Source organism: Drosophila willistoni, unplaced genomic scaffold (assembly GCF_018902025.1).
Source record: "Drosophila willistoni isolate 14030-0811.24 unplaced genomic scaffold, UCI_dwil_1.1 Seg169, whole genome shotgun sequence".
Lineage (NCBI taxonomy): Eukaryota > Metazoa > Arthropoda > Insecta > Diptera > Drosophilidae > Drosophila > Drosophila willistoni.
Window position 1 is genome coordinate 751,205 of NW_025814128.1, and position 144,179 is coordinate 895,383.

Here is a 144,179-nt window from a genome sequence, read left to right on the forward strand (position 1 = left end):
CCTGCTGTCTTGCAACAGAATAAGCTTCGCTACGGGTCTTCGGATAGACCCACGCGCGGTGGTGACATCAGCCACTCGGACGAGACCGTCAGCCCCGGGCAGAGTGCGCTCAATTCGCCCTAAGCGCCACTCGTTGGAGGGGAGATGATCTTCGGACACGATCACGAGGTCGCCGGTCTGGATGCTGCGAGTCGGTGACTTCCACTTGTTCCGTTTGTGAAGCTCCTTGAGGTACTCACTCTTCCAGCGGCGGCAGAAAGCCTGCTGGATTGCCTTCAGTCGCTGCCATCGGTTGATCAGTGACATAGGCTCGACCAGAATTTCCGGTTCCGCAATGGATAAGAGCGGTCCTCCAATCAGGAAATGTCCCGGGCTTAGGGCCAGCAGGTCCTCTGGATCCTCGCTCATGGGAGAGATTGGCCTGGAGTTTAGACACGCTTCGATCCTGCACAGGAGAGTGGAAAGTTCCTCGAAGGTGTATTTGACAGTGGACGAAGACTTGTAAAACAGGGTCTTAAAACTTTTGACCCCTGCTTCCCACAGTCCTCCCATATGGGGCGCGCTTGGCGGAATGAACTGCCAGGATAAAATGTGCTGGGGAAATGCCTTCATTATATCAAGCTTGGTGGCGTTCAGGAAATCTTGTTCGAGCGCCTTTGAGGCCCCTACGAAGGTTTTGCCATTGTCGGAGTAAATGCGCTGGGGGCATTGTCTCCGTGCGACAAACCGAGAGAAGGCTGCAAGAAATCTTTCAGTGGTGAGGTCGGAGGTAGCCTCGAGATGGATTGCCTTCGTGCTGAAACACACGAAGACGCAGACATAACCCTTAGTTATGAGACACGCACGCCCGGTGTAATTTTTGATCTCGAACGGCCCTGCGAAATCAATGCCCGTGTGGGTGAAGGGCCTGGAGTACGTGATCCGTTCTCGAGGGAGATCACCCATCATCTGGGTCTGTAGTCGTCGACGATGAACGATGCAGACTTTGCACCCCTTGAGGTGGGACTTCACCATGTTCTTGATCCGTGGGATCCAGAATTTGGTGCGCAGATACCGCACCATCAGTTGATTGCCGCCATGCAACGTGATGCGGTGGGCGAATTCGACAAGCAGGCGAGTGAAATGAGTACTATAGGGGAGGAGAATAGGGTGACGTTCATCATCTCGGAGGGACACGGCGGCCCGGAGTCGTCCGCAGGCGCGGAGTAACCCATGCTGATCGAGAAATGGATTCAGATTGAGTAGCGTGCTGGATGATGGCAGGGGTCGCCCTTCCCCCAGGGCCCGTATCTCCGCGAGGTATTCCCGACGCTGAGAGGTCCGAATCAAGGCGCGCTCGGCTGAGAGAAGTTCGTCATTGGTGAGGTGAACCGTGGAAGGCGTCGAAATCCTTTTGGTGGCGAAGCGTAGGATGTACGCGATGACTCGTAATGCCCTACCATAATCCGAGAAACGTTCGCTGACGTCCTCGAGTAGGGTGGTCGCGGTGGTGTGGCACTGGACTCGTTGCTCCAGCTGGGTGTCTGGGAGTTCGTTATGGGGAGTTGGCCAATACTCGGGGGCTCGCTGGAGCCAGTCCGGCCCATGCCACCAGAGTCTGCTGGCCGATAACTCGGCCGCGGAGACCCCACGGCTCGCCAGATCAGCGGGGTTGTCCTCGGAGCGCACATGTGACCAGCTTTGGCCACTGGTGCTTTTGGAGATGCTGGATACCCGATTGGCCACGAAGGTGGACCAACTGCACGGGGGTTTATTGAGCCAAGCCAACACGATGGTAGAGTCGGTCCAAAACTGGGAGGTTGCAGGTGGGATTGGGAGTTCAGGAACGATCGACGCCCAGAGATCGGCTAGTAAAACCGCTCCGCACAACTCCAGCCGAGGCAGTGAGACTGTTTTGACTGGAGCTACACGGGTCTTAGCCGTTAATAAATGGACGGCTACTTGATCGCCGCACCGAACCCGCACATATAGGGCTGCTCCATATGCTTTCTGTGACGCGTCACAGAAGCCATGAAGCTCCCACGAGAGCTTATCGCTGGTGTTTAGCCAACGGGGAATGCGGAGTCGACTGAGGCCTGGGTAATCCTGCAGGAATTCGTGCCATTGCTGCAGCAGGAGAGGCGGCAGAACATCATCCCAGCCCAGTTCGGTAAGCCAGATTTGTTGCATGAATATCTTCGCTCGGATGACAAATGGGGCTAGCCAACCAGCGGGGTCAAAGAGTTTAGCGATATGGGACAGAACCTGCCTCTTGGTGATCGACTCCTTCAAGGGGGGGTCCGCTACGGTGAAGAAGAAGACGTCTTCGGCAGCTTGCCAGCGGATGCCCAAGGTTTTTGCAGTGCTCGCGTCTTCCAGCTCGAGAAAGTCCTCTCGCAGCAGGTGCTCTCTCGGAATGGCTTGAAGTACTTCCTTCTTATTGGAAGTCCACTTCCGAAGCGGGAAGCCCGCAGATTGGAGGGTCGCTTGAAGCTCTCGTATGGCGAGACGGGCGTCGGCTTCAGTGTGAGCGCCGGCAAGGACATCATCAACATACATGTAGTTCCGAAGGATTTCGCTCGCCTGAGGATACATCGCTTGCACGTCTTGTGCCAGTTGTAAAAGGACTCGGATCGCCAAGAATGGCGCGCAGTTAACCCCAAACGTGACAGTTTGTAACTCGTAATCCTGGATATTGCCGCAGCGGTCTCGGTAGAGGATCCGCTGAAAGGGGGTATGCCTGGGATCGACTCGGATTTGTCGATACATCTGCGTTATGTCGGCGTTGAAAACGAATTGAAAGAACCGCCATTTCAGTACCTGAAGCGTGAGGTCGGCCTGAAGAGTGGGGCCGGTGTGCAAGACATCGTTGAGGCTGACGCCTTGTGTGGAGGGGCTCGACGCGTTAAATACCACGCGTACCTTAGTGGTGGTGCTATCGGGCTTAAACACCGCGTGATGGGGGAGATAGAAGTTTTTCCCACCTTGAGGCGGCGTCACCCGAATCATGTGACCCAATTCCTCGTACTCTTGAATAATGGCATCGTACTGCGTTTTTAGGACGGGATCCTTGAGAAGGCGTGCTTCATTCCGCAGGAATTGAGCCAGCGCGATCGGTCTTGGGTGGCCCAAGTCAACGCTATTCGGACCTTTGAAGGGTAGGGACACAACATATCGACCGTCCTTTCCTCTTTGGGTGGTCTCCTGGAAGTTCCGCTCGCAGAATACGTCATCCTCCTTTTCCGGTTTTGCGGGAAGGTCTTCCACCTCCCAAAACTTGGTGAGGAGTACATCAAGTTTTGCTTCTGGCCTAACTCGCGTCTGTGCCGCGAAAACTGATCGAGACACCGGAGGGTCAGGCATGATAGCTCCACACAGAACCCATCCAAAGATGGTTTCTAGCCCGACGAACTCACCAATATCCTTTTTGATCCGTTCTCCGAGGATGTGGGGAAACAGGTCAACACCGATAATCATGTCAATAGGCGCGGGCTTGTTGTAGTACGGGTCAGCCAGGGGGCGATCGAGGCACTGCGTCGGAACCGTATTAAGGAATGGAGCTGTTGGAATGGCCCCTGACAATTTGGATACGACCAGGGCGGAGACCTCGATCTTGTTCAGTCTGTCACACGGGGGAGACAGCAATAGCAGACACACCTTGTCGGCGCAGCCTCCATCACTCTGGCCCATGCCAGTAACCGCAGCGTCTACTGGGTAGAAGGGGGGCTGGACCATGCTGAAGACACGCTCGGAGAGAAAAGTTGAATCGGCCCCAGAGTCGATCAACGCCCGAATATGGTGATCCACACCACGATGGTGCAGCGTGACAATCGCAGTGCCTAAAAGGCCTCTGCCTGGGGTAGATGCAAAATAACTTTGAGCATTTGTGAGCTGGTTGCTCGTGGACGGACCCTCTGTGGCGCTGGATGGTGGGACTTGCGCAGCGGACGGCGAGGACACGGACACATCACGAGGATGCAACAGCGTATGATGACGTTCCTTGCAGATATGGCAATTATGCGCACTGGAGCAGCCCTTCACTTGATGACCGCGGGCAAAACAGTTCAGACAAAGTCCCTGCTGTCTAATGGTTTCCAGCCGCCTGTGAACAGGCATATCAAGAAAACTAGGGCAGAGCCGTATAGGGTGATTCTCCCGTTGGCACAGCTTACAAGAAGCCGGTTTGAGCTGGGCTTTCGCGGGGAGCGCTTGGACCTTCATCGTTGCAGAGGATTTGCGGGGGCCAAAGGGGATGGCTTGCACACTTGGGCCCGACTTATGTTCTTCGGTGGCATCCAGGACACGATACCGATCGGTAAGAAATTGGTTCAAATCGGACCAAGTTGAGACGACAGTCTTATTTGGCACTGATTGCTCCCACAGGAGGATTGTGGCCTTCGGCAATTTGCTAGTGCAGATGGCGATAAGTAGGACATCCCAATTCTCCGTACTAACACCCGAACGCTCAAGCGCGGTAAGACCCCCTTGAAACGCAGTCTGCAGCTCTCGCAAGGATTTGCCCGACTCTTGTGCCACCGCGGGAATCTGAAGGAGTTGTCTGGCTTGAGTCATGACAAGCAGACGGCTATTTTCGTACCGTGCGGTGAGGTTCTCCCACGCGGCCTGGAAACCCTCATTCGTCAGGGGGGACTTAGCTACGATGGTTCTCGCTTCCCCTCGCGTCTTGGTGTTCAGGTGATAGAGCTTCTCCACTTGTGACAAGTACGGGTTGGCGATATAAATGGCGGCGAACAAATCGCGGAATGTGGGCCATGCTAGGCTGTCGCCATCAAATGTCTCCACCTCACACGGAGGAACTCTATGCCCCGCCGGCCTCGACGGAGCGGTGGGCTGACGCATAAGACTCGTCATCTGTGCCGAGAGCTGTTCGATGCGTTCTCCAAACAACGTCCCGCATCGCACATACGCCGCATAGGCGTATTCATGCTTCGCCTTGATGCGGCTTATGTTTGCCAAGCTTTCCTCGTCGGTTTGGACTGTCAAGGCCTTGTGACAACGGGAGTGTTCCATCTCGACAGTTGACCACAGCGATTTGAGCTGCTCTAAGTGCATTTTAAGGGAAAACAAGGGCACTTCAGAAGTTAGAGCTTCACTCTCCCGAGCTTCGAACAGAGTCAATGCGTCGCACGCCAGAATGAAATCGGAGAGGGACATTCTGGAGTGTTCTCTGCGCTGTTGTGATATGGATCGGGTGACGGGAGCGTCAGAACAGTGCGTCACAACAACGTGCGGGATCTGGGTCTGGGTTGAAAGCTTGGAACGACCTTTGTGTTCACTCGAGTCTTTAACCGAGAATCTGCAACCCTGAGGGAGGCTGGACGAAGACGGACGGGATCTTGGGGATTCGCTGCGGCTGCGAACAGACGAGAACTTGCGCGAAATATCCGTACGCTTCACGGTCGCCGGCGTTATCGGAGGCCGAACCTTCTCCGGAGTTGAAGAGGGAGACGAAAGACCGTTAGACTTCGGCGCAGTCTTGGACGGCTCCGTGGACATACTCAGGGGACGACCTTACCGTTGAACACCGAGTTTGTGGGTTTTGAGAAAATGAGGAAAATTTGAGGAAATGAGAAGTGGACTGTATGAGGACGCAAGAGCTTTCTCACTGTGCACCGCAGGATTGCGGGAGAATTATCTCGCGTGCGGCTCGGAAACGGAGCCCTTTTAATGGGGATAGATGCGGAACAATATACGAACGCACGAGTGCGGATCAAAACTTGCACGTAGACAAGCTAAATGATTACAAAACAAGTTTGTATGGATTCGTAAGTAACGCTGGGAGTACGTATAAAACAAAACACGGAGGAAATATATAAATAAAGATGTATAGGATAAAAGAAAATACGTTTTTGTATAGATCTGGATCTGGATATATATATGTGCGCACAATACTGGCCGGAAAAAATTATATATATAATTTATAAATATGGACGGATGTATAAATATGGGCCCGATAGTGCTGGAAAAAATATATATATGTATTTATTTATAAATATGGGCGGATATATATATGAGCGCAAAAGGCTGGCCGGAAAAATATATTTATAATTTTTGAGTATGAATGGATATATAAATATGGGCCCGATAGTGCTGGAAAAAATATATATGCATTTATTTATAAATATGGGCGGATATATATATGAGCGCAAAAGGCTGGCCGGAAAAAATATATTTATAATTTTTGAATATGAATGGATATATAAACATGGGCCCGATAGTGCTGGAAAAAATATATATGTATTTATTTATAAATATGGGCGGATATATATATGAGCGCAAAAGGCTGGCCGGAAAAAATATATTTATAATTTTTGAATATGAATGGATATATAAATATGGGCCCGATAGTGCTGGAAAAAATATATATGTATTTATTTATAAATATGGGCGGATATATATATGTGCGCAAAATACTGGCCGGAAAAAATATATTTATAATTTTTGAATATGAATGGATATATAAATATGGGCCCGATAGTGCTGGAAAAAATATATATGTATTTATTTATAAATATGGGCGGATATATATATGTGCGCAAAATACTGGCCGGAAAAAATTATATATATATAATTTATGAATATGGACGGATATATAAATGTGGGCACGATAGTGCTGGAAAAATATATATGTATTTAGTTATAAATATGGGCGGATATATAATTAGGCGAAAAAGGGGAATCGGAAATAATGTGATTTGAACTTGGCGCGCTTGAGCCGCCTATCGATATCACGACTCGACTCACGTGTCACCACTACTCCGAAAACAGCTGTCGGCCGTTGTTTATATTTTGATGTTGTTGTTTAATTATGTTAATAATTTTTTTTTGTGGTTGTGCAAAAAAGGAGAAAACCAATAACAAAAGAACGCTTTTACACGCCGCGAGTGTTGTGCGCGAAGGCAAACAAAACAAACGATCAATGCATGTGGACAAATGCTTAATGCATAAGTACACAGGTGAGTATATAGATATATGTGCACACGCGTTGTTCACAACAAAAAAAATAACGTAAGTAATTGTCATTTAATTGGAGGTGGGGTGGTGTTAAATCAATGCGCGACACCGAAATGGATTATGTGTTGTGGATATGTACATACATATGTGCAATGTATGACTATGTAAGTATGTATGTACATATGTAAGCAAGTGCACCGGTTTCCAAAGACGCGCGTGGGGAATTAATTTCGCACCTAATTCGAACGCGCAAGAAATCGCGGTGCATACGTTAAGTGCTATTAAAAAAAAACAATACTTTTTGGCCTTTTGTGTTGTGGTAAATGTGTGAAGGGATTATACATATGTACATGGATATGTACATATGCGCGTACATCAACAGATGACGATGTGTGTATGTACGTAGATACGCGCGTGCGGCAATTAGTTTGGCATTAAAAATAATTATTTCAACACATAAGAAAACGCGGTGAACACTTGGATTATTATTTTTTTTCTATTTTTTATAACACTTTAATATTTTTTTTTTTTGTTTTTTAACCCTTTACGCGGACTTGGCAAACAGCTGTGGAAATTACATGTACATGTGAATGCATATGTAAAAGAGGTGGATTTGGACAAGTGCGGGGAAAAATATAAATAAAGAAATGGAAATGTAATGGAAAACGAGAACGTTGGACAAACACGCTAAGGATTAGGAACTACCATGGACCCTTGGAACAGGTCAGGTATGTACATACAATATGTAAAAGTGTGTAGGTCGCTATGGAGAAGCGGGAAAACCTCACACTTTTATTAGTATGTAGGGGCAAATGAAACGAATAATGAAATTTTGTACTTATCAGGAATTCCGCCGATGCAAGCTGGAGGAGCGGAAGGATATCCGGCTCGAAGGACCAATGTTTGTGGCGGGGCGGAAGGACCCGATATAGTAGCAAGTGGTTGGCGGGTGCCAATATCTTCAGGGTCTCGTACGTGAGTAGAATGATTAAAACGCGCGAAAAACTTCGTTTTAATTCTATGTTTGATTTATTTAATTCACAAGGTATACCGACACACACACGAAATGGTTCGGTTTTAAAAAGTGACAAATCGCAAAATAAAGCTAAAGGAGATGAACGGGTGTTCGGGTGAAAATCTCGATTCTGAATAATGGCGATGCCCATTGGAAAAAACCCAGTCACCCCTCCTGGTGTGACCGTAGATGCCGAGGATCAAAAAACCCTCCTCACTCTTCACTGCTCTTCGCCGCTCACTGCTGTTCACCCGGTGGCGTGAACATATATATACATAGCCAATTTATTCTTCAAATCGTTCATACATATTTTCTAATCTATATAATATTATCCTATTTATTTATTATTTAATTTATTTATTTATTTAATCATCCAAATAAGCTTCTTTTTTTTGTCTATCAATATCGTGTCTCAATATCGTAATATCGTTTTTTTTTGGTTGCATTAATTATCTCCAGGTGAAATGTGCCCGCCTTCACATAATTTTTCTAACGTATTCGTCCCGCGAAATCTCCAGTAGGTGTAATCTGTGCATAGTTCTCATCATAAAAATAGAGCTCTTTTTTTACGTAGGTCCGCTATGGTCCAGTTGGCGCCTGAAAAGTGAAAGAGAAATTATAAATTATGTATTTTTGATTTTTGTCGCCCGAAGATAGATGGGTGTCAAAGACATAATGATGGCTCGGTGAGCGCGTAAAATTTAATTTAAATTAATTTCTATACCATGTTATAAAACTACTCGGTAATATAAACGATTGAGAAAAGATGACGAATATTGAGTAGTTTTATTTGTCGGGAGAGTGGGAGACGGGTAGTAACTGCAAGAGGAATGGGATGAGCGACCTATTATGTAACACTAACATCATTAAAAGTGTTTGTGTTGGGGTATTGGGTTACCAAAACTGCCAGGATGGGTGGGTGTGCCGGGATCAAATGAAAGCCCAAGGCCAGATCCCAAAGCCGATGTGCGTGAGTTGTTTGTGTGTTCGTGATGACCAAACTGTATGTAATATTGTTAAATCACTCTATTTATTTTAGAATGTAGCCCCTTGTAGCAGTCTCCAGTGGAAGTCGTCCTTGATGATGACGATGAATGTTGCGCGCGAAAGAGGCAGGGTTATCGTATCTCACGACCCGATAATAGCTCGCCGGCGAGGCGCTTCGTGTTATCGACGCTTGTAGGACCAGGTATGGTCATAACAATAAATGGCGCCCAATTGAACCAACAGAAATTCGGTTTTCATCGATCAAGTTATTTATTTTTGGGAAAGGAACGTGTGGGTCCGAGCCCAAAAACGTATTGCTTACTAACGATCGGCGAAAATCAGATTTTCTGGAATGATAGATAGCCGACAATGTCCCTTTTGTTCGTTTGCTATTAGAGATACCCGTCTATTACCGGGATAGGCGGGGACCCGGTGTCTAGTGAAGCCGAGAACAGACCGAACATTGTCAATTACCTGAACGCTCAAGATCGTCATATTTTTTATCGAATATGTCGATCTGGAACAAACGAGGAGAGAAATCAATGTAAAATAAATGAAGATAGTAAAAGGGGGAAGGTTAGCCGGAGTCTTCGCATAGGCGGTATAATGCCCAAGCGATTAGCCCGGAACTATCATTAGCGTTAATCCTTGTGTATACGATACGATTGCTGTGATAGTTGGACATTGTTATGAGTATTTATTATGTATTATGTTGTACCTAATTACGTAATGTTGTCTATTAGTGGGGTAGTCAAGTGGAACTGAGGAGCGTATAACACGGGCGGCCTCAGACTTTGATAAAGTTTGCAGTAGCGTCCCGTCATCGTGAGGGTGATCCGTTTTACATAGGACATTGCATTCTCCTGGTACGTCAACGAAGGTTCACTGTCGCCTGACAGCGAATAGATGTACATCACAAATGTTAATTGGTCAGGTTCTTGACTGTCGGTCATCAAATTTTGAGTTGATGACCCGACGAGTCGACGACCTACTATTGGTTTAGTCACACGCACGCGGTGGGTCATTCAATGTCAAAGGCTGGCATAGATGAATTGGTCAGTCTCATCCCGGGGAATTTTTCCGTCGAGTTCTTGCTAGATTCCCCTCTTCCAGTCTCGATATCGGAAAAAAGTCAAGTTGTTGAAATAGAAAGAAAATATATCTGTGAATAAAAAAAAAAGAAGCGAGTAAGAAAGAATTAAGGATAAATACATAAAAATAGAAGGACAGTAGTTTTAATTAATGCGAAACGACTACCAAATAAAAGTGGCTGATGAAGGATTAATTAACCAGCCTCCCAACTGCTCCACCATAACAGCAGCCCAGATGCTGGTGAGATTGAGACAGCCGGATACAAGGCATTCTCAAGGGGCTATCCCAAGGCGACTGACGTTAAAAGATGCACCGACCCCGGTAAGCGCTCTCTTGAACATGGGCATCGCAGGTTTCACAGCATGGGGCGCGTCCATATGGGGAAAGCATCCAACATAACCGAGGCGACTCGCGGCCCAACCAAATACGCGGGAGAATCTACAGTATATGGACCAGGCGGGTGGAGAGCCAAACATTGGGACTGCACCGGTGAGTGGAGCCGGACTCCAGGTAAACGGTTGGGACCAAGTTCAAGAGGAAATTGGCAACCAAGTAACCAATTCCTGTTACCCGGAGCTGGCATATATACGTCCCGTGCGTTGCCGGGTCACCAATGCCATAGGACGTATCAGCAGATGAGGCAAGGTGAAGAACGGGCAGAGACGGACGTCGACAGGGTGAACAACCAACCACCTCTACTTCCACAGAGAAACAGACCAACTAGTTACCGAGTCGCGGATCATTCTCGGAGAGTATTCGTTCCCATCTACAGATGGGAGGTCATGTTTCCGGAGGCATCGCCGTGGAAGATTTCCTGTTTCGCGTGGAACACCTCCAGAGATACTAAAGCTCCCAGCCGTGGGAGGAAATACTCCGAGATTTTTACCAATTGCTGTCGGACGAGGCGTCAGAGTGGTATTGGTTGCAAATGCGGACGACACCACCACCGGACTGCCCATCACTGAAGGCTGCGATAGAAGACCACTTTTGCGACGCTAGATGTGACTACGAGCGAATCCAAGATATGATGGAAAGGAGGCACAAGCCAGGCGAGTCTATGGATTCATTTTTTCAGGAAATGCGGAGACTACAGGCCGGAGTAAAATCGCCACTCTCGGAAGGCTAGGTCGTAAAGACAATCAAGATAAACCTAAGCCATGAAGGCATCTGGTGCACCCTTTACGGGCTTACACTGTCGACCATCTTCGCGATGAATGTCGCGATGTGGAGAGAAAGTTCGCAGATGAGTTGGCAAAACAGAGCCGAGCACTGGCAAGTCGTCACCAGGATTTCCGAACCGGTCACATTGAGGATTTATACGAGCCAGTTGCGGAACTCGGAGGTGAACCAGTGGTCCAATCTGTTTCCATAGAGGCAGCTCAACGGATCTTGGTTTGTTGGAATTGCCAAAAAACTGGCCACGTCTACAAGGATTGTGACAATCAGCAGAATTTTCTGCTACGAGTGTGGACGACCACACACCGTAAAGCCTAGATGCCCCAAATGTCATCCGCGAAACTCGAGAAGGAGCGAGGCGAGAGTGGAGGAGTCCCGTTCCAAAGAAACAACATCAAACCGCTCAAACTAATCAGAAACATCAAGTCTGTATCGGGAGGAGGTGGATTTGAGAAACCTTTCGAAGAGCGAATGAGGCTATACCTGGAAGACAGAAATAGAATTTTTCAGGTGAATTCGCTAGAGGGCATGACAACTCTATCTAGGCGTGTTCGTAAGGCACGAGAGAGGTTTCGACAAACTGCTTATCTAGGGGTTGATTTTGGAAGGCATTCGGCATAGCCCCGGAAATGTTCCCAGCGGATGTCAGTAGTAGACGACAGAAGCCGAACCAAATCTCCGATCTGGGACAAGAGCCACACGTGCTATCGGTGCAGCAGCAGGATAGACTGCAAGCGGTTAAGCATTCCTTTCTTTCATACGAGAAAGAATGATTAGGGCGGACAACGCGCATGAAGCATCGGATTGAGCTACTGGAAGGGACGGTACCCAATGTCTCCAGCCAAACAGCGCTTAATTTATGACGAACTGGATGAAATGTTGCGGCTTGGAGTTATTGAAGATAGCGAGAGCGCATCCAGTGACGTTCGTGATGAAACCTGGAAAAAACCGCCTGTGCCTCGATGCACGGAAAATCAATAAGGCCACCAAGAAAGATGCTTATCCGTTACAGCAAATCGATGGTATTCTGAGACAAATTGGAGAGACTATATATATAAGCAGTGTCGATCTCAAGCACGCATACTGGCAGATTGAGATGGAAGAGCAAAGTCGTCCTGTAACTGCTTTTAGAGTCCCTGGGAGACCCCTCTACGAGTTTGTGGTGATACCCTTCGGACTCTGTAATGCAGGCCAAAGTTTATGCCGTCTAATGGATCAGGTGATACCAGCCAAGCTCAGAGAAAAGGTATACTTTTCGAATCCCATTTAGGGGTCCTACAGCAAGGGGCAGACTGGCAGACCGCCTTGACCATCGGGTTAAAGAAATCGCACTTCTGTAACAAGGAATTGAGATATTTAAGCTTCATCATCGGAAGAGGAGTGTTAAGAACGGACCCCCGAAAAATGGAGGCGATCCAGAAGTTGACCACTCCAAGAAGCGTTCGAGAAGTGAGAAGTTTTCTGGGCACGGTGGGATAGTACCGGAGGTTCATACAGAACTTTGCAGAGTTGGCTGCTCCAATCACGGACACTCTCGAAAAGGCTGGAAAGTTCCATATAACCGAGGAAGCTATAGAATCGGAAAGACGCTTAAAGGAAGCAATGACAACAGCGCCAGTTCATAGTCACCCCGAAAAAAGGTTTTTTATTCAGTGTGACGCCTCTAATATTGGAATAGGTGCGGTACTATTCCAAGAAGATCCAGATGGAGGTGAGGGACCCATCGAATTCTATTCCTACAAATTGAATAAATGTCAGCGGAATTACAGCGTTACTGAAAAGGAGTGTCTAGCGGCGATTATGGCGATCAAACGGTTTAGGCAGTATGTAGAGATGATGCCGTTCACGGTCATCAGGGATCATTCGAGTCTGAGGTGGCTAATGTCGCTGAAAGACCTGGATGGTCGATTAGCACGATGGTCAATAAAACTGCAAGCTTTCGATTTCGAAATAGTTCACCGAAAGTGGTCAGAAAACGTTGTGGCAGACACCCTATATAGGATGGTAGAGGAAATCAGAGTGGACTCTATCCTGGGCCTGCAGACTACAGAGTTTGACTCCCTTGAATACAAGGAGTTGCGGCAGGAAGTCCTCGCCAACCAAGAAAAGCTTCCAGACCTCATGGTGGAGGACGGATATATTTTTAAAAAGGCATCCGCCCATCAGGGCCCCCCTGAGGTATTGGATGGTGGATGGAGATTGTGGATACCTCTGGCATTGACCACAACTTTGGTGGCACAAACAAAGTCGACTAATTGTGGGCCGAAGCCAGAAATGAAGTCCCATAGGCCATTCCAGAAGATATATATAGACTTCTTTGGGAAATATCCACGGTCGAAAGGAGGTCATGCTTACGTGTTAGTGGTTGTGGATCACTTTTCAAAATTCCTCTTTCTTCACGTAATGCGGGAGGCTACAGCAAACAGTGTGGTGAAATTTCTCAAACGGGAACTTTTCCACAAATTTGGGGTGCCGGAACTGGTGCATTGCGATTACAGGAAACAATTCATGTCCAAGTAGTTCGGAAAATTGTTGCGGGCATATGGCGTAAAGCTTTTCCGCACTGCGCTATATTCACCCCAGTCCAACGCGGCCGAAAGAGTCAACCAGAGTCGGTGCTGAACCCGATCGGGGATTGGGACCTGTATCTCAGCGAAATCGAGTGCAGCTTGAGAGGGGCGGTGCATCAAGCCACAGGAGTGTCACCTTTTTTGCCCTTTTTGGTCAAAATATGTTCACAAATAGAGCAGATCATCAACTTGCCCGAAAGCTGCAGTCATTGGAAGACTATAATCTAAATGTTTTGGGTCGTGAAACCAAAATGGCTTTATCCGAGATCCGAAAAAGGCTACGCGTCGCTCATTATAGAAGCGCTTTGTCATATAACCGACGATCAAGGGAGTTGCATTTTCAGCCTGAGCAGGAAGTGTACAGACGTAATTACGTTTTAAGCAATTTTTGGAAAAATTTTAATGCAAAATTTGCGCGCAAGTATCTAAAATGCCGAATAGGAAGCCTAGTTGGTAACCATATGTACGAGACCGAGACGCTCGAAGGGAAACATAGCGGCATTTACCACGCAAAGGACCTGAAACAGTGAGCATGGTCTGGGCGGTAATGCACCTGCAAAAGTATGCGGTCAGCAGAACTGAGACAATAGATACTTCAAGTACTCACCTGATTGAAGCGCCGGAAAATGGTCGATTCAGGGCATGGCGTTGTCCGCAATCTCCGTATGTGTGGGCGTTTTCCCTCGTTGGGTGTGTCGTAGCTGGTCCTGGAAGCGCAGTCGTGCAATATCCCGAGTTTCTCGTATTTCGACCATTTTGAACGGTCATATATAGAGTCAAGCCACAAATATGCCCGTGTGTTGTTATGGCTGGGGTGTTTTTCATTTAGGGGTTATTACTAAGACGGGGAATTCTATATAGTGTTAGGTAACGGCGACCGGGAGGTAGGGAATTTTTCCCCTCAAATGGGTAAGGGAGTCGGTAACTAATTGGAAGATCGCTAGCCTGGCTTTTCAAACCTGAGAGAGAGGATTTCGGAGTTGGGACTGCTCCTGGTCGGGATAGTAAGGACAGATGAATGCCAAATCGGTCAAAGAGTTTCACTTGAGTGGTTGGTTAGAAAAGAAAAGAAGAAAAAACTAACAGGAGAAAAATAAAAACGTGATGTGAAAGTTGAAAAAATTTGTAGAGTGACATATTCGAAGAAGAAAACCGAATGCGGGGTATATAATATTTATTAATTAATATTTACTAATTATTTATTTATTAATTTATTTATTTATTCAATTTATTTATTTATTTAATCATCCAAAAAAGCTTCTTTTTTTTTGTCTATCAATATCAATAACGTAACGTATATCGTTATAGTGTTTTTTTTTTGTTGCATTAATTATCTCCATGGGAAATGTGTTCGCCGTCACATAATTTTTCTAACGTATTCGTCCCGCGAAATCTCCAGTAGGTGTAATCTGTGCACTTTACCTTGACATCTGTTTGCTATCTCTGCTAGTACCCTTGCAGCTCAATAAGGTGCTGATGCCGTACCGTACGTCTTTGTTGTCAATTTATATTTTCTTCTGCGGTGAATTTCTCCACAAAATAATCAAATATTTTTGATCATATTGATCAATGTTTATCCTTCGATACATTTTCTGAATATCTGCAGATGCTACGAACGCAGCATATCCGTGATATCTATTGCTGTAGCTTCTATAGACTCGTCTCCTTTTGACTTAGTACATCCCGACACGATCCAGTCAAATTGAGCATTTTATCCCAGCAAACCATTAATCTTGGCAACTCCATTTTTTAAAATGTCTGTAGACACAAACCGCTATTATCATAACAACCCTACCAGGTTTATTAAAGGTGGGGTCAGCTAGCACGTAAGTTTGCCATTTTGACATGTCCACGTTTGCTATTTTTAATGAAAGAGCTTTCATTAATTGCGGCAAGACAATTGCTTCAACCTTAAGAATCTCTTTTTCAGAATCACGATAAGATAGTGCTCTGAGCGCCACTCTCAATTCAGGATCAATGTTTCATACTCTCCATTTATTTTTTAAGCTTGTATTAGGGCCAACAGTTTTTGTTGTGCCGTAACGCACAATTAACTCGTCCTGTTTTCCCCAAAATGAAGAAGAAGTTAAATCCTCTCTTTTTTTAATTGTCTAATTCCGCAAATAATTTCACAAACAGGTCCCATTCTATAGGTTCTCCAGCAAATGTGGGTACCTGTATTTTTGGCAACACCGGTAGTTCGACTCTCACGGTAACATTCTCAACTTTTAAATTTTTCTGATCGTTTATTTTCTCTTGTGATGCTATTAAGGTAGGTCGAACTCCAATTCTTCTATGACCTCTTTAAACTTTTCATTATATCTGTATAGTTCATTTGTATAAGCTAATGTCTATCGTACGTAAGTCTTTGCTCACCATGTCCAATTATTGGTGGAGCTGACGTACCTTTTCTTGAAATTTTGCCTGGCTAGCATTAGCGTTCTCATTATTGGAGGTCGCGTTTCCCCGCGACTCTCCGTTACTGACCTCAACATTTTCTGACATCGTTGCATCTGCTTAAATGCTTTCTCCTTCGGCTAGTAATCTGGCTGCCATATCTAAACCTTCCTCATACTTTCCATCTGTGAAATAGTATTGTTCGGTTACTCCACTCTGTAGAATTTTTTTTTTTTTTTTGTTAATGTTTAATATATATTTGTTTAATCTACTCTTAAATTAGAGCCTAACAACAAGTTTGAGATATTTTCTTAATCTAGTACTTAAGATAAATCCTGGGGATATTGCAGACGACCCTAATCACTTGTTATTGGGTTGGTCTGTCATTTCTTTTAAGACGAGTTCTATTATTAGTTCGCGTAAGGGAATTGGCAAGAACATTTGGGTGTGCATCCAGTTTCGCAGAATACTTTAGTTCAGTTTAAGCTGTGACTTTTTTGCTTCGATGTGCTTGCGCCAAGTTAGTCTTCTGTCTAGGTGGATGCCAAGGTAAGTGACATCCACGGCTTGAGGAACTGGTACGTTGCTTAGCATTAGAGCTGGACAGTTTCTTCTGTTAAGCGTAAATGTAACATGTTTGCATTTCTGCTCGTTGACCCGGATACGCCAGGTTGCTAGCCATTCCTCTACCACCTTAAGGTGTTCCTCTAGTTTTGCAGAGGCTTGTATTGGGCATTTGGATCTGCTAAGGATTGCCGTGTCATCGGCAAAAGTGGACGTTGTAAGTCCTAAACTCGTTGGTAAGTCTGCAGTGTACAGCAGGTAGAGCAATGGGCCGAGTTCACTGCCTTGCGGTACACCAGCTTTGATTTCAAAATCAGCGGAGACGGAGCCATTACATCTTACAGCGAATTTCCTATTGTAAAGGTAAGATTCCATGAGTTTGTGGGTGTACTGTGGCAGTTTTTGCCGGATTTTGAACATCAGACCCTCCAGCCAAACTCTATCGAAAGCCTGGGCAACGTCGAGAAAGACAGCCGCACAGTATTCTTTTAGTTCGAATGCTGTTCGTATTTCGGATGTTATGCGATTCACTTGTTCAATTGTACCATGTTTTTCGCGGAAGCCAAACTGATGTGAAGGGATTGTGTTCTCCGATGCCAGAAATGAGTTTAGGCGGATCTGCAGGACCTTTTCAAAAAGCTTCGAAAGACATGGCAGCAAACTAATTGGCCTATAGGATGATGGCTGGGTTTTGTCCTTTCCCACTTTAGGAATCATGATGATAGTGGACTTTTTCCATGTTCTTGGGAAGTAGCCAATTTTTATTATAGCGTTGAACAGTTTGCAGATATATTGTATTGCAATGATAGGGAGTTCTAGGATCATTTTCGGTGTGATTAGGTCATGGCCAGGGGCTTTTTTCGGCTTTATGTGGTTTTTAATAACTGCAGTGATCTCGTCCGATTGGAGTTCCGAGTACTCACTATCCGTTAATTTGCTCGAAGGGGGAAGTACAGATGAGTTTGATGTTGGATTTGGCTGGAAAACCATTTTAAGATGTGTGGCAAATATGGATGCCCTTTCTTCGTCACTGCGGGCCCATCCACCGGTTGGACTCCTTATCGCTGAAATTGTCTCTGTAGGAGCGCTTAAAGCTCAGCAAAACGTCGATTTCACTTGAGTCTAGGAATAGTTGCAGTTCATTTTTGTGCTTGGAGATGCCGTTAGCATTCCAAAGACATGGACGTAGGGAAGCCATTATTTATTCTCGATAAGCTTCTGGATAAGCAGGTTTTGATTCCACATCAGTTCGTGCATACAGTTTTGCATGAACGTCATAAAAGTGGTCATGTTTTGATTGAGTGAGATCAATAGGGCCTCTAAACCACTTGGAGTTTGCTGGCCAAGCTCTGGCGCGCTAGGTTGCGGATTTTGTAGATGGTGGAGTGACGGGGTCTTTTTCGCGGGCTCCGTCTGTCCAGTTCGGAGCACACTAGCGAAGGATACACTAGGACTGGTTGTAGCAGTCATGTTGGATGATCTAACAGCCCTGGCGAAGAAAACCTCCGGTGTAGTTTTGGAGGCGTTGAAGGTGATTTTTGGTCCAGCTGGGGGTTTGCGCCCGTTTAGGTGTGATTTAAGATCCTTCAAGACAGGACATCCTCTGTCTTAGTCTTAGTGTGACGTTGTTTCTGTCCTTGGTGCAAATTCCATCTTCATGATGTTCGCCGCAGCCAACACACACTGACCTAAGATTGCAATTGTTAGAGGTGTGGTTGTATTCCTGGCAGTTTTTACACTGCGGTGGTTGGCGTCTCTTATGGGGCTCCTCTACGGTGATTCTTCTATGCAATAGGAGCTGTAGGTTGTAGATTGGGTGCACTTCATTTGGCTTCGACCGCTTTGCATCTGGATGGAGCTCGATTTTAAAGAGCGGCTGTGCGACTTTGTTCCTGTTGATGATGTTGACAACGGACTTGACCGCAAACCCTTTTTCGACCAACACGTCTGCTATTTCTTGAGTAGGGACCGATGGCTCAATCCCCTTTAACACAACCTTGAGCCCTTAACTGCTTTTTAGTTGGTAGGTATAGAAGTTGATGTTAGCATTACGGAGGTACTTTTCGATAATGTGGAAATTGTCCTCAGTTTGGATTTGACATTTAATTTCTTTAATGGTACCCCTATTGAGTGGGGTTACAACAAAGTTATGTGCCCCTACTGTTTCTACTAGCTTCGAAATCAGAGCGCTGCAGTTGGCTCCACGGATGTATAAAGGGGGTGGTCTAGCCGATTTACCTTTATCTACAGCGCCGGCTTGATCGTCTTGCTGATCGGCAAGAATTTTAAAACGATTCCCGCTAAGGGGTGCTACTCGTTCATTTGGTTTGGTTCTTTTAGGGGTTTTTTATTACCCGGGAAAAATAAAGTATGAAAACCATCAGGATCGGACCACTATATCATATAGCTCACGAAGAACTAGAAGAAACATTTTCATAAAAATCGGAGTATGCTATGAAATTCACATATGTGATTTTAAAATAATTGTAGAATAGAGAGTAAAATTGTTTTGTTTGTATATTGATGAATTGAGTTGCAGAAAACAAATTTTGAACATGTAAAATTATTATTACCAAGGACTGCAAGGGTATATAAACTTCGACATAGCCGATGTTAGCTTCTTTAATATTTTAAGCTCAGAACGCAACGAAAACACACGTATAACAACGGTTGGATGAAGCGATAAAGCGATTCAGAATCGCTTTCTCGCAACTCGCTTCAACTTGTCGCTTTGGCTCTCTTCTCGCTTCGCTTGCACTCTGACATGCATTCAACGATTACATATAAATTTGAATGCAGAGCTTTCTCGCTCATTGTCGCTCAATATTATCGCATCGCTTATCGCGTCCACTCTCACATCAGCCTTACAGCGAATTTCCTATTGTAAAGGTAAGATTCCATGAGTTTGTGGGTGTACTATGGCAGTTTTTGCCGGATTTTGAACATCAGACCCTCCAGCCAAACTCTATCGAAAGCCTGGGCAACGTCGAGAAAGACAGCCGCACAGTATTCTTTTAGTTCGAATGCTGTTCGTATTTCGGATGTTATGCGATTGACTTGTTCAATTGTACCATGTTTTTCGCGGAAGCCAAACTGGTGTGAAGGGATTGTGTTCTCCGATGCCAGAAATGAGTTTAGGCGGATCTGCAGGACCTTTTCGAAAAGCTTCGAAAGACATGGCAGCAAACTAATTGGCCTATAGGATGATGGCTGGGTTTTGTCCTTTCCCACTTTAGGAATCATGATGATAGTGGACTTTTTCCATGTTCTTGGGAAGTAGCCAATTTTTATTATAGCGTTGAACAGTTTGCAGATATATCGTATTGCAATGATAGGGAGTTCTAGGATCATTTTCGGTGTGATTAGGTCATGGCCAGGGGCTTTTTTCGGCTTTATGTGGTTTTTAATAACTGCAGTGATCTCGTCCGATTGGAGTTCCGAGTACTCACTATCCGTTAATGTGTTCGAAGGGGGAAGTACAGATGAGTTTGATGTTGGATTTGGCTGGAAAACCATTTTAAGATGTGTGGCAAATATGGATGCCCTTTCTTCGTCACTGCGGGCCCATCCACCGGTTAGACTCCTTATCGGTGAAATTGTCTCTGTAGGAGCGCTTAAAGTTGGGTGGGCTTTCCACAGAGGATGTTTAGTGCTGGTTGGAGTGAGCTTTTCTATGTATTTCCTTTGAGCCCAGCTTTCCTCTTGTCTTAACGCCTTGGAGAGGTTGCGATTAGCATGCCTTATTTGCCATTCCCTTCTTAGACGTCATTTTTCCGTTACTAATTGTTCTATCCGCCGGTTCGTAGGCCTGTCAACAGGTTTAGTGTAAGAAGAGGCATGTGGAGTAGATACTCTTGCTGCGGCTCCCATCTTCGACTCAAGTGCAGAGACGCACATATCAATGTCCTCTGCAGTATCCAGTTTCGGCGAACAGTCAATGTGGGCACTCATGTACATTTTAAATTTAAGCCAATTTGTTTTGTTGTTTGTAAGCCTATATGGGCGATAAAGTACTTGAGGAGAGTGATCGGAAGTTAAATCTAGCAGTGTATCCGCAGTGATCCGATTACGTGGAATCCTCTTGGTTACTGCGAAATCAATCAAGTCAGGCAATTTCTGTGGATCTGTGGGCCAATAAGTAGGCCTACCCGGTGAGAGGCAATCCATCTTATTGAGAGGGTTGACTATTGTGTTGTACAACTGCTTGCCTTTAGGATTTACCAGGCGAGATTCCCAGTGCGTATGTTTGGCGTTATAGTCCCCTGCTGCAATGAAGCGATCTCCGAGTGTGTTAAAGAAATCGGTAAATTCCTTTTCAGAGCAACCAATGTAGTGTTGCCGCAGCTGGTTTGGACGGTTATAGCAGTTGCTTGTAGGTGCTGTGTTTCAAATCTGTTGAGGAACGAGTGTTTTATACGGTTTTTGATTAGGATACCGGTCCCGCCATGAGCTTTTCCGTCTGGATGGTTTGTTGCGTAGAAGGTATATTTTGGTATTTGAAAATTATTTTTTGATGTTAAATGTGTTTCCGAAATCAGCAAAACGTCGATTTCACTTGAGTCTAGGAATAGTTGCAGTTCATTTTTGTGCTTGGAGATGCCGTTAGCATTCCAAAGACATAGACGTAGGGAAGCCATTATTTATTCTCGATAAGCTTCTGGATAAGTAGGTTTTGATTCCACATCAGTTCGTGCATACAGTTTTGCATGAACGTCATAAAAGTGGTCATGTTTTGATTGAGTGAGATCAATAGGGCCTCTAAACCACTTGGAGTTTGCTGGCCAAGCTCTGGCGCGCTAGGTTGCGGATTTTGTAGATGGTGGAGTGACGGGGTCTTTTTCGCGGGCTCCGTCTGTCCAGTTCGGAGCACACTAGCGAAGGATACACTAGGACTGGTTGTAGCAGTCATGTTGGATGATCTAACAGCCCTGGCGAAGAAAACCTCCGGTGTAGTTTTGGAGGCGTTGAAGGTGATTTTTGGTCCAGCTGGGGGTTTGCGCCCGTTTAGGTGTGATTTAAGATCCTTCAAGACAGGACATCCTCTGTCTTAGTCTTAGTGCGACGTTGTTTCTGTCCTTGGTGCAAATTCCATCTTCATGATGTTCGCCGCAGCCAACACACACTGACCTAAGATTGCAATTGTTAGAGGTGTGGTTGTATTCCTGGCAGTTTTTACACTGCAGTGGTTGGCGTCTCTTATGGGGCTCCTCTACGGTGATTCTTCTGTGCAATAGGAGCTGTAGGTTGTAGATTGGGTGCACTTCATTTGGCTTCGACCGCTTTGCATCTGGATGGAGCTCGATCTTAAAGAGCGGCTGTGCGACTTTGTTCCTGTTGATGATGTTGACAACGGACTTGACCGCAAACCCTTTTTCGACCAACACGTCTGCTATTTCTTGAGTAGGGACCGATGGCTCAATCCCCTTTAACACAACCTGGAGCCCTTTACTGCCTTACCCTTAGTTGGTAGGTATAGAAGTTGATGTTAGCATTACGGAGGTACTTTTCGATGATGCGGAAATTGTCCTCAGTTTGGGCTTGACATTTAATTTCTTTAATGTTACCCCTATTGAGAGGGGTTACAACAAAGTTATTTGCCCCTACTGTTTCTACTAGCTTCGAAATCAGGGCGCTGCAGTTGGCTCCACGGATGTATAAAGGGGGTGGTCTAGCCGGTTTAACTTTATCTACAGCGCCGGCTTGATCGTCTTGCTGATCGGCAAGAATTTTAAAACGATTCCCGCTAAGGGGTGCTACTCGTTCATTTGGTTTGGTTCTTTTCAGCGTATTGCCACTTTTTTTCTTTTGCGGGCTTAGCTTCCGCTTAGTTATTGTAATATATCTGTCCATTCCAGTTTGGACTGAAGTCGTTGGGTTTACTATTGTGGCTGACTCTGGGCGACTTGTCGTTGACGGCTTGAGGCAGGTCAATACTTCGGCAGACGTTGCAGTAGTTGCTGTCAACGAGCTGACGGTGCTGTTCGGTGCAATCGGTTATCGATATTGATGGAGAAGCACACTGCTCTCTCCACGGTAAGTTGCTGTTGGTTGCTGAGTGGCTGGGACTTTCGGAGTTATTGCTTACGTTAGCATTCAGTGGGGTCGGCGACACCACCGAAAAGTACGCGTTGTTGCGTTTGACCGAGAGTCGACGCTCACGTTGTTGTTGTACAATTAGTTCTTGTAGTTGTTGCTGGTGGGGATCGAGAGAGCTTGGGCCCGAATTGGTGGACATGGCTTTTGTAAAAATTACGCACTTTGTTGTTGCAACTTAGTATTTGCAAACGCGGTCTTTTTTTTTATTTTACAGTAAATTTTTGCGGAGTGCATTAAAAAAACACGTCTGTACACGGCGGCAGTTGAATTGATATAAGAATCTGTAGAATTTGGCACTTACTTCGTTAAGTATCTTACTAGTAAACTTAGTAGCATCTAACTCTTCTAGCTTCTTTAACCTTTACTGCAACTCGTGTTGCCTCGCTAACAATTTTTCGGTTTTGGTGGGGAACATTTTTGTCTTATGCGTATATTAGGATACTGATATAAGTATATCATAATAACAAAAGTACTTGTAACTATTTTAATTTATATCTTATCTGATGATCCTGTCGTTGACACCGTTCGCCACTGTTGTCCGCCAAGTAGAGTTCTCTGCCGCTGCTTCTTTGCCCATGGGTAGGGTTCTGCCGATAGTTTGCTGGTCGCTCTCCGTTTCTTTATATTCGTCTCGCCTCCAGTCGCCTCTTCTTTGCAAATATATATAGTTTATATATACACTAGAATTATTATACCCTTGCAGAGGGTATTATAAAATTGGTCAGATGTTTGTAACGCACAGAAAGAGACGTTTCCGACCTCATAAAGTATACCTATATATTCTTGATCAGCATGAGAAGCTGAGTTAATATAGCCATGTCCGTCTGTCCGTCTGTCCGTCCGTCCGTCCGTCTGTGCATATGCATTGTACTCAGCCGTCTTAAGAGCTATCGGGCTGAAATTTTTTTTCGGGGTTTTCTATTACCCGGGAAAAATAAAGTATGAAAACCATCAGGATCGGACCACTATATAATATAGCTCTAGAAGAACTGGAAGAAACATTTTCATAAAAATTGGAGTATGCTATGAAATTTACATTTGTGATAATATTGGATATAAAACCCAAAATTTGAATATGATTGGATAAATATAACACAAGTTACAGTCAATATAATAATCGGCTCTGCCGGCATATGTGATAATAATGGATATAAAACCCCAGATCCCAAAATTTGAATGTGATCGGATAAATATAACACAAGTTACAGTCAATATAATAATCGGCACTGCCGGCAGCGCTCCTTGGTGTCTACTACGTCTTTCGTCATCAACAGAGTACATGCATACACACACAGACGCAACGCTACATAAACTGTAAGTGTATGCGTGCATTGCTTTGCTTTGGGAATGAGGGAAGAAGAAGAACAAATTGTAAAATAGAGAGTAAAATTGTTTTGTTTGTATATTGATGAATTGAGTTGCAGAAAACAAACATGTAAAATTATTATTATTAAGGACTGCAAGGGTATATAAACATCGGCATAGCCGATGTTAGCTTCTTTGATATTTTTTTTTAATTTCGATATTAGGGCTTCGAATACGCCACACACCAAATCTGAATGTAATTTTTTTATCGCCGCCAAAATATTGCAGTTGCTCGACTAGCCAAACTGAATTTATTTAGTTCGGTCGCACACACTTTTTATTTATTAAGCAATATTTTGCTTTTTATATTAAACTCTGTCTCTCACCACTGGTGGGGGATAACAAGAGTTATTTTATTTTCCTACCTATAGCTGATCTTAGCATTTACACTTGCATAAGAATTCAGACTTTACGGAGCTGATTCAATCTCTGAGTCTCTTAAAACTGGTGGGGGAAAGCTGCAGAGTTCCTTTTTCTCGAAGTACCAAAATGAATAGGGATTCCAGGGAGAAGGAAAAGAACCCAATCTTCATTCGTTGAATTCAAAATATGAACTCATTTTATTTACAAAAGTACGGAGTTTCTAAAGGGAATCTTAGGCTCCAGGAGGTAGCAATTGTTCTTTTGGGTTAGGTTAGAATTACAAGTGTTTTTCCCACAACGCGTGTGGCTGATTGTAATTCTAGTCATATGCTACGCCAGTTGTTTGTGACTAAAGTACAGTTGTATTATATTTTCTATAGTGCATCTGATTTTGTGAAGGCGCTTCAGATGAACACTACGTTTATTCTTAAACAATATATTGAACTCGATTGTCATCAAACAATTAAAATATTAATAAATAAATAAATATACTAACGATCATTAAATCAACGCTACATATATACGCTATGACCATGAAAAACAAAGATACTCCTTTGAGAGTTGCTCGTTGGGCTAAGTACAGTGTCCTAGTGTCCTTAACGGTACTTAAAGCTAGACATTATGCTTAAGTTCTAATTACTTATAATCTATCCCTAAAAGTATGTGGCCTAATCCTATCCCTAAAAGTATACTACACCTCCTTTTTTTCAAAAAGCAAAATTTATATTTTTCTCATATCCTTTTTATATTATTTTTATTCTATCTAAATGTACTGTTTGCTTTTTGTTTTTATCATCAGTTATTACTATATTATTGTTAGGACCTATGCTCTGTATTTTGTATTTGCCTGTGTATTTGTTTTCTAATTTATGTCCTGTATCATTTTTTAAAAGTATTTCTTGTCCTTCAGTTAGCGATACTTTTTTTGTGTTTTTATCATATGTTTCTTTTTGTAATGCTTTAAATTTTTCGATAAGCAGTTTCGCTCTATTTTGTGCTATTTGTAGTGTAAATTTTATTTCTTTATTGAAGTCATCAATGTTGTAAGTGGGTTCTACAGTTCCAGATGAGAATGGGACAGTTTTAGAATGTTTTGCAAAGACTAGTTCAAAAGGTGCATAACCATGTATGGTGGATGGAGTGGTGTTAAAGCAATGTGTGAAGTATGCTAGATATTCATCCCAATCGTCTTTTTTAATGGATATATATGACCTGATGTACTCATTGAAAGTTCTATGGCTTCTTTCTACTGTTCCAAGAGTTTGATGATGGTGCGCCGTGGAGTTAATTTTAGTTATGTTAAAATTTTCGCAAAGTTATATTAGTATTGAATTCATATATGTAGGAAATGAAGTGTCAAGCGGGCATAATCATGGCAATCGGGCAGTAGCTAGTGAGCGAGACAGAACGACACGCAGCGGCCGTACCTATCTGGTTGACTCACACATTGGCAAATAAAGACAAGCGTTGATTCAAAAAGCACTCTCAATCGTACTCTCGCCTCGATCACATCGCGCACCCAAATTATCACTAGGCCATTTAAATAATATAAAATATATGTATTCTTAACACAAAGAAACATTGTTAATAATATAAGAGTAAATAAGGAAATCACATCCTTTAATAATATTGAAATAAATAAACCGGGATAAAGTAAATTACCACAAACTGGGGGCTCAACCGAGATTTCTGGCCCAAGACAATAAGTGAAATTTGTGTGTGTGTGAACTTCACAGTGAACACAAAATTGTTAAAATTGCATGCATTAACGTGTAATACATATACAAACTCAAGGTTGTTGGCGAACGAACTTCACAAGAAGCAACCACTACAAGTACACAAAATAGTGGAAGTTGGTGTGACTGTACGAGAGGCGACGAGTGGACGGTGAGCGGCCGGACGACGCAAGTAGAGCGTCACTAAGAATTTTGGCGCCGTTTAGGCAAAAAGTCGGCGACTGAAGTTGAGAGCGGCTCGAGAACGGTGGTGACTCGAGAGGAAAAGAGAGAGCAGACAGCAGACACGAAGTTGATGATAACTAGTGTTTACTGTGGAAGCAGACAGCGGACACGAAGTTGATCATAATTAGTGTTCACTGTGGAAGCAGACAGACGGAGAGAGCAGACACCAGACACGAAGTTGATGATAACCAGTGTTTACTGTGGAAGCAGACAGCGGACACGAAGTTGATGATAATTAGTGTTCACTGTGGAAGCAGACAGACAGAGAGAGCAGACAGCGGACACGAAGTTGATGATAACCAGTGTTTACTGTGGAAGCAGACAGCGGACACGAAGTTGATGATACCCAGTGTTCACTGTGGAAGCAGACAGGCAGAGAGAGCAGACAGAGGGCACGAAGTTGATGATAATTAGTGTTCACTGTGGAAGCAGACAGACGGAGAGAGCAGACAGAGGGCACGAAGTTGATGTTAACTAGTGTGCACTGTGGAGGCGGAAAACCAAAAAAGAGCAGAGAGCGGACAACACAAACCGTTACGAGAAGCAGACAGCGGGCACGAAGTTGATGATAACCAGTGTTCACTGTGGAAGCAGACAGGCAGAGAGAGCAGACAGAGGGCACGATGTTGATGATAATTAGTGTTCACTGTAGAAGCAGACAGATGGAGAGAGCAGACAGAGAGCACAAAGTTGATCATAGCTGGTGTTCACTGTGGAAGCGAAAAACCAAAAGAGAGCGGACAACACAAACCGTTACAAGAAGCAGACGACGACGACAAGTCCAAACGAGAAGGCAGCAGACACCAAGTTGAGATAATTGGTGTGGAAGCAGACAAAGAGAGCGGACAACACAAACCGTTACAAGAAGCAGACGACGACGACAAGTCCAAACGAGAAGGCAGCAGACACGAAGTTGAGACAATTGGTGTGGAAGCACACAAAGAGAGACCAAGAGAACGAGTGAAAACAGCCGAGTGAGTAGCGACAGCAGAGTGAGTGGCAACAAAGAGCGAACAGAAGATCTGAGTGAGTTGCTACAGCGATATTGAGTGGTTCCATAGAGCAGGACGACTATAGTTGGGTGAGCTGTTTAATTATTGTCTTGAGTGTGAGTTACTTTGCTTGCACGACGAAACCAGACCGGTGGCAGAAATATTGACGAAATTGATGCCAGCTGCAGAGAGCACATTTCTAAGAATCGTCCGAATTTTACCATAACCTACCACAATTTGACCTACATTATAGTGTGTAAATTTTGCTAAGTCGTAACAAATTTGATTGATTGATACTAACTATACATTAATATAGCAAACTTGTTAAGCATTATACCTGTAATTGTGTGAAATGGATCGAGGTGAGATTCTAACTTTGTCGCGCGTTAAATTGAGAGAGTTAGGGCTAGAGACTACAGGCCTTAAAGCTGAGCTGCAATCGCGTCTACTCGCTCATTACGATCTAATAGAAACTGAGAATGACGGGCAGGAGGCAGATTTCGCCTCGGCTACAACAATTCGAGAAGTCCCGAACACAGATGGGCAAAGGTCATGGTTCACACTAAAAGATGTGGAGGGAAGCGTTTCCGAGTTTTGCGGTTTAGGTTCGATTGATGTTGTACAATGGACTAGGGAGCTAGAAGAATGCACTTTAACCGTACAGTGGAGTCAGTTACAGCTTTTCGTGTATGCAAAACAATTGTTAAAGGGAGCTGCATTGTCGTTTATACGTAGTAAGAGAGATATTTGTAGTTGGGAGTCCCTGAAAGTAGCTTTGAAAAACGAATTCAGAGTAAAGGTTTCATCAGCCGAAGTTCATAGCAGACTAAGCAATCGACAGTTGAAGAGAGGGCAGAATTTGTATGAGTTTTTGTATTCGTTAATGGAAATCGCAAAGCCGATCGATTTGGATGACGAAAGTTTAATCGAGTATTTCGTAGAAGGTATACCAGACATGAGAGCAAATAAGGCATTATTGTATCAAGCCAGAACAGTGGATGCCTTGAAAGTTCAAATAGAGACCTACCCTAAATCCTATGATCCTAGGAAGTCGTCAAAGAAAACAACATTGGAGTCATCTTTTCACCAGAAAGGTAGAGATAATAGAGAGAAAAGTTCGATAACAAAAGGTGATCGCAAATGTTTTAAGTGTGGTGATCCTTCACACATGATGAGAGACTGTAACAAGAAAACGTTTACTTGTTTTAAATGTGGCAAAACAGGCCATCGCTCATTTGAATGTAAGGGAAAAGATACCACCAAAGTTGAAAGTACCAATGTTGTAGATGATAAATTAGTAAAAGCATCAGGTAAATTTACTGATTCGGGTTTGGAGTTGAAAGAAGTAACTTATAAGTCGATTAAGTTCAACGGTCTAATTGATACAGGAGCAAATTTGAGTCTCATACGTAAAAGCGTGTTTGTTGAACTTGGAATTAAACCATTAACAGGATATTCGAAGAGCCTTACAGGCATTGGTGGAAGTCATGTGATGGCCTTTGGTAGTTTTAGCATAAGTGTCAAGATAGATGGCATTGAGATGGAAGTCGAGTTTCATATCGTTCCTGATGAAGACATGGCATATGAGGCAATTTTGGGTAGAACCATATTAGATCATGTCGATTTGGTTGTTACAAAGAAAGGTACAAAGTTTGTGAGCATCAAGAGAAAAGAATCACTGTGTAACGCGAATAAATCTTGTGCTGAGTTGTTTAAGGAATTTGAAAGTATGTGTATGCACAGTGCAGAACAGAATAAAGTGGAAATCAAGAGTGACTTGTCACATATCAGTGCAAACAAATACAAACAAAATACAAACACTCCTATCGAAATGAAGATTGTACTAACAGATGAGTTGCCAGTTTATCAGCATCCAAGGCGTCTAGCAGAGTCTGATCAGAAGAGAAAATAATAAGACCAAGTTTTTCCGAATATGCTGGGAAAAAGCGTTTGTGCTGCGATTACAGAAAGCTAAATGAGAAAGTGGTCCGAGATAATTTTCCTATGCCACAGATCGATACCGTATTAGAAAAACTTCAAAGTGCGTTAGTTTATACTACTCTAGATCTAACAAACGGGTTTTTCCATGTTCCTGTTGAGGAAAAATCTCAGAAGTACACAGCATTCGTAACTCAGAATGGTCAGTATGAATTCCTATATGTACCATTCGGAATTTCCAACTCTCCAGCAGTTTTTACAAGATTTATAATGGCAGTAATGAGAGAATCAGTGAAGAATGGATGAAGAGGAAGTTCAGCACCGCAAAAACTGAAATCCCAAACTTCATTACTTGAATTCAAAATATGAACTGATTTTATTAACAAACGTCTTGTGTACATCAAAGAATTCTTAGACTCTAAGAGGCGACAATTGTTCTTAAAAATGCTTACTCTAATGTTTATATTAATGCTTGTTTATATCATGCACAGCGTTGGCGACTTGATATTGCGCCGTTCTTAAAATCTTGAGTGCTTTCCCACAGAGTGTGGACGCATGTTTTGTTTATTTCTTTGTTCAATCTGATTTGGTGAAGCCATTTCAGATGAACACGATGTTTAATCTTAAACAATGGAGATGCAGTGGTGTATATGGACGATATAATTATACCAAGTGTTAGCGCGAATGATGGTCTAATTAAACTTAAAACGGTGTTGAAGATAGCTGCAGAAAATGGATTGAGAATAAACTGGGAGAAATGTCAGATACTGCAAAGTAAAGTAAGTTTTTTGGGCTATATAGTTGAAAATGGAAGTATTAAGCCAAGTAAGGAGAAGACTGATGCCGTTTCAAGATTCCCGACCCCACGTGATAAGAAGTCAGTTTAACGATTTTTGGGGTTAACATCGTATTTCCGTAGATTTATCGAAGGATACGCAGTAACAGCTAAGCCCTTGACGGATATTTTGCGAAAAGACAACAAGTTTGAGTTTAAAGAATTGCAAATGGTAGCGTTCGAACAATTGAAGTTAGCATTGACCAAAGGTCCCGTTTTAAAGTTATACAATCCTAAGCTAGATACTGAGATTCACACTGATGCCTCGAAACACGGTTTCGGAGCTGCGCTCTTACAGAAAGATTCAGAAGATGGTTTATTTCATCCGGTACAATATATGAGTCGGAAAACTAAACCTTGCAAAGAGAAGTATAATTCATATGATCTTGAGGTTTTAGCAGTTATTGGAGCATTAATAAAGTGGCGTGTATATGTGCTAGGATTGAGATTTAAGATTGTCACAGATTGTAATGCGTTCACGATGACAATGAAAAAGAAAGAGGTTCCGTTACGTGTAGCACGTTGGGCAATGTACCTACAAGATTTCGATTATCAGATTGAACATCGTTCAGGTTCAAAGATGCGGGATGTGGATGCTTTGAGCCGTTTATCTTGTTTTCTGTTAACTGACACCATAACCCATAGATTGAGGGAAGCACAGTTGTCAGATGATTGGACTAAATTGATCAGGACCTTAGTTCAGGAGAAGGGATATGAAGATTTCTACATTGAGAATGAAATATTGTTAAAAGACCCCAATCAAGAACTTATTGTCGTTCCCTCGCAGATGGAAAAAGAAATAATACAGATTGCACACAAACAAGAATATTTTGGAGCTAGAAAGACTCAGGATATCGTAGAGAAATCGTATTATATTCCAAAATTAAAAGAAAAGGTAGCCCGTGTTGTTGAGTGTTGCGTGGAATGTCTTATTGTTAATGCCAAAAAAAAAAGTAAAAACAAAAAAAAGGAAGGATATTTGATGCCAATAAGCAAAGGAGATCAGCCATTGATGACATATCACATTGATCACGTTGGCCCGATGGAGATCACCACAAAGCGTTACAATCATATACTTGTTATAGTTGATGGGTTCTCTAAGTTTGTATGGTTGTACCCGACTTGTGGAACAGGAGTCGATGAAGTACTTAGTTGTCTTGAAAAGCAGGCCATAATTTTTGGTAACCCGGTGAGAATAATCTCTGACAGGGGAGCAGCATTCACATCCAATGCGTTTAAAGAATTTTGTAACAGACAGGATATACAGCATTTACTGATAGCAACAGGTGTACCCCGCGGCAACGGCCAAGTGGAAAGGATGCATAAGATAATAGTTCCAATGATTTCAAAGTTAAGCCAAGAAAATGAGGGAAACTGGTACAAGTATGTTGGTCGTGTACAACAACTTGTTAATAATACTGCTCCAAGAAGTACAAGAGTTACACCTTTTAAGATTTTGACAGGAATAGAGATGCGTAGTCCTGATGATCCCGAAATAAGAAAGCTGATAACCGATTCGTTAATAGAAGAATTAGACTGCGGTCGTGATGAAAAGGACATTTGACAAGAACAGGAAATGGGAAAGAAAATACAATTTAAACGAGTTAGTGGCGATTAAACGTACGCAGTATGGGACAGGTCTAAAGTTGAGAGGTAAATACTTAGGACCATATAAAGTCACGAAGGTGAATAGGCACGGTCGATACGACGTTGAGAATGTCGGCGATGGTGAGGGACCTTGTAAGACCTCAACAGTGGCTGAGTTCATGAAGCCTTGGCTAGGATATTTCGGGTCGAATGACTTGTCAGGACAGCCGACTGTAGGAAATGAAGTGTCAAGCGGGCATAATCATGGCAATCGAGCAGTAGCTAGTGAGCGATACAGAACGACACGCAGCGGCCGTACCTATCTGGTCGACTCACTCATTGGCAAATAAAGAGAAGCGTTGATTCATAAAGCACTCGCAATCGTACTCTCGCCTCGATCACATCGCGCACCCGAATTATCACTAAGGCCATTTAAATAATATAAAATATACATATGTATTCTTAACACAAAGAAACATTGTTAATAATATAAGACTTAATAAGGAAATCACATCCTTTAATAATATTGTAATAAATAAACCGGGATAAAGTAAATTACAACACATATTCTGTTCCCATGTCTGTTAGAATTGTTTTCACTGAGCCGTAAATTTAAATGAATTTTTCAAATATTGCCTTTGCAACCGCTTTTGCACTTTTGTTTGGTATTGGTATTGATATGAGATATTTGTACAGATCGCAGATAATAGTAACTGCGTATTCATTACCATTCATTGTTTTTGGTAATGGTCCAATTGTATCTATTATTGTTGTGTCAAAAGTGGTTGCAGGGGTTGGTGTTATGATCAATGGGGAGTGGTTGTGTCTGGTTACTTTGGCTAGTTTGCACTTTTCGCAATTTTCGATGTATGTTGCAACATCCCGAGACATATTTTTCCAAAAGAAATCTCTTTTTATTTTTCCTAGTGTTCTTTTTACCCCGCAGTGACCTCCCTCTATTGGGTCATTATGATATTTTTTTAATGTATTTCTTATTTTTTCTTTATTTGTTATTACATTTACTTGAGGTAGAACTGCTATTTCTAAATGTTTTAATGTGTCTTTTCCTTTTTGTTTTAGTTCATTAAGTGTAAGTGACATAAATAGTTTTTCTGACATGTCTATCTTCAGTTTATAGATTCTTTGAGCACCGGCTTCTTTTTCAAGCCTTGAAAGGAATCGATCTAGATCTATTCTTCCACTAATGATCAAATCGCCTATGTTGAAGGAGAGTAATTTTTCTTTATTTTTGGTAATAAAACATTTGCATTTTTTGAATTTAATTTGCGTGTATTTTTTGGCTTCGTTAGGATTTATTATTTCATATATTCTTGGTGTTTCTATTCTGTTATTGTTAATTTTGTTTTCCTTATGTGTTAATTTTTTTGTTTCTGATCTTGTTGCTACTTTAAGTATTTTATTAGTTTCTATGTTTTTTATATTTTCAAATTCAATTCTGGAAAGAGCATCCGCTGCGAAATTTTTTTGTCCCCTGATGTATTATAAAATATAAAGTGAAATCGAACTCTTCTAAATCTAGCCTTATTCTAGTAAGCTTTGACGATGGGTTTTTTAGAGAAAATAGGTATGTTAATGGCTGAAGGTCAGTTCTAATTAGGAATTTTTTTCCGTATATGTATGGTTTGAAATATTGAATTGCCCAATGTATTGCTGTTAATTCTTGTTCGATTGTTGACTTATTGCTTTCGCCTTTTGTAAATGCCTTAGATGCGTATGATATGGGTAATTGGAGTCCATCAAATTCTTGGCTGAGGACGGATCCACATGCGATTTTTGTCTTAATTTTTGTTTATAGAAATTGTTGGAGGATATTTGTTCAGATTCTATTGCGAATACATCATCAAATTCTGAGCATAATTTATGTAGAGGTTCTTTCACGAAGTCGAGTAAATGGGGTGCTAGTTTGTTCATTATTGTGGATTTATGTTTTGAATCATGGTGTTTGTCTATTTTTAAGATTTCATAATCGGACAGTTTTTCATTTAATAGGTTTATATTTGTAATTTGCACGTCTGTGTTGTTAGTATTTAATATGCGGACATATGGGTTAGTCTTAGAAGCAATTGTGTTTGCGACGAATACCCCCGGGTGTAATTCTTGATTAGGGATAAAGATGTTATTATTGTTTGAGGATATTGCAATGCGTACAATTTTTTCTGTTCTAGGTGGGATATGGAATACATGTGTGTTTTGACTGATCCCTATATTGATTATAATTTTATATCTTGATTTATATGGATCTATTATCAATTTGTTGGTGGAATAATTGAGTGTGCAATTGAAGTTTTTTATAAAGTCAAGCCCCAGGATTCCGTCACATGGGATGGGGAAATCATTTTCTATTACTTGGAAGGTGTGTACCGTTGAGAGGTTGCTGATCTTTAGTTTGGTTTCACCTATTGTAAATAGGACGTCTTTGCCTATTCCACTAAGTTTTGTCCGTCTTTGTTTGTCAACTGTATTGTCTTTTCTTAATATTTTTTGATTTATTAGTGATACATCAGCTCCTGTGTCTAATAGTAATTTTATTGTCCCTACATCGTCAAAGTTTAAAGTTATGTAGCTATTAAGGTTGCAATTTAAACTATATATTGTATTTGTTCGATTTTTTACATCAGCGGACTTTCGGAGTTTTCCGAATTTTCTTCTACGTTTGTAAGTCTAACATTATTATTTTGTTGTGTTTTAAGAGGATAATTAGTTTTTGTATTTCTATTGTTATAATTTCTTCGATTATAGTTATTACTATAGTTATTGTAATTCCTAGTATTGTTATAGTTAGTATTATCATTTGGGTTTCTATTTTGGTAATTGTTATTATAATTTCTATTATTATTGTACGAGTTCTTATTTGTGTAACTGTTTCTTTTAGTATAAAACACGCTGTGATCCTGTTCCATATTTGTAGATGTATTTACAAATTTAGCTACAACATCATTCATTTCAGTAAAATTGCCTGCTTCTATTATTGTTCTGACCTTTTCGTTTTCGCAGTTCTTTATAATTGATTTCACTGCTGTTTGAGTTGCATATTTCTTTGCTGTTTCAGGGTTTACGTTGTCTGTTATGAATGCGCGCTTTAATGATTTAGTGAGATTTTCTATTTCTGACATAAATAAACTTGCGTTCTTGCCATTTTGTTTAAAATTCATTAATCTTGCCCCTGCTACCTGAACTGTTTCACCCTTAATTTCTTTCTTTAATGTTTGGATTATACCATTTATAGTGTTTTCATATGTTACTAGTAGTCTAACGTCCCCTTTTAGTTTTGTTTTTATGACTTTAATAGCAGTTTCTTCATGTTCTGCTTTTATTTCATTGATTAATTCCAGTGAATCTATGAAACTTTGAAGTGTTTCTACTTCACCATCATACTCCTGAATCAGCTTAGAAGCTGTATTAAGAAATTCAATCTTTGTTTGCACCATCTTTGGTTTTGTATTATATTGAATGTCTTCTGGGTTATCTTTTACACCTGATATATCTTGAATGTCTTCTGGGTTATCTTTTACAGCTGGTTCTTATGTGTCTTTTGCTACTAGAGGTTCAATAGTTGCTACTAGATTCGAATCTACCGGTATTGTGAATTTTGTATTATGTTTTGTTGCTATACTTATTAGTTGTTTATTTAAACTGTATATTAGCTCAGTGAAGATTTTACTACTTAATTCGTTGCATTTGGCTGTACTGCTACTCTTTATTCTATTGTAACTCTCGAAGATAGTTTCAAGGTGCTTATTAATGGTTTGAGGGTGTATATAAATTGTCTTATTTAGGCACTTGTACGCTTTCTGAAATTTTTCTTTCAATATTTCTATGTTCTGGTCCATTTGAAATTCTGTTACTTTTGGTTTTATCTTTATGGCATATTTAATTCCCTTAAATTAATTTTGTTCTCTTATTTCATTTTTTTTTTCTTCTTTATATTGTAACATAAAAAAAATTTTGTTTCTTCTTTTTTTTCTTTGTTTTTTTTTTTGTCAATTTGTTTAAGATTCTATTTTCTAATATTTAATTGTTTCCAAAAATTTTTTGTAATTTTTCTTATAGGGTATTTAGACTTCGTTATTGGGCAATTTTGATCTTGTGGAGCTTGCTGCGGTCAGAAAGCTTTATGTGTGCTTGCAAGCTTTGTGAACTTTACTTGAGCTTTTTTGAACTTTATTGCACTTTTTTTTCAGATGCTCGCTTTGATCGCGGCAAGCTCTACAAGTGTGCTTATGTTGTTTGTGCAATTTTGACACACATGTTTGACATGTGCTCTTCGTTAGGGTATGTTGGGGTATATAAGGCCGATTGGAATTTATTATTTAATTGTATATATTTATATGTTTTTTTTTTGTGTATTTTTCATTTTAGTGTATATATATGTACATATATGTATATAAGTATATATTTTCTTTTTGTTTCGAGGGTATTTTTGGCAATGATAGACTTATTTAAAAAATTTTGTGGACAATACATTAAACTTTTTTTCATTTTATTTTTTTCTCTTTTTGTTATAATTATTTATATATTCGAATTAGTTTATAATGGCAGCGCAAAGATCGCCTCTTGCCAAAAAGGTGCCTACATATATTAGCATACTTTTTTTATTTTTTTATTATTTTGTTAATTAATTTTTTTTTGTTTCTGCATCTGCTGCTGTTGCTGGTCGGTTCTGTTGCTGTTGGTTCTGCTGCTTTGCCTCTTTTTGTTGTTGCTGTTGTTCTTCAAGTCGGTCATGATGGTGGTGGGTCGCTGTTTACTTGGGCCAGCAGGGCCGCTCGCTGCCTCCTAAGTCTGACGAGAAGGCCACCTCGCCGCTTCATTTGGGGAATGGTCCTGGGCATCGGTATTTGCCTTATTTTTTTGGCAAGGACTTTTTATTTTTATATTTGTTTTTTTTTTTTCTTTTGCCTTTTTAATTGTTGCCAATGGTGCCAAGTGATTTATTGGGGCCGCAAGCCCGGTATTTATAGGGGCACATTTACATTGGTCTTATGGCTAGTGTCCTTAACGGTACTTAAAGCTAGACATTATGCTTAAGTTCTAATTACTTAAAATCTATCCCTAAAAGAATGTGGACTAATCCTATCCCTAAAAGTATACTACAGCTATATAGAGAACGAGATTCGCTTTAATTGTCTGGACGTTGACGCGTACAATGCGAAGTACGTTCACATAGAGCGCTGTCGACCTCCCGCCCGACCGACCGTGTGGCGCTGTAGTGCCCAGTTTCTGCCGTTAGTTTTATTGTTAAATTTTACGGCGTTAGTTTGTATTTCAGTAAGTGGTGGGTAATTGTGTCGATAGAAATAATCAGCTGAGCTTAGAAGTTCGATAGTATTACTAGTGCAACCCTAGCGAAGTGGCATCGTGCGCGATCGCATGCATTGGTCACACTCTTTTCTGACGAACTTCCGCCCTGGCTAGACGCATAAACCACGCTGCTCCTCCAGAAAATATATAAAAATTTCAATCTGAAATTTTCTTGGCCATCAAGCCAAATTATTAATTAAATACAAATCTGGAGCATCTAGGACAACAGCTATTATAAAGTTTTGTGAATCTTATTAACGTAAGTTAATTTTTTGTGGATATTTAAATCTTTGGAAGTTTCTAACTTCTAACTTCTTTTGAAAACTTAGCCATAATTGAATTGAATGCTGAAAGCCTAAGCAAAGAATTTCATATTCGAATTCCGAGAATTTGCCAGGGATAATTTTTGAGACACCGTGGGCTCAAAAGCTGCACACCGTGAAGGGCACAGAGACATTTCAACAAACACAACCAGCTTGGAATAGCCGCCCGAATCGGATACGGGCAGAGAAGTTTGTTCGTTGCGGATTGAGAGTCTCTTAGACCGAATTGTTGCATAGGAATGCCAGACGCTTGATTTAACCTAAAATTTTATTCCTAAGCATCATCCAGCGGACGACGAAGGCCTTCGACGGACCGGACGGATGGGTAAGTCCTAAATCATGATCGTACTGGTTCCCTGTTTGTATGCATAAAGAAAGCGAGTTCAGTGGCGAATACTCTGCAGATAAGAAAAAACTCTCTCAAGTACAGTAAAGCTAAGAAGAAAAGATCAAAGAAAAAGAAAATTGTCAATCATTGTTGGAAAATTAAAACGATATTAAGAATCGCCCTTGACTGTGTGAGCGAGCCAACAGTTATGTATAATTAATCTCGTAATTTAAGTTGGAGACTTCCAAATTCCAATTGACATTTCCATTTTTGAATATCTATAAGTTTATATATATCCACCTTACAATTAAGATTCACGAAACAATACATATTATCCCTAATTTGGCTTTTGGATGCCTGAAATGATCCAATTATTTAATTTGATTACCGTATATTATAAGAATCATCATTTTAGTTTATTCAAATCGGATTATGTTTCCGACTTATTGAAGTATTTTGGTATTCCGTAACCCTCGTGAATAAATATCATTTTGTAATGTTTGAGTAAGAGTTGTGAGATCTTCCTTGTAGCGAAATGCGAGCGGTGAGCTGATTTATATTGTGATTTTCCAGAATCTTGCGAAAGGAAAATCATTGGGTGGGAGGGTGTAGACGCGAAGCTAAAATAACATCCTCATAGCTTCCCTATTCGTGCGATACTAATATACTCTTTTTCTCTATTCTTCTAGTTCATCTCTTTTGGTTAAATAATTATGTAATATTCGTGCTCTAGGGACTTTGTTTTATTTTATGTACTACGGGTGTATTGAGTAATGCTGGTCCAAAGAACCCCCCCAAAGACTGTTTGCTAGCCGACAGCCAGAAGTCCTACCCGGACCAAACTTCTCGATACATTAAGCCCGTAGATGTGTTGGCTTTGGCCTAATTTGTTGTACTCTTGCCCATCATAACATCTGATGATTAGGGACTGCGAGAGAGACAACCAATATAGGCTGAACCTGACCTCTTCTTGGATCAAAGAAGATTCTTTGACTAAGAGGGGATGTGCATGATCTGGATTCATTCCGGGTTGTGTACATTACAGCGCAGCCGCATATCGGACGGCACGATCGCGTGGACAAATACAAACAAAACAGACAAACAATTAAAAATATAATTAACTACACCTAATTACGAGCTAAATGTGCTAAAATAGATGTTTTCACAAGAGAAAGAGAGGCTTCTGATCTGATTACGGGATACAAAGATTGTAATCAGAACATAGGACTCGAAAAGGTTCATGCAAAGAATAGTTAGAACTACAGTGTTTTAAGGATAGAGGAATAAAATTTCTAGGTGGTCTACGGAGTACGGATAGGTTTAACTGGTTCAATAGCTCAGGAGAGTCGATTTCACCTATTAAAAGTTTATGAATAAACATAGCACCAAGCATTACCCTATGATTAATTAAAGAACGAAGATTGATTAAAAGAAGCCATCATACTCTAGATGGGAAATTGACATTGCGATCCCAATTTAGACCGCGAAGAGCAAAAACCTGAAATTGCTTTTGAAACGATTCAATTTTACTTTGGGGCGTCTCATATTGAGGTGACCATATGCAAGATCCGTACTCTAAGATAGGACGGATTAAAGAAGTATTCAGAATTTTGGTTGTGTACGGATCGTCAAACTCTTTTGACCATCGTTTCACAAACCCAAGAACATTCATAGCTTTTCTAACTGTACCAGAAATATGAGGATTAAAAGTTAATTTATGGTCCATAAGAACACCTAAGTCATTGATAATATCTAACCGCTCTAAGGCAGTGTCGTTAAAATAGTAAGTTGCTAAGTATGCACTGCATCTATAAAAACACATAACTTTACACTTAGAGCCGTTGAGGTTTAATAGGTTGGTTTATGTCTTTTAAACTGAGGTAAAGCTTAACATCATCCGCGTACAGAAGCACAAGAGAATGTGTCACTACCAATGGAAGATCATTTATAAAAAGAGTGAATAGCAATGTACCCAAATGACTGCCCAGAGGTTGGATGGTCTTAGAAAATGAAGACTTAAATAGGACATTTTGTGTACGCTTAGAAAGATATTGAAGAATCCAATCAAGCAAAAGGCTGGGGATGCCAAGTCACCATGTCCTTTCCTTTGGTTTAAGGATATTGTTCCGGGGACTCAAGGTTTTAACTTGTATTGATAGAAAACACACAAGAGGTTTAAACGTTATAATATTAGTTTATTGGGATTTGCACTATGTCACTTGTTCTATGTCTGGATTAAGACTGCCTCTCTTTGGAAAGTGGTCCTTTAAATGTAGTCGGCTAAGGCACAAAAGATCGCGCCTAAAATAGGTTTGCTTTCCGCTTGGAGCGGATGACGCATCCTGCAACATGAATGATTGAAGTCTCCACACGTTTCCTGCTGCTGATTAATACGGCCTCTGTCTTGTGTGCAGCCAAAGACAGAAAAATCCTTTGCATCCAGGATACAATTGATTGCACGGCGTCGTTGGTCATGGCCTCTGCTTCTCCCAGCTCCTTTGCCACTGTGACCAATGAATCCAATGATCTGTGTCCTTAGTGGCATGTCCAGACGAAGCACTGCGTCATATATGACGTTCCACAGGGTTGGGCCAAGCACCGAACCTTGTGCGACTCCGCCTGTTATTTTATATTCCTGTTGCCCTCTGTCCGTTTCGTACATCAGGATCCGGTCTTCGAAATAACTGCGAATCATTGCAACCAGGTATTCTGCTGCAACTAAGCGCTGCAGCGACTCAATTATGCACATCCAGCTCGCTGAGTCAACTCAGCATTCAAATGCGTTTCGGACATCCAGAGTGGTGATAAGGCAGTACTCTTTGCCTCCTCCTTTCCATCGCTGGCCCTCTATGGCTTTTTTGGCTATTTCGGTGACGGTATGTATTGCGCCGACCGTACTCGGAAGTCCATTCCGAGCGTCGATGTGGGCTTCTAGTCTGTTGCGAAAGATCGATTCGAACACCTTTCCCAGCACATCTATGTCGTCTGTTTTCCCTCCTTTTGGGAGTAGTACCAGCCTCTGCCGTTTCCATCTTGCTGGAAAGACTCCTTGGCACAGACAGGAGTTGAACACATCGGCCAGTTTCGAGGGCTGATTTATTGCGATGAGCTTGATGACACCAGCAGGAAATCCATCAGGGCCAGGCGATTTGTTGCTTTTGATCCGGTTGGCAGCCAGCACGATTTCTTCATCACTAATATAGCCAGGATTAGTCTCTTGTTAGGCTCCTGCAACTGGAGGCTGCAATATTGGCCGCTCTGGGAATAACGTTTTTACGATGTTTGCGAGTAGCACTCCATCTGTGGGGGATGGGCGTTTGGCAAGTTTGCCCATTACCAACTTGTACGCCGCTCCAAAGGGTTGGTCATCGGCATCCGCGCAGAGCTTTTTCAGTCAGCTTTGCTCTGCTTTATGGCTCTGTTTAACATGCACGCCGCGTCGTATAAGCGTCCAGTAGCCTTTGGAACGAGGGACTCCCTATGGCCCGCTGCTGCTTGCGTCTGGCTTAAAGGCATTCCTTTCGCGCTTCTGCAATTTCATGGCTCCACCAATGCATTGGTTTACGTGTGCTTCCACCTTGGCTCTTGCGGATCATTGACGCGTCAAAGGCTTCGCTGATGGCAGAACATAGCCTTTTTACCTGGGTTTCTGCATCTCCTGCACTCCTCATCATGATCAAGAATGCCTCCTCGCTTAGGGTTTCTTGTGCCCATAACGAGAGCTTAGGCCGTTCCAAGCGCGTTGTTTGGCCACCACACTCGAATATTATTGCACTGTGATCACTGTGCGTATACACAATTATAAGTCGGAGACTATCCATGTAGCATTCCGGGCCAGGCTCGTGCTTGCAAAAGTAAAATCGATTATTGAGTTACGTCCTGCTCTGCTGAATGTTTGTGTGTTGCCGATATTCAGTAAACTCACGTTCAGCGTGGCGAAGGAGTCCAGCAGGATTCTTTCTCTTGCCGTGGTTCTTACGCTTCCCCACTCCATCGCCCATGCGTTAAAGTCGCTGGCAATGATCACTGGCGGTGATCTTCTGGCGTCGGCGGCTATACAGTCAATAATAGCTGCAAAGTCGTCTATATCCACACTTGGGGCTATGTAGCAGCTAAAAATGGATATGCCGTTGCATTTCGCCCTGGTGTAGCCTCTGTGTCCGCCAACACACTCGAATTGTAACGGAGGATGCCCGCAACTCCATATTGCTGTTCCCATGATGTTGTTTTGCACCCAGGCCGCGTCCTGTTTCACCCCTTATGGTTCCGAGAAAAGCGCTATGTCGATGCCCAGATCAATAACAGTCTGCTTCAGCAAGTCCTGTGCAGGCCTGCAATGGTTTATATTAAGTTGTAGAAACTTAATTTTTGCACTTGTTTGTTGCCTTGACATACAACGGGCATCCTCTGCTCAGAGTGTTATGTGCCGCGTTCTTTTCGCCGTGCCTAGTACATAAGATGCACTTTGCGTCTTTGTTGCAGTCTTTAGATACGTGACCGCTCTCTCCGCAGTTGAAACATAGGCTGCCGGCCTCGTGCTCATTCTTACACCTGCACCTAGCTGATGTATGCCCAAAGTCGAGACATTTGTAGCACCTCCTTGGCTCTATCTTGGCTCTTATTCTGCATTCTGCAAGACCAATGCGAACCGTTCTGGCAGTAATCATTTTCGATGCCTGATTAGCATTCAGCAGCATTGTTGCAGTTTGCGTACCCCTATATGCCTTCCGCATCTTGGGAAACGATTCCTCTGGCAGAGTTTCCTCCGTTAATTTGGCGGCTGTATCAAGAACATCCTCGAGTTTGGAATAGAACTATATATATCCCTGATTTCGACTGACTCTTTCAGTGATAAGCTTGACCCGTCCTTCGCCGCCAAGCGCTTGCTGCAACGCCTTATGTAGTACTAGCGTACCGCCGTCATCATGCTTTTTTATCTCCAGGAGAAGTTCTCCTGCTGCTGTGTGTGGTTAATGTGGCTGTGAGTGTGTGTGGTCGGAGCGGTGTCGCTTTATATCGAGGGAGGGTACTTCACCCGATACTCGGCCACACGTTTCTGGTAAAGTTCATCAATTGTGTCCTTTTGTAATGTGAGTGGTCGGGGTATGGGACATTGTCCCGTTCGTAGCGAGAATGGTGTCCCGAAGGAGCTTGGTGCATGGTGAGGCGAGAATGAGGTTTCCTGTGATGAATGTGCTAACTCCTCCCCCCTCAAAAATCGACGTCACGGAGATCTTACTTTTCCATTAATAAGAGTTCTAGGTTTGGGCGACGTTTTAGTTTTTATTTATTTATTTATTTATTTATTTATTTACGTCAACTAACACAGCAGTCGACGAAAAAGCTTAAGCTATAGACAGATAGTAATTAAATAAAGAAGATAGCTTAGCTTTATACACAACTAAACATCCACGGCCCGGTGGAGGTGTTTTATTTGCACAAGGTGCCAGCTATGCCCCGATTCACAGCCAATGTGGCCAGGGATGAGTTGCAGCCAATCCAAGTCCAGAATATTTTCATTGGTTTCGCTGTAGATGATTAAAAAGTATAGCGCGAAGAGAAGTGACAGAAAGATGAGGAGAGATAAGGTGAGAAAGGTTGTTAAAAGATTGGCAAAGAACACGTGAAGAGAAGAGAGAAGTTCGTGAAGAGAGTAGTTAGTCAGACATCTACTAAGGTGAATAGGAAAAAAGTTTCTGGTCCGACGTGAGGGAACACAAAAATACAGCGTATCTAGTAAATTGGTAGAAATGACTTCGCCGTTGACTAGTTTATGGAGAAAGAGAATGCCAAAAACAAGCCTACGGTTATAAAGTGAAGGAAGATTAATAAGAAGAAGTCTATCAGAATAAGAAGGTAGGCGAAGACCCGGGTCCCAATTTAGACCGCGTAGCGCAAACTTTAGGAATTGCTTCTGTACCGATTCAATACTACGCTGGTGAACATCATATTGCGGGTTCCACACCGGCGAGCAATATTCTAGAGTAGGGCGAACTAACGAAGTGTATAAAACCTTTGTTACATAGGGATCATCAAATTCTTTGGCCCAACGTTTAATGAAGCCGAGAAGGCAGCTTGCTCTGTTGACAATTGAAGAAATATGAACATTAAATGAAAGTTTATGGTCAAACATAACGCCTAAGTCTTTGAATGATGGAACACAATCTAACAGAACAGACTTAATAGAGTAATGAGCTAGGAGCGGAGACAAACGACTGAAAGTCATAAAAGAACACTTAGAGGCATTAAGGTGTAATTTATTAACGTGGCACCAATCACAGAACGCATCGAGATCTGATTGCAAGTACTGTTGGAAAGAAGGATCATTATAGGAATAACAAATCTTGACGTCATCCGCAAACATGAGCACGCGTGAATGCGCCAAGGCCAAAGGCAAATCATTTATAAACAATGTAAATAATAGTGGGCCCAGATGACTGCCTTGGGGTACACCTGACGTAACTCGAACAGTTTTAGATATCGAGGAACGAAAAGACACCTTTTGGGTTCTGCCAATAAGATACGACTTTAACCAACCCAATAATTTTGGTGAAAAACCCATGATGTTAAGTTTCGCGAGAAGCAAAGAATGATCAACCGTATCAAAAGCCTTACTGAAGTCAGTATAAATAACATCAGTTTGACACTTTTTACGGAAGCCATGGTGTACAAGGGTAGTCAATTCTAAAAGGTTGGTAAGCGACGAACGACCTTTCATGAAACCATGCTGACAAGGAGAAATAGTGGATCTGGATAGATGTTGAAGAGAAGACGTAATCATTTTCTCAAACAGTTTAGGTATTGCCGAAAGTTTGGCAATGCCACGGTAGTTGGAAACATCCGATTTGCTACCCTTTTTAAAAAGCGGAATAATAAATGACTCCTTCCAAATATCAGGAAATCTACAAGTCTCACTCGATATAAAGAATAACCGAGCTAAAGGCTTAGATAGGGAAATAGAACACATTTTAAGGATGCAACTAGGTATATCATCAGGCCCGGGAACGAAGGAAGACTTCATAGATGACAAGCTAGAGAGAATACAGTCTTCAGTAATACTGGGAAAAAACATACAATTTAAATGTGGGATTGAAAAGGGATAGGGTGTGGGATCCGAAACAGTAGTAGAATAAGTCGACTGAAAAAATTTAGCAAACAGATCTGCAATATCTAAATCATTATTAGCAGACTGGTCGTTAAGTCTGAAGGTGGAAGGTAGGACATTAGAGCGTCTTTTGGAATTGACCAAGTTGTAAAATCTTTTGGGGTTATTATAAAATTCAGCCTTACAGCGAACGAGATAATTGTTGTAGCATTGAGTATTTAAGAGACAAAATTGAGATTTGGCTATACAATAATTTGCATAGTCAAGTCGCGAACCAGTTTTTTTAAATCTTTTAAAATATCTCGATTTAATGTTACGAAGATTAGAGAGCCTACGTGTGAACCAGACTGGCGAGCTGGAGACGGTAGAGACATTCACATAAGGAACGCATTTATCAATTAGAGAATTAAGAGCAGAATAGAAAAACTTCACTGCACAATCTATATCGCAGCACTCAAATAGAAACGACCAATCAAAAGAGAAAATAAGGCTGTTAAGAAGATTGAAATTTGTTTTACGAAAACATCTACGACGAGAATTTGAGATGTTTTTAAATAAATTAGTAACGGAATTGTAAGAAATAGTAACTTCAATGGTAGGATGATAAGGATCTTCAGGTTTCACTAGTGGCTGTGTTTGCGATACAGCACTAACAGTGGGATCAGAGACAAAAACAAGATCAAGGATTCTTTTAGAACAGTTAAGGAAAGAATTCAACTGATATAGTGGACATTCAAGTAGGCTATCAAGAAAAACATGTTGAGATGAAGGAATTAAGAAAGATAGATTATCATCAACAAGCCAAGAAATATTAGGCAAGTTAAAATCACCTAAAACTATAAGAACATCCCGATCTTTAAGACGACCAAAAATAGTTCGTAAAGCATCAGCATGGTGCACGTAGATCATGATATCAGAAGCTGGAGGAATATAAGAACAAGAGATATATAGGCTAAAGTTAGAACATGTAACTTCGACGCAAATAAACTCAACACCTAAGGGGAGATCAATCGGCACCACACTTGAAGACAGATTCGAGTTTACAGCAATGAGTACTCCACCGCCACGACGACCAACACGATCAAGCCTATAAGAAATAAAATTATTAGAAAGAATTTCATTATCTAGAACAGAGGAGTTAAGCCAAGTTTCAGAGAAAGCTAATATGTCAGCTGAAAAGGTTTGGCTATCACAGAAAAGGTTCGACAGCTTGGTAAGAAGTCCTCTTACATTTTGATAATGAATGCAAAGACTAGACGTTATTAGTTTTTTGAAGCAGAAGATAAAGTAGGAAGGTGGACAGGCAACGGACGAGAGCGCTTATTGGGCGCAAACTCGTGTACAACTAGGCCCTCTGGCCAAAAATTAGGGTCAACCATAGCTGAGAAGTACTCATTTGGTACTGTAATTTTAAAAGAGGAGATTTCGCGAGGCCTAGAAAACTTAAACTTTTGAATTAAAACCTTAGCAGGGCAAATATTACCAATGTAAGCTGCCACAGACGACTCAGAAGTATCTGGAGCAAGCCTAGAAATAAATAATTGTTTGCGATGGGGCACTACAGTTAGTGGAGGAGGAGGAGCATTGGGATCCGCAAGTGATTGAGAGCCGGCATGATCCTGTGATTGATCAGAGTTCCCGTGAGGGATAGATTGAGGTACACCAGGGCTTGTAATGGGTACTTCAATCTGAAAAGAAGAGCATAAAGAGGGACAAGAAGATGGTGTAGGCGAAAGTAAAATCGGTGAAGAAGTAATAGAGAGAGCTGGCGACTGCTTACGAGGCAACTCAAGGGTACATATCTTGTGCAATTTCTCAGAAGGTGGAACAAATTTGAATTGCGACAATAATTGAACGCTAGAGTCACACTCGTTTGACAGCTGTTTGGCCAGTTTGTTTAAAGAAAGAAACCTTAAACGAAGATCCCTATACATACGGCTAAAATCAAGCTGCTGGCTGGCACAAGATGGGCAAGTCCATCGCATTAAGCCAAGCTCAGGCTTAGACACAGACAAACCAGAAAATTTGTCGTAGTCGCGGCCATTGAGGCCAGCACATTTTAAGTGAATAAGATTATCGCAGAGCCAACAAGATATTGCTCTATACTGATCATCAAAACGATCAGAATGTTTGCAATTAGGTAGACAACAAGCCATTGAAAAGCCGAAAGAAAGGCAAAAAAATTATATATATATAAGAATATATAGAAAAATTAAATTCACAGCACAAAGATAATTATTGATAAATAATCAATAATTACAAATAAAACAAAGAGACAGCTAGAGTGCACAGCACAACAGAGAGTGCAAGAACAGTTATAAGCCGAGCTTTGAGAGGCGGCCTTACAAAAGTGATTACGCGGGAGAGAAGCTAAGCACAAGCACAAAGCAGAGAGAACAACAAAGCCACTAGCACTGATGGTATGATGGGGGCGATGAGGGGAGCAACTGCAGAAGCAATGACGAAAGAGAAAAAAAAAAGAAAAAAAAATATGTAATTGCACCAAACACTAATCACGAAAAAGAAAAAACTGTTTAAACTGATTAATTTGGCGAATTATGGAAATAAAACACAAGGGAGTCAAGCGAACAACACCAGCGGAAGTGTAAACAAATTAAGCACAATTAAAAATTGAGAAAAAACAATAAATATTAATAAAAACTCAGGAGCTATGCAAAAACACGACCGTCACGTCAGAGAGCAGAAAGCTTTTCCCAGCATCTTTTTTAAAGTCCATCCTATAGAGATAGCAAGGAGAATTAGAACCAATGTTGTTAGACTGGCCGTGATTTGTCAAGTTGTTTAAACGGCGTAAGTTGTTTATGTGCAAGCTGTGGACGTATTTTACATTTAGCGTGTGTCCTTCGTTTTTGACCTTCGCCAGTGTCAAGGGTATTGCGACCATCCATGTAATCGTCTGTCTCTTGAAAGTTTTGTTGCCAATTGTTATCGATTCGTTTGAGAATTGGATAGTAAGATACCGTTTAGTTCGGGTTCCAGAATGCCATTCGTCACCTTTCCCCTGAAGTTAGTTGTATAGATAGTGCCTGTTCAATGAAAGACGTATTTCTATTAAATGTTTATTTATTTATATATATATATATAGGCACTAGCACATAAACCAGTGACTAAAGGTTGTCGCAACCAACACATAAGTTGGGTGGGCCTTGGAGTGAGATTACAAAGGTAGAGATGGGGGCCAAAGACACAGCGATGCACACCCGATGTAGCTACAATTGGTATCTGATCCAATTATCCATAGAAAAGCTTCTGCTCTCTGACGTGACGGTCGTGTTTTTGCATAGCTCCTGAGTTTTTATTAATATTTATTGTTTTCTCTCAATTTTTAATTGTGCTTAGTTTGTTTACGCTTTCACTGGTGTTGTTTGCTTGACACCCTTTTGTGTTTTATTTCCATAATTCGCCAAATTAAATAGTTTAAACAGTTTTTTCTGCTTCGTGATTAGTGTTTAGTGCATTTAATTTTTTTTCTTTTTATTTTTTTCTCTCTCGTCCTTGCTTCTGCAGTTGCTCCCCTCATCGCCCCCATCATACCATCAGTGCTAGTGGCTTTGTTGTTCTCTCTGCTTTGTGCATGTGCTCAGCCTCTTTATGCTCTTCTTTTCAGATTGAAGTACCCATTGCAAGCCCTGGTGCACCTCAATCTATCCCTCACGGGAACTCCGATCAATCACAGGATCATGCTGGCTCTCAATCACTTGCGGATCCCAATGCTCCTCCGCCTCCACTAACTGTAGTGCCTCATCGCAAACAATTATTTATCTCTAGGCTTGCTCCAGATACTTCTGAGTCGTCTGTGGCAGCTTACATTGGTAATATATGCCCTGCTAAGGTTTTAATTCAAAAGTTTAAGTTTTCTAGGCCTCGCGAAATCTCCTCTTTTAAAATTACAGTACCAAATGAGTATTTCTCAGCTATGGTAGACCCTAATTTCTGGACAGAGTTGTACACAAGTTTGCGTCCAATAAGCGCTCCCGTCGCTCCACGTTGCCTGTCCACCTTCCTAATTTATCTTCTGCTTCAAAAAACTAATAACGTCTAATCTTTGCATTCATTATCAAAATGTAAGAGGACTTCTTACCAAGCTCTCGAACCTGTTCTGTGATAGCCAAACCTTTTCGGCTGACATATTAGCTTTCTCTGAAACTTGGCTTAACTCCTCTGTTTTGGATAATGAAATTCTTTCTAATAACTTTATTTCTTATAGGCTTGATCGTGTTGGTCGTCGTGGCGGTGGAGTACTCATTGCTGTCGGAGTTACTTGTTCCAACTTTAGCTTATATATTTCTTGTTCATATATTCCTCCAGCTTCTGATATAACGACCTATATGCATAATGCTGATGCTTTGCAAACTATTTTTAATCGTCTTAAAGATCGCGATTTCCTTTTAGTTTTAGGTGATTTCAAAAGATTTATTTAAAAAGATTTAAAAAAACTGGTTCGCGACTTGACTATGCAAATTATTGTATAGCCAAATCTCAATTTTGTCTCTTAAATACTCAATGCTACAACAATTATCTCGTTCGCTGTAAGGCTGAATTTTATAATAACCCCAAAAGATTTTACAACTTTGTTAATTCCAAAAGACGCTCTAATGTCCTACCTTCCACCTTCAGACTTAACGACCAGTCTGCTTATAATGATTTAGATATTGCAGATCTGTTTGCTAAATTCTTTCAGTCGACTTATTCTACTACTGTTTCGCAACCCACACCCTATCCCTTTTCAATCCCACATTTAAATTGTATGTTTTTTCCTAGTATTACTGACGAATGTATTATCTCTAGCTTGTAATCTATGACCTCTTCCTTCGTTCCCGGTCCTGATAATATACCTAGTTGCATCCTTAAAATGTGTTCGAATTCCCTATCTAAGCCTTTATCTCGGTTATTCTTTATATTGAGTGAGACTTGTACCTTTCCCGATATTTGGAAGGAGTCTTTTATTATTCCGCTTTTTAAAAAGGGTAGCAAATCGGATGTTTCTAACTACCGTGGCATTGCCAAACTTTCGGCAATACCAAAGCTGTTTGAGAAAATTATTACGTCTTCAACACCTATCCAGATCCACTATTTCTCCTTGTCAGCATGGATTCATGAAAGGTCGTCCGTCGCTTACTAACCTTTTAGAATTGACTACCCTTGTACACTGCTTCCGTAAACAGTGTCAAACTGATGTTATTTATACTGACTTTAGTAAGGCTTTCGATACGGTTGATCATTCTATGCTTCTCGCGAAACTTAACATAATGGCTTTTTCCCCAAAACTATTGTCTTGGTTAAAGTCGTATCTTATTGGAAAACTCAAAAGGTGTCTTTTCGTTCCTCGATATCTAAAACTGTTCGAGTTACGTCAGGTGTACCCCAAGGCAGTCATCTGGGCCCACTGCTATTTACACTATTTATAAATGATTTGCCTTTGGCCTTGGCTCATTCACGCGTGCTCATGTTTGCGGATGACGTCAAGATTTGTTATTCCTATAATGATCCTTCTTTCCAACAGTACTTGCAATCAGATCTCGATGCGTTCTGTGATTGGTGCCACGTTAATAAATTACACCTTAATGCCTCTAAGTGTTCTTTTATGACTTTCAGTCGTTTGTCTCCGTTCATAGCTCATTACTCTGTTAAGTCTGTTCTGTTAGATTGTGTACCATCGTTCAAAAACTTAGGCGTGATGTTTGACCCAAAACTTTCATTTAATGTTCATATTTCTTCTATTGTCAATAGAGCATTCAGCCTTCTTGGCTTCATTAAACGTTGGGCCAAAGAATTTGATGATCCCTATGTAACAAAGGTTTTATACACTTCGTTAGTTCGCCATACTCTAGAATATTGCTCGCCAGTGTGGAATCCGCAATATGATGTTCACCAGCGTAGTATTGAATCGGTACAGAAGCAATTCCTTAAGTTTGCGTTAAGCGCTCTTAATTGGTCTTTGCCTACCTTCTTATTCTAGCAGACTTCTTCTTATTAATCTTCCTTCACTTTACAACCGTAGCCTCGTTTTTGGCACTCTCTTTCTCCATAAACTAGTCAACGGCGAAGTCATTTCTACTAATTTACTAGATACGCTATATTTTTGTGTTCCCTCACGTCGGACCAGAAACTTTTTTCCTATTCACCTTAGTAGATGTCTGACTAACTACTCTCTTCACGAACCTTTTCGTGTTCTTTGCCAATCTTTTAACAACCTTTCTCACCTAATTTCTCCTCATCTTTCTGTCACTTCTCTTCGCGCTATACTTTTTAATCATCTACAGCGAAACCAATGAAAATATTCTGGACTTGGATTGGCTGCAACTCATCCCTGACCACATTGGCTGTGACTCGGGGCATAGCTGGCACCTTGTGCAAATAAAACACCTCCACCGGGTCGGGGATGTTTAGTTGTGTATATAGCTAAGCTATCTTTTTCAGTTAATTACTATCTGTCTTTAGCTTAAGCTTTTTCGTCGACTGCTGTGTTAGTTGACGTAAATAAATAAATAAATAAATAAATGATCTTACTAAGAATAATGCAGTTCTTTTATAGTACAAATAGCGAGCTCACCAGTGCATAGTTCGACATAGTGTTAGGTCAGCAAAATACGTCTTTATTGATAATAGCTAACCATAGCAGCTTAATTAACTAGGTCTTTATTGTTTACTGCTGACCTACTACCCATGACTGATGAGCCATCGATATATATAATCGGGTTACATACTTAATTGACATACATTTCCATTTGTTCTATATTATAATTGTCTTAATGTTATCTTATTTTATATAATCTAAATACCAACTTACTCCCGGCCGTTGAACACCTGTTCAACGTTATCCAACGTTGACCGCAAAATTGCTGGGGGCTGGGTTTACTGCAGCAGGAGTCGGTATGGGATTGACGATCCGCGCGGTTATCTGCTCTGGACCATTGTGTCTTGGGGGTTGTGAGCATCTTCTTATTCCATATACCATCAGAAGAACCAATGGTATTGTTAGCGCTACGTAGGAGACGATAACATGGTGAGCCGGCTGGCTGGGGTCTTCTGGTAATTTCCAGTTTTGCTTAGTTTCCAGTTTTCCTTGAATGTTGCTTAGTTCGTCGTAGCTTAGCTGCGTCTTTGTGAATTGTGTTGTTGTTGGCGCTACTTTTGTTGGGCCAATGCTGAAGTTGCCAAATCTGACATTTGACAATTTCATTGTGTCTGTCGTAGTTATACGGTGACCTGTTATTCGTATCGCAGAACTCCTTGCTGTACACGTCGGGTCTAGAGTTAACAATCCAGTCTTCTTGATAGTGACATCTTGTATATTATCGTCACAGGTCACTGCGAGTTCAATTGGTCTAGTGGTGGCAAAAATCCACTGATTTTTGTGATGTCGTACCACATGAATGACCCGTTGGTGTGTTGTATTTGACAAGTTGATGATTTTGTGTTTTTGAATAGCTGGAACTCACAGTTACTATTAGCCGTAAACGTCGTTTGTTTATCAAAACAAATATACTGCTCGTTGTTGAGCTGATGGCATTGTTCCAAATAGGCTCTTGAGAGCCCAATGTATTTTGGGAATAGTATTGTCCTGGACCTTGGTCATGTCGTTCATTTGTTGTTCCATTAGTTTCATCTGATTTTCAATCGTGGCTTCGTCTCGCTTAATGATATTTATCGTTGAGTCAATTACAGATGTCTGATTTTGCAGCAAGTTCAATAAGTACTCTTCATTTGATTTAACTTTTCGTATGGTGCCTGACATCTCTGTTGCATACTTTGAGTCCAGCACACCAAATAAGCCGTTCGCAATGTTCCCAATTATATGTAAAGGCGATCGTCGTTGGCGTTCTATGTGAAGGAAATCATTTCCTGTCCGTAGCTCTGTGTTGACATGCTCGAAGTGCCTCTGCATTGCGGTGCATGCCTCTGGAACCTTCATTAACAGGCATATTTCTCCAACCTTTACTACTCCGTCTGAAAATGTCTTCAAGTCGGCCCAATATGGTTCGAGATCGTAGAATGCCAAAATAGTCCAGTCAGACGTTGCCATCCTTCCTGTGCCAATACTTTCATAGTATATGTCTGGTTTGGGGTTGAATCGAGTTATATTAGTTCTTTGAGCAAATGCTATAGGAAATAACAACAGCATTAGGCAGATCGTCATTGCCAACGGTGGCAGACCGATCGATAAGCGTCTTTTTGTTTTTGGTTCTGCGGTGTCCTCGATAACAGGGTCTTCTTGGGAAGTCGATTCTGTGTCATCTGCCTCGATCTTACGTTTTGTCGCTGTCTCTCTAAGCAAGGGAGCCAATTTATGGATAGCCCGCTTAAAGGTTCCTCTGGCTGTTTTAACGTCTACCACGCGGACGTATCCATCCAGGCCTGAATATAATTTAACAATTCGTCCAATTGGCCACTGCAAAATTGGCACATTATCCTCCTTTAGAATTACCATCATGCCTTCTTTGACATTGCTATATGGTTTTTTCCACTTGGATGTACCCTGCAATTCTTGCAGGTACTCTTGAGACCATTGTGTCCAGAATGTATGCTTAAGCCGTTGCACTAATTCCCATTGCTCTGGAATCTATCGCTGTGTTATTGGCTCTGCATCTGGTTGGGCTACTAATGGTTCTCCAATCAATAGGTGGCCTGGGGTTAGAGCTGTTAAGTCGTTGGGATCGTCTGAGATTGGCGTTAACGGACGAGAGTTCAGCGCTGCTTCAACATTGACAATGATGGTAGACAGTTGTTCGAACGTTAAGTTTGCTGTCGATACGTTTTTCAACAGTAAATGCTTAGCGGACTTTACCGCAGCTTCCCATAATCCTCCGAAATGTGGAGACCGTGGTGGTATGAACTTAAATTGCACTCCTTTTTGATTGCAAAATTCCTTGATACTACCTTGGTTGTTTGCTCCAACAAAGTTTGTTGCATTATCGCAGTATAATGTCTGGCATCTTCCTCTGCGCCCAAGAAAGCGGTGAAGCGCGCCCACAAATGAGGAGGTGGACAGGTCTCCGACCAACTCCAAGTGTACTGCCTTGGTTGCAAAGCATACAAATACTGCAATGTAATCTTTGTCGGGACGTTTTCTTCGAACCTTATGGTGGATCCAGAATGGTCTACAATAGTCTATTCCGGCATTGAGAAAGGGTCTATTCTGAGATACCCGATGCTCAGGTAAGTCGACTTGTTTAAAGAACTGAGGCCGGTACTTGGTGCATACTACGCAGCCCGGGATCACATTCCGGACCATCGGTTTCACCTTAATGTTGTAGTACTGTTGCCGAGCTATTCCGCGTAGTGCCTCATGTCCACAATGTTGATTCTCTTCATGAAGTTTCCGTAGTTTTTACCACCGGATCATTATGCGGCAAGAGATATGGATTCCTTGTTTCCGTTGATACTGGTGGTTGTTGTAGCCGAGTTGCTACTCGTATGATTGAATGTTCATCCAGTATTAGTGGCAATGTTGCCACCATGCTTTTGCGATCTAGCGGTTGATCAGGTCGTTTCTTTAAGTGCAGTAATTCATATGCAAATCCTGTTTCTTGAATTTGCTTAATGATCACTCTCCGTGCTTGGTCCAACTCTATCTGAGCCGTTGGTTTCCTGTTCTGCTTGTGACAAAACCGTAGCACATACGCCACTATTCGCTATAGCTGGTAAAACGCTCTTGTTCTTTGCCGTGGCAGTCATTACGCTGAATACCTTGGTTTTTTTCTCAGCGGTATCCATCGTGTGCTCTGTAGGCTTAAATGGTGCTGGTCAGACACGTTGTGGTCCATGCAAAAATAGTGGTCCATGCAAAAATAGTGGTCCATACAACCATTATGTATGTGTGCTAAGCTGAACTGCTGATATGCCTCGAGACAGAACATCAGCTGCGTTGAGCGCTGATGACACATGAGGCCATTGTCATTGTTTATCCAAACTTGACGATACATTTTTTCAATATCTGCTGTGAACACATATTTGTGTGTCCTGAACCGCAGAAGAATTGAGAAGAGTTGACTCTGTACAACTGGTCCAGGATATAAAATGTCGTTCAGTGATTTTCTTGATGACGTTTTGCATGATGCATTATATACCACTCTTAGCTTGGTGGTGGTACTTTCTGGATTCAGTACACAATGATGCGGTATAAAGTAATGGTTCTTGGGAATTCGTTCTACCATTACCTGCTTCATATGTCCAAGCTGTTCATATTCTGACATAAATTTTACATACTCCTTTTTTATGTCAGGGTTCATTCGCCTCTCTAACGACATAATTCTTCTTTTGGCTACTTACCGAGATTCTCCAAGAGATGAAGCCTCTTCAGCAAATGGAAGCTTTACAATTAGTCGATTGTCCGCCACCGTGTGTAGGTTATCGAGGAAGAATTTTTCACAATACACTTCCTTCGGACTCCTGTACCTTTTCATTGGCTCTAGTGTGTCTAGCTGCCAGAATCTTTCTAGAGATTCCTCTGGATTCGTCATGCCTACCATACATGTCATTGAAGCTGAAGTTGACATATTAATTCTGCCAGCAATAATCCATCCAAACTCTGAGTTTTGTAATGTTGGACCGCCCACACCATTTATATGCACATGAGTCTCGCTAATTTTTAACGATAATTTCTTTACCAGTCTCTCTGAGACGAGATTTACTTGTGTGCCGCTATCCAAGAGTGTTCGAAATTCTCCTTTCCTTTCATTGATCCCTTTTACCAATACCTTGGCCGTTGCCAACAGGGTGTATTTTCTGAAAATGCCATATGCAGAAGCTGCAGACGCAGATCTAGCAATTCGGTTGCCTGTTTCTAAATGCAACATTGTGTTATGTTTTTTATCGCATTTAAAGCATCCCCTCGAAAGGCAATTTTTTGCCATATTGTCCGCACCCAATTAAGCCGCTCTGCTGCGGATTTGATTTTGAACTTTTCACATTGGAAGAGTTTGTGCTTTGCTCTTTCGCAGAAAGCACACAGGGTACTCTTTGTCCCAGTTGCTGTTGCGTATGTCTTGGATTTGGTTTTTCAATGCTGCGATTATCGTTTCTTGGTTTCCCAATCGTCTCTGATGTTAGGAAGCGCTGTTCCAAAAAGGGTAGGAAGTCCTTTACTTGCTGCAGATCCCTGGTGTTGGAAAGAGATTGCTCATATAGTGCGTTGTTGAATCTTTCCAATTTTCTTGTCATATGAAACATATGGCAGCATCTGACGATTCCTGTTATTTCCAGGTGCCGTATCAATCTCTCTGTTTCTCCAGAAAGGTTTGATATTACGTACCACATTTTCTCTATCGTGGATACATTTGACTCATGAACCACCTTTTTATAGATGTCATGAAATTGTTGCCATTTCAGATAATCCCCATCAAATTTTGGAATGGGAATTTTGAGTAGTTGCAATGATTGTATCGATTGCAATACAGGCGGTGATTGAATCACTACATTTTCTGCTGGTTCCACACAGAATTTCAGCATTGTATTTTCTGCGGCCACAAACGTAGCTATATTATATCCGGCTTCGGTTGGATTTTCAGCTACCCGATAAATCTCATAATGGATTTCTTCAATTTGCATCCATAATTTGTCGACTACCGATTTGTAAGTCATTTTTTCTTCAGGCACAATTTGTCTTAATGTCCTGGACAATAAATCCAGCAGAGCACTTTGCTTGCGAACGAATGGTTCGATCACGACTCGCTCTTCCTCTCGTTGGCGAGCTTGTCTCTCTAGTTTTATTTTTGCCAAATGGTCCTTCCAATCTTCCACTATATTAGATACAACAGCCTTTATTTTGGTGAAATAGTCCGTTACAAAGTAGTCATCTTCAGTTGGCACGTTATTTAATTTGTCCATCAACTCCTGATGACTTTTCTCGAAGTTCTCCCACATGTATTTCTCCTCGAAATAAGATGGTTTGCGTTCCTGGCGAAATAATCTTTTTTGGTATTCCGAATGAAGGCCTGGATTGCCTCTCCTCGTTCTGTCTGCTGCTTATAAAACTCCTCCATGTTCTTTTATATGCTTATGTAATTGCTTATCTGTACTAGTACTTGACCCGATGGAAGTTTGTTTATTTTGTCAAAGACAAGGAACCCGCCGACTCGTTCCTAAAATTGGTCAAGTGTACCACAAATAAGAATAAGAAATAAATCGAAGTCGCCTTTTGATTAGTATTTTAACAATAGTTTTATTTTTATTTCCAATATACCTATTCTTTTACACTTATAAATGCCACGACAGTGAAACCAATTTTTTGAGTTTCTTTTCTTTGTTTCAAAAATTGCTGACCAATGCCAAACTATATACTCGTGTGTACTACCTGGGTTACTGACCGAGTTAACTAGGTCAGAGATTGCTGACTCCAGGGAATGCAACAAAGTTTATGAGTTGATCAAACTTTATTATACCCTTGCAGAGGGTATTATAAAATTGATCAGATGTTTGTAACGCACAGAAGGAGACTGTTTTGACCCCATAAAGTATATATATTCTTGATCAGCATGAGAAGCTGAGTTGATATAGCCATGTCCGTCTGTCCGTCCGGGGTTTTTTCGGGGTTTTTTATTATCCGGGAAAAATAAAGTATGAAAGCCATCAGGATCGGACCACTATATTATATAGCTCTAGAAGAACTAGAAGAAACATTTTCATAAAAATTGGAGTATGCTATGAAATTAACATATGTGATAATATTGGATATAAAACCCCAGATCTCAAAATTTGAATGTGATCGGATACATATAACACAAGTTACAGTCAATATAATAATCGGCTCTGCTCCCAGCTCTGCCGGCAGCGCTGCTTGCTGTCTACTACGTCTTTCATCATCAACAGAGTACATGCATACACACACAGACGCAACGCAACATAAACTGTATGTGTATGCGTGCGTTGCTTTGCTTTAAGAATGAGGGAAGAAGAAGAACAAATTGTAAAATAGAGAGTAAAATTGTTTTGTTTGTATATTAGACAGCTGCATGACTTCATTCACTTAATAAGTAAAATAGAGTATACTCGGATAGAATTGAATAGAGTGAGTGACAGACGCACAATGAGTGAGTATGTATGAGTATTAGTATATTTTGGTACTCATACAAAGCAAATTGAACGACACTGAGTACTGACTGAGTACTCAGTAAAACGGAGTGACAAATTTGACACATCTAAAAACATTCGAGTTATTCAAGTATCAGGGTACATATTTTGTGTATTTATTTTCTTTGAATCGTTGAAACACAGCAGTCGCAAAAATGGAAGGAGGAAAAACTATCCAAAGTGAGAAAGTATGTGATTTAAAGCGTATTTTGTTGTTTTTGTTTTCGTTTGTTTTGTTATTGCTGTAGTCAAATATTGCATATAATGCTGTGTCGGCGCCTGTCATTCGGATACATTCGAAACATACTCACTTATTCTCTCTGTTCTAACATTGTGCGGCCAAGTATAAAGCAAGCCTATCCACTCACTCATACTTATTCCGTTTCGCACTCATATTCACTCAACTCAATTTGAGAGTAGTATATCCGAATGTCACTTTTTTGACATTCATGCAGATTTCTATTGTATATTGATGAATTAAGTTGCAGAAAACAAATTTTGAACATGTAAAATTATTATTAACAAGGACTGCAAGGGTATATAAACTTCGGCATAGCCGATGTTAGCTTCTTTGATAATTTTATATAAAAATTACTTTTTATAATTTCGTCGCCTCGTTGACATGTTAAATGTTTTTGACAAAGTGATCGCCTAGTTGATCAACTTTTGTTCAATGGTTATGCACTGCTATCCCGTTGCGGAAAACCACTCCTAGTTTTCCAATTAATTGTTTTTATTCGCCAAGGTGGCTACGTAATGATTGCCAAGTTAATCAATTGCGATGTTTTTCGTCGGGACCCCAGATTGATGTGCAATGTTCATTAATTTGTGCCCTCGCTTAGGATTGTTCTGTGTCCAAAGCGTGCAAAGAAAGTAGTTGCCTAGTTGACCAGTTTCCTTGTTGTTGAGAGATTGGTCGCCTGAGTTGACCAAATATTCTCGCTTGATGACGGTTTCACCAAGTCTGTTACTTTTTTAACTTGGAGCCGCCAATATCGGGGTCACCAAAATGTTCAATGAAAGACGTTAGTATTTCTTGAAGTTATTAAATATTTATTTATTTATATATAAATAGGCACTAGCACATAAACCAGTGACTAAAGGTTATCGCTACCAACACATAAATTGGGTGGACCTTGGAGTGAGAATACAAAGGTAGATATGGGGGCCAAAGACACAGCGATGCACACCCGATGTAGCTACAATTGGTATCTGATCTTACTAAGAATAATGCATTTCTTTTATAGCACAAATAGCGAGCTCACCAGTGCATAGTTCAAAATACGTCTTTATTGATAATAGCTAAACATAGCAGCTTAATTAACTAGGTCTTTATTGTTTACTGCTGACCATATCAGATCTACTTATGACTGATGAGCCATCGATATCTATAATCGGGTTACATACTTAATTGACATACATTTCCATTTGTTCTATATTATAATTGTCTTAATGTTATCCTATTTTATATAATCTAAACACTAACAGTGCTCCTCTAGTAGTTCGATGGGACTCGCTGTATTGGTTATTGACTCGCTGTATATTGGCACGTTGCTGTTCCTCCCTTAATTAAGTTCGGCAAACAAGATCCTTCCTCCAAGCTGGTTAGATCAGTTTCTTTGCAGATGGTAATATTTCCCGCGGCATTGCTATGGTATAAAGCAGCAAAGTGCCGTTTACGTAGATGGTTGGTTGAGCGAATTCGATGGCCTCTATGATGTTGTTGTAGGGCAGGCTAGGAGTGGTTCTGATGATGTCCTGTAGCTCGTCCATGTCTAGCAGGTTGGAATTTACTACCCTGACTTTTGCAAGCTGGGAAGCACGGATGATCTCGTCCAGTTTACGTTCCAGTAGGAAGATCTTATTTAGCAGGATGGTCAATTCAGAGTCGTATTCAAGGCTCCTGTTAACTCGTTGATTTTGTCAAACGCCTCTTAGATGCTAGATAGGAATTGATTGTTAGTTGTGAATTGTTGGTTGTTTTCCCTAATGGGGGAGTCTTGGGACTGCAATATTTGGTCCCAATCAGCTGCGTCTGGTGATCCTGCTACCCATTTCCATGCTGATCCAAACCATTTAAGTGATCGTAGAGTATCCAATCCCCATAAAATGGCAAGCATTTCTTTCGCATTAGTGGCATAATTTTTTTCGGTGCGCGAAAGTCCACAAGAAATAAAGGAGATTGGTCGGTCTTTTTCATCATGTAGTTGTGAGAGAACTCCTCCGAGTGCTTTGTTCGAAGCGTCAGTCATGAGGTTAAAAGGTTTGTTGAAATCTGGGAAGGCAAGCACTTCTAAAACTAGCAGTGCCTTGAGTTCTTCAAAAGCCTTCAGCTCCTTGTCCCCTAATGTGATTTGCACCTTCCTTGATTGGTTTGCTCTGACCTGACCTTAATCTCCTCTGGTGAGGTTCGTGAGTGGTTTCGCTACCTTGGCATAATCTCGGATGAATTTCCTGTAGTAGAACGTCATCCCCAGGAAACTCTTCAACTCCTTTAGATTAGTGGGAGGTTTTGCTGTGACGGCTGCCACTTTCTTTTCGCCTTCATGTTGTTGATGTCAGGAATGGGGTACCTATCAGCAATCGTGACCGTATTTAGTTTTTTGAAGTCGATTACAAGCCTATATTGCTTTTCATTGTTTGGTTTTTGTTTCTTGGGCACCACCCAAATGGGAGAATTGTTGGGCTCTTGGAGGGCCTGATGATGTTGTTTTCCAGCAATGCATTGATTTGTCTTTTGACTTCCCCCATCATCGGCGCGGGAAAATTTGTTGACGGCATTCGAGTCCGTCATGGTTAGTGGAATTCTTATGCCTTGCCCCAAGGTTAGGTGACTGGAGAAACGATCCAGTACCGGCTTGGACCCCTCGCAAGGTTAGGCAGGACATAGAAAGTTACAACGGTATCTATTCTAAAAGGTTCGAAAAACTTTACTTTTATGTAGTGTGTTATCTTCGTGCTTCCCCCGACAGACGCTGTATATACGGGCTGCGGGAGAGCCTGACTGATTGGGACGTGCCGTTCCCGAATGTAGTTGGTGGCGGCGCCTGTGTCGATGAGAAAGGTCAGGCATTCCCCATCCTCGGTGATATACTTCATGTACGGTACTCCGGTTCGGCTGGGCTCATAAAATTTCCATTTTTGGTGGGGCTTTGTGGAGTGGACGGCTGGCTCACCTCACTTGCGGAGTCATCCGTAGTATCAGACCCTTGTATAGCCAGGTGGTTCAGGGCTTGTTTATGGTTGCAGCCTCGATTCTCGGCCTTTTAATGTCCGGCCCGATTTCCTTCCTGGTAATTGCGGTTACTTTGAGAGCCATGGTTAGGGTCCCAGTTACCTTTCCGATAGGAGTTCTTTCCTTTGTTACTTTTGTAGACCCTGTAGTTCTTGTTACCGGACTTGTGGTTCCCTCTGAAGGGATTCTCGCTGTTCCGCTCGTTCTTGTCGGAGAGCGGGTGCCGATCTTTATTCCTATGGCTGAGGCTGGTGGGGGATTCATCAAGCCGTAAGTTTGAATTTAACTTTGGCCATTGCTGAGTGTATTTCAATATTACACGTTGGTTCTTCAATAGTGTGAAGACTTAGCGGTAATTTTAATGCTGATTGAGAGCAACTGCAACCGCTATGTTGGATCTCGCCCGAACAGTTGCTAAAATTAATGACATAATGTCTTGCCAGTTCCACCAGGGGCATCTAGGATATATAAACCACCATTTTCATCAGCGATTGCCTTCATTAAAGTATCATAAACTTCCTTTTGTTGGTAATTCAACAGGGATACATTCCTTTGAACTACTAAATCTAATTCCTGGTGATCACTGGTATTCACGTTCCCGTTCCAATTCTCGATTAAATGCGTCATTCATTTCACGGTTTGGCGCTGTCATTCCTAACCTGATTTATAGATTACAGCACGATATGTTGGGAACATTACACCATTAACAGTTCGTAGTGTCTCAAATGAAGTTGGCCCACGCACATTTACCAGCAACAACCGCAAATAGAAATATTCATCATTCTTTGAATGAACTGTATACATACGACCAAGAGCATCAGTAGAACGCACATCTGGATACCCAGGAACCGCATCACCTTGCTTCCGTCTTTGAAAATTCTTGGATGAAGCATTTCAAGTATAATAACGTGGCATCTCCGAGTGAAGCAAAGTTCGTGCAAACTGATCGCTTTGGCAGATTGCAAAAAAACTGGTCAATGTAGTTGCTGGAGGTGTTTCAGTACGTTGCGTAGCATTCGAAGCCGTGAAATATACTCGTTGACCATTCTCCAGATGCACCGCCAAATGCATAACAGTAGGATGACGTTCGTGAATTGGAAATGCGAATATACGCCAAATCGCTTCATTACAGTTCACATAACGACCAACTTGATAGCGTGAAATTTCATCGTTGGTATTTGAGGATTGCAATCCAAAAACCGCCATATCACTGCCGTTCGTGACATATTTGCAAATATATTTTATGGACTTAACTGAATTGCAGTATTCAACGTTGCAATGTGTCTTGAACGTTTTAGAAATAAGTGGCGAATATGGAACAATCCAACTGTTGTCGACAACGAAATCCATTCTTTTCACTTTCGTTGTGACAGTTCGACCGTTGTCATCTGGTGATCGACGCCGATACAGCGGATACCCATCGTTGCTAGTGACAGTCTCCGCCGTTAATTTCCGTGGATATCGTTTAGAGCACTATCCATCGACCATGCAAGGTGATTGGGGATTGATGGCACCACACGGTCCATGAATCATATTAGTAGTAACAACATCATGTAGGTCTGGATCGACTTTATGATCAGGAATCTCGGCACATATGATATCATCTATTTGGTCAGGCTGAATTCTTTCCACTAACCAAATAAGAATGTGTGCGTGCGGCAGGTCTCGCTTTTGCCATTCGATTGAATACATCCAGCATCGAGTATATTCAAAAACGCATTGCTTAACAATAAATTTCATCAGGGACCGAATTTTTTGCCTAAATATACGTGCTGTGATGTCGTGTCTATCATTTGATGTTTGTCCGGGAAGCAGCAATTGAGTAATTTCTATCCATTTTGGATTACAGGTAAAAGTAATAAAAATATCTGGCCGGCCGTAATGACGAACATATGTCATTGCATCTTGTGCATGTTCATGCATATGACGTGGGCTACCAATGTACGTCGCCGGCAGAATAGTTAATCGACCAATATTAGCTGCATATCCTTCAGTACTAACTGCATCACGTAAATGGATGTACTCCTCAGAACGCAGTTTGGCTTGGTTCAACCTAATAAATGTTAAACGTTCCGTTTCTATTTTTACATACATGTCAACGCAATACTTCTGAAACAATCGACGAAATCGCAGCAAATAGTTGTCAGCATTTTGACGTATCATCAAACGATATACATAATAATTCATTGAGCTAACTTTCTTTGTAGTTTCTTCACCAGAAATTAAAAATTTGTTAATTAACCATTTCAAAGACAAATAATACAGACATTAACCATTATTAAGATACTGATACTTTACCATTCAATGGATTTATCATTTTAATATTAAAATAATATCCATCTTCTCCTTGCCAAAACATCAGCGGGTATTGCAATGCGTCATGTGATCGATGAATTTTAGATATTTGTTGCAGTTGCCCAGTTGCCCAATTGTTCACCAACAATCAGGATGGCAACTTCGTCTACTGTTGGAGCATTAAATTTGCGTTCGTGTGTTCCAGATGGTCGTTTATCTGCTTTGATGACAACTTTATAGTCATCATTTGGCATGCGCTCTAAAGCACTCTTAAACAACCTGACCAACGCATGATGTTTATGAAGCAGACACTGCAAGTCTTGAATAATTACTCGCTTCATTCCTGCATTGATCCATAGGCGTCGATCAAGTTGTTCTTCCATGTTGCCCATGAAATATATTTGTAAAAATTTATTCAGTGTATCTAAGGGTAGTAATGATCCAATTCGATGGTGAATCTGTCCTTGTATCTACAAAATAAAAACCAGACAGTATTAACTGGGTTATAAACACTTTTTCTGTGGGAGAGTAGAGTTCAGTATTAGCAAATATAATACATACCAATAGATATAGTAAGTTATTCTTTAACGACATTCTATGTAAGTACAAAAATAAATACCTTAAATGTCATATTAAATCCTCCGTCTTCGATAATGTCTGCCCCAAATGATGTCATTTGGAAACACTGTGTTCAAGTGTTGTGCCGATTGATCTGCCCTTAGGTGTTGAGTTTATTTGCGTCGAAATTACATGTTCCAACTTTAGCTTATATATTTCTTGTTCATATATTCCTCCAGCTTCTGATATAACGACCTATATGCACCCTGCTGATGCTTTGCTTTTTTTTTTTTAATCGTCTTAAAGATCGCGATTTCGGTGATTTCAACTTGCTTTAGGTGATTTCAACTTGCCTAACATTTCTTGGCTTGTTGATGATAATCTATCTTTCTTAATTCCTTCATCTGAACATGTTTTTCTTGATAGCCTACTTGAATGTCCGCTATATCAGTTGAATTCTTTCCTTAACTCTTCTAAAAGAATCCTTGATCTTGTTTTTGTCTCTGATCCCACTGTTAGTGCTGTATCCCGAACACAGCCCCTAGTGAAACCTGAAGATCCCTATCACCCTACCATTGAACTTACTATTTCTTACAATTCCGTTACTAATTCATTTAATAACATCGCAAATTCTCGTCGTAGATGTTTTCGTAAAACAAATTTCAATCTTCTTAATAGCCTTATTTTCTCTTTTGATTGGTCATTTCTATTTGAGTGCTGTGATATAGATCGTGCAGTGAAGTTTTTCTACTCTGCTCTTAATTCTCTAATTGATAAATGCGTTCCTTATGTGAATGTCTCTACCGTCTCCAGCGCGCCAGTCTGGTTCACACGTAGGCTCTCTAATCTCCGTAACATTAAATCGAGATATTTTAAAAGATTTAAAAAAACTGGTTCGCGACTTGACTATGCAAATTACTGTATAGCCAAATCTCAATTTTGTCTTTTAAACACTCAATGCTACAATAACTATATCGTTCGCTGTAAGGTTGAATTTTATAAGAACCCCAAAAGATTTTACAACTTTGTTAATTCCAAAAGACGCTCTAATGTACTACCCTCCACCTTCAGACTTAATGACCAGACTGCTAATAATGATTCTGATATTGCAGATCTGTTTGCTAAATTCTTTCAGTCGACTTATTCTACTACTGTTTCGGAACCCACACCCTATCCCTTTTCAATCCCAAATTTAAATTGTATGTTTTTTGCTAGTATTACTGAAGACTGTATTATCTCTAGCTTGTCATCTATGACGTCTTCATTCGTTCCCGGTCCTGATAATATACCTAGTTGCATCCTTAAAATGTGTTCGAATTCCCTATCTAAGCCTTTATATCGGTTATTCTTTATATCGAGTGAGACTTGTACCTTTCCCGATATTTGGAAGGAGTCTTTTATTATTCCGCTTTTTAAAAAGGGTAGCAAATCGGATGTTTCTAACTACCGTGGCATTGGCTTTCGGCAATACCAAAGCTGTTTGAGAAAATTATTACGTCTTCCCTTCAACACCTATCCAGATCCACCATTTCTCCTTGTCAGCATGGATTCATGAAAGGTTGTTCGTCGCTTACTAACCTTTTAGAATTGACTACCCTTGTACACCATGGCTTCCGTAAAAAGTGTCAAACTGATGTTATTTATACTGACTTTAGTAAGGCTTTCGATACGGTTGATCATTCTATGCTTCTCGCGAAACTTAACATAATGGGTTTTTTCCCAAAACTGTTGGCTTGGTTAAAGTCGTATCTTATTGGCAGAACCCAAAAGGTGTCTTTTCGTTCCTCGATATCTAAAACTCTTCGAGTTACGTCAGGTGTACCCGAAGGCAGTCATCTGGGTCCCCTGTTATTTACACTGTTTATAAATGATTTGCCTTTGGCCTTGGCTCATTCACGCGTGCTCATGTTTGCGGATGACGTCAAGATTTGTTATTCCTATAATGATCCTTCTTTCCAACAGTACTTGCAATCAGATCTCGATGCGTTCTGTGATTGGTGCCACGTTAATAAATTACACCTTAATGCCTCTAAGTGTTCTTCTTATTCCTAGCTCATTACTCTGTTAAGTCTGTTATGTTAGATTGTGTACCATCGTTCAAAGACTTAGGCGTGATGTTTGACCCAAAACTTTCATTTAATGTTCATATTTCTTCTATTGTCAATAGAGCATGCAGCCTTCTTGGCTTCATTAAACGTTGGGCCAAAGAATTTGATGATCCCTATGTAACAAAGGTTTTATACACTTTGTTAGTTCGCCCTACTCTAGAATATTGCTCGCCAGTGTGGAATCCGCAATATGATGTTCACCAGCGTAGTATTGAATCGGTACAGAAGCAATTCCTTAAGTTTGCGTTACGTGGTCTTAATTGGGACCCGAGTCTTCGCCTACCTTCTTATTCTAGCAGACTTCTTATTAATCTTCCTTCACTTTACAACCGTAGGCTCGTTTTTGGCATTCTCTTTCTCCATAAACTAGTCAACGGCGAAGTCATTTCTACTAATTTACTAGGTAGGCTATATTTTTGTGTTCCCTCACGTCGACCCAAAAACTTTTTTCGTATTCAACTTAGTAGATGTCTGGCTAACTACTCTCTTCACGAACCTTTTCGTGTTCTTTGCCAATCTTTTAACAACCTTTCTCACCTAATTTCTCCTCATCTTTCTGTCACTTCTCTTCGCGCTATACTTTTTAATCATCTACAGCGAAACCAATGATAATATTCTGGACTTGGATTGGCTGCAACTCATCCCTGACCACATTGGCTGTGACTCGGGGCATAGCTGGCACCTTATGCAAATAAAACACCTCCACCCGGTCGGGGATGTTTAGTTGTGTATATAGCTAAGCTATCTTTTTCAATTAATTACTATCTGTCTTTAGCTTAAGCTTTTTCGTCGACTGCTGTGTTAGTTGACGTAAATAAATAAATAAAAATAAAATAAATAAATAAACTATTGTATTTTCGAGTATTTGCAAGAAAGTGGCGTGTTTCTTGTGTTTCGCCACAAAGCAATGAATACAATGGCTCATGTGGCGTAGTCAACACTGGCAATTTCACTTAACCATTAAGGCAGCATAATCCAGGCGTTTTTTCGGACAACTTAAATGCACCACAATACTCGCAAACAACTTCCATTTGCCCAATGAAACGCTAAGATGAAAGCTGCAATCATTGATGCAATCGTATCGAAACGCTGCTCGATTTAAATCAGCCAAATATCTTGTTCTGCGTCGCAAATTATCTATTTGTTGCCTTCTGTTGTTCGCTCGACGATTCTGCATTACCAACCGAGCTCTTTCACGGGCTGCTTCACTTTGCTCTCGGGATTGAGAAGCACGAATTAATGCTCTTCTTCGTTGAATACTAACGCGGCGCTCTTCTCGTATAATTTCTCTTTGTTCACCGGATAATTGACTCGCGATGTTCTGTAGCCTAATTGCATTACGGCTCCGCCAGGAAAGATTAAATCTTGTACGACGTGGCATAATGATTAGATTGCTAATGGGTTTCGTTTGATAATATGGGTTACTAAACACTGCACAAAACACAATATTCGAATTTTTATTATGTTACCACACAAAACACAATATTCGAATTTTTCCTTTAGTTTTGACATTGTATATTACAGAGCACTACAATGACATTAAAACAACAGTTGACTTTATTTAAATTGAATGTTAGAAAACGTTTGTATAGGGAAAAGAAAGGGGTTTTAAGAGGTTTTCCGGCAATTATTTATTGTTTTTAAGATGTATTCTAATATTCGGGGGCAAACAAATCAAAAGGGATCAATAACCATGAAGATTGGTTCAGCAGATCTCGAGTTTTAAGTGTTTGAACTAACACGACTTTCTTTTATATATATAAAATAGATTTTTTATCGATCGATCGAATCAGTGAATTTTGATATATTGAAAGAGAAAACAAAAGAAATTTTCCTTTTTTATTTTATTTTTTCGCTTTTGTCAGCCATAGTTTTAGCCATTTATTTTATATAAAATGCGAAAAGACGCAAATGCCTCAAATGTTTTAAACACTACCAAAAAAAAAAAAAAAGATTAAATGAAAGCAAATGTAATTAATATTTTTACACCTAAATGTAAAAAAAACGAAGATAAATGTAACTTTATTTTAGATGATTAGTCTTTGACTTTCAGGTAGGCAACTTTGTGTAATCGTCTTACCACACTCACAGCTTGAATTGCTACTAGATAAAGGTGGGCTGTGACTAAAGAGGGCCTAAGCAATTTATCAATTTCTAAATAAACGCAAACTCAAAAAACTTGTGCTTTTACAAGCACTAGAGAGAGGTAAAAGGGAGGGGTTCAAGATATCCTAAGCATATGGAATGTGCACAGAGTGGAGAGAAACCTCGACGATGCCTTACCAAGTCTTTAGCTATTGCGCATGCGTAGCAGCAACTTGGCCAAAACATTAGCACGCTGGGGCGATGAGTCTTTGATCAGTTTGTAAACATATTCCACATTGCGTAATGTTTGCGCAATTGTCTTCACATCCAGTTGAGTATGATTTCTGTTGGCCAAAAACCAGAGATTAAGTGCCAACTTAGAGATTGTTTCCTTTTCCAAGTCTGCATACCGGACAATACGTAGAAATAGATCCAATGAGATTTCAGATTGCGAACGCTGCTGCTGGGCCAAGCCCAAGGATTTTAGTTGCATAAGAATAGAGTCTACAACCTGGCAACAGAGGTGGTTAATCTCGTTTATAAACTTGGGATCATGTCCATATAAAGCATCATTGGAAACCACTCCATCTATGTGATAGGGAAATCTCTAAAGGCTCTGCGCATAAAGCATGTCAAATAGATGATACTCGGAGCCGTGCTGTTCCCGTTGAAGTTGCGTCTGCCCACTACATCTAATAGCAAACGCAGAAAATACAACACTCCTTGCTCCGGGCTATCCGGAACTACAATCAAAGTGGCTAACATATTGCAGAGATATGACACCAGATACCGCTCTAGACTTCGTGGCTTGCCATCCAAATCAACGATTGCCGCTGGCAAATCGTTTACCAAATCCAATGCGGCCTCAAAACAGGCATCGGCCTGTCCCAGACAGAGATAATGCAAGGCTAGCTGACCACACAGCAAATACAAATCCATTTGCTGCTGCACAGACGAGATGCTGGGAATAGTTATAAAGCAATAGGCAATGCAGGCTTTGACAAAGCCCGTGGATTTGGATCGGCTACGTTTGGCCAACTTGCAGGCAGCATGAACTAATTTTACATAGACAGCATCCAGATTGCCAAAATTGCCCCTGGCCTCCACATAGAAGCTAAGCTGTTGCTCGAGATCGTGGCCAAAATGGACCTTATGAATAAAGACGTTAATGAGTTGTGAAATCTGGCGACGCTCATCCTCTACGGTAAGGGCATTGACAGAGTCATTTAGAATTTTTCCAAGATACATAAGGGCATTGTTGACCACCGGATCGGAAGAGTGTTCCTCACTGTTTTGTTTGTAGTAATTCAGAATGGTTTTGCACACCTCCACCCGGACAGATTCATTGTGGAACAGATCGACATAGGGTAGAAAGTTTGGCTGGATTAGCAGTAACTCTATGTTGCCATAGTTTTGCATAATCTTAGAAAGAATTATCTGAAGTTGGGCATAGTGCTTTTCATAGGCCTTGCCCAGGCACATACGACCATTGAGTTCACCCAACAAGCGATTCACCTCATGGATCGTAAAGTACTGGGCCACAAAGACGGCCCAAGTTTCTACGCAATTGATGTATTCATTGGGATCGGTCAGCTTATTGATGGTTTCGAATGCTGCTTTCAGAAACAAAGCGCGCTGCTCTTGCAATGGGGCACAGCTGCTGACACAGCTACCCAAAGATCGCAGTAGTTGAGATTTGGACACTCCTTGAGTCTCACAATTGTTGATCACTTCTATGAAATCCAAGGCATTGGCAGCTATAAATTCTGGCTTCAAGGAGTTGAGGATGGACATGAGAATGGCTCCATTGTTCTTTAGTTTTTTACATTCCTGGACGATTTCCTGTGCATGTAAATCAGATTTGTGCACTAAACAGAGAAGCATATAGTCGATTGCCGGGGCATACAGCTGCAAGTACGACGTAGCTGTTATGATTTCCGGATGTAGATTGAAGCGTGAGACATAACGAAAGATCTGAGGATAGATTATGAACAAATCTGCAAAGTTCTCCTTAATAAAAGTTCTATCTGGTGTCACAGGCACGCCCACTCGCACCAAATAGCAGCGGGCATAGATAGAAACCAAGGGATCGGCTATACCTCTTAATTGACGGGTTAGTCGTTGCAACAATTTCGTGTAATTCCTTTTTTCCGTCGGAAGGAACTCATACCACCTGAAAATGGCCATTTCCAAATACAATCTAGGCAATAACTCTCTAATCGAGGCGATCTTGTAAAACCAGTTTTGGCAAGTGTCTCGTGCTGCTTCACGCTCCCGTTCTAACGACGCTGCGGAGATGCCAATGCCACCATTGCACTTGGCACGCAGTCGACAATTAGTAATTAAATGAAGAAGGTAGCTAAGCTTTATACACAACTAAACATCCCCGGCCCGGTGGAGGTGTTTTATTTGCACAAGGTGCCAGCCATGCCCCGATTCACAGCCAATGTGGCCAGGGATGAGTTGCAGCCAATCCAAGTCCAGAATATTTTCATTGGTTTCGCTGTAGATGATTAAAAAGTATAGCGCGAAGAGAAGTGACAGAAAGATGAGGAGAGATAAGGTGAGAAAGGTTGTTAAAAGATTGGCAAAGAACACGAAGAGGTTCGTGAAGAGAGTAGTTAGTCAGACATCTACTAAGGTGAATAGGAAAAAAGTTTCTGGTCCGACGTGAGGGAACACAAAAATACAGCGTATCTAGTAAATTGGTAGAAGAGACTTCGCCGTTGACTAGTTTATGGAGAAAGAGAATGCCAAAAACAAGCCTACGGTTATAAAGTGAAGGAAGATTAATAAGAAGAAGTCTATCAGAATAAGAAGGTAGGCGAAGACCCGGGTCCCAATTTAGACCGCGTAGCGCAAACTTAAGGAATTGCTTCTGTACCGATTCAATACTACGCTGGTGAACATCATATTGCGGGTTCCACACTGGCGAGCAATATTCTAGAGTAGGGCGAACTAACGAAGTGTATAAAACCTTTGTTACATAGGGATCATCAAATTCTTTCGCCCAACGTTTAATGAAGCCGAGAAGGCAGCTTGCTCTGTTGACAATTGAAGAAATATGAACATTAAATGAAAGTTTAGGGTCAAACATAACGCCTAAGTCTTTGAATGATGGAACACAATCTAACAGAACAGACTTAATAGAGTAATGAGCTAGGAGCGGAGACAAACGACTGAAAGTCATAAAAGAACACTTAGAGGCATTAAGGTGTAATTTATTAACGTGGCACCAATCACAGAACGCATCGAGATCTGATTGCAAGTACTGTTGGAAAGAAGGATCATTATAGGAATAACAAATCTTGACGTCATCCGCAAACATGAGCACGCGTGAATGCGCCAAGGCCAAAGGCAAATCATTTATAAACAATGTAAATAATAGTGGGCCCAGATGACTGCCTTGGGGTACACCTGACGTAACTCGAACAGTTTTAGATATCGAGGAACGAAAAGACACCTTTTGGGTTCTGCCAATAAGATACGACTTTAACCAACCCAATAATTTTGGTGAAAAACCCATGATGTTAAGTTTCGCGAGAAGCAAAGAATGATCAACCGTAACAAAAGCCTTACTGAAGTCAGTATAAATAACATCAGTTTGACACTTTTTACGGGTAGAAGCGACGAACGACCTTTCATGAAACCATGCTGACAAGGAGAAATAGTGGATCTGGATAGATGTTGAAGAGAAGACGTAATAATTTTCTCAAACAGTTTAGGTATTGCCGAAAGTTTGGCAATGCCACGGAAGTTGGAAACATCCGATTTGCTACCCTTTTTAAAAAGCGGAATAATAAATGACTCCTTCCAGATATCAGGAAATCTACAAGTCTCACTCGATATAAAGAATAACCGATATAAAGGCTTAGATAGGGAAATAGAACACATTTTAAGGATGCAGCTAGGTATATCATCAGGCCCGGGAACGAAGGAAGACTTCATAGATGACAAGCTAGAGAGAATACAGTCTTCAGTAATACTGGGAAAAAACATACAATTTAAATGTGGGATTGAAAAGGGATAGGGTGTGGGATCCGAAACAGTAGTAGAATATGTCGACTGAAAAAATTTAGCAAACAGATCTGCAATATCTAAATCATTATAAGCAGACTGGTCGTTAAGTCTGAAGGTGGAAGGTAGGACATTAGAGCGTCTTTTGGAATTAACAAAGTTGTAAAATCTTTTGGGGTTATTATAAAATTCAGCCTTACAGCGAACGAGATAATTGTTGTAGCATTGAGTATTTAAGAGACAAAATTGAGATTTGGCTATACAATAATTTGCATAGTCAAGTCGCGAACCAGTTTTTTTAAATCTTTTAAAATATCTCGATTTAATGTTACGAAGATTAGAGAGCCTACGTGTGAACCAGACTGGCGAGCTGGAGACGGTAGAGACATTCACATAAGGAACGCATTTATCAATTAGAGAATTAAGAGCAGAATAGAAAAACTTCACTGCACAATCTATATCGCAGCACTCAAATAGAAACGACCAATCAAAAGAGAAAATAAGGCTGTTAAGAAGATTGAAATTTGTTTTACGAAAACATCTACGACGAGAATTTGAGATGTTTTTAAATAAATTAGTAACGGAATTGTAAGAAATAGTAACTTCAATGGTAGGATGATAAGGATCTTCAGGTTTCACTAGTGGCTGTGTTTGCGATACAGCACTAACAGTGGGATCAGAGACAAAAACAAGATCAAGGATTCTTTTAGAACAGTTAAGGAAAGAATTCAACTGATATAGTGGACATTCAAGTAGGCTATCAAGAAAAACATGTTGAGATGAAGGAATTAAGAAAGATAGATTATCATCAACAAGCCAAGAAATATTAGGCAAGTTAAAATCACCTAAAACTATAAGAACATCACGATCTTTAAGACGACCAAAAATAGTTCGTAAAGCATCAGCATGGTGCACGTAGATCATGATATCAGAAGCTGGAGGAATATAAGAACAAGAGATATATAGGCTAAAGTTAGAACATGTAACTTCGACGCAAATAAACTCAACACCTAAGGGGAGATCAATCGGCACCACACTTGAAGACAGATTCGAGTTTACAGCAATGAGTACTCCACCGCCACGACGACCAACACGATCAAGCCTATAAGAAATAAAATTATTAGAAAGAATTTCATTATCTAGAACAGAGGAGTTAAGCCAAGTTTCAGAGAAAGCTAATATGTCAGCTGAAAAGGTTTGGCTATCACAGAAAAGGTTCGACAGCTTGGTAAGAAGTCCTCTTACATTTTGATAATGAATGCAAAGACTAGACGTTATTAGTTTTTTGAAGCAGAAGATAAAGTAGGAAGGTGGACAGGCAACGGACGAGAGCGCTTATTGGGCGCAAACTCGTGTACAACTAGGCCCTCTGGCCAAAAATTAGGGTCAACCATAGCTGAGAAGTACTCATTTGGTACTGTAATTTTAAAAGAGGAGATTTCGCGAGGCCTAGAAAACTTAAACTTTTGAATTAAAACCTTAGCAGGGCAAATATTACCAATGTAAGCTGCCACAGACGACTCAGAAGTATCTGGAGCAAGCCTAGAAATAAATAATTGTTTGCGATGAGGCACTACAGTTAGTGGAGGCGGAGGAGCATTGGGATCCGCAAGTGATTGAGAGCCGGCATGATCCTGTGATTGATCAGAGTTCCCGTGAGGGATAGATTGAGGTACACCAGGGCTTGTAATGGGTACTTCAATCTGAAAAGAAGAGCATAAAGAGGGACAAGAAGATGGTGTAGGCGAAAGTAAAATCGGAGAGGAAGTAATAGAGAGAGCTGGCGACTGCTTACGAGGCAACTCAAGGGTACATTTCTTGTGCAATTTCTCAGAAGGTGGTCAGAGTCATTTAGAATTTTTCTAAGATACATAAGGGCATTGTTGACCACCGGATCGGAAGAGTGTTCCTCACTGTTTTGTTTGTAGTAATTCAGAATGGTTTTGCACACCTCCACCCGGACAGATTCATTGTGGAACAGATCGACATAGGGTAGAAAGTTTGGCTGGATTAGCAGTAACTCTATGTTGCCATAGTTTTGCATAATCTTAGAAAGAATTATCTGAAGTTGGGCATAGTGCTTTTCATAGGCCTTGCCCAGGCACATACGACCATTGAGTTCACCCAACAAGCGATTCACCTCATGGATCGTAAAGTACTGGGCCACAAAGACGGCCCAAGTTTCTACGCAATTGATGTATTCATTGGGATCGGTCAGCTTATTGATGGTTTCGAATGCTGCTTTCAGAAACAAAGCGCGCTGCTCTTGCAATGGGGCACAGCTGCTGACACAGCTACCCAAAGATCGCAGTAGTTGAGATTTGGACACTCCTTGAGTCTCACAATTGTTGATCACTTCTATGAAATCCAAGGCATTGGCAGCTATAAATTCTGGCTTCAAGGAGTTGAGGATGGACATGAGAATGGCTCCATTGTTCTTTAGTTTTTTACATTCCTAGACGATTTCCTGTGCATGTAAATCAGATTTGTGCACTAAACAGAGAAGCATATAGTCGATTGCCGGGGCATACAGCTGCAAGTACGACGTAGCTGTTATGATTTCCGGATGTAGATTGAAGCGTGAGACATAACGAAAGATCTGAGGATAGATTATGAACAAATCTGCAAAGTTCTCCTTAATAAAAGTTCTATCTGGTGTCACAGGCACGCCCACTCGCACCAAATAGCAGCGGGCATAGATAGAAACCAAGGGATCGGCTATACCTCTTAATTGACGGGTTAGTCGTTGCAACAATTTCGTGTAATTCCTTTTTTCCGTCGGAAGGAACTCATACCACCTAAAAATGGCCATTTCCAAATACAATCTAGGCAATAACTCTCTAATCGAGGAGATCTTGTAAAACCAGTTTTGGCAAGTGTCTCGTGCTGCTTCACGCTCCCGTTCTAACGACGCTGCGGAGATGCCAATGCCACCATTGCACTTGGCACGCAGTCGACAATTAGTAATTAAATGAAGAAGGTAGCTAAGCTTTATACACAACTAAACATCCCCGGCCCGGTGGAGGTGTTTTATTTGCACAAGGTGCCAGCTATGCCCCGATTCACAGCCAATGTGGCCAGGGATGAGTTGCAGCCAATCCAAGTCCAGAATATTTTCATTGGTTTCGCTGTAGATGATTAAAAAGTATAGCGCGAAGAGAAGTGACAGAAAGATGAGGAGAGATAAGGTGAGAAAGGTTGTTAAAAGATTGGCAAAGAACACGAAGAGGTTCGTGAAGAGAGTAGTTAGTCAGACATCTACTAAGGTGAATAGGAAAAAAGTTTCTGGTCCGACGTGAGGGAACACAAAAATACAGCGTATCTAGTAAATTGGTAGAAATGACTTCGCCGTTGACTAGTTTATGGAGAAAGAGAATGCCAAAAACAAGCCTACGGTTATAAAGTGAAGGAAGATTAATAAGAAGAAGTCTATCAGAATAAGAAGGTAGGCGAAGACCCGGGTCCCAATTTAGACCGCGTAGCGCAAACTTAAGGAATTGCTTCTGTACCGATTCAATACTACGCTGGTGAACATCATATTGCGGGTTCCACACTGGCGAGCAATATTCTAGAGTAGGGCGAACTAACGAAGTGTATAAAACCTTTGTTACATAGGGATCATCAAATTCTTTGGCCCAACGTTTAATGAAGCCGAGAAGGCAGCTTGCTCTGTTGACAATTGAAGAAATATGAACATTAAATGAAAGTTTAGGGTCAAACATAACGCCTAAGTCTTTGAATGATGGAACACAATCTAACAGAACAGACTTAATAGAGTAATGAGCTAGGAGCGGAGACAAACGACTGAAAGTCATAAAAGAACACTTAGAGGCATTAAGGTGTAATTTATTAACGTGGCTCCAATCACAGAACGCATCGAGATCTGATTGCAAGTACTGTTGGAAAGAAGGATCATTATAGGAATAACAAATCTTGACGTCATCCGCAAACATGAGCACGCGTGAATGCGCCAAGGCCAAAGGCAAATCATTTATAAACAATGTAAGTAATAGTGGGCCCAGATGACTGCCTTGGGGTACACCTGACGTAACTCGAACAGTTTTAGATATCGAGGAACGAAAAGACACCTTTTGGGTTCTGCCAATAAGATACGACTTTAACCAACCCAATAATTTTGGTGAAAAACCCATTATGTTAAGTTTCGCGAGAAGCAAAGAATGATCAACAGTATCAAAAGCCTTACTGAAGTCAGTATAAATAACATCAGTTTGACACTTTTTACGGAAGCCATGGTGTACAAGGGTAGTCAATTCTAAAAGGTTGGTAAGCGACGAACGACCTTTCATGAAACCATGCTGACAAGGAGAAATAGTGGATCTGGATAGATGTTGAAGAGAAGACGTAATCATTTTCTCAAACAGTTTAGGTATTGCCGAAAGTTTGGCAATGCCACGGAAGTTGGAAACATCCGATTTGCTACCCTTTTTAAAAAGCGGAATAATAAATGACTCCTTCCAGATATCAGGAAATCTACAAGTCTCACTCGATATAAAGAATAACCGATATAAAGGCTTAGATAGGGAAATAGAACACATTTTAAGGATGCAACTAGGTATATCATCAGGCCCGGGAACGAAGGAAGACTTCATAGATGACAAGCTAGAGAGAATACAGTCTTCAGTAATACTGGGAAAAAACATACAATTTAAATGTGGGATTGAAAAGGGATAGGGTGTGGGATCCGAAACAGTAGTAGAATATGTCGACTGAAAAAATTTAGCAAACAGATCTGCAATATCTAAATCATTATAAGCAGACTGGTCGTTAAGTCTGAAGGTGGAAGGTAGGACATTAGAGCGTCTTTTGGAATTAACAAAGTTGTAAAATCTTTTGGGGTTATTATAAAATTCAGCCTTACAGCGAACGAGATAATTGTTGTAGCATTGAGTATTTAAGAGACAAAATTGAGATTTGGCTATGCAATAATTTGCATAGTCAAGTCGCGAACCAGTTTTTTTAAATCTTTTAAAATATCTCGATTTAATGTTACGAAGATTAGAGAGCCTACGTGTGAACCAGACTGGCGAGCTGGAGACGGTAGAGACATTCACATAAGGAACGCATTTATCAATTAGAGAATTAAGAGCAGAATAGAAAAACTTCACTGCACAATCTATATCGCAGCACTCAAATAGAAACGACCAATCAAAAGAGAAAATAAGGCTGTTAAGAAGATTGAAATTTGTTTTACGAAAACATCTACGACGAGAATTTGAGATGTTTTTAAATAAATTAGTAACGGAATTGTAAGAAATAGTAACTTCAATGGTAGGATGATAAGGATCTTCAGGTTTCACTAGTGGCTGTGTTTGCGATACAGCACTAACAGTGGGATCAGAGACAAAAACAAGATCAAGGATTCTTTTAGAACAGTTAAGGAAAGAATTCAACTGATATAGTGGACATTCAAGTAGGCTATCAAGAAAAACATGTTGAGATGAAGGAATTAAGAAAGATAGATTATCATCAACAAGCCAAGAAATATTAGGCAAGTTAAAATCACCTAAAACTATAAGAACATCACGATCTTTAAGACGACCAAAAATAGTTCGTAAAGCATCAGCATGGTGCACGTAGATCATGATATCAGAAGCTGGAGGAATATAAGAACAAGAGATATATAGGCTAAAGTTAGAACATGTAACTTCGACGCAAATAAACTCAACACCTAAGGGGAGATCAATCGGCACCACACTTGAAGACAGATTCGAGTTTACAGCAATGAGTACTCCACCGCCACGACGACCAACACGATCAAGCCTATAAGAAATAAAATTATTAGAAAGAATTTCATTATCTAGAACAGAGGAGTTAAGCCAAGTTTCAGAGAAAGCTAATATGTCAGCTGAAAAGGTTTGGCTATCACAGAAAAGGTTCGACAGCTTGGTAAGAAGTCCTCTTACATTTTGATAATGAATGCAAAGACTAGACGTTATTAGTTTTTTGAAGCAGAAGATAAAGTAGGAAGGTGGACAAGCAACGGACGAGAGCGCTTATTGGGCGCAAACTCGTGTACAACTAGGCCCTCTGGCCAAAAATTAGGGTCAACCATAGCTGAGAAGTACTCATTTGGTACTGTAATTTTAAAAGAGGAGATTTCGCGAGGCCTAGAAAACTTAAACTTTTGAATTAAAACCTTAGCAGGGCAAATATTACCAATGTAAGCTGCCACAGACGACTCAGAAGTATCTGGAGCAAGCCTAGAAATAAATAATTGTTTGCGATGAGGCACTACAGTTAGTGGAGGCGGAGGAGCATTGGGATCCGCAAGTGATTGAGAGCCGGCATGATCCTGTGATTGATCAGAGTTCCCGTGAGGGATAGATTGAGGTACACCAGGGCTTGTAATGGGTACTTCAATCTGAAAAGAAGAGCATAAAGAGGGACAAGAAGATGGTGTAGGCGAAAGTAAAATCGGAGAGGAAGTAATAGAGAGAGCTGGCGACTGCTTACGAGGCAACTCAAGGGTACATTTCTTGTGCAATTTCTCAGAAGGTGGTCAGAGTCATTTAGAATTTTTCTAAGATACATAAGGGCATTGTTGACCACCGGATTGGAAGAGTGTTCCTCACTGTTTTGTTTGTAGTAATTCAGAATGGTTTTGCACACCTCCACCCGGACAGATTCATTGTGGAACAGATCGACATAGGGTAGAAAGTTTGGCTGGATCAGCAGTAACTCTATGTTGCCATAGTTTTGCATAATCTTAGAAAGAATTATCTGAAGTTGGGCATAGTGCTTTTCATAGGCCTTGCCCAGGCACATACGACCATTGAGTTCACCCAACAAGCGATTCACCTCATGGATCGTAAAGTACTGGGCCACAAAGACGGCCCAAGTTTCTACGCAATTGATGTATTCATTGGGATCGGTCAGCTTATTGATGGTTTCGAATGCTGCTTTCAGAAACAAAGCGCGCTGCTCTTGCAATGGGGCACAGCTGCTGACACAGCTACCCAAAGATCGCAGTAGTTGAGATTTGGACACTCCTTGAGTCTCACAATTGTTGATCACTTCTATGAAATCCAAGGCATTGGCAGCTATAAATTCTGGCTTCAAGGAGTTGAGGATGGACATGAGAATGGCTCCATTGTTCTTTAGTTTTTTACATTCCTGGACGATTTCCTGTGCATGTAAATCAGATTTGTGCACTAAACAGAGAAGCATATAGTCGATTGCCGGGGCATACAGCTGCAAGTACGACGTAGCTGTTATGATTTCCGGATGTAGATTGAAGCGTGAGACATAACGAAAGATCTGAGGATAGATTATGAACAAATCTGCAAAGTTCTCCTTAATAAAAGTTCTATCTGGTGTCACAGGCACGCCCACTCGCACCAAATAGCAGCGGGCATAGATAGAAACCAAGGGATCGGCTATACCTCTTAATTGACGGGTTAGTCGTTGCAACAATTTCGTGTAATTCCTTTTTTCCGTCGGATGGAACTCATAGCACCTAAAAATGGCCATTTCCAAATACAATCTAGGCAATAACTCTCTAATCGAGGAGATCTTGTAAAACCAGTTTTGGCAAGTGTCTCGTGCTGCTTCACGCTCCCTAACGACGCTGCGGAGATGCCAATGCCACCATTGCACTTGGCACGCAGTCGACAATTAGTAATTAAATGAAGAAGGTAGCTAAGCTTTATACACAACTAAACATCCCCGGCCCGGTGGAGGTGTTTTATTTGCACAAGGTGCCAGCTATGCCCCGATTCACAGCCAATGTGGCCAGGGATGAGTTGCAGCCAATCCAAGTCCAGAATATTTTCATTGGTTTCGCTGTAGATGATTAAAAAGTATAGCGCGAAGAGAAGTGACAGAAAGATGAGGAGAGATAAGGTGAGAAAGGTTGTTAAAAGATTGGCAAAGAACACGAAGAGGTTCGTGAAGAGAGTAGTTAGTCAGACATCTACTAAGGTGAATAGGAAAAAAGTTTCTGGTCCGACGTGAGGGAACACAAAAATACAGCGTATCTAGTAAATTGGTAGAAATGACTTCGCCGTTGACTAGTTTATGGAGAAAGAGAATGCCAAAAACAAGCCTACGGTGAAGGAAGATTAATAAGAAGAAGTCTATCAGAATAAGAAGGTAGGCGAAGACCCGGGTCCCAATTTAGACCGCGTAGCGCAAACTTAAGGAATTGCTTCTGTACCAATTCAATACTACGCTGGTGAACATCATATTGCGGGTTCCACACTGGCGAGCAATATTCTAGAGTAGGGCGAACTAACGAAGTGTATAAAACCTTTGTTACATAGGGATCATCAAATTCTTTGGCCCAACGTTTAATGAAGCCGAGAAGGCAGCTTGCTCTGTTGACAATTGAAGAAATATGAACATTAAATGAAAGTTTAGGGTCAAACATAACGCCTAAGTCTTTGAATGATGGAACACAATCTAACAGAACAGACTTAATAGAGTAATGAGCTAGGAGCGGAGACAAACGACTGAAAGTCATAAAAGAACACTTAGAGGCATTAAGGTGTAATTTATTAATGTGGCTCCAATCACAGAACGCATCGAGATCTGATTGCAAGTACTGTTGGAAAGAAGGATCATTATAGGAATAACAAATCTTGACGTCATCCGCAAACATGAGCACGCGTGAATGCGCCAAGGCCAAAGGCAAATCATTTATAAACAATGTAAATAATAGTGGGCCCAGATGACTGCCTTGGGGTACACCTGACGTAACTCGAACAGTTTTAGATATCGAGGAACGAAAAGACACCTTTTGGGTTCTGCCAATAAGATACGACTTTAACTAACCCAATAATTTTGGTGAAAAACCCATTATGTTAAGTTTCGCGAGAAGCAAAGAATGATCAACAGTATCAAAAGCCTTACTGAAGTCAGTATAAATAACATCAGTTTGACACTTTTTACGGAAGCCATGGTGTACAAGGGTAGTCAATTCTAAAAGGTTGGTAAGCGACGAACGACCTTTCATGAAACCATGCTGACAAGGAGAAATAGTGGATCTGGATAGATGTTGAAGAGAAGACGTAATCATTTTCTCAAACAGTTTAGGTATTGCCGAAAGTTTGGCAATGCCACGGAAGTTGGAAACATCCGATTTGCTACCCTTTTTAAAAAGCGGAATAATAAATGACTCCTTCCAGATATCAGGAAATCTACAAGTCTCACTCGATATAAAGAATAACCGATATAAAGGCTTAGATAGGGAAATAGAACACATTTTAAGGATGCAACTAGGTATATCATCAGGCCCGGGAACGAAGGAAGACTTCATAGATGACAAGCTAGAGAGAATACAGTCTTCAGTAATACTGGGAAAAAACATACAATTTAAATGTAGTAGTAGAATATGTCGACTGAAAAAATTTAGCAAACAGATCTGCAATATCTAAATCATTATAAGCAGACTGGTCGTTAAGTCTGAAGGTGGAAGGTAGGACATTAGAGCGTCTTTTGGAATTAACAAAGTTGTAAAATCTTTTGGGGTTATTATAAAATTCAGCCTTACAGCGAACGAGATAATTGTTGTAGCATTGAGTATTTAAGAGACAAAATTGAGATTTGGCTATACAATAATTTGCATAGTCAAGTCGCGAACCAGTTTTTTTAAATCTTTTAAAATATCTCGATTTAATGTTACGAAGATTAGAGAGCCTACGTGTGAACCAGACTGGCGAGCTGGAGACGGTAGAGACATTCACATAAGGAACGCATTTATCAATTAGAGAATTAAGAGCAGAATAGAAAAACTTCACTGCACAATCTATATCGCAGCACTCAAATAGAAACGACCAATCAAAAGAGAAAATAAGGCTGTTAAGAAGATTGAAATTTGTTTTACGAAAACATCTACGACGAGAATTTGAGATGTTTTTAAATAAATTAGTAACGGAATTGTAAGAAATAGTAACTTCAATGGTAGGATGATAAGGATCTTCAGGTTTCACTAGTGGCTGTGTTTGCGATACAGCACTAACAGTGGGATCAGAGACAAAAACAAGATCAAGGATTCTTTTAGAACAGTTAAGGAAAGAATTCAACTGATATAGTGGACATTCAAGTAGGCTATCAAGAAAAACATGTTGAGATGAAGGAATTAAGAAAGATAGATTATCATCAACAAGCCAAGAAATATTAGGCAAGTTAAAATCACCTAAAACTATAAGAACATCACGATCTTTAAGACGACCAAAAATAGTTCGTAAAGCATCAGCATGGTGCACGCAGATCATGATATCAGAAGCTGGAGGAATATAAGAACAAGAGATATATAGGCTAAAGTTAGAACATGTAACTTCGACGCAAATAAACTCAACACCTAAGGGGAGATCAATCGGCACCACACTTGAAGACAGATTCGAGTTTACAGCAATGAGTACTCCACCGCCACGACGACCAACACGATCAAGCCTATAAGAAATAAAATTATTAGAAAGAATTTCATTATCTAGAACAGAGGAGTTAAGCCAAGTTTCAGAGAAAGCTAATATGTCAGCTGAAAAGGTTTGGCTATCACAGAAAAGGTTCGACAGCTTGGTAAGAAGTCCTCTTACATTTTGATAATGAATGCAAAGACTAGACGTTATTAGTTTTTTGAAGCAGAAGATAAAGTAGGAAGGTGGACAGGCAACGGACGAGAGCGCTTATTGGGCGCAAACTCGTGTACAACTAGGCCCTCTGGCCAAAAATTAGGGTCAACCATAGCTGAGAAGTACTCATTTGGTACTGTAATTTTAAAAGAGGAGATTTCGCGAGGCCTAGAAAACTTAAACTTTTGAATTAAAACCTTAGCAGGGCAAATATTACCAATGTAAGCTGCCACAGACGACTCAGAAGTATCTGGAGCAAGCCTAGAAATAAATAATTGTTTGCGATGAGGCACTACAGTTAGTGGAGGCGGAGGAGCATTGGGATCCTCAAGTGATTGAGAGCCGGCATGATCCTGTGATTGATCAGAGTTCCCGTGAGGGATAGATTGAGGTACACCAGGGCTTGTAATGGGTACTTCAATCTGAAAAGAAGAGCATAAAGAGGGACAAGAAGATGGTGTAGGCGAAAGTAAAATCGGAGAGGAAGTAATAGAGAGAGCTGGCGACTGCTTACGAGGCAACTCAAGGGTACATTTCTTGTGCAATTTCTCAGAAGGTGGAACAAATTTGAATTGCGACAATAATTGAACGCTAGAGTCACACTCGTTAGACAGCTGTTTGGCCAGTTTGTTTAAAGAAAGAAACCTTAAACGAAGATCCCTATACATACGGCTAAAATCAAGCTGCTGGCTGGCACAAGATGGGCAAGTCCATCGCATTAAGCCAAGCTCAGGCTTAGACACAGACAAACCAGAAAATTTGTCATAGTCGCGGCCATTGAGGCCAGCACATTTTAAGTGAATAAGATTATCTCAGAGCCAACAAGATATTGCTCTATACTGATCATCAAAACGATCAGAATGTTTGCAATTAGGTAGACAACAAGCCATTGAAAAGCCAAAAGAAAGGCAAAAAAATTATATATATATAAGAATATATAGAAAATTAAATTCACAGCACAAAGATAATTATTGATAAATAATCAATAATTACAAATAAAACAAAGAGACAGCTAGAGTGCACAGCACAACAGAGAGTGCAAGAACAGTTATAAGCCGAGCTTTGAGAGGCGGCCTTACAAAAGTGATTACGCGGGAGAGAAGCTAAGCACAAGCACAAAGCAGAGAGAACAACAAAGCCACTAGCACTGATGGTATGATGGGGGCGATGAGGGGAGCAACTGCAGAAGCAATGACGAAAGAGAAAAAAAAAAGAAAAAAAAATATGTAATTGCACCAAACACTAATCACGAAAAAGAAAAAACTGTTTAAGCTGATTAATTTGGCGAATTATGGAAATAAAACACAAGGGAGTCAAGCGAACAACACCAGCGGAAGTGTAAACAAATTAAGCACAATTAAAAATTGAGAAAAAACAATAAATATTAAAAAAAACTCAGGAGCTATGCAAAAACACGACCGTCACGTCAGAGAGCAGAAATATATCTAGCATCACTAGTGGCTGTCTTCTTGCGTTTCCCTTTACAATTTACTTTGAATTACTCTCTCTCGTAGCACAAAGCTTTAAAAATTTACTGTACCAACAGAACTCGAATGCGACGGATGCAAATAAATGTAAAAACTACATAACGTCGTCTAATCTTTTTCGGAAAGATTGTGGAACTACATATGCAAGAGAAGTTTTGAGCCATCGAATCCAAACGAAGAAGCAGTTTATTATCTGGCCGAGAAATTGGCCAACAACTTCTTATAACGGTACTTAATGTCTAGTGGTGGTGTGCTGTAGATGTTACGTGGGTTGGTAACGCCAAGTAGCCAGACCACCTCAGAACAGCTGTTAAACGACGACGTGGCAACCGCTCCATAAGAGACAATGTGGCAAGCGACCCACAAAACGACGATGTGGCAATGCTGCTACGAGAGGACGAGGAAGAACACTTTTTAAGACGAGCCAACGACGAGAAGACTTGCATAAGAAGTACAGAAGTATAAAAGACGAAAGACGTGTAAAGACGAATGAATGAACGTCTTCATTGGACCGTACTTCAGAATGAAAGATTCGAATATGGCTTTTGCTACAGTTGTTGCACTTTTGTTTGCAACAGGAATTGCTACTAAATAATTTGTCAGGTCACATATTAAAGTGGTTGCGTATTCATTTCCATTTTCAAAACGTGGTAGGGGATCAATTGTGTCTACTATCATTCTGTCAAAAGCATATTGTGGAGTTTCGGCTATAATCATAGGTGATCTTGTATGTTTCGTCGTTTATGACGTCTGGCATTTTGGACATTTATTTATGTACTCTTTTACATGTTCAGTCATGTTTTTCCAATAGTATTATCTCTTTATTATACCCTTGCAGAGGGTATTATAAAATTTATCAGATGTTTGTAACGCACAGAAGGAGACGTTTCCGACTCCATAAAGTATATATATTCTTGATCAGCATGAGAAGCTGAGTCGATATAGCTATGTCCGTCTGTCCGTCCGTGCGTATGCGTTTTCCTTAGCCATCTTAAGAGCTATCGGGCTGAAATTTTTTTCTGTGCTTTTTATTATGGAGCAGATCAAGTATGAAAATTTTCAGGATCGGAGCACTATATCATATAGCTCTAGAGGAAACACTTTCATACAAATTCATAAAAATTGGAGTATCCCCTTGAAATATCACTAATGTGATAGTATTGGATATAAAACATCAGATCCCAAAATTTTAATCTGATCATCCGATCAGATCATTTATCCAAATAGAACACAAGTTAGAGTCGATATAAATCGGTTCAAGCGCTGCCGGCAGCGCTGCTTTCTTTCTACTACGTCATCATCAAAGCAACAGAGCACATGCATACACAGACGCAACGCTACGTAAGCTATATGTGTATGCGTGACGTGCTTTGCTTAGGGAATGATGGAAGAAGAAGAAAAAATTCGAGAGTAATAATGTTTTCTTTATGTATTGATGAATATGTATTGATGGTTGCAGGGAAAGAAATTTCAAAATGTAAAAATATTATTCCCAAGGACTGCAAGGGTATATAAACTTCGGCATTGCCGAAGTTAGCTTCTTTGATATTGTTTTATTAATGCCTGTATGAGCTCCTTGAATTGGATCGTCATGGAATGTAGACAATAGAGCTCCTTTTTCATTTCCATTAGTTATTTGAGTCACCGGCTTGAGTAGCGCTTTTCTTAATGATTTTAAATTTTTATTGCACATATTTTTAAAACTATCTATTGATAGTTCGCTGATCGGGGACCGGATCACTGCCTCCACCGCTTTCTCCTTCCCAATATTGACGGCTGTCAATTTAAATGCCGTGGCCAGAGACGTCGCCATCGACGATACCGCCGAACAAGGATCTACAACGGGCCTTCACATCGAAGGATTTTCCCCCTTCTCGAGGCGTACCATCGCTGTTGGAATCAAAAGTGGATTGCGGTGCTGCAGCAGTGTGGCCAGTGTCATCTTGGGATCGGACGCTGGCGTTGAAGCGATCCTTCGTCTGGAGGACTCAGGGGTGACATTGCAGACGACGGAGCGCGGAGTGCGTCGTAGAGGCTCCTCGTGGAAGTGGAGGAGTGTGTGGTTATCTGCTTTGTAAATACGACACCTATCACCGCTCAGGTTCCCTCGGAATTATGGTGAGCCAGTTAATTTTTTTTTTTTTTTTTTTAACGTTTAATATATATTTGTTGAATCTACTCTTAAATTAGAGCCTAACAACAAGTTTGAGATATTTTTCTTAGACTAGTACTTAAGATAAATCCTGGGGATATTGCAGGCGGCCATAATCACTTGTTATTGGGTTGGTCTGTCATTTCTGTTAAGACGAGTTCTATTATTAGTTCGCGTAAGGGAATTGGCAAGAACATTTGGGTGTGCATCCAGTTTCGCAGAATACTTTAGTTGTTGAGTACCTATTTCAGATTTTACGCTAGGTATATTTAGATCATTTTGAATGTTGTCGTTTCGTATATACCACGGGGCCCCCGTGATTGATCTTAAAATCTTCGACTGCGCTCTTTGTATAATATCGACATTACTGCATTTCCCCATAGTACGGCTCCGTAAGTCCAGATGGGTTTCAGTACGGAGTTGTATAGGAGGACTTTATACTCCAGACGTAGAGGGGACCGAGCATTGATGATCCAATGTAGGCTACTCGCTTTCAGTTTAAGCTGTGACTTTTTTGCTTCGATGTGCTTGCGCCAAGTTAGTCTTCAGTCTAGGTGGATGCCAAGGTAAGTGACATCCACGGCTTGAGGAACTGGTACGTTGCTTAGCATTAGAGCTGGACAGTTTCTTCTGTTAAGCGTAAATGTAACATGTTTGCATTTCTGCTCGTTGACCCGGATACGCCAGGTTGCTAGCCATTCCTCTACCACCTTAAGGTGTTCCTCTAGTTTTGCAGAGGCTTGTATTGGGCATTTGGATCTGCTAAGGATTGCCGTGTCATCGGCAAAAGTGGACGTTGTAAGTCCTAAACTCGTTGGTAAGTCTGCAGTGTACAGCAGGTAGAGCAATGGGCCGAGTACACTGCCTTGCGGTACACCAGCTTTGATTTCAAAATCAGCGGAGACGGAGCCATTACATCTTACAGCGAATTTCCTATTGTAAAGGTAAGATTCCATGAGTTTGTGGGTGTACTGTGGCAGTTTTTGCCGGAATTTGAACATCAGACCCTCCAGCCAAACTCTATCGAAAGCCTGGGCAACGTCGAGAAAGACAGCCGCACAGTATTCTTTTAGTTCGAATGCTGTTCGTATTTCGGATGTTATGCGATTCACTTGTTCAATTGTACCATGTTTTTCGCGGAAGCCAAACTGGTGTGAAGGGATTGTGTTCTCCGATGCCAGAAATGAGTTTAGGCGGATCTGCCGGACCTTTTCAAAAAGCTTCGAAAGACATGGCAGCAAACTAATTGGCCTATAGGATGATGGCTGGGTTTTGTCCTTTCCCACTTTAGGAATCATGATGATAGTGGACTTTTTCCATGTTCTTGGGAAGTAGCCAATTTTTATTATAGCGTTGAACAGTTTGCAGATATATTGTATTGCAATGATAGGGAGTTCTAGGATCATTTTCGGTGTGATTAGGTCATGGCCAGGGGCTTTTTTCGGCTTTATGTGGTTTTTAATAACTGCAGTGATCTCGTCCGATTGGAGTTCCGAGTACTCACTATCCGTTAATGTGTTCGAAGGGGGAAGTACAGATGAATTTGATGTTGGATTTGGCTGGAAAACCATTTTAAGATGGTAACCATTTAATACGGATGCCCTCTCTTCGTCACTGCGGGCCCATCCACCGGTTGGACTCCTTATCGGTGAAATTGTCTCTGTAGGAGCGCTTAAAGTTTAGTGCTGGTTGGACTGAGCTTTTCTATGTATTTCCTTTGAGCCCAGCTTTCCTCTTGTCTTAACGCCTTGGAGAGGTTGCGATTAGCTTGCCTTAGGCGAAGTTTTGCTGCTGGTGATCGAGTAATCTGCCATTCTCTTCTTAGACGTCGTTTTTCCGTTACTAATTGTTCTATCCGCCAGTTCGTAGGCCTGTCAACAGGTTTGGTGTAAGAAGAGGCATGTGGAGTAGATACTCTTGCTGCAGCTCCCATCATCGACTCAAGTGCAGAGACGCACATGTCAATGTCCTCTGCAGCATCCAGTTTCGGCGAACAGTAAATGTAGGCACTCATGTACATTTTAAATTTAAGCCAATTTGTTTTGTTGTTTGTAAGCCTATATGGGCGATCAAGTACTTGAGGTCTTGTTAATAATGTGAATAGCACTGGAGAGTGATCGGAAGTTAAATCTAGCAGTGTTTGCGCAGTGATCCGATTACGTGGAATCCTCTTGGTTACTGCGAAATCAATCAATCAAGGCATGTTAAATGTGTTTCCGAAATCAGCAAAACGCCGATTTCACTTGAATAGCAGTTCATTTTTGTGCTTGGAGATGCCGTTAGCATTCCAAAGACATAGACGTAGGGAAGCCATTATTTATTCTCGATAAGCTTCTGGATAAGCAGGTTTTGATTCCGCATCAGTTCGTGCATACAGTTTTGCATGAACGTCATAAAAGTGGTCATGTTTTGATTGAGTGAGATCAATAGGGCCTCTAGACCACTTGGAGTTTGCTGGCCAAGCTCTGGTGCGCTAGGTTGCGGATTCTGTAGATGACGGAGTGACGGGGTCTCTTTCGCGGGCTCCGTCTGTCCAGTTCGGAGCACACTAGCGAAGGATACACTAGGACTGGTTGTAGCAGTCATGTTGGATGATCTAACAGCCTTGGCGAAGAAAACCTCCGGTGTAGTTTTGGAGGCGTTGAAGATGATTTTTGGTCCAGCTGGGGGTTTGCGCCCGTTTAGGTGTGATTTAAGATCCTTAAAGACAGGACATCCTCTGTAGTTGGCCGTGTGGTTCCCTCCACAGTTGCTGCATAGTCTTAGTGCGATGTTGTTTCTGTCCTTGGTGCAAATTCCATCTTCATGATGTTCGCCGCAGCCAACACACACTGACCTAAGATTGCAATTGTTTGAGGTGTGGTTGTATTCCTGGCAGTTTTTACACTGCGGTGGTTGGCGTCTCTTATGGGGCTCCTCTATGGTGATTCTTCTGTGCAATAGAAGCTGTAGGTTGTAGATCGGGTGCACTTCATTTGGCTTCGACCGCTTTGCATCTGGTTGGAGCTCGATTTTAAAGAGCGGCTGTGCGACTTTGTTCCTGTTGATGATGTTGACAACGGACTTGACCGCAAACCCTTTTTCGACCAACGCGTCTGCTATTTCTTGAGTAGGGACCGATGGCTCAATCCCCTTTAACACAACCTGGAGCCCTTTACTGCTTTTTAGTTGGTAGGTATAGAAGTTGATGTTAGCATTACGGAGGTACTTTTCGATGATGCGGAAATTGTCCTCAGTTTGGGCTTGACACTTAATTTCTTTAATGTTACCCCTATTGAGAGGGGTTACAACAAAGTTATTTGCCCCTACTGTTTCTACTAGCTTCGAAATCAGGGCGCTGCAGTTGGCTCCACGGATGTATAAAGGGGGTGGTCTAGCCGGTTTAACTTTATCTACAGCGCCGGCTTGATCGTCTTGCTGATCGGCAAGAATTTTAAAACGATTCCCGCTAAGGGGTGCTACTCGTTCATTTGGTTTGGTTCTTTTCGGCGTATTGCCACTCTTTTTCTTTTGCGGGCTTAGCTTCCGCATAGTTATTTTAATATATCTGTCCATTCCAGTTTGGACTGTAGTCGTTGGGTTTACTATTGTGGCTGACTCTGGGCGACTTGTCGTTGACGGCTTGAGGCAGGTCAATACTTCGGCAGACGTTGCAGTAGTTGCTGTCAACGAGCTGACGGTGCTGGTTGGTGCAATCGGTGACCCAGTTATCGATATTGATGGAGAAGCACACTGCTCTCTCCACGGTAAGTTGCTGTTAATTGCTGAGTGGCTGGCACTTTCGGTGTTATTGCTTACGTTAGCGAAAAGTACGCGTTGTTGCGTTGGACCGAGAGTCGACGCTCACGTTGTTGTTGTACAATTAGTTCTTGTAGCTGTTGCTGGTGGGGATCGAGAGAGCTTGGGCCCGAATTGGTGGACATGGCATTTGTAAAAATTACGCACTTTGTTGTTGCAACTTAGTATTTATTGCTATTAGAGCAATCTAATAGCAATATGATTGTAAATAGGCGTCGCTGAGGCGACTGAGAGCCCTACACAACTTTTTGCAAACGCAGACTTTTTTTTTTTTTACACTCAATTTTTGCGGAGTGCATTAAAAAACAGCCAGTTAATTGGCGCAGTACTTATTGGCAAGCACTGCCCGCATCCTCATCATGAATATTGAAGACTATCCTCATCATGAATATTGTCTTGGATATTGTGAAAAGTTGATTCCGATTTCTCAATCAACATTAGAGCTCTATAAAGAAAGTAAAATATGAAATCAAGTAAAGAAGATTTTTGTGAATAACTTACTGCACTCCATATTCTATATCATAGAAGTGTTCTTGTTTGGGAATTAAACGACATTCAATAGTTTAAGTCATGTATCGAACCAATGTACATTTTCTATTGTTTTTTACGTATGCATTTGTTTGTGAACGCAACGTTGGAACATCCGTTATTCTCAATTTGCACAAACCACGCTGCTTAGCCTCAAATGCATGCATTCCAAAAATACTTACATTTTGACAACTGCACAGACCAGTCGCGTTCATTGTTAACTAACTTTAATTACCCTATAAACGAATAGTAATTAATACAGTCCACTCATTTCGAAACAGTCCTTTTCAGACCATTTGCACTTGTAGCACGTCATTTCGTTTAATCGGAATGGGTGGTAAGACTTTTCGTTCCAGTAATAAAATAAAAGAACGAGTAAAATTACGCTTGACTCATGTTTTAAAACATTTCAAACCACCGTTTTTTCTCTTTGGCCAACTCCGGTATTCTATGCCATTGCACTTAATAAAATGAAGAAAGTAAGTCGGCGAGACGAGTTAGGAATAACATCTGGCAGGCACTACAACTTTGATTTGTCTGTAACCAATCTTTTGTTTTGTTGTTATTAATGAAGATATTGTTGCGGTTGTTGCTCAGTCTCTCTCGTTTTGCGTCGAGTTTTCTCTTTATTGTTGTTGTCAGTTTTTCTGCGATTCTGTTTTACTTTTTCTAAGTTTACTACTTTAAACTTATTATAATTGTAACCTTGCAAAAGGGGTATATTAATTTAGGTCAGAAGTGTGCAACGCATAGAAGAAAGCATTTCCGACTATATAAATTATATATAAGTTAACATGGACAAGAGGGTATAGCTGATAAAACTGCAAAATAGACAGTGGTAAATTTAATTCAAATTGGGTGACTATATCGTATAGAATTGTGACTTTTATAACTTACTTTTTAACCGATTTTCATAAAAATTAACATTTGTCAGCTAAAATACCTATTAATGACTCTGCCAAATTTGATGAAATTCGGATATCTAAATTTTACAGCTGTCATATACACAAACGATAAAATAGCATATTACATGTGCCTTATTGCCACAACCTAAGCTTGTAGGCTGTTCTTTAGACTTTTTAGACAAACCCTTTTTTCTCGTTGACGTCTTTAGGGAAGGCAAGATTACATAAAAATGAAGTAAGTAAGCCGTCTCGCCGACTTCGGTATACCATGCACCAGGTGAAAAAATTTGTAATTTTCGAACAAATGTATGTCGCTCTCACTCACACGAGCACATTTTTCTAGTCCGGTTTGCATAAAATAGGTAGGTTGGTACATATAGAACTCATTAGTGTGCTGAATTCGGTTTCGATAATCAAGAAGTTGCAGGAGGCAATCGGTTCTTTGTTTTATATTAATAATCTGAACGAATATTGAACAAATCTGCATTCTAAATTTAATCATCTTCCTGTATAGTATTTCACCTAGTATAATATTTGAGAAATTCAGTTTTATTTAATATGCGGGGGCGTGGAAAAAATTTGAAATAAACTTGAACACCGTAGGTATTACAGGAGTCTCTAGGCTGGAGGCTCTAGCTCTTATAGTCTCCGAAGTTTATACACCCTTGCAGTCCTTGGCAATTTGGCAGAATTGGCTGCTGGCTAGTGGCGGCGCTAGTGTGCTCGTGTGCTTGTAGAATGAGCGAGATAGCATATGGTATGAGGCATGTTAAAACAATTTAATAGACATACATTTGGTATTCGAAATTTTAAAATTTGAAAATTTGTGAAATTTATTTCACCTGGTGTATGGTATACCCAAGTCGACGAGTCGACTTACTTACTTCATTTTAAATGCGCCTCATTAGTATTTTAAATGCGTCACCTTTCCGCTCTTGGCGCGCTCTCGACTTCGCGGATCCATGTAGTAAGTTCCTCGTGACCCCCTGAGTATTCGGATATGTCATCAACCATACTCTTGAGGTACATGGCTTCGGCTGAAGTGAGTCAAGGCAGCATTTCGGGACTTGAATTGCTCGATTAGAGCATCCCTCTCAGCCAATTCGCTGATGGCCTCCTGTAGCCTAGCGTTCAAATTTTCGATATCGCTCATTCTGATTTTCTTCTGATAGTTCTGTCTAACTTTACTAGTACTAGCCCTACCTTAGATGCGTTTTTAAATTCTGTATAGTTGGTTGCGTGTCTGCTGGTGTGAGCGTGTTTAGTGAATTCGGTTTTCACCCGTTTTGATATTAAAAATTCTGCAATGCGTCATACTCACAAGGTAATCTGTAAAATCGAAAGTCATATATTGCCTTTTTAGTATCACAAATGTATCGGCGGCAATTATTTACTGTGACAGTTCATCTGATGATGAGCCCATGGAGACAGACGTTGAAGGAATTATCGTAGTGGATTCCAGTTCCCTACCAAACGTGGTAGGGGACCAATTGTGTCTACTATCACTCTGTCAAATACCTATTAATGACTCTGCCAAATTTGATGAAAATCGGATATCTAAATTTTACAGCTGTCATATAAACAAACGATAAAATAGCATATTACATGTGCGTTATTGCCACAACCTAAGCTTGTAGGCTGTTCTTTAGACTTTTTAGACAACCCCTTTTTTCTCGATGACGTCTTTAGGGAAGGCAAGATTACATAAAAAACATTAAAGAAGCTAACATCGGCTATGCCGAAGTTTACCCTTGCAGATCTCGAGTTTTAAGTGTTTGAACTAACACGACTTTCTTTTATATATATAAAATAGATGTTTTATCGATCGATCGAATCAGTGAATTTTGGTATATTGAAAGAGAAAACAAAAGAAATTTTCCTTTTTATTTTATTTTGTTTTATTTCATTTTGTGTATGATCATAATTGAAGTACTTATGAGAAAATTATAGTACTTACGAAACAAAAGATTTTAACCTATCTTTATGAACTTTTTGTTCCCTATTTTTCTTATTCTTTATAATTATATTATTATTGTTTTCCATATTAATGACCTCAAATGGTCCTATATAAGAAGATTTTAATATATGACCTGTTTCATTCTTTAAATAAACTTGGTCCCGTATTTCTATTTTAAAATCCGATACTTTCTTATCATTTTTCTTTTTGCTTAATTTTATTTTTTTCTAAAAGTATTCGAGCTCTCTTATCTTTTTTCTAGTCTAAACATAACTTCTTTAGAATAATCTTCTATATCATATATATAGAAGCTATTAAATTGTATTGGTAAGTTATTTTGTCTACCAAATACTAGTTCATATAGACAATAATTATGAGTTACAGGCGGTGTTGCGTTAAAACAATAATCGAAATACTGTAACCATATCTCCCAATCAGTTTTATCTACTGAAATATATAAACCAATGTAGTCATTGAGTGTCCTATGATTTCTGTTGGAGGAGAGCTCCTAAAATTATACTCATTAATTTAATTATTCTGAAATATTAACCATTGGGCTAAAAATAGCTAAACTATCGATATATCGCAAGCTCAAAGAGAGTTCAATCTAGCATCACTAGTGGCGTTGCGTTTCCCTTTACAATTTACTTTGAATTACTCTCTCTCGTAGCACAAAGCTTTAAAAATTTACTGTACCAACAGAACTCGAATGCGACGGATGCAAATAAATGTAAAAACTACATAACGTCGTCTAATCTTTTTCGGAAAGATTGTGGAACTACATATGCAAGAGAAGTTTTGAGCCATCGAATCCAAACGAAGAAGCAGTTTATTATCTGGCCGAGAAATTGGCCAACAACTTCTTATAACGGTACTTAATGTCTAGTGGTGGTGTGCTGTAGATGTTACGTGGGTTGGTAACGCCAAGTAGCCAGACCACCTCAGAACAGCTGTTAAACGACGACGTGGCAAGCGCTCCATAAGAGACAATGTGGCAAGCGACCCACAAAACGACGATGTGGCAATGCTGCTACGAGAGGACGAGGAAGAACACTTTTTAAGACGAGCCAACGACGAGAAGACTTGCATAAGAAGTACAGAAGTATAAAAGACGAAAGACGTGTAAAGACGAATGAATGAACGTCTTCATTGGACCGTACTTCAGAATGAAAGATTCGAATATGGCTTTTGCTACAGTTGTTGCACTTTTGTTTGCAACAGGAATTGCTACTAAATACTTTGTCAGGTCACATATTAAAGTGGTTGCGTATTCATTCCCATTTTCAAAACGTGGTAGGTGATCAATTGTGTCTACTATCATTCTGTCAAAAGCATATTGTGGAGTTTCGGCTATAATCATAGGTGATCTTGTATGTTTCGTCGTTTATGACGTCTGGCATTTTGGACATTTATTTATGTACTCTTTTACATGTTCAGTCATGTTTTTCCAATAGTATTATCTCTTTATTATACCCTTGCAGAGGGTATTATAAAATTTATCAGATGTTTGTAACGCACAGAAGGAGACGTTTCCGACTCCATAAAGTATATATATTCTTGATCAGCATGAGAAGCTGAGTCAATATAGCCATGTCCATCTGTCCGTCCGTGCGTATGCGTTTTCCTTAGCCATCTTAAGAGCTATCGGGCTGAAATTTTTTTCTGTGCTTTTTATTATGGAGCAGATCAAGTATGAAAATTTTCAGGATCGGAGCACTATATCATATAGCTCTAGAGGAAACACTTTCATACAAATTCATAAAAATTGGAGTATCCCCTTGAAATATCACTAATGTGATAGTATTGGATATAAAACATCAGATCCCAAAATTTTAATCTGATCATCCGATCAGATCATTTATCCAAATAGAACACAAGTTAGAGTCGATATAAATCGGTTCAAGCGCTGCCGGCAGCGCTGCTTTCTGCCTACTACGTCATCATCAAAGCAACAGAGCACATGCATACACAGACGCAACGCTACGTAAGCTATATGTGTATGCGTGACGTGCTTTGCTTAGGGAATGATGGAAGAATAATAATGTTTTCTTTATGTATTGATGAATATGTATTGATGGTTGCAGGGAAAGAAATTTCAAAATGTAAAAATATTATTGCCAAGGACTGCAAGGGTATATAAACTTCGGCATTGCCGAAGTTAGCTTCTTTGATATTGTTTTATTAATGCCTGTATGAACTCCTTGAATTGGATCGTCATGGAATGTAGACAATAGAGCTCCTTTTTCATTTCCATTAGTTATTTGAGTCACCGGCTTGAGTAGCGCTTTTCTTAATGATTTTAAATTTTTATTGCACATATTTTTAAAACTATCTATTGATAGTTGGCTGATCGGGGACCGGATCACTGCCTCCACCGCTTTCTCCTTCCCAATATTGACGGCTGTCAATTTAAATGCCGTGGCCAGAGACGTCGCCATCGACGATACCGCCGAACAAGGATCTACAACGGGCCTTCACATCGAAGGTTTTTCCCCCTTCTCGAGGCGTACCATTGCTGTTGGAATCAAAAGTGGATTGCGGTGCTGCAGCAGTGTGGCCAGTGTCATCTTGGGATTTTTTTTTTTTTTTTTTAACGTTTAATATATATTTGTTGAATCTACTCTTAAATTAGAGCCTAACAACAAGTTTGAGATATTTTTCTTAGACTAGTACTTAAGATAAATCCGGGGGATATTGCAGGCGGCCATAATCACTTGTTATTGGGTTGGTCTGTCATTTCTTATAAGACGAGTTTTATTATTAGTTCGCGTAAGGGAATTGGCAAGAACATTTGGGTGTGCATCCAGTTTCGCAGAATACTTTAGTTGTTGAGTACCTATTTCAGATTTTACGCTAGGTATATTTAGATCATTTTGAATGTTGTCGTTTCGTATATACCACGGGGCCCCCGTGATTGATCTTAAAATCTTCGACTGCGCTCTTTGTATAATATCGACATTGCTGGTACTTGCATTTCCCCATAGTACGGCTCCGTAAGTCCAGATGGGTTTCAGTACGGAGTTGTATAGGAGGACTTTATACTCCAGACGTAGAGGGGACCGAGCATTGATGATCCAATGTAGGCTACTCGCTTTCAGTTTAAGCTGTGACTTTTTTGCTTCGATGTGCTTGCGCCAAGTTAGTCTTCAGTCTAGGTGGATGCCAAGGTAAGTGACATCCACGGCTTGAGGAACTGGTACGTTGCTTAGCATTAGAGCTGGACAGTTTCTTCTGTTAAGCGTAAATGTAACATGTTTGCATTTCTGCTCGTTGACCCGGATACGCCAGGTTGCTAGCCATTCCTCTACCACCTTAAGGTGTTCCTCTAGTTTTGCAGAGGCTTGTATTGGGCATTTGGATCTGCTAAGGATTGCCGTGTCATCGGCAAAAGTGGACGTTGTAAGTCCTAAACTCGTTGGTAAGTCTGCAGTGTACAGCAGGTAGAGCAATGGGCCGAGTACACTGCCTTGCGGTACACCAGCTTTGATTTCAAAATCAGCGGAGACGGAGCCATTACATCTTACAGCGAATTTCCTATTGTAAAGGTAAGATTCCATGAGTTTGTGGGTGTACTGTGGCAGTTTTTGCCGGAATTTGAACATCAGACCCTCCAGCCAAACTCTATCGAAAGCCTGGGCAACGTCGAGAAAGACAGCCGCACAGTATTCTTTTAGTTCGAATGCTGTTCGTATTTCGGATGTTATGCGATTCACTTGTTCAATTGTACCATGTTTTTCGCGGAAGCCAAACTGGTGTGAAGGGATTGTGTTCTCCGATGCCAGAAATGAGTTTAGGCGGATCTGCCGGACCTTTTCAAAAAGCTTCGAAAGACATGGCAGCAAACTAATTGGCCTATAGGATGATGGCTGGGTTTTGTCCTTTCCCACTTTAGGAATCATGATGATAGTGGACTTTTTCCATGTTCTTGGGAAGTAGCCAATTTTTATTATAGCGTTGAACAGTTTGCAGATATATTGTATTGCAATGATAGGGAGTTCTAGGATCATTTTCGGTGTGATTAGGTCATGGCCAGGGGCTTTTTTCGGCTTTATGTGGTTTTTAATAACTGCAGTGATCTCGTCCGATTGGAGTTCCGAGTACTCACTATCCGTTAATGTGTTCGAAAGGGGAAGTACAGATGAGTTTGATGTTGGATTTGGCTGGAAAACCATTTTAAGATGGTAACCATTTAATACGGATGCCCTCTCTTCGTCACTGCGGGCCCATCCACCGGTTGGACTCCTTATCGGTGAAATTGTCTCTGTAGGAGCGCTTAAAGTTGGGTGGGCTTTCCACAGAGGATGTTTAGTGCTGGTTGGACTGAGCTTTTCTATGTATTTCCTTTGAGCCCAGCTTTCCTCTTGTCTTAACGCCTTGGAGAGGTTGCGATTAGCTTGCCTTAGGCGAAGTTTTGCTGCTGGTGATCGAGTAATCTGCCATTCTCTTCTTAGACGTCGTTTTTCCGTTACTAATTGTTCTATCCGCCAGTTCGTAGGCCTGTCAACAGGTTTGGTGTAAGAAGAGGCATGTGGAGTAGATACTCTTGCTGCAGCTCCCATCATCGACTCAAGTGCAGAGACGCACATATCAATGTCCTCTGCAGCATCCAGTTTCGGCGAACAGTAAATGTGGGCACTCATGTACATTTTAAATTTAAGCCAATTTGTTTTGTTGTTTGTAAGCCTATATGGGCGATCAAGTACTTGAGGTCTTGTTAATAATGTGAATAGCACTGGAGAGTGATCGGAAGTTAAATCTAGCAGTGTTTGCGCAGTGATCCGATTACGTGGAATCCTCTTGGTTACTGCGAAATCAATCAATCAAGGCATGTTAAATGTGTTTCCGAAATCAGCAAAACGCCGATTTCACTTGAATAGCAGTTCATTTTTGTGCTTGGAGATGCCGTTAGCATTCCAAAGACATAGACGTAGGGAAGCCATTATTTATTCTCGATAAGCTTCTGGATAAGCAGGTTTTGATTCCGCATCAGTTCGTGCATACAGTTTTGCATGAACGTCATAAAAGTGGTCATGTTTTGATTGAGTGAGATCAATAGGGCCTCTAGACCACTTGGAGTTTGCTGGCCAAGCTCTGGTGCGCTAGGTTGCGGATTCTGTAGATGACGGAGTGACAGGGTCTCTTTCGCGGGCTCCGTCTGTCCAGTTCGGAGCACACTAGCGAAGGATACACTAGGACTGGTTGTAGCAGTCATGTTGGATGATCTAACAGCCTTGGCGAAGAAAACCTCCGGTGTAGTTTTGGAGGCGTTGAAGATGATTTTTGGTCCAGCTGGGGGTTTGCGCCCGTTTAGGTGTGATTTAAGATCCTTAAAGACAGGACATCCTCTGTAGTTGGCCGTGTGGTTCCCTCCACAGTTGCTGCATAGTCTTAGTGCGACGTTGTTTCTGTCCTTGGTGCAAATTCCATCTTCATGATGTTCGCCGCAGCCAACACACACTGACCTAAGATTGCAATTGTTTGAGGTGTGGTTGTATTCCTGGCAGTTTTTACACTGCGGTGGTTGGCGTCTCTTATGGGGCTCCTCTATGGTGATTCTTCTGTGCAATAGAAGCTGTAGGTTGTAGATCGGGTGCACTTCATTTGGCTTCGACCGCTTTGCATCTGGTTGGAGCTCGATTTTAAAGAGCGGCTGTGCGACTTTGTTCCTGTTGATGATGTTGACAACGGACTTGACCGCAAACCCTTTTTCGACCAACGCGTCTGCTATTTCTTGAGTAGGGACCGATGGCTCAATCCCCTTTAACACAACCTGGAGCCCTTTACTGCTTTTTAGTTGGTAGGTATAGAAGTTGATGTTAGCATTACGGAGGTACTTTTCGATGATGCGGAAATTGTCCTCAGTTTAGGCTTGACATTTAATTTCTTTAATGTTACCCCTATTGAGAGGGGTTACAACAAAGTTATTTGCCCCTACTGTTTCTACTAGCTTCGAAATCAGGGCGCTGCAGTTGGCTCCACGGATGTATAAAGGGGGTGGTCTAGCCGGTTTAACTTTATCTACAGCGCCGGCTTGATCGTCTTGCTGATCGGCAAGAATTTTAAAACGATTCCCGCTAAGGGGTGCTACTCGTTCATTTGGTTTGGTTCTTTTCGGCGTATTGCCACTTTTTTTCTTTTGCGGGCTTAGCTTCCGCTTAGTTATTTTAATATATCTGTCCATTCCAGTTTGGACTGAAGTCGTTGGGTTTACTATTGTGGCTGACTCTGGGCGACTTGTCGTTGACGGCTTGAGGCAGGTCAATACTTCGGCAGACGTTGCAGTAGTTGCTGTCAACGAGCTGACGGTGCTGGTTGGTGCAATCGGTGACCCAGTTATCGATATTGATGGAGAAGCACACTGCTCTCTCCACGGTAAGTTGCTGTTAATTGCTGAGTGGCTGGCACTTTCGGTGTTATTGCTTACGTTAGCGAAAAGTACGCGTTGTTGCGTTGGACCGAGAGTCGACGCTCACGTTGTTGTTGTACAATTAAATCTTGTAGCTGTTGCTGGTGGGGATCGAGAGAGCTTGGGCCCGAATTGGTGGACATGGCATTTGTAAAAATTACGCACTTTGTTGTTGCAACTTAGTATTTATTGCTATTAGAGCAATCTAATAGCAATATGATTGTAAATAGGCGTCGCTGAGGCGACTGAGAGCCCTACACAACTTTTTGCAAACGCAGACTTTTTTTTTTTTTACACTCAATTTTTGCGGAGTGCATTAAAAAACAGCCAGTTAATTGGCGCAGTACTTATTGGCAAGCACTGCCCGCATCCTCATCATGAATATTGAAGACTATCCTCATCATGAATATTGTCTTGGATATTGTGAAAAGTTGATTCCGATTTCTCAATCAACATTAGAGCTCTATAAAGAAAGTAAAATATGAAATCAAGTAAAGAAGATTTTTGTGAATAACTTACTGCACTCCATATTCTATATCATAGAAGTGTTCTTGTTTGGGAATTAAACGACATTCAATAGTTTAAGTCATGTATCGAACCAATGTACATTTTCTATTGTTTTTTACGTATGCATTTGTTTGTGAACGCAACGTTGGAACTTCCGTTATTCTCAATTTGCACAAACCACGCTGCTTAGCCTCAAATGCATGCATTTCAAAAATACTTACATTTTGACAACTGCACAGACCAGTCGCGTTCATTGTTAACTAACTTTAATTACCCTATAAACGAATAGTAATTAATACAGTCCACTCATTTCAAAACAGTCCTTTTCAGACCATTTGCACTTGTAGCACGTCATTTCGTTTAATCGGAATGGGTGGTAAGACTTTTACGCTTGACTCATGTTTTAAAACATTTCAAACCACCGTTTTTTCTCTTTGGCCAACTCCGGTATTCTATGCCATTGCACTTAATAAAATGAAGAAAGTAAGTCGGCGAGACGAGTTAGGAATAACATCTGGCAGGCACTACAACTTTGATTTGTCTGTAACCAATCTTTTGTTTTGTTGTTATTAATGAAGATATTGTTGCGGTTGTTGCTCAGAGTCTCTCGTTTTGCGTCGAGTTTTCTCTTTATTGTTGTTGTCAGTTTTTCTGCGATTCTGTTTTACTTTTTCTAAGTTTACTACTTTAAACTTATTATAATTGTAACCTTGCAAAAGGGGTATATTAATTAAGGTCAGAAGTGTGCAACGCATAGAAGAAAGCATTTCCGACTATATAAATTATATATAAGTTAACATGGACAAGAGGGTATAGCTGATAAAACTGCAAAATAGACAGTGGTAAATTTAATTCAAATTGGGTGACTATATCGTATAGAATTGTGACTTTTATAACTTACTTTTTAACCGATTTTCATAAAAATTAACATTTGTCAGCTAAAATACCTATTAATGACTTTGCCAAATTTGATGAAATTCGGATATCTAAATTTTACAGCTGTCATATAAACAAACGATAAAATAGCATATTACATGTGCCTTATTTCCACAACCTAAGCTTGTAGGCTGTACTTTAGACTTTTTAGACAAACCCTTTTTTCTCGTTGTCGTCTTTAGGGAAGGCAAGATTACATAAAAATGAAGTAAGTAAGTCGTCTCGCCGACTTCGGTATACCATGCACCAGGTGAAAAAATTTGTAATTTTCGAACAAATGTATGTCGCTCTCACTCACACGAGGACATTTTTCTAGTCCGGTTTGCATAAAATAGGTAGGTTGGTACATATAGAACTCATTAGTGTGCTGAATTCGGTTTCGATAATCAAGAAGTTGCAGGAGGCAATCGGTTTTTTGTTTTATATTAATAATCTGAACGAATATTGAACAAATCTGCATTCTAAATTTAATCATCTTCCTGTATAGTATTTCACCTAGTATAATATTTGAGAAATTCAGTTTAATTTAATATGCGGGGGCGTGGAAAAAATTTGAAATAAACTTGAACACCGTAGGTATTACAGGAGTCTCTAGGCTGGAGGCTCTAGCTCTTATAGTCTCCGAAGTTTATACACCCTTGCAGTCCTTGGCAATTTGGCAGACTAATTAATCTTATCTATTTCTACCAAACTACCAAATTTTATTGAAATCGGACTAGAAACATGCAAAATATGCGTATGAACGTATTTTGCTACGCGATCCATAAGGGCAGAATTGGCTGCTGGCTAGTGGCGGCGCTAGTGTGCTCGTGTGCTTGTAGAATGAGCGAGATAGCATATGGTATGAGGCATGTTAAAACGATTTAATAGACATACATTTGGTATTCGAAATTTTAAAATTTGAAAATTTGTGAAATTTATTTCACCTGGTGTATGGTATACCCAAGTCGACGAGTAAGTATGGTATACCCAAGTATTTTAAATGCGTCACCTTTCCGCTCTTGGCGCGCTCTCGACTTCGCGGATCCATGTAGTAAGTTCCTCGTGACCCCCTGAGTATTCGGATATGTCATCAACCAGACTCTTGAGGTACATGGCTTCGGCTAAAGTGAGTCAAGGCAGCATTTCGGGACTTGAATTGCTCGATTAGAGCATCCCTCTCAGCCAATTCGCTGATGGCCTCCTGTAGCCTAGCGTTCAAATTTTCGATATCGCTCATTCTGATTTTCCTCTGATAGTTCTGTCTAACTTTACTAGTACTAGCCCTACCTTAGATGCGTTTTTAAATTCTGTATAGTTGGTTGCGTGTCTGCTGGTGTGAGCGTGTTTAGTGAATTCGGTTTTCACCCGTTTTGATATTAAAAATTCTGCAATGCGTCATACTCACAAGGTAATCTGTAAAATCGAAAGTCATATATTGCCTTTTTAGTATCACAAATGTATCGGCGGCAATTATTTACTGTGACAGTTCATCTGATGATGAGCCCATGGAGACAGACGTTGAAGGAATTATCGTAGTGGATTCCAGTTCCCTACCAAACGTGGTAGGGGACCAATTGTGTCTACTATCACTCTGTCAAATACCTATTAATGACTCTGCCAAATTTGATGAAAATCGGATATCTAAATTTTACAGCTGTCATATAAACAAACGATAAAATAGCATATTACATGTGCGTTATTGCCACAACCTAAGCTTGTAGGCTGTTCTTTAGACTTTTTAGACAACCCCTTTTTTCTCGATGACGTCTTTAAGGAAGGCAAGATTACAAAAAAAACATTAAAGAAGCTAACATCGGCTATGCCGAAGTTTACCCTTGCAGATCTCGAGTTTTAAGTGTTTGAACTAACACGACTTTCTTTTATATATATAAAATAGATGTTTTATCGATCGATCGAATCAGTGAATTTTGGTATATTGAAAGAGAAAACAAAAGAAATTTTCCTTTTTATTTTATTTTGTTTTATTTCATTTTGTGTATGATCATAATTGAAGTACTTATGAGAAAATTATAGTACTTACGAAACAAAAGATTTTAACCTATCTTTATGAACTTTTTGTTCCCTATTTTTCTTATTCTTTATAATTATATTATTATTGTTTTCCATATTAATGACCTCAAATGGTCCTATATAAGAAGATTTTAATATATGACCTGTTTCATTCTTTAAATAAACTTGGTCCCGTATTTCTATTTTAAAATCCGATACTTTCTTATCATTTTTCTTTTTGCTTAATTTTATTTTTTTCTAAAAGTATTCGAGCTCTCTTATCTTTTTTCTAGTCTAAACATAACTTCTTTAGAATAATCTTCTATATCATATATATAGAAGCTATTAAATTGTATTGGTAAGTTATTTTGTCTACCAAATACTAGTTCATATAGACAATAATTATGAGTTACAGGCGGTGTTGCGTTAAAACAATAATCGAAATACTGTAACCATATCTCCCAATCAGTTTTATCTACTGAAATATATAAACCAATGTAGTCATTGAGTGTCCTATGATTTCTGTTGGAGGAGAGCTCCTAAAATTATACTCATTAATTTAATTATTCTGAAATATTAACCATTGGGCTAAAAATAGCTAAACTATCGATATATCGCAAGCTCAAAGAGAGTTCAATCTAGCATCACTAGTGGCGTTGCGTTTCCCTTTACAATTTACTTTGAATTACTCTCTCTCGTAGCACAAAGCTTTAAAAATTTACTGTACCAACAGAACTCGAATGCGACGGATGCAAATAAATGTAAAAACTACATAACGTCGTCTAATCTTTTTCGGAAAGATTGTGGAACTACATATGCAAGAGAAGTTTTGAGCCATCGAATCCAAACGAAGAAGCAGTTTATTATCTGGCCGAGAAATTGGCCAACAACTTCTTATAACGGTACTTAATGTCTAGTGGTGGTGTGCTGTAGATGTTACGTGGGTAGGTAACGCCAAGTAGCCAGACCACCTCAGAACAGCTGTTAAACGACGACGTGGCAACCGCTCCATAAGAGACAATGTGGCAAGCGACCCACAAAACGACGATGTGGCAATGCTGCTACGAGAGGACGAGGAAGAAGTACAGAAGTATAAAAGACGAAAGACGTGTAAAGACGAATGAATGAACGTCTTCATTGGACCGTACTTCAGAATGAAAGATTCGAATATGGCTTTTGCTACAGTTGTTGCACTTTTGTTTGCAACAGGAATTGCTACTAAATACTTTGTCAGGTCACATATTAAAGTGGTTGCGTATTCATTCCCATTTTCAAAACGTGGTAGGTGATCAATTGTGTCTACTATCATTCTGTCAAAAGCATATTGTGGAGATTCGGCTATAATCATAGGTGATCTTGTATGTTTCGTCGTTTATGACGTCTGGCATTTTGGACATTTATTTATGTACTCTTTTACATGTTCAGTCATGTTTTTCCAATAGTATTATCTCTTTATTATACCCTTGCAGAGGGTATTATAAAATTTATCAGATGTTTGTAACGCACAGAAGGAGACGTTTCCGACTCCATAAAGTATATATATTCTTGATCAGCATGAGAAGCTGAGTCAATATAGCCATGTCCGTCTGTCCGTCCGTGCGTATGCGTTTTCCTTAGCCAGCTTAAGAGCTATCGGGCTGAAATTTTTTTCTGTGCTTTTTATTATGGAGCAGATCAAGTATGAAAATTTTCAGGATCGGAGCACTATATCATATAGTTCTAGAGGAAACACTTTCATACAAATTCATAAAAATTGGAGTATCCCCTTGAAATATCACTAATGTGATAGTATTGGATATAAAACATCAGATCCCAAAATTTTAATCTGATCATCCGATCAGATCATTTATCCAAATAGAACACAAGTTAGAGTCGATATAAATCGGTTCAAGCGCTGCCGGCAGCGCTGCTTTCTGCCTACTACGTCATCATCAAAGCAACAGAGCACATGCATACACAGACGCAACGCTACGTAAGCTATATGTGTATGCGTGACGTGCTTTGCTTAGGGAATGATGGAAGAAGAAGAAAAAATTCGAGAGTAATAATGTTTTCTTTATGTATTGATGAATATGTATTGATGGTTGCAGGGAAAGAAATTTCAAAATGTAAAAATATTATTGCCAAGGACTGCAAGGGTATATAAACTTCGGCATTGCCGAAGTTAGCTTCTTTGATATTGTTTTATTAATGCCTGTATGAACTCCTTGAATTGGATCGTCATGGTATGTAGACAATAGAGCTCCTTTTTCATTTCCACTAGTTATTTGAGTCACCGGCTTGAGTAGCGCTTTTCTTAATGATTTTAAATTTTTATTGCACATTTTTTTAAAACTATCTATTGATAGTTCGCTGATCGGGGACCGGATCACTGCCTCCACCGCTTTCTCCTTCCCAATATTGACGGCTGTCAATTTAAATGCCGTGGCCAGAGACGTCGCCATCGACGATACCGCCGAACAAGGATCTACAACGGGCCTTCACATCGAAGGTTTTTTCCCCTTCTCGAGGCGTACCATCGCTGTTGGAATCAAAAGTGGATTGCGGTGCTGCAGCAGTGTGGCCAGTGTCATCTTGGGATTTTTTTTTTTTTTTTTAACGTTTAATATATATTTGTTGAATCTACTCTTAAATTAGAGCCTAACAACAAGTTTGAGATATTTTTCTTAGACTAGTACTTAAGATAAATCCGGGGGATATTGCAGGCGGCCATAATCACTTGTTATTGGGTTGGTCTGTCATTTCTTATAAGACGAGTTTTATTATTAGTTCGCGTAAGGGAATTGGCAAGAACATTTGGGTGTGCATCCAGTTTCGCAGAATACTTTAGTTGTTGAGTACCTATTTCAGATTTTACGCTAGGTATATTTAGATCATTTTGAATGTTGTCGTTTCGTATATACCACGGGGCCCCCGTGATTGATCTTAAAATCTTCGACTGCGCTCTTTGTATAATATCGACATTGCTGGTACTTGCATTTCCCCATAGTACGGCTCCGTAAGTCCAGATGGGTTTCAGTACGGAGTTGTATAGGAGGACTTTATACTCCAGACGTAGAGGGGACCGAGCATTGATGATCCAATGTAGGCTACTCGCTTTCAGTTTAAGCTGTGACTTTTTTGCTTCGATGTGCTTGCGCCAAGTTAGTCTTCAGTCTAGGTGGATGCCAAGGTAAGTGACATCCACGGCTTGAGGAACTGGTACGTTGCTTAGCATTAGAGCTGGACAGTTTCTTCTGTTAAGCGTAAATGTAACATGTTTGCATTTCTGCTCGTTGACCCGGATACGCCAGGTTGCTAGCCATTCCTCTACCACCTTAAGGTGTTCCTCTAGTTTTGCAGAGGCTTGTATTGGGCATTTGGATCTGCTAAGGATTGCCGTGTCATCGGCAAAAGTGGACGTCCTAAACTCGTTGGTAAGTCTGCAGTGTACAGCAAGTAGAGCAATGGGCCGAGTACCTTGCGGTACACCAGCTTTGATTTCAAAATCAGCGGAGACGGAGCCATTACATCTTACAGCGAATTTCCTATTGTAAAGATAAGATTCCATGAGTTTGTGGGTGTACTGTGGCAGTTTTTGCCGGAATTTGAACATCAGACCCTCCAGCCAAACTCTATCGAAAGCCTGGGCAACGTCGAGAAAGACAGCCGCACAGTATTCTTTTAGTTCGAATGCTGTTCGTATTTCGGATGTTATGCGATTCACTTGTTCAATTGTACCATGTTTTTCGCGGAAGCCAAACTGGTGTGAAGGGATTGTGTTCTCCGATGCCAGAAATGAGTTTAGGCGGATCTGCCGGACCTTTTCAAAAAGCTTCGAAAGACATGGCAGCAAACTAATTGGCCTATAGGATGATGGCTGGGTTTTGTCCTTTCCCACTTTAGGAATCATGATGATAGTGGACTTTTTCCATGTTCTTGGGAAGTAGCCAATTTTTATTATAGCGTTGAACAGTTTGCAGATATATTGTATTGCAATGATAGGGAGTTCTAGGATCATTTTCGGTGTGATTAGGTCATGGCCAGGGGCTTTTTTCGGCTTTATGTGGTTTTTAATAACTGCAGTGATCTCGTCCGATTGGAGTTCCGAGTACTCACTATCCGTTAATGTGTTCGAAGGGGGAAGTACAGATGAGTTTGATGTTGGATTTGGCTGGAAAACCATTTTAAGATGGTAACCATTTAATACGGATGCCCTCTCTTCGTCACTGCGGGCCCATCCACCGGTTGGACTCCTTATCGGTGAAATTGTCTCTGTAGGAGCGCTTAAAGTTGGGTGGGCTTTCCACAGAGGATGTTTAGTGCTGGTTGGACTGAGCTTTTCTATGTATTTCCTTTGAGCCCAGCTTTCCTCTTGTCTTAACGCCTTGGAGAGGTTGCGATTAGCTTGCCTTAGGCGAAGTTTTGCTGCTGGTGATCGAGTAATCTGCCATTCTCTTCTTAGACGTCGTTTTTCCGTTACTAATTGTTCTATCCGCCAGTTCGTAGGCCTGTCAACAGGTTTGGTGTAAGAAGAGGCATGTGGAGTAGATACTCTTGCTGCAGCTCCCATCATCGACTCAAGTGCAGAGACGCACATATCAATGTCCTCTGCAGCATCCAGTTTCGGCGAACAGTAAATGTGGGCACTCATGTACATTTTAAATTTAAGCCAATTTGTTTTGTTGTTTGTAAGCCTATATGGGCGATCAAGTACTTGAGGTCTTGTTAATAATGTGAATAGCACTGGAGAGTGATCGGAAGTTAAATCTAGCAGTGTTTGCGCAGTGATCCGATTACGTGGAATCCTCTTGGTTACTGCGAAATCAATCAATCAAGGCATGTTAAATGTGTTTCCGAAATCAGCAAAACGCCGATTTCACTTGAATAGCAGTTCATTTTTGTGCTTGGAGATGCCGTTAGCATTCCAAAGACATAGACGTAGGGAAGCCATTATTTATTCTCGATAAGCTTCTGGATAAGCAGGTTTTGATTCCGCATCAGTTCGTGCATACAGTTTTGCATGAACGTCATAAAAGTGGTCATGTTTTGATTGAGTGAGATCAATAGGGCCTCTAGACCACTTGGAGTTTGCTGGCCAAGCTCTGGTGCGCTAGGTTGCGGATTCTGTAGATGACGGAGTGACGGGGTCTCTTTCGCGGGCTCCGTCTGTCCAGTTCGGAGCACACTAGCGAAGGATACACTAGGACTGGTTGTAGCAGTCATGTTGGATGATCTAACAGCCTTGGCGAAGAAAACCTCCGGTGTAGTTTTGGAGGCGTTGAAGATGATTTTTGGTCCAGCTGGGGGTTTGCGCCCGTTTAGGTGTGATTTAAGATCCTTAAAGACAGGACATCCTCTGTAGTTGGCCGTGTGGTTCCCTCCACAGTTGCTGCATAGTCTTAGTGCGATGTTGTTTCTGTCCTTGGTGCAAATTCCATCTTCATGATGTTCGCCGCAGCCAACACACACTGACCTAAGATTGCAATTGTTTGAGGTGTGGTTGTATTCCTGGCAGTTTTTACACTGCGGTGGTTGGCGTCTCTTATGGGGCTCCTCTATGGTGATTCTTCTGTGCAATAGAAGCTGTAGGTTGTAGATCGGGTGCACTTCATTTGGCTTCGACCGCTTTGCATCTGGTTGGAGCTCGATTTTAAAGAGCGGCTGTGCGACTTTGTTCCTGTTGATGATGTTGACAACGGACTTGACCGCAAACCCTTTTTCGACCAACGCGTCTGCTATTTCTTGAGTAGGGACCGATGGCTCAATCCCCTTTAACACAACCTGGAGCCCTTTACTGCTTTTTAGTTGGTAGGTATAGAAGTTGATGTTAGCATTACGGAGGTACTTTTCGATGATGCGGAAATTGTCCTCAGTTTAGGCTTGACATTTAATTTCTTTAATGTTACCCCTATTGAGAGGGGTTACAACAAAGTTATTTGCCCCTACTGTTTCTACTAGCTTCGAAATCAGGGCGCTGCAGTTGGCTCCACGGATGTATAAAGGGGGTGGTCTAGCCGGTTTAACTTTATCTACAGCGCCGGCTTGATCGTCTTGCTGATCGGCAAGAATTTTAAAACGATTCCCGCTAAGGGGTGCTACTCGTTCATTTGGTTTGGTTCTTTTCGGCGTATTGCCACTCTTTTTCTTTTGCGGGCTTAGCTTCCGCTTAGTTATTTTAATATATCTGTCCATTCCAGTTTGGACTGTAGTCGTTGGGTTTACTATTGTGGCTGACTCTGGGCGACTTGTCGTTGACGGCTTGAGGCAGGTCAATACTTCGGCAGACGTTGCAGTAGTTGCTGTCAACGAGCTGACGGTGCTGGTTGGTGCAATCGGTGACCCAGTTATCGATATTGATGGAGAAGCACACTGCTCTCTCCACGGTAAGTTGCTGTTAATTGCTGAGTGGCTGGCACTTTCGGTGTTATTGCTTACGTTAGCGAAAAGTACGCGTTGTTGCGTTGGACCGAGAGTCGACGCTCACGTTGTTGTTGTACAATTAGTTCTTGTAGCTGTTGCTGGTGGGGATCGAGAGAGCTTGGGCCCGAATTGGTGGACATGGCATTTGTAAAAATTACGCACTTTGTTGTTGCAACTTAGTATTTATTGCTATTAGAGCAATCTAATAGCAATATGATTGTAAATAGGCGTCGCTGAGGCGACTGAGAGCCCTACACAACTTTTTGCAAACGCAGACTTTTTTTTTTTTTTTACACTCAATTTTTGCGGAGTGCATTAAAAAACAGCCAGTTAATTGGCGCAGTACTTATTGGCAAGCACTGCCCGCATCCTCATCATGAATATTGAAGACTATCCTCATCATGAATATTGTCTTGGATATTGTGAAAAGTTGATTCCGATTTCTCAATCAACATTAGAGCTCTATAAAGAAAGTAAAATATGAAATCAAGTAAAGAAGATTTTTGTGAATAACTTACTGCACTCCATATTCTATATCATAGCACTTCTATTCTTGTTTGGGAATTAAACGACATTCAATAGTTTAAGTCATGTATCGAACCAATGTACATTTTCTATTGTTTTTTACGTATGCATTTGTTTGTGAACGCAACGTTGGAACATCCGTTATTCTCAATTTGCACAAACCACGCTGCTTAGCCTCAAATGCATGCATTCCAAAAATACTTACATTTTGACAACTGCACAGACCAGTCGCGTTCATTGTTAACTAACTTTAATTACCCTATAAACGAATAGTAATTAATACAGTCCACTCATTTCGAAACAGTCCTTTTCAGACCATTTGCACTTGTAGCACGTCATTTCGTTTAATCGGAATGGGTGGTAAGACTTTTCGTTCCAGTAATAAAATAAAAGAACGAGTAAAATTACGCTTGACTCATGTTTTAAAACATTTCAAACCACCGTTTTTTCTCTTTGGCCAACTCCGGTATTCTATGCCATTGCACTTAATAAAATGAAGAAAGTAAGTCGGCGAGACGAGTTAGGAATAACATCTGGCAGGCACTACAACTTTGATTTGTCTGTAACCAATCTTTTGTTTTGTTGTTATTAATGAAGATATTGTTGCGGTTGTTGCTCAGTCTCTCTCGTTTTGCGTCGAGTTTTCTCTTTATTGTTGTTGTCAGTTTTTCTGCGATTCTGTTTTACTTTTTCTAAGTTTACTACTTTAAACTTATTATAATTGTAACCTTGCAAAAGGGGTATATTAATTTAGGTCAGAAGTGTGCAACGCATAGAAGAAAGCATTTCCGACTATATAAATTATATATAAGTTAACATGGACAAGAGGGTATAGCTGATAAAACTGCAAAATAGACAGTGGTAAATTTAATTCAAATTGGGTGACTATATCGTATAGAATTGTGACTTTTATAACTTACTTTTTAACCGATTTTCATAAAAATTAACATTTGTCAGCTGAAATACCTATTAATGACTCTGCCAAATTTGATGAAATTCGGATATCTAAATTTTACAGCTGTCATATACACAAACGATAAAATAGCATATTACATGTGCCTTATTGCCACAACCTAAGCTTGTAGGCTGTTCTTTAGACTTTTTAGACAAACCCTTTTTTCTCGTTGACGTCTTTAGGGAAGGCAAGATTACATAAAAATGAAGTAAGTAAGTCGTCTCGCCGACTTCGGTATACCATGCACCAGGTGAAAAAATTTGTAATTTTCGAACAAATGTATGTCGCTCTCACTCACACGAGCACATTTTTCTAGTCCGGTTTGCATAAAATAGGTAGGTTGGTACATATAGAACTCATTAGTGTGCTGAATTCGGTTTCGATAATCAAGAAGTTGCAGGAGGCAATCGGTTCTTTGTTTTATATTAATAATCTGAACGAATATTGAACAAATCTGCATTCTAAATTTAATCATCTTCCTGTATAGTATTTCACCTAGTATAATATTTGAGAAATTCAGTTTTATTTAATATGCGGGGGCGTGGAAAAAATTTGAAATAAACTTGAACACCGTAGGTATTACAGGAGTCTCTAGGCTGGAGGCTCTAGCTCTTATAGTCTCCGAAGTTTATACACCCTTGCAGTCCTTGGCAATTTGGCAGACTAATTAATCTTATCTATTTCTACCAAACTATCAAATTTTATTGAAATCGGACTAGAAACATGCAAAATATGCGTATGAACGTATTTTGCTACGCGATCCATAAGGGCAGAATTGGCTGCTGGCTAGTGGCGGCGCTAGTGTGCTCGTGTGCTTGTAGAATGAGCGAGATAGCATATGGTATGAGGCATGTTAAAACAATTTAATAGACATACATTTGGTATTCGAAATTTTAAAATTTGAAAATTTGTGAAATTTATTTCACCTGGTGTATGGTATACCCAAGTCGACGAGTCGACTTACTTCATTTTAAATGCGCCTCATTAGTATTTTAAATGCGTCACCTTTCCGCTCTTGGCGCGCTCTCGACTTCGCGGATCCATGTAGTAAGTTCCTCGTGACCCCCTGAATATTCGGATATGTCATCAACCATACTCTTGAGGTAAATGGCTTCGGCTGAAGTGAGTCAAGGCAGCATTTCGGGACTTGAATTGCTCGATTAGAGCATCCCTCTCAGCCAATTCGCTGATGGCCTCCTGTAGCCTAGCGTTCAAATTTTCGATATCGCTCATTCTGATTTTCTTCTGATAGTTCTGTCTAACTTTACTAGTACTAGCCCTACCTTAGATGCGTTTTTAAATTCTGTATAGTTGGTTGCGTGTCTGCTGGTGTGAGCGTGTTTAGTGAATTCGGTTTTCACCCGTTTTGATATTAAAAATTCTGCAATGCGTCATACTCACAAGGTAATCTGTAAAATCGAAAGTCATATATTGCCTTTTTAGTATCACAAATGTATCGGCGGCAATTATTTACTGTGACAGTTCATCTGATGATGAGCCCATGGAGACAGACGTTGAAGGAATTATCGTAGTGGATTCCAGTTCCCTACCAAACGTGGTAGGGGACCAATTGTGTCTACTATCACTCTGTCAAATACCTATTAATGACTCTGCCAAATTTGATGATAATCGGATATCTAAATTTTACAGCTGTCATATAAACAAACGATAAAATAGCATATTACATGTGCCTTATTGCCACAACCTAAGCTTGTAGGCTGTTCTTTAGACTTTTTAGACAACCCCTTTTTTCTCGATGACGTCTTTAGGGAAGGCAAGATTACATAAAAAACATTAAAGAAGCTAACATCGGCTATGCCGAAGTTTACCCTTGCAGATCTCGAGTTTTAAGTGTTTGAACTAACACGACTTTCTTTTATATATATAAAATAGATGTTTTATCGATCGATCGAATCAGTGAATTTTGGTATATTGAAAGAGAAAACAAAAGAAATTTTCCTTTTTATTTTATTTTGTTTTATTTCATTTTGTGTATGATCATAATTGAAGTACTTATGATAAAATTATAGTACTTACGAAACAAAAGATTTTAACCTATCTTTATGAACTTTTTGTTCCCTATTTTTCTTATTCTTTAAATTTATATTATTATTGTTTTCCATATTAATGACCTCAAATGGTCCTATATAAGAAGATTTTAATATATGACCTGTTTCATTCTTTAAATAAACTTGGTCCCGTATTTTTATTTTAAAATCCGATACTTTCTTATCATTTTTCTTTTTGCTTAATTTTATTTTTTTCTAAAAGTATTCGAGCTCTCTTATCTTTTTTCTAGTCTAAACATAACTTCTTTAGAATAATCTTCTATATCATATATATAGAAGCTATTAAATTGTATTGGTAAGTTATTTTGTCTACCAAATACTAGTTCATATAGACAATAATTATGAGTTACAGGCGGTGTTGCGTTAAAACAATAAACGAAATACTGTAACCATATCTCCCAATCAGTTTTATCTACTGAAATATATAAACCAATGTAGTCATTGAGTGTCCTATGATTTCTGTTGGAGAACTCCTGAAATTATACTCATTAATTTAATTATTCTGAAATATTAACCATTGGGCTAAAAATAGCTAAACTATCGATATATCGCAAGCTCAAAGAGAGTTCAATCTAGCATCACTAGTGGCTGTCTTTATGCGTTTCCCTTTACATTTTACTTTGAATTACTCTCTCTCGTAGCACAAAGCTTTAAAAATTTACTGTACCAACAGAACTCGAATGCGACGGATGCAAATAAATGTAAAAACTACATAACGTCGTCTAATCTTTTTCGGAAAGATTGTGGAACTACATATGCAAGAGAAGTTTTGAGCCATCGAATCCAAACGAAGAAGCAGTTTATTATCTGGCCGAGAAATTGGCCAACAACTTCTTATAACGGTACTTAATGTCTAGTGGTGGTGTGCTGTAGATGTTACGTGGGTAGGTAACGCCAAGTAGCCAGACCACCTCAGAACAGCTGTTAAACGACGACGTGGCAACCGCTCCATAAGAGACAATGTGGCAAGCGACCCACAAAACGACGATGTGGCAATGCTGCTACGAGAGGACGAGGAAGAAGTACAGAAGTATAAAAGACGAAAGACGTGTAAAGACGAATGAATGAACGTCTTCATTAGACCGTACTTCAGAATGAAAGATTCGAATATGGTTTTTGCTACAGTTGTTGCACTTTTGTTTGCAACAGGAATTGCTACTAAATACTTTGTCAGGTCACATATTAAAGTGGTTGCGTATTCATTACCATTTTCAAAACGTGGTAGGTGATCAATTGTGTCTACTATCACTCTGTCAAAAGCATATTGTGGAGTTTCGGCTATAATCATAGGTGATCTTGTATGTTTCGTCGTTTATGACGTCTGGCATTTTGGACATTTATTTATGTACTCTTTTACATGTTCAGTCATGTTTTTCCAATAGTATTATCTCTTTATTATACCCTTGCAGAGGGTATTATAAAATTTATCAGATGTTTGTAACGCACAGAAGGAGACGTTTCCGACTCCATAAAGTATATATATTCTTGATCAGCATGAGAAGCTGAGTCAATATAGCCATGTCCATCTGTCCGTCCGTGCGTATGCGTTTTCCTTAGCCATCTTAAGAGCTATCGGGCTGAAATTTTTTTCTGTGCTTTTTATTATGGAGCAGATCAAGTATGAAAATTTTCAGGATCGGAGCACTATATTATATAGCTCTAGAGGAAACACTTTCATACAAATTCATAAAAATTGGAGTATCCCCTTGAAATATCACTAATGTGATAGTATTGGATATAAAACATCAGATCCCAAAATTTTAATCTGATCATCCGATCAGATCATTTATCCAAATAGAACACAAGTTAGAGTCGATATAAATCGGTTCAAGCGCTGCCGGCAGCGCTGCTTTCTGCCTACTACGTCATCATCAAAGCAACAGAGCACATGCATACACAGACGCAACGCTACGTAAGCTATATGTGTATGCGTGACGTGCTTTGCTTAGGGAATGATGGAAGAAGAAGAAAAAATTCGAGAGTAATAATGTTTTCTTTATGTATTGATGAATATGTATTGATGGTTGCAGGGAAAGAAATTTCAAAATGTAAAAATATTATTGCCAAGGACTGCAAGGGTATATAAACTTCGGCATTGCCGAAGTTAGCTTCTTTGATATTGTTTTATTAATGCCTGTATGAACTCCTTGAATTGGATCGTCATGGAATGTAGACAATAGAGCTCCTTTTTCATTTCCATTAGTTATTTGAGTCACCGGCTTGAGTAGCGCTTTTCTTAATGATTTTAAATTTTTATTGCACATATTTTTAAAACTATCTATTGATAGTTGGCTGATCGGGGACCGGATCACTGCCTCCACCGCTTTCTCCTTCCCAATATTGACGGCTGTCAATTTAAATGCCGTGGCCAGAGACGTCGCCATCGACGATACCGCCGAACAAGGATCTACAACGGGCCTTCACATCGAAGGTTTTTCCCCCTTCTCGAGGCGTACCATTGCTGTTGGAATCAAAAGTGGATTGCGGTGCTGCAGCAGTGTGGCCAGTGTCATCATGGGATCGGACGCTGGCGTTGGAGCGATCCTTCGTCTGGAGGACTCAGGGGTGACATTGCAGACGACGGAGCTCGGAGTGCGTCGTAGAGGCTCCTCGTGGAAGTGGTTGTGTGTGGAGTGTGTGGTTATCTGCTATGTAAATACGACACCTATCACCGCTCGGAATTATGGTGAGCCAGTTAATTGGCGCAGTACTTATTGGCAAGCACTGCCCGCATCCTCATCATGAATATTGAAGACTATTCATCCTCATCATGAATATTGTCTTGGATATTGTAAAAAGTTGATTCCGATTTCTCAATCAACATTAGAGCTCTATAAAGAAAGTAAAATATGAAATCAAGTAAAGATTTTTGTGAATAACTTACTGCACTCCATATTCTATATCATAGAAGTGTCCTTGTTTGAGAATTAAACGACATTCAATAGTTTAAGTCATGTATCGTACCAATGTACAAGTTAACAATTAACACTTAACATAGGATATTTTATAAGTTCATAATCTACCCTCGCTATCGCGTGCTCCATAAGTTAAGTAGCAGCCCTCGCAATTGCGACATTGCATATCAGCGCGCTATAGCTGCAATGGTCAGCGACGGTAACCGGACACTTTTGTTTTGCTGCAAGAGTTTCCGTTATCGCCGAAGATTTGCTGAGTCGGCTTGCCGACCATGACATTGTGGCGTGATGCGAATTTTGGCTTAGCTTAAGTGAAATATTCTATGTATTAAAAAATCAGTTTGAATACAGCGCTCTTCCAGTAAGTCGCTTAAATAAATATTCACTCCGGCACTTAGCCGTAAAATAATTTGTTTTATTGTCTGAGCCCAAGGCCAGCAATAAGAGGCTCAGTTTGCCTTTCAACCTAATCTTCACCCTTAACAGGACTGGAGTATTGTAATTTACATTTTCTATTGTTTTTTACGTATGCATTTGTTTGTAAACGCAACATTGGAACATCCGTTATTCTCAATTTGCACAAACCACGCTGCTTAGCCTCAAATGCATGCATTCCAAAAATACTTACATTTTGACAACTGACTTTAATTACCCTATAAACGAATAGTAATTAATACAGTCCACTCATTTCAAAACAGTCCTTTTCAGACCATTTGCACTTGTAGCACGTCATTTCGTTTAATCGGAATGGGTGGTAAGACTTTTCGTTCCAGTAATAAAATAAAAGAACGAGTAAAATTACGCTTGACTCATGTTTTAAAACATTTCAAACCACCGTTTTTTCTCTTTGGCCAACTCCGGTATTCTATGCCATTGCACTTAATAAAATGAAGAAAGTAAGTCGGCGAGACGAGTTAGGAATAACATCTGGCAGGCACTACAACTTTGATTTGTCTGTAACCAATCTTTTGTTTTGTTGTTATTAATGAAGATATTGTTGCGGTTGTTGCTCAGTCTCTCTCGTTTTGCGTCGAGTTTTCTCTTTATTGTTGTTGTCAGTTTTTCTGCGATTCTGTTTTACTTTTTCTAAGTTTACTACTTTAAACTTATTATAATTGTAACCTTGCAAAAGGGGTATATTAATTTAGGTCAGAAGTGTGCAACGCATAGAAGAAAGCATTTCCGACTATATAAATTATATATAAGTTCACATGGACAAGAGGGTATAGCTGATAAAACTGCAAAATAGACAGTGGTAAATTTAATTCAAATTTACATTATAACTTACTTTTTAACCGATTTTCATAAAAATTAACATTTGTCAGCTAAAATACCTATTAATGACTCTGCCAAATTTGATGAAATTCGGATATCTAAATTTTACAGCTGTCATATAAACAAACGATAAAATAGCATATTACATGTGCCTTATTGCCACAACCTAAGCTTGTAGGCTGTTCTTTAGACTTTTTAGACAAACCCTTTTTTCTCGTTGACGTCTTTAGGGAAGGCAAGATTACATAAAAATGAAGTAAGTAAGTCGTCTCGCCGACTTCGGTATACCATGCACCAGGTGAAAAAATTTGAAATTTTCGAACAAATGTATGTCGCTCTCACTCACACGAGCACATTTTTCTAGTCCGGTTTGCATAAAATAGGTAGGTTGGTACATATAGAACTCATTAGTGTGCTGAATTCGGTTTCGATAATCAACAAGTTGCAGGAGGCAATCGGTTCTTTGTTTTATATTAATAATCTGAACGAATATTGAACAAATCTGCATTCTAAATTTAATCATCTTTCTGTATAGTATTTCACCTAGTATAATATTTGAGAAATTCAGTTTTATTTAATATGCGGGGGCGTGGAAAAAATTTGAAATAAACTTGAACACCGTAGGTATTACAGGAGTCTCTAGGCTGGAGGCTCTAGCTCTTATAGTCTCCGAAGTTTATACACCCTTGCAGTCCTTGAAATTTTTTTCTGTGCTTTTTATTATGGAGCAGATCAAGTATGAAAATTTTCAGGATCGGAGCACTATATCATATAGCTCTAGAGGAAACACTTTCATACAAATTCATAAAAATTGGAGTATCCCCTTGAAATATCACTAATGTGATAGTATTGGATATAAAACATCAGATCCCAAAATTTTAATCTGATCATCCGATCAGATCATTTATCCAAATAGAACACAAGTTAGAGTCGATATAAATCGGTTCAAGCGCTGCCGGCAGCGCTGCTTTCTGCCTACTACGTCATCATCAAAGCAACAGAGCACATGCATACACAGACGCAACGCTACGTAAGCTATATGTGTATGCGTGACGTCCTTTGCTTAGGGAATGATGGAAGAAGAAGAAAAAATTCGAGAGTAATAATGTTTTCTTTATGTATTGATGAATATGTATTGATGGTTGCAGGGAAAGAAATTTCAAAATGTAAAAATATTATTGCCAAGGACTGCAAGGGTATATAAACTTCGGCATTGCCGAAGTTAGCTTCTTTGATATTGTTTTATTAATGCCTGTATGAACTCCTTGAATTGGATCGTCATGGAATGTAGACAATAGAGCTCCTTTTTCATTTTCATTAGTTATTTGAGTCACCGGCTTGAGTAGCGCTTTTCTTAATGATTTTAAATTTTTATTGCACATATTTTTAAAACTATCTATTGATAGTTGGCTGATCGGGGACCGGATCACTGCCTCCACCGCTTTCTCCTTCCCAATATTGACGGCTGTCAATTTAAATGCCGTGGCCAGAGACGTCGCCATCGACGATACCGCCGAACAAGGATCTACAACGGGCCTTCACATCGAAGGTTTTTCCCCCTTCTCGAGGCGTACCATTGCTGTTGGAATCAAAAGTGGATTGCGGTGCTGCAGCAGTGTGGCCAGTGTCATCATGGGATCGGACGCTGGCGTTGGAGCGATCCTTCGTCTGGAGGACTCAGGGGTGACATTGCAGACGACGGAGCGCGGAGTGCGTCGTAGAGGCTCCTCGTGGAAGTGGTTGTGTGTGGAGTGTGTGGTTATCTGCTATGTAAATACGACACCTATCACCGCTCGGAATTATGGTGAGCCAGTTAATTGGCGCAGTACTTATTGGCAAGCACTGCCCGCATCCTCATCATGAATATTGAAGACTATTCATCCTCATCATGAATATTGTCTTGGATATTGTAAAAAGTTGATTCCGATTTCTCAATCAACATTAGAGCTCTATAAAGAAAGTAAAATATGAAATCAAGTAAAGATTTTTGTGAATAACTTACTGCACTCCATATTCTATATCATAGAAGTGTCCTTGTTTGAGAATTAAACGACATTCAATAGTTTAAGTCATGTATCGTACCAATGTACAAGTTAACAATTAACACTTAACATAGGATATTTTATAAGTTCATAATCTACCCTCGCTATCGCGTGCTCCATAAGTTAAGTAGCAGCCCTCGCAATTGCGACATTGCATATCAGCGCGCTATAGCTGCAATGGTCAGCGACGGTAACCGGACACTTTTGTTTTGCTGCAAGAGTTTCCGTTATCGCCGAAGATTTGCTGAGTCGGCTTGCCGACCATGACATTGTGGCGTGATGCGAATTTTGGCTTAGCTTAAGTGAAATATTCTATGTATTAAAAAATCAGTTTGAATACAGCGCTCTTCCAGTAAGTCGCTTAAATAAATATTCACTCCGGCACTTAGCCGTAAAATAATTTGTTTTATTGTCTGAGCCCAAGGCCAGCAATAAGAGGCTCAGTTTGCCTTTCAACCTAATCTTCACCCTTAACAGGACTGGAGTATTGTAATTTACATTTTCTATTGTTTTTTACGTATGCATTTGTTTGTAAACGCAACATTGGAACATCCGTTATTCTCAATTTGCACAAACCACGCTGCTTAGCCTCAAATGCATGCATTCCAAAAATACTTACATTTTGACAACTGACTTTAATTACCCTATAAACGAATAGTAATTAATACAGTCCACTCATTTCAAAACAGTCCTTTTCAGACCATTTGCACTTGTAGCACGTCATTTCGTTTAATCGGAATGGGTGGTAAGACTTTTCGTTCCAGTAATAAAATAAAAGAACGAGTAAAATTACGCTTGACTCATGTTTTAAAACATTTCAAACCACCGTTTTTTCTCTTTGGCCAACTCCGGTATTCTATGCCATTGCACTTAATAAAATGAAGAAAGTAAGTCGGCGAGACGAGTTAGGAATAACATCTGGCAGGCACTACAACTTTGATTTGTCTGTAACCAATCTTTTGTTTTGTTGTTATTAATGAAGATATTGTTGCGGTTGTTGCTCAGTCTCTCTCGTTTTGCGTCGAGTTTTCTCTTTATTGTTGTTGTCAGTTTTTCTGCGATTCTGTTTTACTTTTTCTAAGTTTACTACTTTAAACTTATTATAATTGTAACCTTGCAAAAGGGGTATATTAATTTAGGTCAGAAGTGTGCAACGCATAGAAGAAAGCATTTCCGACTATATAAATTATATATAAGTTCACATGGACAAGAGGGTATAGCTGATAAAACTGCAAAATAGACAGTGGTAAATTTAATTCAAATTTACATTATAACTTACTTTTTAACCGATTTTCATAAAAATTAACATTTGTCAGCTAAAATACCTATTAATGACTCTGCCAAATTTGATGAAATTCGGATATCTAAATTTTACAGCTGTCATATAAACAAACGATAAAATAGCATATTACATGTGCCTTATTGCCACAACCTAAGCTTGTAGGCTGTTCTTTAGACTTTTTAGACAAACCCTTTTTTCTCGTTGACGTCTTTAGGGAAGGCAAGATTACATAAAAATGAAGTAAGTAAGTCGTCTCGCCGACTTCGGTATACCATGCACCAGGTGAAAAAATTTGAAATTTTCGAACAAATGTATGTCGCTCTCACTCACACGAGCACATTTTTCTAGTCCGGTTTGCATAAAATAGGTAGGTTGGTACATATAGAACTCATTAGTGTGCTGAATTCGGTTTCGATAATCAACAAGTTGCAGGAGGCAATCGGTTCTTTGTTTTATATTAATAATCTGAACGAATATTGAACAAATCTGCATTCTAAATTTAATCATCTTTCTGTATAGTATTTCACCTAGTATAATATTTGAGAAATTCAGTTTTATTTAATATGCGGGGGCGTGGAAAAAATTTGAAATAAACTTGAACACCGTAGGTATTACAGGAGTCTCTAGGCTGGAGGCTCTAGCTCTTATAGTCTCCGAAGTTTATACACCCTTGCAGTCCTTGAAATTTTTTTCTGTGCTTTTTATTATGGAGCAGATCAAGTATGAAAATTTTCAGGATCGGAGCACTATATCATATAGCTCTAGAGGAAACACTTTCATACAAATTCATAAAAATTGGAGTATCCCCTTGAAATATCACTAATGTGATAGTATTGGATATAAAACATCAGATCCCAAAATTTTAATCTGATCATCCGATCAGATCATTTATCCAAATAGAACACAAGTTAGAGTCGATATAAATCGGTTCAAGCGCTGCCGGCAGCGCTGCTTTCTGCCTACTACGTCATCATCAAAGCAACAGAGCGCATGCATACACAGACGCAACGCTACGTAAGCTATATGTGTATGCGTGACGTGCTTTGCTTAGGGAATGATGGAAGAAGAAGAAAAAATTCGAGAGTAATAATGTTTTCTTTATGTATTGATGAATATGTATTGATGGTTGCAGGGAAAGAAATTTCAAAATGTAAAAATATTATTGCCAAGGACTGCAAGGGTATATAAACTTCGGCATTGCCGAAGTTAGCTTCTTTGATATTGTTTTATTAATGCCTGTATGAACTCCTTGAATTGGATCGTCATGGAATGTAGACAATAGAGCTCCTTTTTCATTTCCATTAGTTATTAGAGTCACCGGCTTGAGTAGCGCTTTTCTTAATGATTTTAAATTTTTATTGCACATATTTTTAAAACTATCTATTGATAGTTGGCTGATCGGGGACCGGATCACTGCCTCCACCGCTTTCTCCTTCCCAATATTGACGGCTGTCAATTTAAATGCCGTGGCCAGAGACGTCGCCATCGACGATACCGCCGAACAAGGATCTACAACGGGCCTTCACATCGAAGGTTTTTCCCCCTTCTCGAGGCGTACCATCGCTGTTGGAATCAAAAGTGGATTGCGGTGCTGCAGCAGTGTGGCCAGTGTCATCTTGGGATCGGACGCTGGCGTTGGAGCGATCCTTCGTCTGGAGGACTCAGGGGTGACATTGCAGACGACGGAGCGCGGAGTGCGTCGTAGAGGCTCCTCGTGGAAGTGGAGGAGTGTGTGGTTATCTGCTTTGTAAATACGACACCTATCACCGCTGGGAATTATTGTGAGCCAGTTAATTGGCGCAGTACTTATTGGCAAGCACTGCCCGCATTCTCATCATGAATATTGTCTTGGATATTGTGAAAAGTTGATTCCGATTTCTCAATCAACATTAGAGCTCTATAAAGAAAGTAAAATATGAAATCAAGTAAAGATTTTTGTGAATAACTTACTGCACTCCATATTCTATATCATAGAAGTGTCCTTGTTTGAGAATTAAACGACATTCAATACTTTAAGTCATGTATCATACCAATGTACATTTTCTATTGTTTTTTACGTATGCATTTGTTTGTGAACGCAACGTTGGAACATCCGTTATTCTCAATTTGCACAAACCACGCTGCTTAGCCTTAAATGCATGCATTCCAAAAATACTTACATTTTGACAACTGCACAGACCAGTCGCGTTCATTGTTAACTAACTTTAATTACCCTATAAACGAATAGTAATTAATACAGTCCACTCATTTCGAAACAGTCCTTTTCAGACCATTTGCACTTGTAGCACGTCATTTCGTTTAATCGGAATGGGTGGTAAGACTTTTCGTTCCAGTAATAAAATAAAAGAACGAGTAAAATTACGCTTGACTCATGTTTTAAAACATTTCAAACCACCGTTTTTTCTCTTTGGCCAACTCCGGTATTCTATGCCATTGCACTTAATAAAATGAAGAAAGTAAGTCGGCGAGACGAGTTAGGAATAACATCTGGCAGGCACTACAACTTTGATTTGTCTGTAACCAATCTTTTGTTTTGTTGTTATTAATGAAGATATTGTTGCGGTTGTTGCTCAGTCTCTCTCGTTTTGCGTCGAGTTTTCTCTTTATTGTTGTTGTCAGTTTTTCTGCGATTCTGTTTTACTTTTTCTAAGTTTACTACTTTAAACTTATTATAATTGTAACCTTGCAAAAGGGGTATATTAATTTAGGTCAGAAGTGTGCAACGCATAGAAGAAAGCATTTCCGACTATATAAATTATATATAAGTTAACATGGACAAGAGGGTATAGCTGATAAAACTGCAAAATAGACAGTGGTAAATTTAATTCAAATTGGGTGACTATATCGTATAGAATTGTGACTTTTATAACTTACTTTTTAACCGATTTTCATAAAAATTAACATTTGTCAGCTAAAATACCTATTAATGACTCTGCCAAATTTGATGAAATTCGGATATCTAAATTTTACAGCTGTCATATACACAAACGATAAAATAGCATATTACATGTGCCTTATTGCCACAACCTAAGCTTGTAGGCTGTTCTTTAGACTTTTTAGACAAACCCTTTTTTCTCGTTGACGTCTTTAGGGAAGGCAAGATTACATAAAAATGAAGTAAGTAAGTCGTCTCGCCGACTTCGGTATACCATGCACCAGGTGAAAAAATTTGTAATTTTCGAACAAATGTATGTCGCTCTCACTCACACGAGCACATTTTTCTAGTCCGGTTTGCATAAAATAGGTAGGTTGGTACATATAGAACTCATTAGTGTGCTGAATTCGGTTTCGATAATCAAGAAGTTGCAGGAGGCAATCGGTTCTTTGTTTTATATTAATAATCTGAACGAATATTGAACAAATCTGCATTCTAAATTTAATCATCTTCCTGTATAGTATTTCACCTAGTATAATATTTAAGAAATTCAGTTTTATTTAATATGCGGGGGCGTGGAAAAAATTTGAAATAAACTTGAACACCGTAGGTATTACAGGAGTCTCTAGGCTGGAGGCTCTAGCTCTTATAGTCTCCGAAGTTTATACACCCTTGCAGTCCTTGGCAATTTGGCAGACTAATTAATCTTATCTATTTCTACCAAACTACCAAATTTTATTGAAATCGGACTAGAAACATGCAAAATATGCGTATGAACGTATTTTGCTACGCGATCCATAAGGGCAGAATTGGCTGCTGGCTAGTGGCGGCGCTAGTGTGCTCGTGTGCTTGTAGAATGAGCGAGATAGCATATGGTATGAGGCATGTTAAAACAATTTAATAGACATACATTTGGTATTCGAAATTTTAAAATTTGAAAATTTGTGAAATTTATTTCACCTGGTGTATGGTATACCCAAGTCGACGAGTCGACTTACTTACTTCATTTTAAATGCGCCTCATTAGTATTTTAAATGCGTCACCTTTCCGCTCTTGGCGCGCTCTCGACTTCGCGGATCCATGTAGTAAGTTCCTCGTGACCCCCTGAGTATTCGGATATGTCATCAACCATACTCTTGAGGTACATGGCTTCGGCTGAAGTGAGTCAAGGCAGCATTTCGGGACTTGAATTGCTCGATTAGAGCATCCCTCTCAGCCAATTCGCTGATGGCCTCCTGTAGCCTAGCGTTCAAATTTTCGATATCGCTCATTCTGATTTTCTTCTGATAGTTCTGCCCTACCTTAGATGCGTTTTTAAATTCTGTATAGTTGGTTGCGTGTCTGCTGGTGTGAGCGTGTTTAGTGAATTCGGTTTTCACCCGTTTTGATATTAAAAATTCTGCAATGCGTCATACTCACAAGGTAATCTGTAAAATCGAAAGTCATATATTGCCTTTTTAGTATCACAAATGTATCGGCGGCAATTATTTACTGTGACAGTTCATCTGATGATGAGCCCATGGAGACAGACGTTGAAGGAATTATCGTAGTGGATTCCAGTTCCCTACCAAACGTGGTAGGGGACCAATTGTGTCTACTATCACTCTGTCAAATACCTATTAATGACTCTGCCAAATTTGATGATAATCGGATATCTAAATTTTACAGCTGTCATATAAACAAACGATAAAATAGCATATTACATGTGCCTTATTGCCACAACCTAAGCTTGTAGGCTGTTCTTTAGACTTTTTAGACAACCCCTTTTTTCTCGATGACGTCTTTAGGGAAGGCAAGATTACATAAAAAACATTAAAGAAGCTAACATCGGCTATGCCGAAGTTTACCCTTGCAGATCTCGAGTTTTAAGTGTTTGAACTAACACGACTTTCTTTTATATATATAAAATAGATGTTTTATCGATCGATCGAATCAGTGAATTTTGGTATATTGAAAGAGAAAACAAAAGAAATTTTCCTTTTTATTTTATTTTGTTTTATTTCATTTTGTGTATGATCATAATTGAAGTACTTATGATAAAATTATAGTACTTACGAAACAAAAGATTTTAACCTATCTTTATGAACTTTTTGTTCCCTATTTTTCTTATTCTTTATAATTATATTATTATTGTTTTCCATATTAATGACCTCAAATGGTCCTATATAAGAAGATTTTAATATATGACCTGTTTCATTCTTTAAATAAACTTGGTCCCGTATTTCTATTTTAAAATCCGATACTTTCTTATCATTTTTCTTTTTGCTTAATTTTATTTTTTTCTAAAAGTATTCGAGCTCTCTTATCTTTTTTCTAGTCTAAACATAACTTCTTTAGAATAATCTTCTATATCATATATATAGAAGCTATTAAATTGTATTGGTAAGTTATTTTGTCTACCAAATACTAGTTCATATAGACAATAATTATGAGTTACAGGCGGTGTTGCGTTAAAACAATAAACGAAATACTGTAACCATATCTCCCAATCAGTTTTATCTACTGAAATATATAAACCAATGTAGTCATTGAGTGTCCTATGATTTCTGTTGGAGAACTCCTGAAATTATACTCATTAATTTAATTATTCTGAAATATTAACCATTGGGCTAAAAATAGCTAAACTATCGATATATCGCAAGCTCAAAGAGAGTTCAATCAGCATCACTAGTGGCTGTCTTTATGCGTTTCCCTTTACATTTTACTTTGAATTACTCTCTCTCGTAGCACAAAGCTTTAAAAATTTACTGTACCAACAGAACTCGAATGCGACGGATGCAAATAAATGTAAAAACTACATAACGTCGTCTAATCTTTTTCGGAAAGATTGTGGAACTACATATGCAAGAGAAGTTTTGAGCCATCGAATCCAAACGAAGAAGCAGTTTATTATCTGGCCGAGAAATTGGCCAACAACTTCTTATAACGGTACTTAATGTCTAGTGGTGGTGTGCTGTAGATGTTACGTGGGTAGGTAACGCCAAGTAGCCAGACCACCTCAGAACAGCTGTTAAACGACGACGTGGCAACCGCTCCATAAGAGACAATGTGGCAAGCGACCCACAAAACGACGATGTGGCAATGCTGCTACGAGAGGACGAGGAAGAAGTACAGAAGTATAAAAGACGAAAGACGTGTAAAGACGAATGAATGAACTTCTTCATTAGACCGTACTTCAGAATGAAAGATTCGAATATGGTTTTTGCTACAGTTGTTGCACTTTTGTGTGCAACAGGAATTGCTACTAAATACTTTGTCAGGTCACTTATTAAAGTGGTTGCGTATTCATTACCATTTTCAAAACGTGGTAGGTGATCAATTGTGTCTACTATCACTCTGTCAAAAGCATATTGTGGAGTTTCGGCTATAATCATAGGTGATCTTGTATGTTTCGTCGTTTATGACGTCTGGCATTTTGGACATTTATTTATGTACTCTTTTACATGTTCAGTCATGTTTTTCCAATAGTATTATCTCTTTATTATACCCTTGCAGAGGGTATTATAAAATTTATCAGATGTTTGTAACGCACAGAAGGAGACGTTTCCGACTCCATAAAGTATATATATTCTTGATCAGCATGAGAAGCTGAGTCAATATAGCCATGTCCGTCTGTCCGTCCGTGCGTATGCGTTTTCCTTAGCCATCTTAAGAGCTATCGGGCTGAAATTTTTTTCTGTGCTTTTTATTATGGAGCAGATCAAGTATGAAAATTTTCAGGATCGGAGCACTATATCATATAGCTCTAGAGGAAACACTTTCATACAAATTCATAAAAATTGGAGTATCCCCTTGAAATATCACTAATGTGATAGTATTGGATATAAAACATCAGATCCCAAAATTTTAATCTGATCATCCGATCAGATCATTTATCCAAATAGAACACAAGTTAGAGTCGATATAAATCGGTTCAAGCGCTGCCGGCAGCGCTGCTTTCTGCCTACTACGTCATCATAAAAGCAACAGAGCACATGCATACACAGACGCAACGCTACGTAAGCTATATGTGTATGCGTGACGTGCTTTGCTTAGGGAATGATGGAAGAAGAAGAAAAAATTCGAGAGTAATAATGTTTTCTTTATGTATTGATGAATATGTATTGATGGTTGCAGGGAAAGAAATTTCAAAATGTAAAAATATTATTGCCAAGGACTGCAAGGGTATATAAACTTCGGCATTGCCGAAGTTAGCTTCTTTGATATTGTTTTATTAATGCCTGTATGAACTCCTTGAATTGGATCGTCATGGAATGTAGACAATAGAGCTCCTTTTTCATTTCCATTAGTTATTAGAGTCACCGGCTTGAGTAGCGCTTTTCTTAATGATTTTAAATTTTTATTGCACATATTTTTAAAACTATCTATTGATAGTTGGCTGATCGGGGACCGGATCACTGCCTCCACCGCTTTCTCCTTCCCAATATTGACGGCTGTCAATTTAAATGCCGTGGCCAGAGACGTCGCCATCGACGATACCGCCGAACAAGGATCTACAACGGGCCTTCACATCGAAGGTTTTTCCCCCTTCTCGAGGCGTACCATTGCTGTTGGAATCAAAAGTGGATTGCGGTGCTGCAGCAGTGTGGCCAGTGTCATCATGGGATCGGACGCTGGCGTTGGAGCGATCCTTCGTCTGGAGGACTCAGGGGTGACATTGCAGACGACGGAGCGCGGAGTGCGTCGTAGAGGCTCCTCGTGGAAGTGGTTGTGTGTGGAGTGTGTGGTTATCTGCTATGTAAATACGACACCTATCACCGCTCGGAATTATGGTGAGCCAGTTAATTGGCGCAGTACTTATTGGCAAGCACTGCCCGCATCCTCATCATGAATATTGAAGACTATTCATCCTCATCATGAATATTGTCTTGGATATTGTAAAAAGTTGATTCCGATTTCTCAATCAACATTAGAGCTCTATAAAGAAAGTAAAATATGAAATCAAGTAAAGATTTTTGTGAATAACTTACTGCACTCCATATTCTATATCATGGAAGTGTCCTTGTTTGAGAATTAAACGACATTCAATAGTTTAAGTCATGTATCGTACCAATGTACAAGTTAACAATTAACACTTAACATAGGATATTTTATAAGTTCATAATCTACCCTCGCTATCGCGTGCTCCATAAGTTAAGTAGCAGCCCTCGCAATTGCGACATTGCATATCAGCGCGCTATAGCTGCAATGGTCAGCGACGGTAACCGGACACTTTTGTTTTGCTGCAAGAGTTTCCGTTATCGCCGAAGATTTGCTGAGTCGGCTTCCTGACCATGACATTGTGGCGTGATGCGAATTTTGGCTTAGCTTAAGTGAAATATTGTATGTATTAAAAAATCAGTTTGAATACAGCGCTCTTCCAGTAAGTCGCTTAAATAAATATTCACTCCGGCACTTAGCCGTAAAATAATTTGTTTTATTGTCTGAGCCCAAGGCCAGCAATAAGAGGCTCAGTTTGCCTTTCAACCTAATCTTCACCCTTAACAGGACTGGAGTATTGTAATTTACATTTTCTATTGTTTTTTACGTATGCATTTGTTTGTAAACGCAACATTGGAACATCCGTTATTCTCAATTTGCACAAACCACGCTGCTTAGCCTCAAATGCATGCATTCCAAAAATACTTACATTTTGACAACTGACTTTAATTACCCTATAAACGAATAGTAATTAATACAGTCCACTCATTTCAAAACAGTCCTTTTCAGACCATTTGCACTTGTAGCACGTCATTTCGTTTAATCGGAATGGGTGGTAAGACTTTTCGTTCCAGTAATAAAATAAAAGAACGAGTAAAATTACGCTTGACTCATGTTTTAAAACATTTCAAACCACCGTTTTTTCTCTTTGGCCAACTCCGGTATTCTATGCCATTGCACTTAATAAAATGAAGAAAGTAAGTCGGCGAGACGAGTTAGGAATAACATCTGGCAGGCACTACAACTTTGATTTGTCTGTAACCAATCTTTTGTTTTGTTGTTATTAATGAAGATATTGTTGCGGTTGTTGCTCAGTCTCTCTCGTTTTGCGTCGAGTTTTCTCTTTATTGTTGTTGTCAGTTTTTCTGCGATTCTGTTTTACTTTTTCTAAGTTTACTACTTTAAACTTATTATAATTGTAACCTTGCAAAAGGGGTATATTAATTTAGGTCAGAAGTGTGCAACGCATAGAAGAAAGCATTTCCGACTATATAAATTATATATAAGTTAACATGGACAAGAGGGTATAGCTGATAAAACTGCAAAATAGACAGTGGTAAATTTAATTCAAATTGGGTGACTATATCGTATAGAATTGTGACCTTTATAACTTACTTTTTAACCGATTTTCATAAAAATTAACATTTGTCAGCTAAAATACCTATTAATGACTCTGCCAAATTTGATGAAATTCGGATATCTAAATTTTACAGCTGTCATATAAACAAACGATAAAATAGCATATTACATGTGCCTTATTGCCACAACCTAAGCTTGTAGGCTGTTCTTTAGACTTTTTAGACAAACCCTTTTTTCTCGTTGACGTCTTTAGGGAAGGCAAGATTACATAAAAATGAAGTAAGTAAGTCGTCTCGCCGACTTCGGTATACCATGCACCAGGTGAAAAAATTTGAAATTTTCGAACAAATGTATGTCGCTCTCACTCACACGAGCACATTTTTCTAGTCCGGTTTGCATAAAATAGGTAGGTTGGTACATATAGAACTCATTAGTGTGCTGAATTCGGTTTCGATAATCAACAAGTTGCAGGAGGCAATCGGTTCTTTGTTTTATATTAATAATCTGAACGAATATTGAACAAATCTGCATTCTAAATTTAATCATCTTTCTGTATAGTATTTCACCTAGTATAATATTTGAGAAATTCAGTTTTATTTAATATGCGGGGGCGTGGAAAAAATTTGAAATAAACTTGAACACCGTAGGTATTACAGGAGTCTCTAGGCTGGAGGCTCTAGCTCTTATAGTCTCCGAAGTTTATACACCCTTGCAGTCCTTGAAATTTTTTTCTGTGCTTTTTATTATGGAGCAGATCAAGTATGAAAATTTTCAGGATCGGAGCACTATATCATATAGCTCTAGAGGAAACACTTTCATACAAATTCATAAAAATTGGAGTATCCCCTTGAAATATCACTAATGTGATAGTATTGGATATAAAACATCAGATCCCAAAATTTTAATCTGATCATCCGATCATATTTATCCAAATAGAACACAAGTTAGAGTCGATATACATCGGTTCAAGCGCTGCCGGCAGCGCTGCTTTCTGCCTACTACGTCATCATCAAAGCAACAGAGCACATGCATACACAGACGCAACGCTACGTAAGCTATATGTGTATGCGTGACGTGCTTTGCTTAGGGAATGATGGAAGAAGAAGAAAAAATTCGAGAGTAATAATGTTTTCTTTATGTATTGATGAATATGTATTGATGGTTGCAGGGAAAGAAATTTCAAAATGTAAAAATATTATTGCCAAGGACTGCAAGGGTATATAAACTTCGGCATTGCCGAAGTTAGCTTCTTTGATATTGTTTTATTAATGCCTGTATGAACTCCTTGAATTGGATCGTCATGGAATGTAGACAATAGAGCTCCTTTTTCATTTCCATTAGTTATTTGAGTCACCGGCTTGAGTAGCGCTTTTCTTAATGATTTTAAATTTTTATTGCACATATTTTTAAAACTATCTATTGATAGTTCGCTGATCGGGGACCGGATCACTGCCTCCACCGCTTTCTCCTTCCCAATATTGACGGCTGTCAATTTAAATGTCGTGGCCAGAGACGTCGCCATCGACGATACCGCCGAACAAGGATCTACAACGGGCCTTCACATCGAAGGTTTTTCCCCCTTCTCGAGGCGTACCATCGCTGTTGGAATCAAAAGTGGATTGCGGTGCTGCAGCAGTGTGGCCAGTGTCATCTTGGGATCGGACGCTGGCGTTGGAGCGATCCTTCGTCTGGAGGACTCAGGGGTGACATTGCAGATGACGGAGCGCGGAGTGCGTCGTAGAGGCTCCTCGTGGAAGTGGAGGAGTGTGTGGTTATCTGCTTTGTAAATACGACACCTATCACCGCTGGGAATTATTGTGAGCCAGTTAATTGGCGCAGTACTTATTGACAAGCACTGCCCGCATTCTCATCATGAATATTGAAGACTATTCATCCTCATCATGAATATTGTCTTGGATATTGTGAAAAGTTGATTCCGATTTCTCAATCAACATTAGAGCTCTATAAAGAAAGTAAAATATGAAATCAAGTAAAGATTTTTGTGAATAACTTACTGCACTCCATATTCTATATCATAGAAGTGTCCTTGTTTGAGAATTAAACGACATTCAATACTTTAAGTCATGTATCATACCAATGTACATTTTCTATTGTTTTTTACGTATGCATTTGTTTGTGAACGCAACGTTGGAACATCCGTTATTCTCAATTTGCACAAACCACGCTGCTTAGCCTTAAATGCATGCATTCCAAAAATACTTACATTTTGACAACTGCACAGACCAGTCGCGTTCATTGTTAACTAACTTTAATTACCCTATAAACGAATAGTAATTAATACAGTCCACTCATTTCGAAACAGTCCTTTTCAGACCATTTGCACTTGTAGCACGTCATTTCGTTTAATCGGAATGGGTGGTAAGACTTTTCGTTCCAGTAATACAATAAAAGAACGAGTAAAATTACGCTTGACTCATGTTTTAAAACATTTCAAACCACCGTTTTTTCTCTTTGGCCAACTCCGGTATTCTATGCCATTGCACTTAATAAAATGAAGAAAGTAAGTCGGCGAGACGAGTTAGGAATAACATCTGGCAGGCACTACAACTTTGATTTGTCTGTAACCAATCTTTTGTTTTGTTGTTATTAATGAAGATATTGTTGCGGTTGTTGCTCAGTCTCTCTCGTTTTGCGTCGAGTTTTCTCTTTATTGTTGTTGTCTTTTTTTCTGCGATTCTGTTTTACTTTTTCTAAGTTTACTACTTTAAACTTATTATAATTGTAACCTTGCAAAAGGGGTATATTAATTTAGGTCAGAAGTGTGCAACGCATAGAAGAAAGCATTTCCGACTATATAAATTATATATAAGTTAACATGGACAAGAGGGTATAGCTGATAAAACTGCAAAATAGACAGTGGTAAATTTAATTCAAATTGGGTGACTATATCGTATAGAATTGTGACTTTTATAACTTACTTTTTAACAGATTTTCATAAAAATTAACATTTGTCAGCTAAAATACCTATTAATGACTCTGCCAAATTTGATGAAATTCGGATATCTAAATTTTACAGCTGTCATATAAACAAACGATAAAATAGCATATTACATGTGCCTTATTGCCACAACCTAAGCTTGTAGGCTGTTCTTTAGACTTTTTAGACAAACCCTTTTTTCTCGTTGACGTCTTTAGGGAAGGCAAGATTACATAAAAATGAAGTAAGTAAGTCGTCTCGCCGACTTCGGTATACCATGCACCAGGTGAAAAAATTTGTAATTTTCGAACAAATGTATGTCGCTCTCACTCACACGAGCACATTTTTCTAGTCCGGTTTGCATAAAATAGGTAGGTTGGTACATATAGAACTCATTAGTGTGCTGAATTCGGTTTCGATAATCAAGAAGTTGCAGGAGGCAATCGGTTCTTTGTTTTATATTAATAATCTGAACGAATATTGAACAAATCTGCATTCTAAATTTAATCATCTTCCTGTATAGTATTTCACCTAGTATAATATTTGAGAAATTCAGTTTTATTTAATATGCGGGGGCGTGGAAAAAATTTGAAATAAACTTGAACACCGTAGGTATTACAGGAGTCTCTAGGCTGGAGGCTCTAGCTCTTATAGTCTCCGAAGTTTATACACCCTTGCAGTCCTTGGCAATTTGGCAGACTAATTAATCTTATCTATTTCTACCAAACTACCAAATTTTATTGAAATCGGACTAGAAACATGCAAAATATGCGTATGAACGTATTTTGCTACGCGATCCATAAGGGCAGAATTGGCTGCTGGCTAGTGGCGGCGCTAGTGTGCTCGTGTGCTTGTAGAATGAGCGAGATAGCATATGGTATGAGGCATGTTAAAACAATTTAATAGACATACATTTGGTATTCGAAATTTTAAAATTTGAAAATTTGTGAAATTTATTTCACCTGGTGTATGGTATACCCAAGTCGACGAGTCGACTTACTTACTTCATTTTAAATGCGCCTCATTAGTATTTTAAATGCGTCACCTTTCCGCTCTTGGCGCGCTCTCGACTTCGCGGATCCATGTAGTAAGTTCCTCGTGACCCCCTGAGTATTCGGATATGTCATCAACCATACTCTTGAGGTACATGGCTTCGGCTGAAGTGAGTCAAGGCAGCATTTCGGGACTTGAATTGCTCGATTAGAGCATCCCTCTCAGCCAATTCGCTGATGGCCTCCTGTAGCCTAGCGTTCAAATTTTCGATATCGCTCATTCTGATTTTCTTCTGATAGTTCTGCCCTACCTTAGATGCGTTTTTAAATTCTGTATAGTTGGTTGCGTGTCTGCTGGTGTGAGCGTGTTTAGTGAATTCGGTTTTCACCCGTTTTGATATTAAAAATTCTGCAATGCGTCATACTCACAAGGTAATCTGTAAAATCGAAAGTCATATATTGCCTTTTTAGTATCACAAATGTATCGGCGGCAATTATTTACTGTGACAGTTCATCTGATGATGAGCCCATGGAGACAGACGTTGAAGGAATTATCGTAGTGGATTCCAGTTCCCTACCAAACGTGGTAGGGGACAAATTGTGTCTACTATCACTCTGTCAAATACCTATTAATGACTCTGCCAAATTTGATGATAATCGGATATCTAAATTTTACAGCTGTCATATAAACAAACGATAAAATAGCATATTACATGTGCCTTATTGCCACAACCTAAGCTTGTAGGCTGTTCTTTAGACTTTTTAGACAACCCCTTTTTTCTCGATGACGTCTTTAGGGAAGGCAAGATTACATAAAAAACATTAAACAAGCTAACATCGGCTATGCCGAAGTTTACCCTTGCAGATCTCGAGTTTTAGGTGTTTGAACTAACACGACTTTCTTTTATATATATAAAATAGATGTTTTATCGATCGATCGAATCAGTGAATTTTGATATATTGTAGCGTGCGCTAGTTTAAAGTTTAAACTTTCAAATTTTTAAACTTAACGTCTTTACGCGCCACTTTGCCAATAGCGATCAATCAATAAATAAAAATATTGGTATCGCTCGATCGATAAACGCATAATATGGGGATAGCGATAGTGGCAACGCGCTTCATTTTTTTGCTAGGCTTCATTTTCATTTTTAATTCTGAGGAGAAAAGTGTGTAAAAAAAAAAAAAGCTGTAGTCCAAATCTTTGGTTATAAATCATAGCAGGTATGTAGGTTAATTAGAATTTTTACCCCGCCGCCATCTGCATCTTACTCTATATCCTAGATTGGAAACCTTACTTTTTCTGGCCAATATTCCTGATAGCTTTCGTTTGGGAAAATAATTTTTTGGAAAACCGGCGAGTTTTCAAATACCCATTTCTGGTGCCGGAGCACGTGCATCCGAATTTTCGGTTGTCGTTGCCTTCTGGAATTGGCATTCGGACATTGAAAAGACACCGCCAACTAAACACCGGCAGTGCCACAACGTTTCTAAGTTAAGGCTTACGGTGCGGCAAAAGTGTCCCATTTCCCGAAAGGTGTCCTAACCTTCGGTGAACCGGATTTTTGTATGGCAAGGTTTTAAAGGCAGTGGCCTACCTAACCTTCTGACGTTGCTGACCCAGACAAAGTTTGTCTTTTAGCCAAATTCTGGATACTGCTTGCTGTTGCCCTATTTAGCGCACTCCATGTGACCACCTCGAAAGCTCCTACAAATTTTTTTGTTAAATTAACCTCGTTTTGAACGAAATCTTCAAGTCCCGATATTTTCATTTCTGATCTTATTTTTAAATTTTAATTCCTAATCAAGTTAAACAAAAAGAAAAAAAAAGAAAGAATGTGAATAAGTCAAATATTGAATCAATTAAAGTCTCGTTAAGGTTATATTAAATAATTCAAGTCGAGAGTAACGTAAAATAGAGTAAATGTAAAAGCAAAGTGAGTGAACGGAGTTTAATGGTGGTCATAAAGCGCGAAGGAGAAATCATCATATAAACACCCTCCCACAGTGCATCGATGGAAGGCCTTTCAGCGAATAAACTATGGGGTAAGTGCCTAGTGTATTAAGTAGTATCAATTCGGCGACTTTCAACCAAGTTTTTGCGAACTATGGAGGATCGTAGTCAATTGATACTCTGACTTGTTGATGTAATTTCTGTTTCAGCGTTTTGCGATCAACCAGATAGTTAAATTAAAAAAAAAAAAAAAAAAAAAAATTGATTTCCGTAAAAAATGTTTGACTTGAAGAGCAATCAAAAGCAATGAGTGAATTTGTGCGACTTGAAAATTTAAAATAACTTTAAAGAATTTAAAAACAAAAAAAAAAAAAGATAAAAGAGAACCTGAAATAAGATGAATAATTACAAGAAAAAATGTTAACTGGATTCATTTAATATTCCTTCTATATTTTAATAATTTAATAATTAATAATGTGTAACTAGTAAGCTCTCTTTTATACTGCTAGGTTTAGTCCCTCTTATTCAATAGTTTAATTAACTTTGAGTTCCATTGTTTTGCAAATCTGAAAGTTCAGAATCTCCAAATGTTGAGTCATACTAGACCAGCCGTTTAAAATTAGTCTGTAAATATTTCTTTAAAATTTATTGTGTACAACAAGAAATGCTTCTATCTGAAATTATAATGAATTTAAATATGATTGCTTAAGCTTTATAATTAATTTTCCTAGTGATATGGGTACATGAGTTGATATCTATCAGTTTTTTTTGGGAATCTTTACAAATGTCAATAAAGATTCATGGTTGGGAGGGTATAGAACTGATAAGGTCCATCTACATCTTGACCTCAGTAACCGCTAGCTTGTGAACAAAAGGATACACCTTCATTTCTTTCGCCTTTTTTATTAACATGAATTCCTTGCTGTTTTCGTAAGTATTTTCTGCCAGTCACTCTATTTTCATTTAAAGTTAGTTTCAGTAGAGATCCTAATAAAATTAAATTTTATAATTAAAGGTAGAGATTCAGCAAACAACCCCCCACCCCGCAAGAGCTACGGAACCAGAGGATCTCGATCTGCTGCAATTCACCTACCGCCTTTCTTTTGGTTATCGATAGCTTTATCGTCGCTGTGATAGGAGAACCGATTATATAAAAATACGAGAAACCGAATAGGAAGGTTACATAAAATTTTTGGCGCCCAACACGTGGGGCAGGATAAAAGCATACTCAACTTCTTGACAATATTAGATATAGACAAGAAGTTTATTTAAGTTACGGCATGTGGTTATTTTGACAGCAGACCACCTTAGAAGTATGTAGTTCTACCCTAAGTGATATAAAGTGTTGAGTTCAAGTATATCAGGAAAGTCTTAAGATCAAAACATGAGGTTTCAAATTTTTCGTCGATTTTGTTAGACTATATTATGGTTTAACTTACGCGGATAAATGAACCTGCTCGGTTTAAGTCTGCTTGGCGAAGCCGATGTTTCTGTTAGGAATATTCAGCGCAAAGTTAAAAGCAAAAATGAATGTAAACAAGAATTTCAATACCCTGTATCACAAATTGCTCGTTTAGTTAAGGTCCTCTATAATTTAGCACTCGTTTAGTAAAGTCGTTCAAACTTTTCTTAGCAATTTAGATTATTGTATATTGGATGTTTCGATATTAGTACTGATTGGATTTAAGATCATGTTACGACAGCTGAACGTCTAAAGAAATCGAAGAGAACACGAACATATTGTTTTATAGTAAGACTCGGATGATTTAATAATCTGGTGTCTGGATCTTGGTAATACAGATAGTATAGCCTTGCCGATAAGAAGATTCAAAAGGCCAAAGCCTGACTAAAAGAAACAATTTTGTAGATGCAATAGCCCAAAAACAAAAATAATAAAGTTACCAATATTCTTTAGGTTCATTTAGCTAGTTATGATTTCAAATCATGTACCCAGTCATGTCACTTTTAGGAAAATAATTTAAAAAAAAAAAAAAAGAATGTCTCCAGTTCAACATAGTCCCGAAAATACGGACACTCCAGCAGAAGACATATGCAAAATTTGTTCCTTGGTTTTGGACAACACGCAAACATGTTGCTGTACTCCCTGTAAACACATTTTTCATAAATCCTGTTTGGAAGCTCTACTAGAAAAGGAAAAGCATTGCCCAATTTGTGAGAGTGAGATAAATGTGTCTAGTATAAAGCTCGTAGTAGGCAACTGTTCACCAAAAGCGAAAGAAAAACATTTGTCATTGGCACCCAGCACTTCTCGAGCATGGACTCGTAATTTTACAAAACAGCTAAGTCAAGTCCCAAGAGACAGAGCAGAACAGCTCAACGAACCAGCTATATCAGTTAGCGAAGCACCAGCATCATGCTTAGATGCCAGTCACAGTAGTAATCAACCAGAACCGCAACTACCTAGAACCATGCCTAATCAGCGAAGAGCAAGACCAAATTGTGGTAATAATACTCGTCCTAATCAAGAGATCGAATATACGGTCATACAAAATATGATAGAACAAACAGTTTCTCGTGTAGTATCGTCGTTACCTATGAATTTAGGCCAGCGAGAAGTCCCATTAGACACGGTCCAAACCCGATCTCTGATAAGTTCGCCTTGCTCTACAACTGTTCAAAATGCAAAAATTGCAAATGTAATGCAGAAATGGAATTTACGTTTTGACGGATCTACGGAAGGTCTAGGAGTAGAAGAATTTATTTATAGAGTAAAAGCCCTAACGGAGGAAACTCTTGATAGTGATTTTATTGGGGTGTGTAAACATATTCAAATATTATTTGGAGGAAAAGCCCGCGAGTGGTATTGGAGATATCATAAGCAAGTCCCTCGAATAGTATGGAGCGAGTTTTGTTCAGCTATTCGTCAGCAATATAAAGACTATCGATCAGATTTTATGAGCAAAGAAATGATTCGTGCTAGAAAGCAAAAAGCTGAAGAATCTTTTGTTTGTTTTTACGATGAGGTAGCTTCTTTGATTGACAAGTTCGGTATAAAGTTTGAGGAAGAGGAGCTGATGGAAATTTTACAAAATAACCTGTTGCCAGAGATACGACAAAAGTTACTATAGAAATCCATCGCATCAATAGGTCACCTTCGTAGATTAGTACAGATGCAAGAAAATCTAACACAAGAGCTCAACCCTCAAGTAAAAGTAATTTCTAACACCAAAGCGAATGGACGCAGACAAATTTTTGAAATTCAAGAAGGGGAAACCGAAGATAATAAAATAGTTCCAGACCCAGACGAGGAATATGAAGTTGCCGCTGTGCAAGGGAAGTTCGTTTGTTGGAATTGTCGCGAAGCCGGTCACACCTGGCAAAACTGTCTAGAGGAACGCACAATTTTTTGTTACGGTTGCGGCACGGCCAATGTTTACAAGCCTCAATGTCAAGATTGTATAAAAAGGCTAGCGGAAAACCGACCGAAGGGTGCATCCAGACAACGTCAGATGCTCCCGCAATAGTTACATCAAACTCGGAAAACGTTCAACAAAGTATCAACATTGTGAATCACAAAGTAAACGTACGAAAGTCTCAAAAACTCCCACTAAGATTTTTGTCATATCCTGAGCGTTTACAACATTACCTTACTGTTAAAGACAGAATTTTCAGATCTTACCAACCCTTGTCTAAACGCACGTTAAGACTAAGGAAGTATTATGATCACGCAAGACAAACCAAGAAACTTTTTGTTGCAACAATTTTTAGAAACGACAACGATCATTTCTTACGTTCACAGAATTAGGTTTATTGGATACCGGTGCCAGCATTAGTTGTATAGGCTCGGATTTAGCACAAACAGATTTTTCACATTTTCCCCAATTTGTAAAAACTAAAGGTCAAGTGCGCACAGCGGACGGAAACGGCCAAAATGTGATTGGTATGTTAGAAGTAATAGTACGGTACGGTAGATTGGAAAGAATGTTGAAATTATTTGTAATTCCTACGTTGAAGAAAAGATTAATATTAGGTCATGATTTTTGGAGAATTTTCGAACTTGCCCCGTCTATAATTAGTTCGATCGAGATTGGTTCTGAAAAAAAGTTAGAGACTGACCCTAGTTCTTATTCTCTGACGTATTCCCAAATTAGACAGCTTGAAGCCGTCAAGCAAAAGTTTCCCAATGCAAGTCATCATCTCGGACGTACGTCTTTAATAAAACACCATATCGAGATTGGCGAAGCCAAACCAGTAAAACAACGTTTTTACGCTATTAGTCCCGCTGTTGAAAAATTAGTATACACAGAAATTGATCGTATGATTCAACTAGGAGTTATCGAACCAGCTGTTAGCGCCTGGAGCTCTCCTATTCGACCAGTGATAAAGCCCAATAAAGTGCGACTGTGCTTAGACGCTCGCAAGTTAAATGCAGTCACAATTAAGGATGCTTATCCTTTGCCCAGCATTGACAGTATTTTTTCAAGATTACCCAAGGCAAATATTATTTCCAAAATCGATTTAAAGGATGCCTATTGGCAAATAGAATTAACGGAAGCATCCAAACCTCTTACTGCATTTACAGTACCAGGAAGACCGTTATATCAATTCACAGTTATGCCTTTCGGCCTTTGTAATGCCACATCTACTATGAGTCGTCTAATGGATGAAGTAGTCCCTGCTGACCTTCGGCATTGTGTATTTTGCTATTTAGATGATCTGTGTATAATTTCAGAGGATTTCTCATCTCATCTTTCGGTGTTAGCAAGAATTGCGGAGCAATTTCGGAAAGCTAATCTGTCCATTAACATAGAGAAAAGTCAGTTTTGTGTAGCAAGCATTAGTTATTTAGGATATGTAATAGACAGTAAAGGTATCTGCACAGATCCGTCAAAGATTAAATGTATTAAAAATTGGCCACCACCTAGGAATTTGAAACAAACTAGATGATTTCTTGGAGTTTGCGGTTGGTATCGCCGTTTTATACCGAATTTTGCCGATCTCACTTATCCTATAACGGAACTGTTGTCAACAAAAATAAATTTTGTTTGGACTCCGGAAGCTCAAGCTTCTATGAATAAGTTGAAGGATCTATTAACTTCTGCCCCTATTCTACAAAACCCGGACTTTAATAAGAAATTTTTCTTACATTGTGATGCCAGCGATTATGGTATTGGCGCTGTACTTGTCCAATTATCAGACGCAGAGGAAGAGAAGCCTATTGCTTTCATGTCTAAAAAGTTAAGTCGTGCCCAACGCAATTATAGTGATACTGAACGCGAATGTTTAGCCGTTATACTGGCTATAGAAAAATTTAGGTGTTATTTGGAATTGCAAGAATTTGAAGTAGTTACTGATCACTCTAGTTTATTGTGGCTAATGCGTCAACAAAATGTTTCTGGGAGATTAGCTCGATGGATTTTTTGCTTACAACAATTTAAGTTTAATATGTCGCATAGAAAAGGAAAAGAACACTTGATTCCTGACGCGTTATCAAGATTGCCCAACCTTTCGATAGAGGCGATAGAAATGGGTCCGATTATAGAGCTGGACTCTGAAGCATTTTTGGACGATAGTTATATGTATCTGAAGAAGAAAATCACTGAAAATCCAGACAAATTCCCAGATATCAAAATTGTAAATAAACATTTGTATATTCGAACCGAACATGCCAATGGAGATTCTTATCAAGAGAAGCTTTCTTGGAAACTATGGGTGCCGGATAAACTCAGAGTTGATGTTCTAAAACAAGCTCACGATAGCCACACCTCTTCACATTCAGGTATGCAGAAAACTGTTGACAAGATACGTAGAACTCTTTTTTGGCCTTGTAAGGAGTCCAAAGCACCAAATTATACGCTCAGACCACCTATGGGACAGCATATTCCAACTTGTAGACCTTTTCAACGTCTGTATATCGATTTACTTGGTCCTTACCCTCGTAGCAAAAATGGATTTGTCGGTTTATTTATTGTTCTTGACCATTTCAGTAAATATCATTGGTTACAACCTCTGAAAAAGTTTCGCACGGAGGATATACAAGAATTTTTGTTAAAACAGATATTTCATTGTTGTGAAGTACCGGAAATCATCGTTAGTGATAATGGTGTTCAATTTAAGGCAAATTCGTTCAATTCTTTTCTTACTGAACTAGGCATAAAACATCAGTATACCGCTTTATATTCTCCGCAAAGCAACGCAGCTGAGCGTGTTAATCGTTCTCTGTTAGCTGCGATCCGTTCGTATTTAAAAAATCAGGATCAAACGCTTTGGGATCAACATTTAACGAGTATATCTTGCGCATTGCGATCCTCGTTGCATCAATCTTTAGGTTGCTCACCCTTTAAAGCTTTGTTCGGACTGGACATGGTTACTCATGGATCAGATTATAAACTTTTAAAGGAATTAAAGTTGTTACAAGAGCCCATAACACCGCTCAATCAGACTGACCAGTTAAACCTTTTGCGACAGGATATAAGAGAAAACATTAAGAAAGCATATGATCGAAATGTAGCACAGTATAATCTTCGCAGTAAGTCTGTCTCTTTTAAAGAAGGCCAAGAAGTTTTTCGCAGAAATTTCGCGTTAAGCAAATTCTCTCAAAACTTCAATGCTAAATTAGCCCCTAAATTCATAAAATGTCGAATCAAAAAGAAGCTCGGAAACTGCTTTTATCTGTTAGAAAATATGCAAGGTAGAGAAGTAGGAACATTTCACGCCAAGGATATACGGAACTAATTCCCACTAATATGCTGCCTAACGTTGCATATTATCGGGTGGTCTAGCGTGCGCTAGTTTAAAGTTTAAACTTTCAAATTTTTAAACTTAACGTCTTTACGCGCCACTTTGCCAATAGCGATCAATCAATAAATAAAAATATTGGTATCGCTCGATCGATAAACGCATAATATGGGGATAGCGATAAATGATCTATCGTTTTTCTTGAGGTGGCAACGCGCTTCAATTTTTTGCTAGGCTTCATTTTCATTTTTAATTCTGAGGAGAAAAGTGTGTAAAAAAAAAAAGCTGTAGTCCAAATCTTTGGTTATAAATCATAGCAGGTATGTAGGTTAATTAGAATTTTTACCCCGCCGCCATCTACATCTTACTCTATATCCTAGATTGGAAACCTTACTTTTTCTGGCCAATATTCCTGATAGCTTTCGTTTGGGAAGATTATTTTCTGGAAAACCGGCGAGTTTTCAAATACCCATTTCTGGTGCCGGAGCACGTGCATCCGAATTTTCGGTTGTCGTTGCCTTCTGGAATTGGCATTCGGACATTGAAAAGACACCGCCAACTAAACACCGGCAGTGCCACAACGTTTCTAAGTTAAGGCTTACGGTGCGGCAAAAGTGTCCCATTTCCCGAAAGGTGTCCTAACCTTCGGTGAACCGGATTTTTGTATGGCAAGGTTTTAAAGGCAGTGGCCTACCTAACCTCCTGACGTTGCTGACCCAGACAAAGTTTGTCTTTTAGCCAAATTCTGGATACTGCTTGCTGTTGCCCTATTTAGCGCACTCCATGTGACCACCTCGAAAGCTCCTACAAATTTTTTTGTTAAATTAACCTCGTTTTGAACGAAATCTTCAAGTCCCGATATTTTCATTTCTGATCTTATTTTTAAATTTTAATTCCTAATCAAGTTAAACTAAAAGAAAAAAAAAGAAAGAGAATGTGAATAAGTCAAATATTGAATCAATTAAAGTCTCGTTAAGGTTATATTAAATAATTCAAGTCGAGAGTAACGTAAAATAGAGTAAATGTAAAAGCAAAGTGAGTGAACGGAGTTTAATGGTGGTCATAAAGCGCGAAGGAGAAATCATCATATAAACACCCTCCCACAGTGCATCGATGGAAGGCCTTTCAGCGAATAAACTATGGGGTAAGTGCCTAGTGTATTAAGTAGTATCAATTCGGCGACTTTCAACCAAGTTTTTGCGAACTATGGAGGATGGTAGTCAATTGATACTCTGACTTGTTGATGTAATTTCTGTTTCAGCGTTTTGCGATCAACCAGATAGTTAAATTAAAAAAAAAAAAAAAAAAAAACAAAAATTGATTTCCGTAAATAATGTTTGACTTGAAGAGCAATCAAAAG

General features: G+C 40.0%; 1 pseudogene; it reads right to left on the reverse strand.

Annotated features, from left to right (window-relative positions):
- Positions 1 to 68,548: 68,548 nt before the first annotated feature.
- On the reverse strand, positions 68,549 to 102,723 carry LOC6646632 (annotated as a pseudogene).
- Between the last annotated feature and the right edge of the window lie 41,456 nt (positions 102,724 to 144,179).